Here is a 144,179-nt window from a genome sequence, read left to right as displayed (position 1 = left end):
TGACTTCGTCCAGGTGGGTAAGGACGGGTCGTCACATAGTGTGTTAGCGTATTGTGGATTATAGGGTAATATTCCTAATGGAATACCCCTTGATGATGTGGTTGTGTCGATGTGCGGAAGAGTGTAAGACTTGGTGTTTCCAAACATCTCTTTAGTGTTAGATGAAGGGTTTCATGATGCTATATCGTTTGGCCTTATGGAAATTGCGGGTAGCGTGTGATCGCTAAGGACTTTCGATAAGACGATAAAAGGTAAGGTTTGTCGGGTAGGTATGACTTCGAGTCATTATTGTGGAGAGATGGGTGACGTCGGGTGTATGGGATCCAAAGATCGAGTTTTTAAAATTCGGTATATTGTGGCGGGAGTCTGCATGACACTGCGTCAGGTGCCTTTTTATACTTGCTAGTGTAATGTTCAACTCCGGTGATGGCGTGATTGCTTCGCGCTTAGGGTGCCCGTGAGTTAGCAGCGAAGATTACAATAGTGATCGACGGGTGATAGTAATTCGGCGGTTGCGAAAGTCGAAGTTTAAGAGCATTGTAGTGAATACTTCTTATGAAGTGACGGATGAGCGAATCTGGTTGCTCTTAAGTGACGGACGGGTAAAGATGACCGGCTAGCCGGTGATGTACTTAATGGTCAGTTGGACCGAAGGTTATGATGAAGTGTTGCTATTGCGGTCGACACAATTATTGTACCAGATTGGTCACTCTTCTCCATGAGAGTGAGCAATTGTTGATAACAAATCGTCAAGTGGAAGGTCGGGTGATCCCGACTGAGAATCACGACTAAGTAAGCGGAGTGACATATGCCTAGGCTTAGAGGCATATGTAGGACATTGGTGGAGTTGCTTTACGAACGATTAAGGTAGTTAGTTGTGAATTGTGGTATGAAGGTGCGATGTCGTCGCGTGTACGACGTCTTAAGTGATTGTGCATGTCGGCTCTGAGAGCCTAAAGTGAAATTGCGGTGATTTGATGTTTATGACCAACGGTGAGAATGGTCAGGTGTGACGTGGAATTACAATTTCGCGGGATGTTATCATATTGGCGGTGAGAATGGGGAGATAAATCCTAAGTGGGGGAGTTTTTACTGCCGTCCGAGGAAAACTCCAGTGGTGTTATGTATAGTGAAATGTCGGAGTGTAACGTGCTGAGCCTCAATAGGTATTCGGAGTTCCTAACGAGGAAGAGTGACGGGTTGTTGACGTTGACTCGAGATGGTGCGTTACGATTGCGAGTCACGATTCCTAAATATTATGTGTAGAGTTGTGATGACGGGATCAAATGAGGCGTAAATCTTCTTGTGTAAGGTGGTCGTGCGGTGCCAAGTGCGGTATGAGACCAAGTGTGAAGTTTAAGATCACGAAAGTGAGAGAATGAAGTCGTCATTGCAGGTGCTCTCATAGTGAAAATCTGGGTTATCGTGAAACTCAGATAGTATTATGGGATGGGTACGAGTTCGATATCGTGAAGGATACTGTATTTTCCCTGTCGGGAAACGTTTTCGTGGAAATTGTCAGTGGATTATTCCACTTTAAGGATGACTGTGAGGCGGGGGGTGCTGGTTCCGGTTGTTTCACATAGAGGCGCGCGGATGTTGTTTGTTTGTGTGAGTGTGTTCCCTAGTGATGTGACCCGTTAGTTGCATCTAAATGTCGAGGCCATCCTTAACGGACGGTCTAGGTAGGAGGATTCCCCAGGCGTGGTGGATATTATTGTGGGTCGTGCAGTAAATTGCGAATTTGTTGTGATGATAATTCGTTGTTGACGGAATTCTAGTATACAAATAGTTTCCATGCTAGTACCAGGAAACCGTCTTGCGTGGTTGCGTTGTAGGGTTTAGAGGAGAGACCCTGTGTCAAGTGTTGATATTTTGTCTAACTCGTGGTGTATTATTGTCGTCCTGGATTAATCCAGAGACTGATGGTCGTGTGCAGATCGATTGATGGGTTAGGTTTGTGTCCTTAGTATGATTATTTGGTGATACCGAAATATCTTCGTTGAAGGAATGACCCGGTGGTGGAGATGGGGGAAGTGGTTCTTGGTTCGAGAACATTCGTGATTGACCTTTTGAGTGTGCGTTTATGAACCGGTGAAGCACGAAGTTTTAACGCGGCATAAATCCTTCTCGATTTGGATTAATGCAAGACTTGGTTCACGACGTAGTGAATGTAGTAGATCGCGTTGGGTGATATGGTTGCGAGGTGTAGCCGAGAGAATTTGAAGGGATATATGGTGTTTTTTGTATTTCCTAAGTGGGCATTTTGGACGGTGAGCGTATGAGATACCGCTGGTTGCGGTAATGCACGCTAGTGACTATTGGCGTGTGGTGAGATTTTTGGGTTAATGGAAATTGTTATGGACATCGAGTTTGGATGTGTGTCGAAGGACCATAGAGTGTGGGTTCGGTTGGTTAAGTGACGGAGATCACGGGGACGTGATCCAGTTTAAGTGGGGGAGAGTTGTAAGATCCTGAATTTTGTGCATCACAAAATATCACTGAAAGTGTCAGTAAATGTGTGCATCAGAAAGCGCCACTAAAAGTGAGCCTAACACTTATGCATTTTCAGATTTTGCATCAGAATCAGACTTAGTCAATTCCAGTCCCTGAACTTCAATAAAGCTGGCTGATTTCACTTGTAGTTGTAGTACGCGGCGCGCATCTCTATGCGCGACGCGCAAATGGGGCTGACAGCAAGTTACGTTTTTTTTAGGGATTTTAAAGGGGCAAATTAGTCTTTTCACTTTAAGGCTGGGTTTTTGGCCACAAAACTGGTTTCAAGCTTATATTATCTTCATTCCACCTCATCCTCTTCCACTCAAACACTATCATCTCATTTTAAAGAGAGAAGGAGACTCTAGAGAGAGATTTGGAGATTTGGGGAAGAAGAAGAGTAAATCGGGTCTAGTCGCGAGAATTAAAGTTGTTTACCTCGTTCACGGCTACATTGTGGTAGTATTGGTATGTTCTAACTCCGAAATTCATTAATTGATTTTGATATTCAAATTAGGGTTTGAGCTTGATTTTGTTAGAACCCTTTAATGGTTGTGAAATGGGTTTATTGTGGTTAGTAGATGGGTTTTGACCCGTTATTGGTGGGTTAGGGTTTGATGACGAATTTGGTCATGGTTTTGGGTGTAATCACTTAGTTTAGTGATTTTGGAAGTGTTGGAACCCTTTTGGGTGTATTTGGGTTGACTAATTTTGAAATGGGTCAAAATTAGGGTTTATGTGTCAAACTAAGATTCGAGTCAAGTTTTAGTAAATCAAGTATGTAAATACTTGATTTAGGTGTTAATTGATGTTTTGGAAATATAACCACTAGTCGTTAGTGATTTTGAGCGTTTTGGAACTTATCTCAAAATGGGTTGACTTTGATTGGGTCGAATTTATTAATGACACTAGTTTTGGTTAAATGGATGTTAGACACTTTTGTTAAGTGTTAAATGACGTTTTTGAATGAATGTAAATCGTGGGAAGTGATTTTGGGTTAAAATGGTATTTTAACATAAGTCAAACGTGATCAAGCACAATATCGTTCAATATTGCACGTGTTGGGGTTTTGGTGTAACTGACAATTGAAATGATTACTACATACGTACTAATTTAGTGTTAAGACCTAGGTTTGGTCTATTTGGTGTCGAGTACAATTTGGGTTAAATTGTACTTTGTTGAGTGGGTTTGAATTACCACCCGAAGTGGTAATTGGTTTGTGTCCATTAGAGGTTATATAGGCGGGTTTTGACGAGCAAGGTGAGATCCCTCGACTAAGGGATGTGAGTGTCGGGTTCTCTTTTAGAGAATTGCTATTTATGTACATATTGTGCCTATGTGTGATATAGGTAGTTGATTGCTCGGATATGAGGACGGAGATCATAATACACTACTTGTGCGGGCATTCCAAGGTGAGTGGAATAATTATGCATGTATGTGTGACGGTCGCTCCAAATCCATATGGACGAACACGTCATTTATCGATTTCATTGCGAGGTATTTGACCTCTATAAGATACGTTTTGTAAACATTGCATTCTTTTGAAAAGGCACACCATAAATGAATATTTAAATCAAAGGTTTTCGACATCTGATGATATCTACATATAGACAATCACCGTAAATAATAGTTTACAATAGTACTTCCGTTGACAATGCAGTCAAAATAAGATACATGGTGATGATTTGGTGAATGCAACGTTTCCTTGAAAAATATGCCATGTAAGACTCCATGCACATAGCTTGTCTAACATATAAGCAAACAGCGGAAGACTTCTAGGGAACCTGAGAATAAACATGCTAACAAGTGTCAACACAAAGGTTGGTGAGTTCATAGTTTTAATGTTTTGCATAATCTGTACATAAAGGTGGATCACAAGATTTCAGTTGTTTCATCCAGAAACGTTTATCAAAATATTCTACGAAATTGAGCACCCTGGTAACTAAACTTAACGTATATATACCCTTTGTATAATCATCTTAATAATACACGCAACCAACGTGTACGCTTCTCAAATAGCATACGTCCGTTAAAAGGCTAGTGCTCTAGCTCGGACGGGGATATCAAGCCCTATGGATCCATATACTACTACTCGCGCCCACCAGTTCTTATAACTGGCAGTTACTAGTTACCAAAGCTAAGGGATTTTCGGTTCAAACTCAGTGTAGAATTTAGTATGTACTTGTATCCATTGCGTTTAAAAATAAAGTGCATGTATTCTCAGCCCAAAAATATAGATTGCAAAAGCAATTAAAAAGGGAGCAAATGAAAATCACCTTAGCAGCATATAAAGTCGTTCACCAAAATGTGACTGAAACTCGAAATGCAAAATTAACCGTAGATCTCAACCTAGAGAACATATGTTGGTCAATAAATGTCTATCAAGCTAGGTCTGGTCATAGTGTATCACAATCCTAATGCTCGAGTTCGACATACAAAAGTTATCCAAAGTCATTTCAAAAAGTCAATTTTGACAATAGTTCAACAAAACGAGACGTACCTTATATAAGGATTCATTTACTCAGTTGGTAATACTCAAAAATCCAATTTGTCAATCTTACAAACAAGTTGTTTAAATATTAATTGCAGATTCAAAAGCAATTCCAATTATCGTTAATCATAATTCAGTTGTCCATATCTTTTAATTCGTTCATCGAAATTACGCGATTCCTAAATGAAAAGTTATTGATTTTTTGCCAGCTTTTCAAAAACATGTATATCATATACCTTTTACCAGTAATATATGTATTTAATTCGTGATTCATTATAAACTGTTTAACGATAAAATTTAGCATACACGTATGTATAAATATATATACTCGAGCACTAGACATGGATACACAATTAATATATAAAAGATAAAATATGAGTGCTTACGTATCAATATTGAGATTCAAAATTGTAGGAAAGTACGTAGACGTAACGGAGATGATAAATACTAGGTTTGATTCATAAATATACCCCCGAACATTACCCATAACCTCCTTGGCAATAACCCATAATTTCCTTAGCTCTATGCCGCTCGAAAACATATTTTGAAAGTGACACGCTCATGACCTCGTCGTAGTATTTTATGTATAATACTAATTAATAATAATACTATTAATAATATTAAGATTAATAATAATATTAATCTTAATAATAATAATAATAATAATAATAATAATAATAATAATAATAATAATAATAATAATAATAATAATAATAAATATAAATATAATATATATTGAGAGATAGATGCGAGATAGATGGATACAGAAAAACAGAAACGTTCGATATTTATAGGACCAGACCTGTCCCACCTGCCCATGCGATCGCATGGGCTTATGGGCATTTTGCCATGCGATCGCATGGCATCATTTTCCAGCTCACATCTTGTTTGTTCACTAGCGTGTCGACATATTAATATAATACGTAAATCAAATTTAAAATTTTAAAAAGTCGTATTTATTAAATACTTCAGGAGTATTCTATGTAACTTATAATTAATAATTTCTATCATGTCGTTTTCATGTGAATAGTAAATAAATTAATTTAAATTCAACTATTTAAGCTACACGTTGTACGTTGTGCTTTATAAATTGTACATTATTAATTTAACTTCGTTTCTTAAAAAAAAAAATGCAAAAATTATATCATAAAAATAAAATGACTTAATACGTAAAATTTTTAATTTGAAATAGCATCGTTTAATAGTAAATTTTTAATCATTTCGTATATAAATATTATTCGCATGATTCCGTATATATCGAAAACTCTTATATTTATTAAAATATGTATATAATACATGTTATGACGTTCGTGAATCGTTGGACAAACAGAGTGGTCAACCGTTATATAAAAAATCATTTTCAAAAGTTTTAAAACTTGTCAAAATTCATTGCTTATCTTGTCGAAAATATTAAATCATATAGAGAATTGGTTTAAATAAGTCGAAATTTTTCGGGTCATCACAGTATGTATATAGTGTATTTATTTGTGTGCTATGGTATGAACCACGGAGCCGGTAGTGCCATAGTATGTGCGAGTGTGCTATGATGTGAACCACGGAGCCGGTAGCATCATGGTACGTGTGTTGTAGTGTGAACCACGGAGCCGGTAGCACTATAGTATGAGTCGTTAAAGTGTGAACCACGGAGCCGGTAGCACTATAAAAGAGTATGACTCGAGTTGTGATGTGAACCACGGAGCCGGTAGCATCAAAGTGTGAACCATGGAGCCGGTAGCACTATAAAATGAGGTGTGAACCACGGAACCTGTAGCACCGAAGTGTGAACCACGGAGCTGGTAGCACTATAAAAGGGTATGACTCAAATGCGTAGTGACGTGAACCACGGAGCCGGTAGCGTCATAGCATTGCGTATGGTGCGAACCACGGAGCCGGTAGCACCATGACGCGTTTATGGTTAACCATATGGTTTTTGTATGTGTTGTAGTGTAGCATATCATATTGTTTGAGTATATGCTAGTGGTTATGCTAGCTTGCGATATTGGAGGTTATTAGCTTTATACTTGAGATGGTTTGCTAATTATATTGTTAGCATGTATGCGGCATGTGAGTAAGTGTATGCAAGTAGGTACATTATATATGTATATGTATAATTATTGCATTCACTAAGATTTCATAGCTTACCCTCTCGTTGTTCACCTTTTTACAGGTATTGTGAAGCTAGCTAGTTGTTAGACTAGACGCGTAGGAGCGCTTGGGCTCGATGGGGTAGCTTTTGGATATTTGTATGCGGATTGGGGACTTGGTGGTCCTCGGGATTATGCTATTGGTATCGGGTTGGGTTATTGAGTCCTAACTCGTTTAAATATATATTTGGGAAGAAATTAAACCGTTTGATTGTATGAGTTATCGAATCGGTTTCCTAAAGGATTTGTGTTTGAGAAAATTAGACATGTGCATGTGAGTCAAAATGGGACAGCTACTTTTGTGTACAAAAGCGCGAAGCGCACACCCTTGCGCGTCGCGCAAGTGGTCAAGTGCAGGTAGTTGTTTCCGAGCTCAAGTTATGTTTCTGTTCGATGTAGTAAACCGCGCCGCGCACTCAAATGCGCACCGCGCATTTGGTCTGGCTAAATGATGTTGTTGTTTTAAAAAAAAAAAAAGTCGTGTTTTCTCGTATTACGTTTTGGGGTTGTTACACTTTTATATATATAGATAGATTATTTATCTAAACTGTTACTTATACCATTGGTCCCTATAGTTTATACAAAATTATATCGATGATTCTTTTCTTTTTACAGTTATACTGGTAGTCCCTATGGTTTGATAAATGCATGGTTTTGATCCTAAACCTAACGCCGTGTAGATGGTTAACGAGACAAATTAGTTGGCGTTAAGTTTTGGATCAGCCTCGTGCATTTATCAAACCAAATGGACTACTGGTATAATTTTGAAGAGAAAAGGACCAGTTTTCTGTTTTTTTTTTTCACATTCATCTTCATCATCTCATAATTATTAATTCTAATTTTATTAACCTTCATCTTCATCATCCCAATTACATTAACTCTAATTTTATAAACCTCCATCTTCATCATCACAATAACAATTAATTACTTAAACATTCATTTAAAACTACTATCAGTTGGTATCTGTTACAACTTAGTTACTAATATAGTTCCCAGATTATTTATGTTGAAAAGAATTCTTGTCAATTCAAGGTTATGCGAGTGACTCATTAGAAGTTCAAAGTCAAAACATAAACATAAAGGCATCGTATTTTGTTTAACATATTAGTTTTCATTCAGCTTGTATTAATTCAGTTCCACATGTAGATTTTGGGTTAGGTTTTGAGATTCTTGTTCAATTTGCAACTGGAATAGATAACATTCGAGACACGATATCTTCCCCACGAGCACCTGGCTCAGCCAAATTCTAATATAACAGGTTCATTATATTTGGTAAACTAGATGGTCAAGATTGTCCCCGTATTTCAATATCTCATGATACTTCACTCCTTAAAATGTTTATTTTAGTTTATTCTTGTTACACCGTCCCAAGTACAAATGTATACATAGAAAAGAGGAGATTTTTATATGTTAAGATCGGTTTATTACACAATAACAATATCTCTATATTATTAACAATCACTAGATTTAGAAAATTTGTCTAAATTTAAATGAATGATTCAGTGATGATAATTAAGATATGAATTGAAGATGAATGTTTATTAAATTAGGGTTTGTGTAATTGGAATGATGAAGATAAGGTTTATAGAATTAGGGTTTATAATTTTGAAATGATAAATATGAAGAAAACTAGTCTCTTTAAAAAAAAAAATAGTCCATTTAGGTTTGATAAATGCACGGACTGGTCTTAAATTTAACCGTAGTTAATTTATCTCGTTAACTATTTACATGACGTTAGATTTAGGACCAACGCCGTACCTTTATCAAACCACAAAGACTACCGGTATAATCATAAGAAAAGGACTACCGGTATAATATTGAGTAAACCAAAAGGACTAATTGTATAATTAACTCTTTTAAACTTAAAGGCACGCTCAATCATAAATTGGTTAAGATGAAACTAAACTCATGATAATCAATACCTTTTTAATCATTTGCAAGTATTTATTTATAATATTATATTATATATTTATATTTATATTATATAATACATTAATTATGATATTTATATTCTATAAATATAATAATCTTTTTACAACTTTTTTATTATATCACCCATAAATAAATAAATAAACATCTAAACACAAGATAACACATTAATATTGAGATTGTGTAGTATACTTAAATATAAGTCTTGCAACATTTTTAAGTTTATATAACTAGGTGAACTAATTAAGTGCGGAGGAAAAAATGTAAAAGAAAAAAATCATGTGACTTTAAATCATCACACATTTTCTTTTGAAGACGAATTTGTATAACACCGTCATTTGATCACTTCCTCTTTAGAATAAAATGGAGACAGATTTAGAGTCGATCACACACTTCCTATAAAAAACTGAGACCCACTTAATTTATTATTTATTAAATAAACGAATTTACAACTATTGATGTTGCATAATTATTAATTCACATGTCCTCTAAAACACTCGTCTTAAAATGTGCTTGAACATCACGGACGGAGCAGGAACAAGTGAGGGCGAACGGGTTATTCGCGATGACAGACAGAGGCGGGCCTATGACGGATACTTTGAAAAACTCTACTAGTTCGCCACAAATCAAAATGAAAAATTGATCAATATGACCCCAATTTTTGAAGTGTTTAACCCCTTAAAAATTTGAAATTGAAGAAATGTTCTCTCTCCATGCGTCACGCATGATGCATGCAATCCTGTACGTGATGCGTGTGTAAGAAATATTCACGTACACATGCGTAGACAGCGGGCATCTTGCAATTTCAATTTTTTTAGGGCATACTGTTAAAATTTTTCGAAAATAGAGGCACGATGACCAATTTCCCCCATCCATCATAATTACTCCGTAAATAGTTGGGTCCAGGCCCAATAAATCTTTTTTCTCGCTTAGTGCATGGCCCATTACTTTGTTTTACAGTGCGCAGGACCTTAGACCATTACAATCTTTTTTTTTTTTTTTCGTCAACAAAAGAAAACCCCTAAAACAGAACAAAATTTAGGGTCTCTACATATTCAGATCTAGGGACGTATTTGCTCTCCTTTTTATTCAATTCGCCGGTCAACACATTTTTATTCCGATGGCGCCGATACCTCCTCCCGGTCCTTACTCCGGCACCAGCACACTCGCTCTGGTAATAATCTCGGTTTTATCGATTTTAATTCATTGATTCTTTTGTTTATGAGTAAATTGATTGATTCTATTGATATGTTAGATTCTTAGTATGCGATGTTCAATCAGTTGTTAATAGTTTGGATGATATGTTAGTCAAATAGCTTATTGCGCAATTAGGGTTGGGTTTTGCTGTTCATGAGAAATTATATGATGTTACATATACATAGCTGGTAAGATAAATCATACACCGATACACGCACATAGTTAACAAGCTTCACTAATTCACAGTCGTATGTCGAAAAAACGAGTGTACATGCACAATGCATCTAGAGTATATCTGTTTTTCTACGCATTTTTGAGAAATATAAAAGTGAAGGTCTCATGTGTGTGTATGATTTGTTTGTATTTTGTATGATATTTTCTTAGTGCTATCTGAAATTAGAAAGCGTAAAATCAATTTTTTATGTCTAAAGTTGGCGTGTTACATGTATACTTGTATATTTGTGTGTCTTATCTTTTTGTTGTGCCATATTGATATGTTTTATGTATTTGGTAATTGTAGGTAGCTCGTGTGTCTGCCTTCTCCGTTGGAGTTGTTTATGGAAGTCTTAAGCTCAAATACCTTCAGGTGCAGTACTGTTTTTACATGTTAATCTATGTGTATGTCCTATATGAATTATGTTCTTATAAATCTTTGTTCTTGGGCATCTATGTAACGTTCAGCCTTTGTGTGTGAGTGTGTTATTTGAATGAAACCATACAGTCCTATTATTTGAAGTAACAAACTAAAAGTAAATATCGATGAAAATCTTGTGTAATGGTCCTTCATTTATTATATCTGGAATGTCGCGCGTACAACATGCTTTCAAAGTTTGATGCCTAAATCATGAGTTCTTTTCAAATCTAGCTGATTTACGTTTGTTTGAATGTTGACTGGACTATGTGTAAATATAGTCTTACTTACCGGTAAAGCATTAATGTTGCTTGTGACTCTTAACCATTGGAATTCATCATAGTGAAATTCTATGTTATGTTTGTGGATGCTATCATATTGGAGAACGTTGCTATGTTAAAAATTAATATATCGACTTAAGTAGTACTTTCCATAGTAGGTCAAAGTTTGTGTTGTAGAAGCTTAGACTATCTTTCATCGGATAACTCTAAAAAGATGCTGGCGCTTCATGTTAAATAATTGTTGAAAAGTCCATGGAGTATGTTAATGCATAATACTCCCCTACTCGGGTGTATGTCTATTAACTTGTTATCTTGCTTCTGTCATGCTTTGTTTGTGGTTCTTTTCTTTTTTATTGTTTTAAACAATCTGAATGGCCATATGTACGTGCTTGCTGTATTTTTTATATGTTCCAATAAAGATAGGGATTCTTATGCTTTTGTTTAGGTGAACTGTTGTCAATTGTTACTTTGGACAGATGGACTCTATATACTGCCCAGAAACTAAATTTTTTCTCTAAGCCCTATGAATTAGTGGTATCCTTAACCCCATTGCGGATGATGTTATTAGGTGCTTTGTGGTTGTAGGTCGTTTGGTGTATGATGGGGGACACAATGGATATGGTTTCTGCTATTTAAAGAGGTTTTGAATTGTAAGATTAGTCACAAGGGGGTGGTAGTGATGGTCTTAGGAATGTTAGAGAGACGGTTTGAAAGATAAGAATATTTAATAATGGCTAAATGTGAAGTAAAACTTTTATGCTCACTATTGGGTGGGGACAAAGGCAAACTGAGGCTACAAAACAAGTTTCTTTAGTCGTAATTTGGACGGTACTGAGCAAGACTAGGATAACTTGTATGTACGTGCAGTTATATACCAGTGCATTTGTTCTTACTTTTAAGTCACTATCATGTTTTCATCTCGCAAGCCCAATTATTCTTGCATCCACCGTATGTTGTAGCTAAAGGTGAAAAATGGGTTTGGTAGCATACAGAACATGTCATTTTTGTTATGAGTCAAAAGGGACTGGGCTGGGTTTGACGGTTGGTGTGCATAATTGTGTAGAACTACACTTTGGGCTACTTTTGACCCATTTTACTTGTTTTCTTCAAGCTCTATAGCTATAATGTGTCTGATCTGCGTAGATAATACGTATCCTGAGTTGACCTATTTAGAAATTCATATGTTAAATTGGGGTGAAAATCCCATTTGTAGTTGTGGCCTTATTTATAAAACTTAACCGATTTACTTTTACTTTATTTTATTAATACTGGAGCGTATTTCCACTTGTGTGTCTTGTGAGTTATGACAATTCATATTGACTGTAATGCACATGTTTTTCAGGCAAAGGCTAACTCGCAAAGAAAAGCTGCAGCCAAGGCACACCACTAAATGGAGATACAGAGGTGGTGATTCATGTTTTGAATAATTCTTAATGATGATCCTTAGTGAATTAGTGTGGCCACTGGCCATGGAATCTTATCTTTTGATTGTAACTGTTCGATTTTGTTGAGACAACGCTTTTACATGATGTTTTACTCATTTCAACCATGACAAATGGTTATACACTTTCTTAGTTTCACAACATAAACATAATCAAAAGTTGAATTATGATTTACGATAGAAGAATAAATTATTGAAATCACGTATGTAGAGAAAATATTTTCATTATTACTTTTCTTGTCTGTTAATAAGCCACAACATTGTTTGTCTTTAATCTTTTACAATGAAAATTGCACAGTTTGACTTGAATCTTTAGTAAATGAGTTTCACCTGCGCCAGAGGTCATTGATTTAGTGGTTTCAAAATGCTCTTTTAATCATGAGGTTGCGAGTTCAAGTCTAGACGTGGACATTATCTATATTTTTGTGAAAAATTTGTGTTGGGGTGTGTTAGTTGTCTTTTTAACAATGAGTTGCACATGTGCTTAGCATACATATACAAAGTATTGACATTATTGGTGGCCGATTATATTAACGAACTATGAGACTTGGCTATTAAGATGAGATACAAACTAAATATTGACCGTCTTTTATTGTTGCTGGTATTATGCAAGATGAATGCTTCAGAAATTGCTACATGTTAGGTGTAAAAGAAATATCACTGTAAATACTTGAAAGTGATCCCGAGTTCACAATTTACGGCTTCAATGAACTTGGTTCTTGCAAATAAGAGCAATTATTTCTGGCCTTGAGATCTCAACAATGAACAAAGTTGATTTTTGCAAACTTATAAAGCAGAATAATTGCTAATGATATTGAGGATAATCGGATATGTCAACCAGCAGATTTGACTTGTATAGGCGAAAGTTACTCGTTGACGCGTTGTCTAAGTCGTCTTCTTTTGTCAACTATAATAAACTGAGGTTTATGGTGAAGGTTCGACATTAAGAGAATGGGCCTTTTTTGGTGAAAGTCCACTAGAGTGGTTCATTGTTTCAATCCAAAATGCGTGGAAGAAAGTGGGTGTGGTCTTGATCTCTTGGTCCACAACGCTAAATGTCAATAGCACTATCGTGTTAACGAGTGGACAAGAAACAATGATTCAAAAATGGGTGATCACCAAATAAAAAGAGAATATTCATGCAATTAACTCGAGTTTGATAGTGTGGATGACAACCATATTGGGAATAGTATCACCACAGAAAGTGAAAGAAGATCAATTATGAAATTGGTAAAGCAAATGTTTATAATCAAATCATAACATAATGAATATAGTAACATAACCTCTTGTAACGGTTAATCATCCACTAACAAACAAACAACGTGATTACAAGTATTCGAAATGGAAATAATACTGTATTAATTATATTATGTTTTCCAACATAGAAGGAATCATATTTTTAGAGATCTCGAGTTAATAAAATATAGTAGCTTTTATTATGAAACACGGGAATGGGATTCTTAAGCTATGTTTAAATTTAATAAGATGAGAAAGTTGATCAATGTTTATTTAAAGATCAGTGACATGTATGTAACATTAAAGGGTATTATTAGAGAAAATGTGCCATAAAGGTCGTATGCTGAATAGTGAACACTGTTTATTTTTATGTCTGTAAAATAACTTAATCATATCTGCAACACTAACAAACATATTTATAAGTCTGTGAGTTTGTAAACAGAATACGACATATAAGATCATGTAAACAGAATACGACATTATTTTAATTACTCCATATATGTTATGTCGAATTTCGGCCCTCATATAATGTGTGCATACCTTTTAATAAGAGCAATGTGAATGGTGACGTGTTAACTTGAAATCATATTGCTGGAACTTTGTAGTGAAAATAGTGGATGAGTGGGTTCAATGTGTTCAATTTTCTAGAATATAATATTGTTATTTTCAGTTACAAAATAAATAAAATAATTAAGTTAGTTAAAAAAATAATAATGAAACATTATTATTATTATTATTATTATTATTATTATTATTATTATTATTATTATTATTATTATTATTATTATTATTATTATTATTATTATTTGTGACGATCGCTCCAAATCCATATGGACAAACACGTCATTCATTGATTTCATTGCGAGGTATTTGACCTCTATATGATACGTTTTGTAAACATTGCATTCTTTTGAAAAGGCATACCATAAATGAATATTTAATTCCAAGGTTTTCGACATCTGATGATTTCTACATATAGACAATCACCGTAAATAATAGTTTACAATAATTCTTCCGTTGACAATGCAGTCAAAATAGATACATGATGATGGTTTTGTGAATGCAACGTTTTTTTTGAATAAAGCATGCAAGACTCCATGCACATAGCTTGTATAACATGTAAGCAAACAGCGGAAGACTTCTAGGGAACCTGAGAATAAACATGCTAACAAGTGTCAACACAAAGGTTGGTGAGTTCATAGTTTTAGTGTTTCGCATAATCTGTATATAAAAGTGGCTCACAAGATTTCAGTTGTTTCCTCCAGAAACGTTTATCAATAGATTCTACATAACAGAGCACCCTGGTAACTAAGCTTTAACGTTATAATGATAAATACCCCATTCGTTTTAATACACGCAAACCAACGTGTCCTAAACTTAAATAACACACGTCCGTTAAAAGGCTAGCGCTCTGGCTCGGACGGGGATGTCAAGCCCTATGGATCCATATACTGTTATTCGCGCCCACCAGTCCACATCCTATGTACTGGCAGTTACTAGTTACCAAAGCTAAGGGATTTTCGGTTTAAACTCAGTGTAGAATTAAGTATGTACTTGTATCCATTGCGTTTAAAATAAATTGCATGTATTCTCAGCCCAAAAATATATATTGCAAAAGCAATTAAAAAGGGATCATATGAAACTCACCTTAGCAGCACATATAGTTGTTCATCGTAATGTGACCGAAACTCGGAATATCAAATAATCGTAGATCTCAACCTAGAGAACATATGTTGGTCTAGGTCAGGTCATAGTGTATCACAATCCTAATGCTCGAGATCTACATACAAAAGTTATCCAAAGTCGTTTCAAAAAGTCAATTTTAACAATAGTTCAACAAAACAAGACGTGCCTTATATAAGGATTCATTTACTCGGTTGGTAATATTCAAAAATCCATTTTATCAATCTCGTAAACAAGCTGTTTAAATCTTAATTGCAGATTCAAAAGCAATTTCAATTAACGTCAATCATAATTCAGTTGATCATATCTTTTAATCCGTTCATCGAAACTATTCGGTGTCTAAATGAAAAGTTATTGATTTTTCGCCAGCTTTCCGAAAACATGTATATCATATACCTTTTACCAGTAATATATGTATTTAATTCGTGATTCATTATAAACTGTTTAACGAAGAAATTTAGCATACAAACATGTATAAATATATATACTCGAGCACTAGACATGTATACACTATTAATTTATAAAAGATAAAATATAAATGCTTACGTATCAATATTGTGATTCAATATTTCAGAAAAGTACGTAGAAACAACATAGATGATAAACACTAGGTTTGACTTGCGAATATTACCCATGAACATTACCCATAACCTCCATAGTTATAACCCATAATTTCCTTAGCTTTATCCCGCTCGAAAACCCATTTTGAAAGTGACACGCTCATAACCTCGTCGTAGTATTTTATGTATAATACCAATTATTAATAATAATAATAATAATAATAATAATAATAATAATAATAATAATAATAATAATAATAATAATAATAATAATAATAATAATAATAATAATAATAATAAAATAAATAATTTAAATGATACGAGTAAAAAAAAGAATGAAGAAACAAGCTGAACCAGTTCGAGCTTTTATAGTATCTGGCCTGCTACAGTACCCCATGCGATCGCATGGGTTTTCAGTGCTTTTGCCATGCGATCGCATGGCCGCCTGATCCGCTTTTGTTTGCTAGTTCGTCGACATAAAAATACTGTAGCAAATAGTGTTACTGTAGCAATAGTGTTTACTGTAGCAAATAGTGCTATTACGGTAGCAAAGTCGTTTTCACTGCAACACTGTAGCAAATAGTGTTTACTGTAGTAAATAGTGTTTTACTGTAGCAAAGTCGTTTTCATTGTAGCAATGTAGCAAAAATCGTTTTTACTGTAGCAAATAGTGTTTTACTGTAGCAAATAGTGTTTTTCGAAAACACTGTAGCTTTTCGGGTACTGTAGTAATTCGAAAATACTGTAGTAAATTAGTGTTTTACTTGTTCATCTTAAACGTTTTAGTTAACTTATCTAAATATCGATCGAATGTTACTATCGTTTACTAAATAACTTGAAATCATATATATTCAAATAGATATATAAACTAATAAGTTTAATGTACGGTATCATGCAATTAAAACTTTGTTACGTTTTCAAGTTATAGTATATATATGTATCTATTTACATGTAATGGTTCGCGAATCATTGAGAACAACCGAAGGGTACTTGAATTGTTCAAAATTTTTGAGATTCGGTTTTACAGACTTTGCTTATCGTGTCGGAAACGTTAAATCATTTAAAGATAAAGTTTAAGTTTGGTCAAAAATTTCCGGGTTGTCACATTATTATTATTATTATTATTATTATTATTATTATTATTATTATTATTATTATTATTATTATTATTATTATTATTATTATTATTATTATTATTATTATTATTATTACTAGCTTAATGCCAGCGAATTCGCGAGGGCTTATTTATGAGACTAATCAAGAAGTAATTTGAAACTCCGTAAACTAATATATGATATTATTTGAATGGTTGCGAGTTAACAGACGAAATCATATAATAAAGCTATTGAATAATACCCACGAATTCGCGGAGCTTTTTTATGAAACTAATCAGGAATAGATTATGATTTACAAATGATTAGACGATACAATTATTATTATTTTTAGATAGTTTTAACTATTACCAAAAAATAATAGTTTGAATTATTATAAAAAATAAACTTTGAACAACAAATAAAGGTCAAAAACATGTTTTATATTGTTCCAAAAACAAACTATAATGCATAAGTGAGAAAAATATTTCGATTAATGCATCATCAAATATCATATCGATCAGAAAAATGATGCCATGATTATAATTATAGAGAATATGAAATTTGTCTTGTGAAATTTGTCATCGAATTATAGTCTCCTATATCAACAAATGATTTTTCGGCCAAGTGAGTGAAATCTATCTCCCAACCACAGACATAAATGAACTGTAAGGTAAAACAACTATGATTAGTGGGCCCATTTCGACCCACCCACTTATAGATGGGTTGATTCAAGTTAAAATTATCTCTGATATACAAAACAAATCACTAATGTAAAAACTAAAAAGTGAACAATTTGAAAGTACAGATTGTTATAGAAATTAGCAAACTTTTGCATATTATATTTGACATGCACAATTTTCTATTAAAAAAACGTAACTACTGACAGAAAATGTATCAGGTCTACTCGACTTGACGTAGTTCAACCGATTTAAAATTGTAACCAAACATTCTTTAGATCATCACCTAACCCGCCCACTTTGACTCTATTATAAATGCAAAAGTTCAATAATGCACAACCAAATTAGTGCATGTGGTGCACCATAATAGAATTTAGAACTTACACAGCCTTTTGCATTGCTTTCATAGCTTGAGCTCCAGTTTGAAAAGCATCAGGTGTCTCTGTTGTGGCTTTTTAACTTTCAAGCTTTATTATCTGGTGTCCACAAACAAAAGATCAGTTCAAATTACTGGCCAATTTTAACCCGAGCTAATTAAATTTGTAAGTGACCCACATATGTCAGTATTTTATATATAGTCCACCCTGTAAAATCAATAAAAAAAAGTTTCATCAACTACACAGTCCACTACATCCTATCGTCAAATATAACAAAAGGTATTTGCTAATTAGTTTCAAAACATGGACCTTTGGGTTCGAAATGCATAGGAGACCAAGAGCTAATGGAACGGCTTTTCTGATATTCTGTTCCCCGTACTGCAAAACATGCTCTAAAGAACGGATCGTCATATCGTAAAAAAATCAGAATGCATACCGTAGCACCGCGGCTCAACTATCACTAGCTTGGGTGCATCACCAAGGAATCAATGTGGTTCCAATACCTGAAACAACAAAGTGTGAAAACTTAGACCAAAACATTGGAGCTTTGTCGTTAAAGCTAACATCAGAAGAACTGGAAGAACTTGAATCGTTCGCTTCGTGTGATGCGGTGAAAGGGGACAGAACTTAACTTACAATATAACCAAAGGTACCAATGCAGAGTGATATCAAAACCTGTAAAATATAAAACGAACAAATTTATGGATTAGTGCAGACTTGAATATATTTTGGTTGATAAAAACCATCACAACCTGTACTAAATATAATATTTGAAATGGGTCAAAAATTAAAAAGTCAGCTTATAAAGGTTAAATGGTATGAACTGATAGGTTGCAAGTAACTCAAGGAAACATACTTAAATCCCATAATGATATAAAAAGTCACTTCAATATAACATACTCCGTACACATTCTGTCATGACCCGGAAAAATTCGACTAATTTTAAACCAAACTCTCGATACGATATTATATTTTTGACACGATGAGCAAAGTCTGTAATGTTGAAATATCAAAAACTTTGAACTGTTTCATATAGTCAATTGACCTTCGACCATTTCCGACGATTCACGAACAGCTAATTGCAAATAGATACATATATATTTTAATTTGAAATATAATTGGAAGTAATATATGATTCGAATATTAGAAATGAATATGTAAAATAACAAACGATATAATAAAGTTGTTATTTAAAATGAATCTATATATATATATATATAAATATATATAGAGTATATTTTAAAAAAATAATAATATTATATGATTGTAATATTCGTTTTATGTTTCGATAGATATTAAACAAGTTAAATTTGAACTTATGTGATTTTAAAATAAACGGTGATTCGAAAATGAGTTTTATAAATTATAGGTTTGTTAAAAGTATATTTAGGATCTAATTATTAAAATTTAACACTTTTTATATTTTTACCCAGGATCGAGCGCAGACAGTTGAGTTAAGTTTTTATTTATAATTTCAAACAGTTAATTATACAATAATGACTAAATAAATAAAGATGTTTAATTTAAAAATTTAGGATTTTTCGGAGAACTTTTATCCGCCACTAATTAAATACGAAATCCGGTCCGTGAGAGGAATAGTAGACGACGGCTAATAATTCACACGTTCATATTTTAAATTATATTATTATATATATCCATGATGTCTTTCCTCTACAAAATATCACCACAAGAATCCAAACACCCATTTGATTTTACTACTACCCCTATTCTTTTAATTGGGACAACAAACAACTATCACTGTTTCCTCTTAACTTTTAATTTGGAGGTTTTTATATTTTATTATTATATTGCATGTATCACGGATATATATATATCTATATATATCTATAGTTTGGATTTATATATCTATCTCAATCTATGCCTTCACATGCTTCTACTCTCTATTGTTAATTGGAGACAACCCTCCAATGTTTGTTTTTTTTGCTTTTTCATTATATGAATCTCTATATCCTTTACACTTGCATATATCAAATACATATATTTGATGTGCGTAGAGGTGTATATGAAATAGCTTTATTTTTACTAGGAAATACTATTAAATACGATACAATTTTACACAAAATATTTATTTATTTATAGAATGGATATACCTAAACCTTGCTACAACACTTATAGGCAGTGTACCTAATCGTACAGTAGTGTAGTTTTTAGTAAGTCCGGTTCGTTCCACAGGGAAATCTTTTAAACAAATCTTAACGCTATATTAGTTTTAATTTATAAAAATACAAATATATATAAGTAATATTATTATTATAAAAGGGGGTTTTTACCGTTTAATGACCGGTTTGTCGATTTTAAAACTTTAGTCGCAGTTAAAACCTAATGTAAAAATATTAAATAAATAAAAGACTTAATTTAAAGCGTAAAATAAATAACGATAATGAAATTACGATAAATAAAAGTGTTATAAAATAAACTTGCGATAATTAAAGAGTACGATAATTAAAAGTGCAATTAAATACAATGATAATAAATAAAAGTGCGATAATTAAAAGTGCAATTAAATATGAAAATAAAGGAATTATGCTTATTTAAACTTCCGTAATCATGATGTTTGACGTGTTGATTTTAGTTTTATGCCCATGGGTTAATTGTCCTTTGTCCTGGATTATTTAATATGTCCGTCTGGTTTTTGTCCATAACAGTCCACCAGTCATAAATATAAAGTGCGAGTGTCCTCGTCAAATTATCCTTATACCCGAAGTCAAATATTCTAACTAATTGGGGACTTAAACTGTAACAAGATTTTAATACTTTGTTTAATAATTACACCAGGTTATCGACTGCGTGTAACTCAAGGTTTTAATACTTTGTTATCAATTATGCCAAGTCTCCTTGTACATAATTTCACCCCTGTTTTAATAATTCCATAGACTATTAATCCATTCCCGTGTCCGGTTAAATGAACGATTATTCGTACATATTAATATCCCGCCCATCGTGTCCGATCGAGTGTATATGGTTATTTATAGGGACGTCCAATTGTAAATCTTTATATTAAAATTAACAAACTATCATTTAGTTAAACAAATATAAAACCCATTAATAGCCCATAGTCTAATTTCCACAAGTGTCGTTCTTTTGTCCAAACCCCAATTATGGTACAAAGCCCAATTACCCAAATTTAAATATTTAGCCCAACATCATGATTACTTCGTTTTAAATAAGCATAATAATAACTTAGCTACGAGACATTAAATTAAAAAGGTTGAACATAACTTACAATGATTAAAAATAGCGTAGCGTTACACGGACAGAATTTCGACTTACACCCTTACAACATTCGCTAACAAATCCTTATTATTAGGATTTAAAATTAAAATTAAAATTATAATATAAATATATATACATATACGTTGATGAATGAAGAGAAAAAGATGTGTTAAATGATGCACCAAAGCTCGATTTTTATAGGCATGTGGGCTGGAAAAGTTAGCCATGCGATCGCATGGGATTTCTTCCTCCAGGCCATGCGATCGCATGGCCGTCGGTGACAGCTCAAAGTTCCTTGTTTTCTTGTTTGTCGACGTTTTAATTAAATAAATATAATATATAAATAATTATAAGAATTATTTAAATATTATATTATATTTATTTGCATAGTTGACTTGTAATTTTTAGTCCGTTGCGTCGAGCGTTGAGAGTTGACTCTGGTCCCAGTTCTGGATTTTCGAACGTCCTTGCGTACAATTTAATATCTTGTATTTTGTGTTTCGAATCTTGTACTCTTGTAATTTTGAGACGTTTCTCATCAATAATTGGAACCTCTTTGATTGTACTTTGTACTTTTGAGTTTTTTGGTCGTTTGCGTCTTCAATTCGTCGAATCTGTCTTTTGTCTTCACTTTTTATTATTTAAACGAATATCACTTGTAAATAGAACAATTGTAACTAAAAGTTTGTCTTTCTTAAGGGATAATGCTATGAAATATATGTTCGTTTTTAGCATTATCAAATATTCTCACACTTGAGCGTTGCTTGTCCTCAAGCAATATAGTCTTGAAATATACTAGAATCACTTCTTTATTCTTCACACTTTGTACATCAGTGATTTCATTACAGCGGTATGAACACTGGTAGTAACGTTGTGGTTTACAGTCCCACATGACTTATAAAAATTTAGATCCTTAAAGAAATAGGATCTTTATGAAAACATTTGATCTTTTGAAAATTAAATCTAGCTTTTACCCTAGATAAGTTTTCCGGAATAACCCTTCACCGGTGTTGCAAAATATTTTTGTGGGTTTTGTGGGTTTCCGATTTGAAAATTTTAGCTCAACACTTGCGGTTTTGTGTTACCCACTTGCTAACCTTGTATTAGGAAAGCAACACGTCCAGTTTACTTGTCCCGTATATTACCTTTCGGTAAACTACCGTCTGGTTGTAAAGGAAAGCGTTGAACAAGCAACTGTTAAGGCAATGTCTAATGACATGCATTTGATTATGGTCCTAAAAACGTGTCGGATGCTAGTACTATCCTTTGTAGGAGCAATAGTAAAGATCATCCTATAATTTTTCGGTCTGGCACAAGGTCCTGTCTTCGACCATGCTATGCAACCACCGTTCTTACGGTTGACACCCGATTTGGTTCAGGTAACCTAATGAATTCTAGGTGAATTCCTAGGATTTTACGTTCAATGGTAATGAACGCATTGAAAATGGGTTTTTAGAAAACAAATCGGTTTGTATTTTGATCAAAATATTTTCTCGTTCAAGCTCGAGTTTAGATATCATCGAATTCCATGAGTTTGAATTCTCAATCTTTAAGGTCAATCTCAAGGATTGAGTAATATCAGGCTTAAAAGCTGATTTTTAATCTTTAAGGAGATTATCCTTTCTGGGGGTCTGATTCATTAGTCTTATCAAGCTAATTTGCACGGCGCCCTCCCCATTTTACGAGACAGATCCTCTCATGGATAGGATAAGTCTGACCACTTGGTGACCCTGTTTGATGATGAGGTTCGTGGATTTCCTGCTGATTTTAGTGATGACTTTTCTAGATTTTTCGTCAACCTACAGCTGGTCTGGACGACAACTTCTTAACCTAAATCAAGAAGCGCGTGTCTTTTTCGAAAGACTTTAATTCCTTTTAATGATGGAATTGATTCATCGTGTAGATCCATCTTTCTTTCAAATATATTACAGTAAATCGGGTAAAACTGTTTAGTTTAGTCCAAAACAAAAGTATCTTCAATTATTTGTTACAGAAATATGTGACATATGTTTAAGATAACTTGGTACTTTTATTTTCCTTTTTATTGTCCTCTATTCCATTTTAAATAAATTCTAACACTTTGGTTTGTTTCTCAATTTATGTCCTTTCCGAGGTAACAATAATTTCGGTGTTAACACCTAGTTTTATCGTTCATAAATATGTATAAACATGATTTTGAATTCATTTAATTGAAAATTTTGAAAATTTTTACTAGAATTGGGTAGTCAGTATATAAGACTAGGGCTGTTCTTTATTATCAGAGAGCACTAGATTCTAATACAACTACTGCGTTACTAGTATTTTTAATGGTAACCAAGTGTATAAGTTAAAAATTTTAAAAATACGAAAGAATTTAACCCCTTCCCACACTTAAGATCTTGCAATGCCCTCATTTGCAAGAAATCAGTAACAATTTAAATTATTGAGAGTGATTAGTGTAGAAAAATGATTAAATTTTACCAAAGTTTCCAAACATATTGGCGTTTGTTTGCTGAATGATAAATGGTGCATATCATTTGTTCATTCCATCTTGTTGTTACATCACATTTATTTTTTCATCTTGTCGTCAAAATTACTAGCTTTTGCTGAACTTAATGTCAGTCTTTGAAAATGCGATGTTTTACCCTGTTTTGTGCAATCGACAATATACATACATACAAATATAAACATGCATGGCAATTTGAAATGGGACTTAATATCCCACTTTCAAATCCTAAATGTGAAATATTAGTACACAATAATAATAAAAATGATAAAAATTACATAAATATATCCAATAACATAAGTTTAAACATGAATAAGTAAAAAGATAAAAACCTAAAAATCATAAAAATAACCAATGAAACTAAATCAGTCTGGATAGGGGTTCCAGTTCATCTCGTCAGTTGGGTTCCATTGTTGGTTATAGGTGTTCTGATAGGCTTGGTTATAGTCATACCGGTTAAAGGGTGGTCGGATGTCGGGGTTGTGTGGCGGAAAATGAGCAGGTCGAGTAGGCACGTAATTATTTGGTACCTGATATGATAGCTGGCTCATGATTTGGTGCTGATGAACTAACCAGCTATCATGTTGGCGTCGCCTATAATCCTCGTATACTCGCTCGGAGTTCCACTGCTCGTACATACTATGTCTGGCTGCGCTCGTCATTGCTTCCTCATCTATACGAACGTGGACGTCAAGAATAGCATCTCTAAAGACATCCCTAATGTCTTCCGCTTCCTCCATTTCCTCGTCTGACCATCTCTCTACCTGAGGATGATTACCTTCATAGGGCAATGCCTGGTTGCGTCTACTCTTCAATACCTTAGCACCCACATAAACCCGCAATCCTATGGTCTCATCCTGTTCTCTACAAATCTGTAATGGACCCCCTTGGTTCCTACCAACACCTAAATACTCTCCAATGAGAGTAACAAAAATACCTTCTCCTATTATACTCCCGTCCTGCATTCCTTCTACCATTTTAGATAAATAAAAACCAACACAGTAAGGGATATTAACAAAGCTTCTCGGGTCTCGAATACACTTTAGGTAAAATAAATCATGTAAGGTCATTTTCTCCTTACTGTGACCTCTCTGTGTAATCGAGTTAGCCAAAAATCTATGAATTACACGAAGCTCGACTTTGTTAATATGTAAGTAGGAGTGTTTTCCTCCCAGTGTAAAAACATTATAGTTTGACATACGCCTCCAAACGGCGTTCGCGTCAAAGTTCCTATCTACCCTTTCACCACGATAAATCAAACTCATACAATCAGGTAGTAACAATTCACTAGGAGTGTAAATCTGTAATGCCCTGGCCATGTCCATCATGCACATTCTGTACATCCTACCGCCAAGGATAAATCTAAGAAAACTTCTATCATCTAACCTATCTACATCTACATTTAACACTATAGTACTCATCAGCTCAACACACCATTCCTTATATACAGGTCTACGAATGGTGAAAAGACGTTCCCAATCTGTAAAAGAAGAACTGTCATACCTTTGAATCAAATGCTGTCTAACACGGTCAGCTAGATGGACCGTTTCCAAAGGATTCCAATCAATTACCCTCGGCACCTCTACCTCTTTTGTTACCAATTTAAATTTATTACTTTGATATGCCGGGTAATCTCTCCATCGTCTATCGAATCTCAGATTAGGATGCAATGTGCATTCCGGAATTGTTGGGTATTCTACAGGTGGATGCGAGGGAAATACTATGAATTCATTAGGTAACTGCAGCAGATCATAATAAGGTACGTGCTGATCAGGCTGTTGTTGTGGTTCCTGTTGTGGTACTTGTTCAGGTTCTGGCTCGTATTGCATTTCTGGTTCTGGTTCTGGAGCTGGAGCAGGTCGTCTAGATGATGATGATCCTGAACCTCCAGTATCGGCTTTTTACAAAACACATTAAACACAAAATTTGTGCATCCAAATATGCATTAGTGTTAGCAAAATAACAACTTAAATTAACCACAATAACATGTTAAATCAAACTTAAACTTATACGCATTTTCACAATTTTTACAATTCTACACTTTTTCAAATAAGCATATATGAAAATGTAGACAAAGTTCATAAGCATTTAACTCAAATAACATGTCAAAATAGTCATTACTAGCAATTAAACAAGTCTCAAATGGCAAATATATCAAATTAATCAAGTTCATGAATTTTGGATTTAAAAAGTCCACTTTAATCTCCAAAAATCATGTTTAGGATCAATGTTTGGATCATTTAACTACCTAAACATGTTACACTACTCAATTTAGCAATAATTCATGACAAAAATCGGTCATAACCTGTTTATATCAAAAAGCCCCAAATTGCTCAAGAACACAAACCCTAGATTTCTAAATTTTTTTAAGTTTTTGGCTCCAAATCATGTTAAATAGCATCAATCTAGGTTATACATACATAAAATACTATCAATTTAATACTAATTACACTAGAAATTAAGAAAATTGCATTAGGTAAAATACTGGTAATTATCACAAAAACTAGGAATTTATAGAGTTTAGGGGTGTAATTTTTACCTTTTTGCTGAAGAATGCGAATCTAGGCATGATTAGAGCAAGAAATTTGACAAATTACGGTGAATTTTGGTGAAATTTGGAGAGAATTTGAGTGTGTTTTCGTATGTGTTTGTGTGTTGTGGTGTTAAAGACAGAACAGACTGGCATTTTGTTTCTGGCCTGATTTCCAGCTCCATGCGATCACATGGAGTTGGAGTTTAAATCCCATGCGATCGCATGGGTATCCGGGAACAGTACTTTGGTTTTTTTTTTTTTTTTTTTTTTTTTTTTTATAAAACCTTACACTTTATAAAACATAAAATTAATAAAATTTTAAAAATTTGTTTCTTTTTAGGATGAGGGCGTTTCGGATCGATGTCCTAGTCCGTCCCTCGACAAAATTTTAAAATTTGTCACTTTTTAATCGCGATTTTAAAAGTAAAGATTTTTTGGGTTTTTTTTAATGTTTTTGGCATACTTTAATTCAATAAGATTAAAAATAATGATAATAAAAGTTCTCGTCCCTCCCTTGGGTAGAGCAATTTCGGTTCAACGACCTAGTCTTCAACTCACGACGAATTTTAAAAATCATATTTTTAACTTAGCGAAATAAAGTAAATTTTTGTTTTTAAATTCACACCAAACTTAAATTTAAAATGCATAAAATTGAAAATTCATATTAATAATTAAAAATTCACACCAAACTTATATTATATTTTTATTTTTATACATACAAACTTATATTAAAAATATTAAAATTTTCCAATATTTACAAACTTAAATATATTGATTTTAAAAAAAATTCACAATATTAATTTAATATTTATATATTAATTTTAAAAACATGGTAAAAATAAAATTAAAAATCTTTTTGGCTTTTATCCCACTTTAATCAATCAAATATTATCAAAAATATGCGCCCCTATTTTCGGTAAAGTAATTTTGGTTCCATGACCTAATTTAACTCATGACGAATGTTTGAAATATTTTTAGTTGATTGATTAAAAATATTTATACCTTAAGAATAAACGTTAAATTTCGCAGTGATGTAATAAATTTTTGTATGATATCAATAATTTCGGTCACAAGACCTAATTTTATCGAATACCAATTTAATACTTTATAGCGAACAATTTAGCGTTTATTATCAAAAGGTTAAAAATAAAAATAAAAATAAAAATGAAAACTGTACAAACTTACATGTGAAAGAGATTTCTTAGTGATATGCTCTAGCCCACTCATAAGATAGTCGGACTAATTGGTTTTCCATAGCTACATAGGCGTAACCTCGAGCATTTATCGATTTTTTTCTAAACATATGAACGGTCCGTCTCTGCATAAAGTAACAAATTCGGTATTGGAATATGTCTGATTCGTCGAGCATTTTCCTTTGTGTGACCATTTTCCGCATTTGTGACATCTTTCAAGGTGTCGTGCTCTTCTTTTCGCTGTGGATTTTGATTTTCCTTTACCAAATTGTAAATTATTATTTTCGCATCTGGATTCTTTTCTTACGCCGTCCAATTTTTCTCTGATTAATGATACTATTTCACTTGAAAGGGTGTCATTATTACGTTTAGTAATCAAAGCGTGTAGCATTAGATCATGGTTTAATTCACAGGAAGTCTTCATTTCGAAAAACCTAAAAAAAAATAAAAATTCAGAATGGGGGGAGAAGACTAGTTCTTTAGGGTCTGCTAGGGAAAGACCATTCGGGTTCCATTTTCGAGAACTACACGAAAACAGAAAATCTAACTCTAACAGAAATACATATTATCCTTTAAAGACTTGATTCTCCCCACACTTAGTTAGTTGTGGTGTCGAAATTGTGATTAACTTCATTGTCAACTTCCATCGGACTATCTATGTAATGTTTAACTCTGTGACCATTAACCTTAAATTCAATCCCATTTGAATTTATTAATTCTACTGTTCCGTACGGGAAAACTCTTTTGACTATGAATGGTCCAGACCATCTTGATTTCAATTTTCCAGAAAATAGCTTGAATCGTGAATTGAAAAGAAGAACTCTGTCTCCTTCTTTAAATTCTTTTGAACTTCTGATTCTTTTATCATGCCATTTCTTCGTTCTTTCTTTATAGATCAGCGAATTTTCGTATGCTTCATGTCTCAATTCTTCTAATTCGTTTAATTGACTTAACCGTAGACGTCCAGCTTCATGTAAATCAAGATTACATGTCTTCAAAGCCCAAAATGCTTTGTGTTCAATTTCTACTGGAAGATGACATGCTTTTCTGTAAACGAGTTTAAAAGGTGTGGTTCCAATTGGAGTTTTGTAGGCTGTTCTAAAAGCCCTGAGTGCATCCTCCAATTTTATGGACCATTCCTTCGGATTTGATCCTACAGTTTTCTCCAGAATGCGTTTTAAAGCTCGGTTGGTATTTTCAACTTGTCCACTTGTTTGTGGATGATATGCGGTGGAGATTTTATGAGTTACTTCATATCTTTTGAGAACTTTCTCAAGTTGATTATTACAAAAATGAGTTCCCCGATCACTTATTAAAGCTTTCGGTGTTCTAAACCTTGCAAAAAGACGTTTTAAAAAGTTGACTACAACTCGTGCATCATTAGTTGGGAGAGCTTGTGCTTCCGCCCATTTAGATACATAATCAATGGCTACGAGAATGTAGAGATTATTATAAGATTTTGGAAATGGACCCATAAAGTCAATACCCCAAATGTCAAATACTTCACATACTTGAATGACATTTTGTGGCATTTCATCACGTTGACTTATTTTTCTGGCCCTTTGACAAGCATCACAGGATTTGCAAAGAAGGTGCGCGTCTTTGAAAATTGTAGGCCAATAGAATCCAGCATCATAAACTTTTCTTGCTGTGAGTTGAGGCCCATAATGCCCTCCTGTTGGTCCTGTGTGACAATGGTTTAAAATTTTACTAGCTTCATCTCCGAATACACATAGACGTATTATTCCATCGGGACAACTTTTAAACGAATGTGGATCTTCCCAGAAATAGTGTTTTATATCACTAAAGAATTTCTTTCATTTTTGGTACGATAATCCTTTTTCAAGGAATCCACATACTAAGTAGTTTGCATAGTCTGCAAACTATGGAATTTCATTATAATCTATCTTCAATAGATATTCATCAGGAAAGTTGTCTTGTATGGCCGATTCATTTAGAACTTCTAATTCAGGATTTTCAAGACGAGAAAGATGATCAGCGGCGAGATTTTCTGCTCCTTTTTTATCTCAGATTTCAATATCGAACTCTTGTAAGAGTAAGATCCAACGGATTAATCTTGGTTTAGCATCTTGTTTTGAAAATAGGTATCTAAGAGCAGACTGGTCGGTATAGACCACCATTTTAGCTAGAACGAGATATGAACGAAATTTGTCAAAAGCAAAGACAATAGCAAGGAGTTCTTTTTCAGTAGCTGTGTAATTTGTTTGTGCTCCTTGTAATGTCTTACTAGCATAATATATAGGTTGAAATCATTTTTCAATCCTTTGTCCTAAAACGGCTCCCATTGCAAAATCACTTGCATCGCACATTAGTTCAAACGGTAGATTTCAATTTGGTGTTATCATGATCGGTACATTAGTGAGTTTTTCTTTAAAAATATTAAAAGATTTGATGCATTCATCTGAAAATATGAATGGGGCATCCTTTTCTAGGAGTTTATTCATAGGAGTGACAATTTTAGAAAAATCTTTTATGAAACGTCAGTAAAATCTGGCATGCCCTAGAAAACTCCTAACTCCTCTAACATTGGTGGGATATGGAAGTTTAGCAATTACATCTACTTTAGCTCTATCCACTTCAATTCCTTCTTTTGAGATTTTATGACCAAGAACGATGCCTTCTTTAACCATGAAATGGCATTTCTCCCAATTAAGAACTAGATTTGATTGTTCGCATCTAATAAGCATTCGTTCAAGATTAACTAGACATGATTCAAAAGTATCACCGAAGACTGAAAAGTCATCCATGAAAACTTTCATGCATTCTTCTATCATGTCGTGAAAAATCGCCATCATGCACCTTTGAAAGGTTGCAGGGGCGTTGCATAGTCCAAATGGCATGCGTTTGTAAGCAAAAGTACCATAAGGGCACGTGAATGTGGTTTTCTCTTGATCCTCGGGTGCTATTGGAATTTGAAAATATCCGAAAAAACCATCAAGGAAACAATAGTAACTATTTTCGGCTAATCTTTCCAACATTTGATCAATAAAAGGTAAGGGAAAGTGATCTTTTCTAGTGGCGTCATTTAATTTTCTATAATCAATACAAACACGCCATCCTGTTACAGTCCTAGTAGGAATAAGCTCATTTTTCTCATTTGTGATGACAGTCATGCCACCCTTCTTAGGTACGTATTGAACTTGGCTTACCCATGGACTATCAGAAATTGGATAAATTAAACCTGCATCAAGCAGTTTAATAATTTCTTTCTTAACAACATCTTGCATATTCGGATTTAGTCTTCGTTGGCGTTGCACATACGTTTTATGACCTTCTTCCATAAGGATTTTATGTGTGCAATACGAAGGACTTATTCCTTTAATATCTTGAATTTTCCATGCAATAGCTGGTTTATGAGCTTTTAACACAGAAATGAGTTGAGATTTCTCATTTTCAGTAAGAGAAGACGATATTATTACAGGTAATTCAGATTCACCATGTAAATAAGCATATTCCAAATGGTTTGGAAGTGGCTTTAACTCTAATTTCGGTGGTTCTTCTATCGATGATTTATATCGATATCTGTCTTCTTCTTTTAGCATTTGAATTTCTTCTGTTGTTGGTTCATATCCATTAGCCATAAGTGTAGCTAACATATCAGTTTCATCAATTGGTTCAGTTCCTTCTCCTAAAGAACATTCTCATGTTCCTTGTAATTCTGGAAATTCTTCTAATAATTCTGCATGTGATTCTATAGTTTGAATATAATAACAAGTATCATCTGCAGATTGCGGTTGTTGCATTGCTCTATCAACTGAAAAGGTAACACTCTCGTCCTCTATACTTAGGGTCAGTTTCTTACCGAACACGTCTATCATTGCTTTAGCCGTGTTTAAGAATGGTCTTCCTAATATGAGAGGAACTTGAGAATCTTCTTCCATGTCCAGAATAACAAAATCTACTGGAAATACTAAAGTACCAACTTTAACTAGCATGTTTTTCATTATCCCTCTAGGATATTTTACTGATCTATCGGCTAGTTGTATGCTTATTCTTATTGGTTTCAATTCTCCAAGGTCTAGTTTAGTGTATAGTGAATACGGCATTAAATTTATACTAGCACCTAAGTCTGCCAATGCTTCTATTGAACTAATACTACCCAGAAAATATGGAATTGTAAAACTTCCTGGATCAGATAGTTTTTCTGGTATCTTATTCAACAGCACTGCAGAACAATTAGCATTCATAGTAACAGCCGAGAGTTCTTCCATTTTCTTTCTATTTGAGATTAGATCTTTCAGAAATTTAGCATATCTAGGCATTCCTGAAATCACATCAATGAAAGGAAGATTTACATTTATCTGTTTAAACATATCCAAGAATTTGGATTGCTCGGCTTCAAGTCTCTCTTTTCTCATTTTACTCGGGTAAGGAAGTGGTGGTTGGTATGGTTTAACATAAGGTTTAGCCTTAACTGTGTTATCTTCCTTAACCTTTTCAACTACCGGTTCTTTTTCCTTATCTTGTTCAGGTTGTGGTTCTTATGGAGTAGGAATAGCTTCATTAGAAATTACAGGTATTTCAGGTGGTTTAAGTGTGATACCACTTCTTGTGGTAATGGCTTTAGCTGTTTTATTCCCGGGGGTTAGCATTTGTATCACTTGGTAGACTTTCCGGTTTTCTTTCACCTATTAACCTTGCTAGGTTACTTACTTCTTGTTCCATATTTTGAATAGAAGCTTGTTGATTTCTAAATGCTTGAGCATTTTGTTCATTGGTTTGTTTCTAAGATGTGAAAAATTGAGTTTGAGATTCAACTAGCTTCGTCATCATATCTTCTAAATTCGGCTTTTTATCATCGATTTGTGGTGGTTTGTTTTGAAAATTAGGTCTTTGCTGGTTGTAAGTATTATTGGATACTTGTTGATTAGTAGGACCTTGTTGGTTGTTGTATGGAACATTTCGATTATAATTCTGGTTTTGGTTGTAAATCGGTCTTGGCGGTTGATAATTATTCTGATAATTATTTCCAGGCCTTTGGTTTAGATATGAAACATTCTCTCTTTGTTCCATTGTTAGTTCAATACTGAGACAATCTTTTGTCAAATGTGGTCCTCCACACTACTCACAACTAATTCGTATTGAGTGTATATCTTTAGTCATCTTTTCCATTCGTCTCTCGACAGCATCTATCTTTGCGGAAATGGAATCTAAGTCATGGCTAGAATCGGCTCTAGCTGCTTTAGATGATCTAACGATATCTTTTTCTTGGTGCCACTCATGTGAGTGGGAAGCAGTGTTATCAATAATTTTGTAAGCATCAGTTTCTGTTTTCTTCATAATGGAACCACCAGCTGCTATATCGATGTCTTTCCTTGTAGTGATGTCGCATCCTTGGTAGAATATTTGTACTATTTGACAGGTGTCTAAACCATGTTGCGGACATCCTCTTAATAAATTTCCAAATCTTGTCCATGCCTCATATAGAGTTTCATTTAGCTTCTTTGTGAACGTAACAATTTCTCCTTGAAGTCTTACGGCTTTAGATGCCGGAAAGAATTGTTTGAGAAATTTTTCAACTAAAACGTCCCATGTATCAATCGCCCCTTCAGGTAACTCTAACCAATCTTTGGCTTCTCCCTTTAAAGTCCAGGGAAATAACATGAGATATATCTGTTCATCTTTAACTTCTCGTATTTTAAATAGAGTACAGATCCTATTAAAGGTACGAAGATGTTCATTTGGATCTTCCTTCGGCGCACCACTAAATTGGCATTGATTAGTCACCATGTGTAGAATTTGTCCTTTGATTTCATAATCTGGCGCATTAATGTCAGGATGAGTAATTGCGTGACCTTGGCCAGTGCGTTTAGCTCTCATTCGGTCTTCCATACTTAAAGGTTCCAGATTCTCCATGATTAAATTTGTTGAATCTGAATCACTATAGGATTCTGATTTAATGGTTGGTTCCTCAACAATCTCCGTTTGAATGATTGGTGGTTCCGGAGGAAAGATTAGTGGCTCAGGATCTCGGAATCGTCCCTGAATATTCTCCGGATTCTCAATTGTGAGGTCGGGTTCAAAAAATGGATTATCGGAAATTTGAATTGGAGTACTTGGTCGACTGGATGACGATTCTAAAGAAAAATCAACGGCGACAATATTTGCTAGATGTCTTGATCGAGTTACAGGTGGTGAACGTACAAAAGGTGGTGAACGTTTTGCTCGGTGCATTCACTGAATATCCTATTAGTTTTTTAAAAAGAAAGAAAAATTATATAAGTTATCCAATTAATAGACTTTTCTGATTTTGCCCACATTTCGAATAGCCAAAAGATGCAGCAGAGGGGCAGGATTCATTTGGTCTCAATATAATTGAGTACTGCTTGGCTCCAATAATCCGGTCCACGTACAAATCCAACTATTACTACGAACCAGAAAATTTTGATGTCTATCAATTTAACCGCTTAAAATAAATTTTCGTAAACTAAAAAAATTTAGAGAAGAAGTAGAAAATAAAATCTAAGTCCTAAAACTAGAATGTCGAGAAATAAGAAAGAAAAAGAGCGCGTCGAAAAACGTCGAAAAATAAAAAGATCAAAAAATAATAGGCGTCGAAAAATAAAAATAAGAAAGTAGCGCGTCTAAACTTAAAAAGGCACTAAAAACTAAAAATTAAAAGTTGCGTCTAAAAATATTAAAGCTTAAAAGAAATACTATATCCCAAATGACAATATCTTAAAAAGGGTACTAAAACTTAAAAAGGCGTCGCAAAATTCTAGAGCACCTAAATCTTAGTCTAAAGAAAAAGCACTTAAGGAATTTTACGGCAAAGCCTAAAAATCTAGAAGTAAAAATAACTATGGCAAAAACTATAACTTAAAATTAAATATAAGCGAAAAATACAAAAATTACACTAAAACGAATAAAAAGAGGTACAAAATATAAAAATATACTAAAAGTTGTAAAAAGTACAATTTTTATAAAAATATTATTTTTATATTATTTATTTTATAAAACTATTAATTTTGTAATTTATTTAAACTAATTAAGCTAAATAATACAAATTAAAAATAAAAACTAAAACTAAATAATAAATTAATATAACCTAATTAGGGTTAAAGTAAAAATAATATAAATAAACTCCGTAATTAATGCTGATTTAGGGCAACAGTTGGCGTGTCAGACACTCTCATGCGATCGCATGAGATTTTGCCTTCGGGCTCATGCGACCGCATGAGCTTTGTTTTTGGGCCACGGTCTGGGCTGCTACAGTACCAGGCCGAGAGTTATCTTTTTTTTTTCTTTTTCTGTTTTGCTGTTTTGATTTATATTAAAACAAAATATTTAAATAAAATTTATATTTTTACAAACTAAAATAAAAATAAAGAAACTTTATAAAACTTAAATATTTAACAAACTCTTAAAAATATTTATATTTTTATTTTTCTTTTTATATTTCTGAATTTTTTAAAACGTATTTTTACAAAAGCGTATTTTTTATAAAAGTAAACAAAAAAAAATCTTTTTTTTATATATTAGCGTTGCGCTTCCGGTGTTTAAGCAAGAGTGTATTCCCCGGCAACGGCGCCAAAAATACTTGATGTGCGTAGAGGTGTATATGAAATAGCTTTATTTTTACTAGGAAATACTATTAAATACGATACAATTTTACGCAAGATATTTATTTATTTATAGAATGGATATACCTAAACCTTGCTACAACACTTATAGGCAGTGTACCTAATCGTACAGTAGTGTAGTTTTTAGTAAGTCCGGTTCGTTCCACAGGAAAATCTTTTAAACAAAGCTTAACGCTATATTAGTTTTAATTTATAAAAATATAAATATATATAAGTAATATTATTATTATAAAAGGGGGTTTTTACCGTTTAATGACCGGTTTGTCGATTTTAAATCTTTATTCGCAGTTAAAACCTAATGTAAAAATATTAAATACATAAAAGACTTAATTTAAAGCGTAAAATAAATAACGATAATGAAATTACGATAAATAAAAGTGCGATAAAATAAACTTGCGATAATTAAAGAGTACGATAATTAAAAGTGTAATTAAATACAATGACAATAAATAAAAGTGCGATAATTAAAAGTGCAATTAAATATGAAAATAAAGGAATTATGCTTATTTAAACTTCCGTAATCATGATGTTTGACGTGTTGATTTTAGTTTTATGCCCATGGGTTAATTGTCCTTTGTCCTGGATTATTTAATATGTCCGTCTGGTTTTTGTCCATAACAGTCCATCAGTCATAAATATAAAGTGCGAGTGTCCTCGTCAAATTATCCTTATACCCGAAGTCGAATATTCTAACTAATTGGGGACTTAAACTGTAACAAGATTTTAATACTTTGTTTAATAATTACACCAGGTTATCGACTGCGTGTAACCCAAGGTTTTAATACTTTGTTATCAATTATGCCAAGTGTCCTTGTACATAATTTCACCCCTGTTTTAATAATTTCATAGACTATTAATCCATTCCCGTGTCCGGTTAAATGAGCGATTATTCGTACATATAAATATCCCGCCCATCGTGTCCGATCGAGTGTATATGGTTATTTATAGGGACGTCCAATTGTAAATCTTTATATTAAAATTAACAAACTATCATTTAGTTAAACAAATATAAAACCCATTAATAGTCCATAGTCTAATTTCCACAAGTGTCGTTCTTTTGTCCAAACCCCAATTATGGTACAAAGCCCAATTACCCAAATTTAAATATTTAGTCCAACATCATGATTACTTTGTTTTAAATAAGCATAATAATAACTTAGCTACGAGACATTAAATTAAAAAGGTTGAACATAACTTACAATGATTAAAAATAGCGTAGCGTTACACGGACAGAATTTCGACTTACACCCTTACAACATTCGCTAACAAACCCTTATTATTAGGATTTAAAATTAAAATTAAAATTATAATATAAATATATATACATATAGGTTGATGAATGAAGAGAAAAAGATGTGCTAAATGATGCACCAAAGCTCAATTTTTATAGGCATGTAGGCTGGAAAAGTTAGCCATGCGATCGCATGGGATTTCTTCCTCCAGGCCATGCGATCGCATGGCTGTCGGTGACAGCTCAAAGTTCCTTGTTTTCTTGTTTGTCGACGTTTTAATTAAATAAATATAATATATAAATAATTATAAGAATTATTTAAATATTATATTATATTTATGTGCATAGTTGACTTGTAATTTTTAGTCCGTTGCGTCGAGCGTTGAGAGTTGACTCTGGTCTCGGTTCCGGATTTTCGAACGTCCTTGCGTACAATTTAATATCTTGTATTTTGTGTTTCGAATCTTGTACTCTTGTAATTTTGAGACGTTTCTCATCAATAATTGGAACCTCTTTGATTGTACTTTGTACTTTTGAGCTTTTTGGTCGTTTGCGTCTTCAATTCGTCGAATCTGTCTTTTGTCTTCACTTTTTATTATTTAAACGAATATCACTTTCAAATAGAACAATTGCAACTAAAAGCTTGTCTTTCTTAAGGGATAATGCTATGAAATATATATTCATTTTTAGCATTATCAATATTCATATTGTCATGCACGTAAGAATCAAACACCATACCAATACTTTTGTCTTGTGGCCAACCTCAAAACCCCACTTGATTGAAACTTCCTACTATTGTTTTACTAACACAAGATACCTATCTAATATATATATATATATATATATATATATATATATATATATATATATATATATATATATATATATATATATATATATATATATATATAGATTACATACTCGACAAGAATCAAACAAGTAGTCACGAGATATATTACTGCTCTTTGTTCACACATTTAATTTATTGTATTATATTGAGTTATATTAGTATGTATAACCATATACATATCTATGAATCCATGTCTCATCCCATCTTCACAATCACACAACCTCTAACCTTCTTTATCATCACCAACCACAGACTGCTATGAACCATCAAGACAACCACCTTCAACCATCGAAATCACACCATAATAAACCACCACCTTTGCAATCACCCTACAACTCACTAGCAAGCTACTGCAGTTTCGGTTTCCATCATGTTGTGTTTAATCAAACCTGCAAGCACCTTCGAACCCAAACAACCATCATGAAAACCATCGTGAACTATTTTTACTACTCGATTAACCTTTCTATTTTACTGCTTCTTTTCATGAATCAAAGCACCAACAATTGATAAACAACCTCTGCAGCTGTTTATTTTTTTTATGTATCGGTTTTACCCCACAACCCTACCATGCTCGATCACCAAGCATTATCACCATTAAACCTTACTTTATACTGTAGTTCTATATTTTAATATTACAAAAAGATATAAAGCGTTACATGCTCATTGATTTGCCGTCATATTATAACCCCACTTACTTGGTAGTGTTTGTTTCTTTTAGTTATACCGAGAATTTTTGTTTCTTTCTCTTAAACATATCTAATAAACTGACGGGCTAGTGGACTTCCATAAGTGGAACTAGGCTACCGATTCAATGGGCTTATCTTTGGGCTTATTTTTGTTTATACTGTTGGGCCGATAGAAATTGGACCAGAATGTGGAGATGGTGGCGTGTTAGCTAGATAAGGATTTCTGTAACCGGAAGCGACGTTGATTATGAAGATGATAACGATGATTATGATCGTGTTACGATGATGATGAAGTTAGGATGATAATGGTATGATTACGTTATTATATGCGTATGATAATAATTAGATGATACATAGATGATTTGAATATAGATGATGATGGGAATGATGAGGTGATAATGATGAAATAATGATGATATAGCGAAGCTCGATTATTTTTGTTATTGTCTGTTTTTCTTCACTGCAATAGTTTGAAGGCTAAAAACCCTACTGCATATCGTTAGAAACTTTAATTTGGTTAGTGGGTATGTTGATTAATCTCCATTTTTGGGCCGGAATCCTTTTGTGCAATTAGGTCGATGAATTCCTGCTTGTTGGGCCGAATCACTACCCATCATCATTGTGAACCGTTGCCTATGTTTCTATTGATGTTCGATTACAAGACGCTGCTATATTGCTATTCGATCAACAACATAAGCTGCAAATTGCCCTCCGCTATTCATTATCGTGGCTAGTTGAGAACGCCACCACCATCGACAACCCATATATTCGATTCTCCTTACTCGATTACTCTAATGGTATAACCAAAACTTAACCTTTTAAATCCTTAGTTATAGGTTATATGGAATATATATATATATATATATATATATATATATATATATATATATATATATATATATATATATATATATATATATATATATATATATATATATATATATATATATATATATATATATATATATATATTAAGAATGTTTTAATAACATAAAAGATGGTTAAAAGTTAAGATTATGTTTAACAAATATATTAATGATGGTATTATTATTATTATTATCCTTATAATTATTGTTATTGTATTATCATTATTATATTATAAGTATTATTATTATCATTAATATCATTATTATTATTACAGTAAGTATAAATAGTATTAATATCATTATTATTATTATTATCATTATTAGTAAAAGTATTATTATTATAATTATTAAAGTTATTATTATTACTAATATTGTTAATATCATTTTTATTACTAAAAATATTAAAATTTTCATTTTCAGTAAAGTTATTATTATTATTATTATAGGATGAAACACCTTTTATCCACTATTATCAATATTATTTTATTGAATAACTAGTAGTTATATAAAATCATATTTACTACATATAACGTAACTATATTAATATTTTTACAATAAATATTAATAAGTGTAATTAATTAGGTTATTAATGAAAAACATAACTAAAGTAACAATTAATACATTAATAATACATAAATTGTTCGATTACAATTATATGTATTAATATATATACCTGATATAGGTTCGTAAATCCGAGGCCAACCTTGGATTGTTCAGTTCCGTCGTATGAATAATTTTACTACAAAATATTGGATAGTGAGTTCATTTGATTCCCTTTTACTCTTTACATTTTTGGGACTGAGAATACATGCGCTGTTTTTACAACTGCTTTATTAGATGCTTTTGAAATATATTTGGAACTGCGAATACATGAAATGCTTTTATAAATGTTGACGAGATAGACACATGTAAAATATTCCTCGAATGAATTATTATGCAGACAGAAGTTCTGCGGATTATTATTGAATTATGTGGACATGATAATTGCCACTATTGAATTATGTGGACATGATAATTGCCACCATTGAATTATGTGGACATGATAATTGCCACCAATTGATATGAATGTTATGTATCGAGAGAATGATTTTATACACAGGTTATGTGTATGTTATTTTTGTGCACAAGATATGTGTACGGATACTAATATTTATGAAAGATGATTTTGTACACGAGAAAGGTGTAATGTATTTAAAAATATCGCATGTACATTACAGGTGGGTATAGGATTCGGGCCCATTTGTACCATGCAGGATTTAAATCTTGTGGTCTATCAAAATGATGAATTTTATTGTTTTATGATAAACCTATGAACTCACCAACCTTTTGGTTGACACTTTAAAGCAATTTTATTCTCAGGTATGAAAGAAATCTTCCGCTGTGCATTTGCTCATTTAGAGATATTACTTGGAGTCATTCATGACATATTTCAAAAGACGTTGCATTCGAGTCATCGAGTTCATCAAGATCATTATTAAGTCAATTATAGTTGGATGTATTATGAAATGGTATGCATATCATCAACTTTCAATAAAATGAAATGTGATTGCCCCGTCAAAACACTTAACGGCTCCGTCACTTGGTCCCATAACTTGATCGAACTTAAATGAATTTAATAAACGACATTGCATTCTTTTATTTCAAAAGTTTCCCAAAAAGGGAAGCATACCAAAATATGTAGTTTAAAAGTAACCCAACATATTTTGGTATGCTTCCCTTTTTAGGAAACTTTTGAAATAAAAGAATGCAATGTCGTTTGTTAAATTCATTTAAGTTCGATCAAGTTGTGGGATCAAGTGACGAAACCGTTAAGTGTTTTGACGGGGCCATCACAGTTGGTATCAGAGCCAGGTTTGGTCCGAATTTGTGACCATATTTGGTGACTTTAGGGTGTGTTAGTGTGTTAGGACTGATGGTGGGGCGAACTTTCATGTTCGGGTCATCTCAATCCGAGCCACGAATCACCCGTTACGTCTAAAACACGTTTTTGATTGAATTGAAGTTCCAAGTAGTGTATTGGCTGTATATCATGACTTGTGGGCTGTTCATGGTGTGTTATTTAGTATACCAAAGTGTCGGGTGGTTTGATTAGGCGGAGATATATGTAAGGCTCGTCGAAAACCGACATCCGGGGCTCAGGATACGACCCGATGAACTTTTAATTTAAAACTTTTGACTAATAATTAAACTTATGATATAAATAATGGATTTCATTATCATTTAATTACTTATCATTTAATAAATACTTATGATTTAATTAACATTTTAATTAAACTTATGATTAATAATACTTTTATTATTAATGGAAAATACTTATGATAAATATTAAACTTATATTATGAGATTAATATAATAAGACTTATAATAAGGATTAATTAATTATTTAATTATTATAAGGAATAGTTATTATTTAATTATAATTCAATTATTAAATACTTATAATTTAATAATTATAATTAGAAACTTATGATATGATTAATAATTCATTATTAATTAATAATACTTATGATATGATTTAAAATTTATTATTAATTAATAATATTTATATTATGACTAATATTTAATTAATTAATTAAATACTTATGTTATATTAATTATATCATTTAAACTTATATTAACTTTAATAATTCATTTTAATTTAATTAAACTTATGTTATGACATAATTAGACATATTTAACCTTAATAAACATTATAACTTATATTATAACTACAACTTACACTTTTAAAATTAACGTTGACTATGTTTGACCAAGGTTGACTTTTGAGTTAACTTTTGGTTGACTTTGACTTCCAGTTGACTTTTGTTGACTTTCTAATTAAGGAAACTTTTCTAACTTATAAACTTTCCTAAAATAGCAACTTTCTAAATTTGGAAACTTTCCAAAAATAGAAACTTTCCAAAAATAGAACTTTCCAAAAATAGAAACTTTCCAAAAATGGAAACCTGCTAAAAATAGAAACTTTCTAAAAATAGAAAGTGTATGTCCGTAAGCTGTTCCAATCAAACCGATACATATTGAGTATTGTTGTATGACTATTTGCAAAATGTACAATAGCTATCATACTAAGACTTGACCTAAGTTAGTTATTTATATCGACCTGCTTTATTTATAGGTCGGCGTTGTGATCATTCCTGATCACTGTACTACATTTGCTGTTCGCTTAATTTCGTTGATACTTCGTTACTATTAAGGTGAGTTATAGTCCCGTTTTTACATACTTTTCAAAGTATATTTTTGGGATGTGATTACATGCATTTTATTTCACGTTTAGACATAAGTGACAATTAAATTTAAATTATTCATTGTGAGTTGGACAAAAATATTTCCTAGTCTGGTAACTGTAATCATTGGTTTCTACCGGTGAACGCGAATCCTACGGATAGATCTATCTGGTTTGACAACCCCATTTCGAGCTAGTCGCGCTAGCAATTTATAATCGGAATATTTAGTACTTCGTATTTTGTTGTAGATACACTGTCCAGTGTATATTTTTATTCTGTTTGGCAAGGGTAAATAAAGGGTTAAGTGGTTACCAGGTGGCTCATTGATAATGGAATAATGTTTAATGTTTTCTAACATTTTTAAATCTTGTGGTCTAAAGTTTATTCAATTATTTAAACCTATAATTCACTCAACCTTTGTGTTGACAGTTTACTCGCATGTTTTCACAGGTACTTGAGTTTATGTGATGCTTCCGCTGTGTTTAGAAGAGTCTGCATGCATTTGGGCAGATTTTTATGAAACAATTTGTGAAACTTTGGCTTACATTCGGTTTTTGAATAATTAATACTTGTGGGTTGTTGACAATGTTTTGTGTCAACTTTGGATTATTAATATGTTGGGTTACTTTTAAACTACATATTTTGGTATGCTTTCCTTTTTAGGAAACTTTTGAAATAAAAGAATGCAATGTCGTCTGTTAAATTCATTTAAGTTCGATCAATATTTTGGTATGCTTCCCTTTTTGGGAAACTTTTAAAATAAAAGAATGCAATGTCATTTGTTAAATTCATTTAAGTTCGATCAAGTTGTGGGACCAAGTGACGGAGCCGTTAAGTGTTTTGACGGGGCCATCACAGTTGGTATCAGAGCTCTGGTTATAGGAAACTAGGCGGTCTTTATGTGGTCAACCCGTGGTTCTTAGGGTACATTAGAGTCTAGTCTACAGCCCGACCCTTTTGCTATAGCATTATTATGCATTTCATTTCGTATGAGTTTTATCATTAGCATTTATTCCTATTTGGTATATGGTTTGCGGTTTTATTGTTCGCAGATGTCGACTTCAAGTGATAACTAGTTGCTGCTCCTGTTCCTCCGGCTGCTGCCAGACGCCGTGCTGGTCAACCCCAGATCGATGATCCTGTTCACTACTACTTTTCCACCCTTACTCATATGAACAGGGCTTACAATGAAGTGACGCGTATTAATGCTCTTAGTGATTGTATGCGTACTTTACCACATAACGAGATGATGGACCAGATTCGAGCTAGTATGGATTCGTTTGTTAGCTTCAAGAACAATGTTGGGTTCGAGAATCGTAAGCGTAACCGTGAAGTTGACACTAGGTTCGAGGCTCTAGAGTTGGAAGAAGTGAAAGGAAAGTTGCGGAAGTATGAGCCTTCTGCTGAGACTCATGCTGGCCCAGCTTATCACACCCGCTCTAAGCAGATGTGATATAATGATTCATGATTGATTACTTATTTCATAAGACTTAATGTCCTTTCATACATACATTTTTGGGTTATGTACGGCGTTTTGCCTAGGATTTTATTAAGGTTTTGTTATGGGATGTTTTTCATTATGTATGGATGGTTATTTTTATGACATCTATTATCATTATCACATTTTATTTCTGATGCTGTGACTCTTGGCATGTTATATTATGCGTAATGTAGATCATGTATGTTAGGTGCTATGTATGTTGTATGATGTTATCATAAAATATGTATGCATGTGGTGGTTATTTCTATAACAATCATAACTGTCATGTTATTACACATAGTGGTTACTGACTATTATTTTAATGGTTAATCTTTTCGTGTTCGATCTATTCCTTTATAACACTGGTATTATTCTTAGTACTAATGGATGTGTTATTCTGTTTTGAAGATCATGCCTCTTAGAGAGTCCAACGAAGCCCGTATCCAACGTCTGGTTACCGAAGGGATAGCTGCTGCTATGGCAGCGAATGCTAATGCTAATGCGAACAACAATCAGGTGGGATGCTCCCACAAAACGTTCATGGCAAGTCGTCCACAGGAATTCAGTGGTACGGAAGGACCTATAGGACTCACCCGCTGGTTCGAGAAAATCGAGTCTATTTTCATGGTTAGCCGTGTTCGAGAGGAGGACAAGGTTAGTTTTGCTAGCCGCACTTTGAAGGATAGTGCATTGACCTGGTGGAACAACTTGGTTAATAGTTTGGGAAATGATGTGGCTTATGGTTTAACTTGGAATAATTTGAAGGAAAGAATGATCACCCGCTATCGTCCCCGGCGTGAGCTTAAGAAGTTAGAGGTTGAACTTAAGAACTTGAAAATAAAGGGAACCGAATTAGATGCCTACGAGCAGAGGTTCTTTGAGTTGACTTTGTTGTGCCCTAATGTTTATGCCGATGAGAATCTTAAGATTGAAGCTTACATTAATGGGTTGTCCGAGAAAATTGAACATGGAGTTGAATCTAGTGAGCCCCAAACTATTGAGGCCGCAATGTCTATGGCTCATAAGTTGAATGATAAGATCTTGAGAAGAAGCAAGGCTGCTGTAACCGAACCCAGTGAAGAGGCTGTTAAGAAAGCTGATAATGGGAAGAGAAAGTGGGATAATAACCTCAATCAAAACTAGAGTCAGCAGAAAAAGCAGGATACTTCTGGTTCGAATAACCGCAGTCAGCGTGTGTGTCCTCGTTGTTACAAGGCTCATGATGGTTTCTGTATCGTGACTTGCAAGAGGTGTTCCAAATAGGGACACATTGCCAAGGATTGTACGGTGCTTCTGCCGGGTTCTGCTACTTCTGCCGCAGGTTGTAATAATGGTAATAATGCTGGTAATAGAGGTGGTAATGGTAATGGTAATGGGAAGTCGAATAATGGTGGTAATCCGAGAGTTTGTTACGAGTGTGGGAAGCCGGGGCATTTCCGTGATGCCTGTCCCAACAAGAAGACTGCAGAGACTGCATGAGGTAGAGCGTTCAACATTAACGCCAGGGATGCTGAGGAAGATCCTAAACTTGTTACTGGTACGATCTCGGTCAACGATTTATCAGTTTATGTACTATTTGATTCAGGGGCTGATTTGAGTTTTGTGTCGAGTAGATTAAGTCCAAAAATCTAAACACCGTTAACTCCTTTAGACAATACGTATGTTGTTGAAATAGTTAATGGTAAGGTACTCACTGCTAAGACTGTGCATCGTAAGTGTAACATTAGTTTAGCTGGTAGAGATATTGAGATAGATTTGGTACCGATTGAACTTGGTAGTTTTGGCATTGTCATTGGGATGGATTGGTTATCTGCGAATCGTGCTGAGATTGTGTGTTATGATAAAGCTATTCGTATTACTAATGTGGTTGGAGAGCCGCTGATGGTTCTTGGAGATAAGAAATGCCGACAGTTAAATCTTATTAGCTGTTTGAAGGTTCTTAAACATCTTCGCAAGGGCTGTCATGCTATTCTAGCCCATGTTGTTGATTCCGATAAAGAAACGAAGAGTGTTGGAGATGTTCACATTGTTAGAGATTTTACCGAGGTATTTCTCGAAGATTTACCTGGCCTTCCGCTGCAACGCGCGGTAGAATTAAAAATTGATCTTGTTCCCGGTGCTGCTCCTGTAGCACGTGCTCCTTATCGTCTTGCGCCTTCTGAACTTCAAGAATTGTCAAGTCAACTCCGTGAGTTGTTGGACAAAGGTTTTATTCGTCCTAGTTCGTCCCCTTGGGGAGCTCCTGTTCTGTTTGTTAAGAAGAAGGATTGTTCTTTTCATTTGTGCATTGATTATCGTGAGTTGAACAAGCTTACTATTAAAAACCGTTATCCCCTTCCGAGAATTGATGATCTGTTCGATCAGCTTCAGGGTTCATATGTTTATTCAAAAATCGATCTTCGTTCCGGCTATCATCAGTTGCGTGTTAAAGAAACTGATGTTTCGAAAACTACTTTTCGCACCCGTTACGGTCACTTTGAGTTTCTTGTTATGCCGTTCGAATTGACGAATGCACCTGCTGTGTTCATGGACCTCATGAACCGTGTGTGTAGACCCTATCTGGACAAGTTCGTTATTGTGTTCATCGACGACATCCTTATTTATTCGAAGAGTGATGAAGAGCACGAAGAACATTTGAAGATAGTGCTTGATCTGTTAAGAAAAGAAGAGTTGTACGCTAAGTTCTCTAAGTGTGCATTCTGGTTACGAGAAGTTCAATTCCTTGGACATATTGTTAGTAAACAAGGGATACAAGTTGATCTTGCTAAGATTGAGGCGATTGAAAGGTGGGAAACTCCGAAACAGATTCGTCAGTTCCTAGGATTGGCAGGTTACTATAGAAGGTTCATTCAAGATTTCTCTCGTATTGCAAAACCTCTGACTGCTTTAACGCATAAAGGGAAGAAGTACGAGTGGAAGGATGAACAAGAGACTGCTTTCCAGATTTTAAAGAAGAAGTTGACTACCGCTCTGATATTGTCACTACCTGAGGGTAATGATGATTTTGTTGTTTATTGTGATGCTTCGCGTCAGGGCTTTGGCTGTGTTTTAATGCAGCGAAGGAAAGTCATTGCGTATGCGTCACGCCAGTTGAAGATTCACGAGCAGAACTATACAACTCATGATTTAGAGTTGGGGGCCAATGTTTTTGCGCTTAAGATTTGGAGACATTATTTGTATGGGGTCAAGAGTACTGTGTACACAGATCACAAAAGTCTTCAACATATCCTCGATCAGAAACAGTTGAACATGAGACAACAAAGATGGATTGAGACGTTGAATGATTACGATTGTGAACTTTTGTATCATCCGGGTAAGGCCAATGTGGTGGCGGATGCATTGAGTCGTAAAGAAAGGGCTGAATCTCGCAGGGTTAGAGCCTTGAATATGACAATTAGAACAAACCTCGCAAGGCAGATCCTTGAGTCAGAACAAGAAGCCTTAAAGGAAGAGAATTTTGTGAAAGAGAACGTAAGAGGTATGGCTAAGAAATTTGAGATTCGAGCAGATGGTACTAGGTACTTTGCAGGACGTCTTTGGGTTCCGAAGTTTGGTGAACTGCGACAACTTATTTTGGATGAGGCTCATAAGTCTAGGTACTCTATTCATCCTGGTTCAGGAAAGATGTATCATGATCTTAAGGAGCTGTATTGGTGGCCTAATTTGAAAGGTGATGTGGCTACGTATGTGGCTAAGTGTTTGACCTGTGCTAAGGTTAAAGCTGAACATCAAAAACCGTCTGGACTGTTGGTACAACCCGAGATTCCCAAGTGGAAGTGGGAAGGAATTACAATGGATTTTATTACTAAGTTACCGAGAGTTGCGGGTGGCTATGACACTATTTGGGTGATTGTAGATCGACTCACTAAGTCGGCTCACTTTTTGCCGATTAGGGAAACAGATTCAATGGAGAAGCTCACACGTTTGTACTTGAAGGAGATTGTTTCTAGGCATGGTGTTCCTGTATCCATTATTTCAGACTGAGACAGTCGATTTGTATCGAGGTTTTTGTAACACCCCAGCTTAACATGACCACAATATTGTCCGCTTTGCCCGCAGGCGCACGGCTTTTTCTTGGCGACCACACACGAGAAGCACTTTCCCATTCCCAGGAGGTCACCCATCCTGGTAGTGCTCTCGCCCGAGCACGCTTAACCACAACGTACTCGCACTTCTACTCAGCCTGTGATCCCAAAACGCGTTGTGTCATTTAAGCGTGAGTATTATCTTATAATCCCATGATCACTCATGTTCGTTGGCGATGTGGGATTTGCCTAGGGTGTTACATTCACCCCCCTTAGGGACTCATCGTCCTCGATGAGGTTTGCCCCACCACCCCCAACGGCACATGAGTGGCTCTGATACCATTCTGTAACACCCCAGCTTAACATGACCACAATATTGTCCGCTTTGCCCGCAGGCGCACGGCTTTTTCTTGGCGACCACACACGAGAAGCACTTTCCCATTCCCAGGAGGTCACCCATCCTGGTAGTGCTCTCGCCCGAGCACGCTTAACCACAACGTACTCGCACTTCTACTCAGCCTGTGATCCCAAAACGCGTTGTGTCATTTAAGCGTGAGTATTATCTTATAATCCCATGATCACTCATGTTCGTGGGCGATGTGGGATTTGCCTAGGGTGTTACAGTTTTGGCGATCTTTACAGGAAGCCTTGGGAACTAGGTTAGATATGAGCACCGCTTATCATCCTCAAACAGATGGTCAGAGTGAAAGGACCATTCAGACATTGGAAGATATGTTACGAGTGTGTGTTATCGATTTTGGTAATGGGTGGGATAAATATTTTCCGCTAGCTGAGTTTTCTTATAACAACAGTTATCACGCAAGTATTCAAGCCGCACCGTTTGAAGCTCTGTACGGTAGGAAGTGTAGGTCTCCTGTCTGTTGGAATGAGGTTGGGGATGCTCAACTCACAGGTCCAGAAATTAGTCACGAGACTAGCGAGAAGATTGTACAAATTAAGGAAAGGTTGAGAACCGCTAGAAGTCGGCAAAAGAGTTATGCCGATATGGGAAGGAAAGATGTGGAATTTCAAGTTGGTGATCGTGTTATGTTAAAGGTTTCACCTTGGAAGGGTGTGATCCGTTTTGGTAAAAGGGGAAATCTAAGTCCTCGTTTGGTTGGACCGTTTGAGATTATTGAGAGAGTTGAATCGGCGGCATATCGTTTGAAATTGCCACAAGAACTCAGTGCTGTTCACGATGTTTTTCATGTATCGAATTTAAAGAAGTGTTTGGCCGAGGCCGATAAGACTATTCCTCTGGAATAACTTCATTTTGATAAGCAACTACACTTTATTGAGGAACCTATTGAAATTATGGATCGAGAAGTTAAGACTCTTAAGCAGAGCCGAATTCCTATTGTCCGGGTTAGATGGAACGCCAGACGTGGTCCCGAGTTCACTTGGGAGCATGAAGATCAGATGAAGCAAAAGTACCCGCATTTGTTCTCAGATGCTAAGTCAACCCCTGCACCTGCTTAAATTTCTGGACGAAATTTCCGTAACGGGAAGGTACTGTCACGACCCTACTTTTTTCGTTATCTTTTACCGTTAATTATTTAACGACCGTTAACTGTTATTTGTGCTACATCATTTCTATGACCTATATTATTATATTAATAATCATATATTAATTATTAAATGTTATGTGAATAATTGTATTCATATTTTAATTTATACGTTTCTACGTGTCGCGGATTTCTATCCGGCGAATCTTTTCGGTTTTTAAACCAACGGTCGCGTTTTTGGGATATTTAAATCCTAATTATTTTAAATATGATATTTTAAGATCATATAATTATATATATTATTTATATTTATTTTTCGTCGCGCGTTTGTTATCTCTCCGGATTTTTAATCGCGTAAGTGCGTTTTCGCGTTTCGGGACTCGTTCGGGCTTTCGGGCCATCAGGAAATAATCACTTAGCAACTTGGACTAGTGGGGCCCACTCCACACACCCCCATTCGGCCAAAATTCCAAGGGGGAGGGAGTAATACTCCCCATTTTTTTTTTGGCATTTTAATTTATCACTTCCCATTTAATCTAAACCTAATATTTGTTTTGCTCTCCTATTCCTCCTCCCTCTTCCTTTTGACGACGGCACCAACACCAAACACCACCATTCTTCATCAATTTTCTAGCTTGGATCAAGGATTGAATAGCATAAACGTGTTCCTCGTTCCGTTCTCTACGCGATTATACTAATTGTTTCTTGATTAGGGTATAAACCCTAACCCTAGAACTTTTAATTTTTCATTAATTTTCTGTATTTTGATGATTTATTAGTAGTATGATGATTACTTGTTGTTGTAATGGTGTTTGTATGCATAGAATTACTCGTAAACATATGTTTTCGGTTTGATATAATTGGGACAGCAGCTTTTTCGTGTGTTTCTGCTATTGTGACTGATATAAAAGTTAAAATAAAGTATCTAGATGAGTTTCTCTCATCAAGACATTAATTTTAGACTCCGGATTCATGTCGTTTCGATTCCCGGAGCCCTAGATATGATCAAATTGGTGTTTTGTTAAGATTGAAATGTGATTTTGGTATGAACCAGGTTTGGTCCGACTTTGTGACCATATTTTGTGACTTTAGGGTGTGTTAGTGTGTTAGGACTGATGGTGGGACGAACTTTCATGTTCGGGTCATCTCAATCCGAGCCACGAATCACCCGTTACGTCTAAAACACGTTTTTGATTGAATTGAAGTTCCAAGTAGTGTATTGGCTGTATATCATGACTTGTGGACTATTCATGGTGTGTTATTAAGTATACCAAAGTGTCAGGTGGTTTGATTAGGCGGAGATATATGTAAGGCTCGCCGAAAACCGACACCCGGGGCTCAGGATACGACCCGATGAACTTTTGATTTAAAACTTTTGACTAATAATTAAACTTATGATATAAATAATGGATTTCATTATCATTTAATTACTTATGATAAAAAAAGTAATTAATATTATTTACAACTTATGATATATTTATTATATCATTTAATAAATACTTATGATTTAATTAGCATTTTAATTAAACTTATGATTAATAATACTTTTTGTGATGACCCAGAAATTTCGACTAAATTTAAACTTAATCTTTGTATGATTAACATTTCCAACACGATAAGCAAAGTCTGTAAAACTGAATCTCAAAATTTTTGAATTACTTTTATATATTTAAATACCCTTCGGTTGTTTTCGACGATTCGCGAACAATTATATGTAAATAGATACATATATACTATAACATGAAAAGGTAACAATGTATTAATTGTTTGATACCGTACATTAAACTTATTAGTTTAAATATCTATTTGAATGTATATGATAAGTTGAAATATTTATTATTAAAATTTATTTATAAATAACTTCCAATGTGTATTTAAAAACTGATTTATGCATATTAAAAAGATATATACATATATATAATAAACGATAGTAACATTCGTTTATTGATTCAATTGATATTTAGATAAGTTAACTAAAGCGTTTAAGATGAACCAGTTAAACACTAATTTGCTACAGTGTTTTCAAATTGCCACATTACTCAAAATGCTACAGTGTTTTTGAAAATCACTATTTGCTACAGTGAAATTTGACTTTGCTACAGTGAATTGCTACAGTAAAATTTGAAAAACATCACTCTTAGATTCCTACATCTTTCAAAACCATGCTTCGAAAACCATGCTTTGAATTCAGAACAGTACTAGAACATCATATGATTACATTTTGCGTTCAAACCCATCGAAATTCTTGGAAACACTTCAACTAATGAACAAACGAGAAGACAAACCAACTACACGATATCTACGAGAAGAAAGATTTGTACTTATAATCATATATCTGGAAAGCTCTCGAAACCTAAGTAAAACTTTAACACGTATCTGTGATAAATCCTTCGGCATTATTATTACTGAAAATAACCTTGCAATTCCTTTTTAAAAGTATCCAGTATTATCACCCATTCAACTAGTCAACGACGACCTTTCAGACTTATAACTTTGGCATATACGTTTTTGTTACTGGGGAACCTTTTATGTTCCACCATATTAGCCGTAAATGTACCAGCGACTCCGTCACTCTGCTATTTAAATCTCTCCGGAAATCACTATATATACATTGAAACCCTATCATGTACTCATCCACATCTTGTAACAATAGTTGCCGTTCCAACTATCGGGAATTTGCAATCAGCATTTTGAAATCTTGCAGCACGTCTACGCCAACAGTTATATGTGTACATATAACGTCTACCTCCTCAAATTACATACTTCGAATGTGAAGTTTCCGAAAAACACCCCAAACTATGAAACTAGTTCTCTGAAATTGGAACAATGCTGCTGAAGCAGCAAAAACTGTAAACGACCTTAACAGTCAAAAGTTTGATGATAATGAATAGTATGGTGGTAAAGCTGAGAAAAAGAGAAGGTTTGAAACTAGAAAACAGATTGAGCAAAGTATGAAGGAGGGCTGTGGATAAATCACAAAGACTAAATCTGCCTTCAAAGAATACAAATGATTCAGTATCTGCTGAAGTCATTAACGAATACCTTGCTACTAACTCAAAATCCGTTACGAACAAATCTTCTTCATCATTCTTCGATATTAGAAATTCTAAGATATCATCGTATCTTTTATTATAAATATCCTCGATATTTCTGAAGATATTTTCATAAGCATTCTTATCTGAAATCATTCATCTCTTCGCGCTATCTGTATTACATCATAAAAGAAACTATTTTAGTTTTTAAATTCTGAAACCTTAAAGTTTAAAATTTGAATGTTTTGAAGTAGTGTTGGGAACTGAAGCATGAATTAGTATAATATAATGACACTTGATCAACGTGATTATATTACAGTAAGTCATGCTGAGTTTCTAATGGAACGTGATAAAGGTTCACAGATCCCACCCTCATAATGAACCATGTTACATAACTCTTTTATTCTATTTAACCTCTAAACATATCAAGAAAATATTTTCTTGATGATTCGGTCTTTTCTGGATATTCTTGTAATTTGACAAATCAAGATCGTGCCATTACGATTACCTTCTTAGAACATTAACTATGTTCATTCTGAAATGTATAGCTACGAATTCTGGACCAGTATCCGCTTGACTTAAGGTCGGGAAGAGAAAACGAAAGCATGAAGCTCCGAAATATAATGGAAAATAAAAGCCAGATAAAAACACATAAATTTACAAACCGTGTATATCAATGCGTATAGCAATATAAAGACACAGGAGAATGATAAATACAACTATCCCTAGAGCATAATAGAAATAAACAGATTCTTCTGGTGGGAGCTGGAAAAGAAGGATGAGTGTGGCAAACGTAAATATTAGGTCAAGAACCAGAACTGGATTAAGCATTTTCACAATCTTTTGAATGTATTAATTGGGAAAGAAAGTAGGAGTGGTGAAAATAAATGAAACGGAAGAGGTCAATTTATAACGAAATATCAGACATAGCAATCGAGGTAGATTACACATTTAATCAAAGGAAATCATAATTTCCTTAATTCCCGAAGAATCAAATCTTATTTAGATAATGAAGATTTTCTATTCCTTAAATTCCGGAAATCAATCGTTACTACGTCAAGAGATAAGACGCGTCTCTATTCTCCATTTCACTCTATTACGATAACTTCTCTTATACGCTTCGAGTAATTGGATTGTTTTATCCATATTACTCAACGGTAATAAAATTCTATTTATCAACTCATATTCGTCATGAAAACATTTTTATTGTTAGCCATGACGACCTCACTCAAATTTCGGGACGAAATTTCTTTAACGGGTAGGTACTGTGATGACCCAAAAATTTCGACTAAATTTAAACTTAATCTTTGTATGATTAACATTTCCGACACGATAAGCAAAGTCTGTAAAACTGAATCTCAAAATTTTTGAATTACTTTTATATATGTAAATACCCTTCGGTTGTTTTCGACGATTCGCGAACAATTATATGTAAATAGATACATATATACTATAACATGAAAAGGTAACAATGTATTAATTGTATGATACCGTACATTAAACTTATTGGTTTAAATATCTATTTGAATGTATATGATAAGTTGAAATATTTATTATTAAAATTTATTTATAAATAACTTCCAATGTGTATTTAAAAACTGATTTATGTATATTAAAAAGATATATACATATATATAATAAACGATAGTAACATTCGTTTATTGATTCAATTGATATTTAGATAAGTTAACTAAAGTATTTAAGATGAACCAGTTAAACACTAATTTGCTACAGTGTTTTCAAATTGCCACATTACTCAAAATGCTACAGTGTTTTCGAAAATCACTATTTGCTACAGTGAATTGCTACAGTAAAATACTATTTCAAAATGAAAATGTATATATTATATATATATTAACAAATAGCGAGACGATGATTTATAGAAGTAAATGACCAAAACATTTGAAAGTTTAAGTTATACTATGAGTGGTATAGTTTATGAATAATTTAAGGCTATATTTTGACAAAGGTACGTGACACGAAACGTAAAATGCAAGTGTTCTAAAGGTACGAAAGGACATTCGAAAAATCGGAACCGGGACATAAGTCGAGTGATGACGTACGACTTATCAGAACAAAAATTACAAGTCAACTATGCACGTGAATTTAATATAATATATAATTAATTGTATAAATTATATATATTATATTTATATTAATTTAATATTATGTCGACAAACAAGAAAACAAAAATTTGTGAGCTGGAATCTGAGGCCATGCGATCGCATGGCCACAAGCCTATAAATCCATGCGATCGCATGGAGGCAAAAGTCTGGCCTGATACTATAAAATGGCATTTTGCTCGACACATTAACACACACACATACATATTACTCCGTATTTATTTTATTATTATTATTATTATTATTATTATTATTATTATTATTATTATTATTATTATTATTATTATTATTATTATTATTATTATTATTAAGATTAATATTATTAATAATCTTATTATTATTATTAATTAGTATTATACATAAAATACTACGACGAGGTTATGAGCTTGTCACTTTCAAAATGGTTTCCAAGCGAGCTAGAGCTAAGAAAATTATGGGTTATTGCCAAGAAAATTATGGGTAATGTTTGGGGGTATTTTTGTGAATCAAACCTCGTGTTTATCATCTCCGATGCATCTACGTGCTTTCCTACAATATTGTATATCAATATTAAACAGTGAGTTTCATTTGCTCCCTTTTTAATTGCTTTTGCAATATATATTTTTGGACTGAGAATACATGCACTTTATTTTAAACACAATGGATACAAGTACATACTAAATTCTACACTGAGTTTGAACCAAAAATCCCTTAGCTTTGGTAACTAGTAACTGCCAGTTATAAGAACTGGTGGGTGCGAGTAGTAGTATATGGATCCATAGGGCTTGATATCCCCGTCCGAGCTAGAGCACTAGCCTTTTAACGGACGTATGCTATTTGAGAAGCGTACACGTTGGTTTGCGTGTATTATTAAGATGATTATACAAAGGGTACAAATTATATAAACGTTAAAGTTTAGTTACCAGGGTGCTCAATTTTGTAGAACCGATTGATAAACGTTTCGGATGAAACAACTGAAATCTTGTGATCCACCTTTTATGTAAAACCTATTGATAAACGTTTTGAATAAAACAACTGAACTTTTGTAATCCACATTGATATACGGATTATGTGTAATATTAAAACTATGAACTCACCAACCTTTGTGTTGACACTTGAAGCATGTTTATTCTCAGGATTCTAGAAGTCTTCCGCTGTTTGCTTATACGTGATACAAGATATGTGCTTGGAGTCATACATGCTATATACAAGAAACTTGCATTCACCAAACTATTACCATGTATCTTATTTTGACTGTATTGTCAACAGATGTATTATTGTAAACCATTTAAATGGTGATTGTCTATACGTAGGAATCAACAGATGTTAAAAACCTGGAATTTATATATTCATTTATGAAATACCTTTTCAAATGAATACAATGTTACAAAATGTATCACATAGAGGTCAAATACCTCGCAATGAAATCAATGAATGACGTGTTCGTCCATATGGATTTGGAGCGATCGTCACACTTTTATTATTAATGAAAAATACTTATGATAAGTATTAAACTTATATTATAAGATTACTATAATAAGACTTATAATAAGGATTAATTAATTATTTAATTATTATAAGGCTTAGTTATTATTTAATTGTAATTCAATTATTAAATACTTATGATTTAATAATTATAATTAGAAACTTATGATATGATTAATAATTCATTATTAATTAATAATACTTATGATATGATTTAAAATTTATTATTAATTAATAATATTTATATTATGACTAATATTTAATTAATTAATTAAATACTTATGTTATATTAATTATATCATTTAAACTTATATTAACTTTAATAATTCATTTTAATTTAATTAAACTTATGTTATGACATAATTAGACATATTTAACCTTAATAAACATTATAACTTACATTATAACTACAACTTACACTTTTAAAATTAACGTTGACTATGTTTGACCAAGGTTGACTTTTGAGTTGACTTTCGGTTGACTTTGACTTCCAGTTGACTTTTGTTGACTTTCCAATTAAGGAAACTTTCCTAACTTATAAACTTTCCTAAAATAGCAACTTTCTAAATTTGGAAACTTTCCAAAAATAGAAACTTTCCAAAAATAGAAACTTTCCAAAAATGGAAACTTTCCAAATATGGAAACCTGCTAAAAATAGAAACTTTCTAAAAATAGAAAGTGTGTGTCCGTAAGCTGTTCCAATCAAACCGATGCATATTGAATATTGTTCTATAACTATTTGCAACATGTACAATAGCTATCATACTAAGACTTGACATAAGTTAGTTATTTATATCGAGCTGCTTTATTTATAGGTCGGCGTTGTGATCATTCCTGATCACTGTACTACATTTGCTGTTCGCTTAATTGTGTTGGTTACTTCGTTACTATTAAGGTGAGTTATAGTCCCGTTTTTACATACTTTTCAAAGTATTTTTTTGGGTTGTGATTACATGCATTTTATTTCACGTTTAGACACAAGTGACAATTAAATTTAAATTATTCATTGTGAGTTGGACAAAAATATTCCCTAGTCTGGTAACTGTAATCATTGGTTTCTACCGGTGAACGCGAATCCTACGGATAGATCTATCGGGTTTGACAACCCCATTTTGAGCTAGTCGCGCTAGCAATTTATAATCGGAATGTTTAGTACTTCGTATTTTGTTGTAGATACACTGTCCAGTGTATATTTTTATTGTGTTTGGCAAGGGTAAATAAAGGGTTAAGTGATTACCAGGTGGCTCATTGATAATGGAATAATGTTTAATGTTTTCTAACATTTTTAAATCTTGTGGTATAAAGTTTATTCAATTATTTAAACCTATAATTCACTCAACCTTTGTGTTGACAGTTTACTCGCATGTTTTCACAGGTACTTGAGTTTATGTGATGCTTCCGCTGTGTTTAGAAGAGTCTGCATGCATTTGGGCAGATTTTTATGAAACAATTTATAAAACTTTGGCTTGCATTCGGTTTTTGAATAATTAATACTTGTGGGTTGTTGACAATGTTTTGTGTCAACTTTGGATTATTAATATGTTGGGTTACTTTTAAACTACATATTTTGGTATGCTTTCCTTTTTGGGAAACTTTTGAAATAAAAGAATGCAATGTCATCTGTTAAATTCATTTAAGTTCGATCAAGCTGTGGGACCAAGTGACGGAGCCGTTAAGTGTTTTGACGGGGCCATCACATGAAAGTTTATCTTTTAAAACGAATGCAATGTTTGTAAAATGTATCATATAGAGGTCAAGTACCTCGCGATGTAATCAACTATAGTGAATCGTTTATAATCGATATGGACTTCGTCCAGATGGATTAGGATGGGTCACTACACATTCAACTCAGAATTGACCCGCCCAAATGAAACCCTATTAGTTACAACCGTGTAAATTGATGTAATTTTTGAAATTGGATTTTTTTGGGAAGCTGTGTGTGTTTATTTGTAGCATCATACTATTTCGTTCCTCATCATACTATATCGGGTTTCTCTTAGTGATTATAAAGTGCAATTCTTTCTCCACGGTATATAGTTTATACTACAGATGCACGGAGAAAGACTACATTAGTATATATGAAGCTTTTACAGCATTATAAGCACAAAACAAGCAGAACTCATACTTAAACAACATCAATTCAATTAGATATTTTAACATCAAATTAATCACACTAAAATGCAACATACTTTCTGATCAAGTATATCTTAAATGAGAGCCACAAGTACAGGATTTCTTTTAGTAATTAATGGATGATTGTTATTCTAAATAAGGTTATCATACTTATATTTTCGTACTGCGTGTAATAAATAGGTTCACATATAAATTGTAAGAAGACGTAAAATATTTGCATTTTAATCCTATAAAACAGATTATTAATAATTTATAATGCAGCAAGAGAAGAATCCCCAAATTCTAATTATATAATCAAAATAATTAGGGTTTCAAAAACATAAACTAATTCATGAAATCAAAGACATACATATGTAATCTATTTCTTCTTTCCACCTTTACCAGCAGGCTTCCGTTTAGGCGGAATAACAATTTCACCTTTAAGTGTCGAAATCTGCATTAATTGATCCAAACCCCCAATTCCTCCAAACTCCTTCCTAAATTTCTCAACTTGATCGGCGTCAATTTTCGTTTCTGAAACAAAGGAATCGGATTTGTTCATCAGCGATTTGATCGAAGTTGTGTAATGGGTTGAGAGGATTGTAGAGTTTTTTTTTTTCTTTTTTTTTTTTTTTTTGTAAAATGTTGAATGTGACCCAATTATTGAGACCCTAAAATTAGAATGAGAGGCCGCCCAAATTTTTTTTTTTTTTTGACAAAAGGGTAATTTGGTAAGGTAATTGATTATGAGGTCATAATGAATATTAGTAAAAAATAGATGATCAAGATTAGTGATCATTAATTAATGAATGGCTAGGATTAGTTGAAGCAACTTAAAATAACATATTTTCAGTTTTTTTTATTATATATAGTATAGATATAGATTATTATTATTATTATTATTATTATTATTATTATTATTATTATTATTATTATTATTATTATTATATTCAGATCATATACAAACATGCATAGAGAAACCGATTAAAAGTAAAAGATATGTGAATTCAGTGTTGTGTTACAACCATCGACGAAGAAGCGCTACAACGAAGATGTTTGAAGTCGAAAATTTGGCGTTTCAAAATGACAACATTAGATTTAACATACCACTCCTGAAGCTCTAAGAGTTTCAAAAGTCGAGGGTAACTTCCAACATCAAACTTTGAGGACACCGAATGAGCACCACTCCCCTTTCAATGCCATTTTCGATGTCTAGGCTCCAAAGTCTCTTAAACGACAGTGACAAGTTGTTTTTATTATTTATTACTTTTTTGCTTATTTTATATTACGGAGTATTATTGTTCCACATAATATTTTCTCACAAAAACTTTGAACCACGTACACCAGACCACTCAGTAACTTTTCCCTCTTTGAGATCTTTCATATACTTTATAGAGGATACTGAATTAAACTATCATGACTACTCGTGCTTAATTCTCACTAGCTACATTCAGGGGCGGAATAAAGTGAAGACTAGTAGCGGCATCTGCCCCATCCGAATTAAAAAAAAAAAAAAAAAAAAAAGGTTTTTATTATTGTTTACCCATTTGTCAATTAAAAATTTATGTTTACTAAAAATTAAGGTTTTTATTAGTGTGTAACCCTTTATCAATGAAAAATTATTGATTTCGAGCAATCGCCTCATCTAAAATCGAGTTTAAATTTCGTCACTGACTATACTTTAAAGTTTTATCTTTAAAATATGTTAGCCATTTGCAAGCTACATACCGACAAAATCAAATACACAAGATTTGTTTGTTATTTTTATATGTTTGCCAATTGTAGAGTTATAGCACATGATATGGATACATATGATTATGTGGTTAACGGAGGCATGTTAGTAACAATTTCCATGTCACTTGATGCATAGACATAGACAAACTATATCCCGAGTTCCTCACCAACATTCATATAGAGATTTGTCATTATGTTAAGGCTAATGATGTATCAAGGTACTAATCCATCAAACATATCCATTATTTAGTTGTACAATATAATTTATTAATATGTAGTTTATGATTGATAAAGTAATCTAGATGATCTTGTTTGTTATTTTTATATGTTTGCCAATTGTAGAGTTATAGCACATGATATGGATACTTATGATTATGTGGTTAACGGAGGCATGTTAGTAACAATTTCCATGTCACTTGATGCATAGACATAGACAAACTATATCCCGAGTTCCTCACCAACATTCATATAGAGATTTGTCATTATGTTAAGGCTAATGATGTATCAAGGTACTAATCCATCAAACATATCCATTATTTAGTTGTACAATATAATTTATTAATATGTAGTTTATGATGGATAAAGTAATCTAGATGGTAAAAAATCAACTCCGTTACGCTAACGCATTTACATTTTATTATTCATTATAAATTATTGTTAAACCGTTTACATTTTAGTATTATTATATTATTATATTATTGTTTTTGAGTATTATTATTATTACTTTATATTAATTATTTTATTGTTTTCATCATTATCATAATTACTCTATCATTCTCATTTCAAATGTTCACATTACTATTTTGAGACGTCAAATTTTAAGTGTTCATTTCGTGTTTCAATTTTAACTTTTTTGCTCTGTTGAATCATGTATTATACCACATATTGCTAACAGCGTTCCTCAGGTATTTTTGTCTTTAGAATCCTTTACTTTTTTAAAAGTTTGCAATCAGCATTCTTCCGTCAAGTTGTCGTTAAAAAGATCCGTTAATTATTGACATGTGAATTGCATGTGAGGGTAAATTCGTCCTTTTACTGATTTATTCATCTTCATTACTAAAAACGAGGGACCAACGCAAGTTCATCTTTTCCACTAAAAAATAACCATAAATCAATCTGACCTTACTAATTTACGTATTTTAATGCACACACACGCGCGCGCGCGCGCGCGCGCACACACACACACACACACATATATATATATATATATATATATATATATATATATATATATATATATATATATATATATATATATATATATATATATATATACATACAAATTTATTGAAAGTGTGAAAAAAACTATTTCACCAATTGTTCAGTGATCTACAACTGCCATCATGAACAAAAAATAAAATAAAATTGATTCTTCTAATTGATTTTCAAAATTACAAACTGAGCATGAATTAGTGATCTACAACTGAAAACCTAACTCTCGTTCTAACATCAGATTACATCAACAACAACATATTTGAAGTGTTTGATCTCGTGTTCTTCGTTTAACCGAAAACGCATCCGATTTGAGCTTTAGATCGATCTGGAATGATACAACAAAAAGTAAAAATGAAGAGTTGAGAGGAATAACATCGTAAAGGTGTATGCAAATTCTCATATCTCAACTCGCAAACTCAAGGACGAATTTTTAAGTCAAAGTTTAAGAGAAAAAGTCAACTCTTTTTATTTGGATCAAATTCGAGAGATACATGATGTTACAGATGAAGTTGATAATTTTTGAAGCTTCTGTGATTGATTTGGAACGTATTTCATGAAGGAATCGAAGAGTAAAACTGTCCGAAAATCAAAATCAATTTTCATCTGTAGCTTCAACGAAAACGTCCTTGTTCATCATCGATTTTGGTTGTTGATGCTGTTTTGATTAAAGTAAAGTCCTTAATCGATGCCTATGGAAGCTTATGGAATTGATTTTGAGGATTAATTTCATCATAAGTGTTTTGATGATTTTTGGTATTCATCATTTTTGGAACAAATTCGAACTTCTGGTAGATACTTCATTGAGTAACTGCTCCGAATTTACAGATTATGGTTATGATTTTCGGACAAGATGAAGAAGCAGTTATTGAATTGATTTAGTTTTTGGTTTAATTTTTTTTTAAATTAGGGTTTGTAATTTTGGGGAATAACAAGTTGAACAACCTACAGATTTAGACGAAGAAGAAGCGTGAAAGATGATTTTGCCCTCAAATGCAATATACGTGTCAAGACTTAATAGACATTTTTAGAGGAATTTAGATGGAGGGATGTTGATTGAAAATTTTTGAAAAACAAAGAATTCTAAAAGACAAAAAAATTCGAAAAACGTTATTAGCAATATAGAATAAAATACAGAGACTAAAGGAACAAAAAAAGTCTTCAATTTTCAATCAATATAAACGGTTATAGTGAAGAGACAGATATGAACTCTACTACCTTGATGCTAAGCAGTATGTGTCAAGATTCCTTTTCCAACAAGATTCTTAAATCATGTATTGCAAATATTAATAAAATCAAACATCAATAACTAAGACAATATTATTTGTCGGGACTTCATTCTTATATCTGAAGCCCATAGTCAAGCTGGTCAAGTAACAGAAAATATCAAATAGTAATACTTACTTAATAAATTAAATTAATTCAATATTCTCCATGTCTTATACGGTTGTACCCCATGTTAGTTTATGCAATATATGCAAGAAGTGAAATGCTTATATGATCCCATTAATTAAAAAGGATGTGATATTCACGTACCCAGTTTTGATCTATACATACTTTTGATCATAATAGTTACAATTATATTCCTAAGTTTATTTAAAGGGTATAATGGTAACTGAAGTCTTAGGTGTGTGGATCAAAATTTGGTGTGTGAGCATGACCTCTCTAATTAAAACGATTGTGGGTTGAGGTTAGGGCTTTTATCACACGCGATGCTCGTACGAATTCGTATTGTGAGTGTCTTTTTGATGGACGGTAGTATCGTAATGATTCGTACTAAAGACAATAATACGGTGGATAAATGTCGATATCGCGTTCGATCTTTTGTCAGTGACTTACAACCGGCGTTAAAAAAAGATTGAAGTACCTTTTGGATATATATGTTTTTAATGCAAAAACTTTTTTTTTTTAGAAAGGCAAATTCTAACACGATTTCTTGATGAATATAATTATATTATGGAGTATTTCTTTTGAACTTCAATTCAACTCATAATCTCATAGTTAGAGTCAATTTGATATCGCTAGGGCAACGATTCGTTAGTAGTTATCCTCTGAACATTAGAATGAAAAACATGACTTTACTAGCATGTGAAAAAAGTGTTGATCACCTATATTGGCTGCCAATTGATGATTGATATTGATATTCATATTCATATATAAGTAATAAAAGGGTCCATTAAACATGATTGCGTAGCATATAATATGGAATATGAATAACCAACGATAAGAAAGAATCAACGATAATAGTGATTAGTAAATGAGGCTGGGGGCATCCATTTAGTGGCTACATAACATTAATTAACCAATATCAAGACTATTTATAGTATTAATTTGACCATTTAATTATCACAACCATGCATTACTTTTGTTACGAACAATGTAGTGATCTCCTGACTCATCGGGATTCCTATAATTGTGCCATTCTTAAATCAGTACATTTCGGTACGTGTACGACTGGAATTCTATTTTTTTTAAAGGCAAAATTCGAATTCGAATTATATTCAAAACGTAATGGTACCCGGAATACGAGACAAATACACAACTTAGGGGTGTTCATCGATCCGGTTTTTTATTTTTCAGTTTATTCGGTCCAGTTTTGAGATTATAAAAATCAAAACCGAATACCAAAGCGAAACCGAAATAAATATCATAATCGAATCTGAAACCGGACCGAAAATCGAATTTTAATTCAGTTCAGTTTCGGTTTGAACCGAATACGACATCCAAAATGAGTTAAAAGTTAAAGTTGTACATGAAAGATTTAAAAAGTCAAAGTGAGAAAATAATTATGGGACATATGGAGTACTTTCTAGGTACCATTATACGTATCTACCGCGGAGTATTAGGTTTTGAAGTTGGGAATTGATATATCCACTATCATTTTTACTTCTACCACCATAACTGTACATTAACAGGTTGAGGGTAAGACGTCACCACCGAATAATAGAAATGGTAAATGGCCCTTTTAGTTGCATTTGATTGTTTTTTGGTTTCATGGTTTAATGGTTTTTGTTGTGTCTCTCTTTAGTAGGTTGTGTTAGTGTTTGTTCGTCGTCTTGTTAGTTTGATTTGTTAGATTGTGGTTGTTTTGTGGATTGGTTGTGGTTGTATTTGAGGTCGTTCTAGTTTTAGCTCGGATCGACTTTGCTATGTATTGGTTTTTCTAGATTATTTTCTCTTTTCGAGTCTTAACAATCATCATACCAGTTTATAGAATCCTTCGTCTATTGATAAAGATATTTTAATTTTAATAGGTTTCGTTATTTTAGGAAGAAAAAAAATAGAGTATATACGTAGTACTCGTATATCTTAGTGTAATTACTAGGGGACTACATAGTGCACTAATATATTACAAATATTAAATTAAAATTTAAAATTAAAAACTAAAAAATAACAAGTATGTACTGGACAACAGCAGTACCCTTCAATCCCGTGGTAAACCACAAGATCTTCGTAAATATCACAAACCCTAAGTCTAATACAGTCTTTTTGCACACAACCACCCCCCTATAAAAACACCACTTCTCTTTTTTCAACGTTCAACTTACTTCACACACAAAAATACACACACCAACTCCAACTCCAACTCAATCTCCGACGACCGCAATCATGTCACCGGCGATTGAAAAATCAACCAAAATCCAACACATTGTACGCGTACGTCAAATGCTCCGTCGCTGGCGCCGTCGGTCATCTTTCACAACTTCTCGACGTTGTATCGCCGGTGATGTTCCGTCTGGACACGTGGCAGTTTGCGTCGGCATCAATTATAAGCGGTTTATCGTACGAGCAACGTATTTAAACCATCCGATATTCCAGAAGCTTCTAATGGAAGCTGAAGAAGAATACGGTTTTTCAAATACCGGTCCATTAACGGTTCCATGTGAAGAATCCGAGTTTGAGGAAATAATCCGGTTCGTTTCTAGATCTGAATCGAACCGGCATGTCGATTTAGAAGATTTTAGAAGATGTTGTCATGTGGGTTATGTGTCTGAATCTAAACCGCTTCTTCATGGATCTGTGTTTTGAGATATAGATGCAGATATATAGAGATAGAAAGATGTGTACTGCAAGCGAGTTAGTAACTGAGTCAACTTGGTCCGGGTTATGATAAATTAACTACTAGTATTTCTAAATATTTTATGACTAGAAGTAGTTTTTGTGGTAGGTTTTTGCTTGGGAGATGGCAAATTTGAGTTGTATAATGAGTCATCCCGAGTTTTAAAAAATAGAAACGAAATTTATTGAAAGTTATTTGTATTAATTGTCTTTTTAATTTAATTGATTTGATTTTATTTAATTTAATTGATTTGATTTTACTTAATTGATGACATATACTAGTCGCTAAAGAACAAAATTTAAGAAAATGCTAAACGTAGCCCTAATTTAATTATAATTATATAATAAATTTGCTTACCAAATTTAATTATATTCCATTTATATAACAAAATCCTGCCATGAATAACATTAATTCTCAAATTATATAATGAAAGTCGATATTAAAAAAGAAATATTTATACATTGTAATTAATTAACCATAGTTTTTAAACTTAAATTTGATAAGTTTAAACGTAGCCCTAAGGGCTACGTTTAGCATTGTCCAATTAATTAAGTATAGTTCAAACAATTTTTTTTTTTTAAAGATATACAGTAGTTTAAACAAAATACATTAACGAGGATATTGTGACTCCTAAGTTATTTTAAACAAAATGATTACCAGTTTATGGTGATCGTATAAAATGTTAAAAGTACTAGTTATAGATCATGGTGTAGGAGTTACTTTGGCGTTTAATAAAATGAATTGGGTAAAACTAATTTTATTAACATATTAAATTAAATAAAAAATTTTATATATTTGTTTGTATTCTGAATATAATTTGGGAAAAATATAAAAATAAATTTAAGTATTTAATAGTTAACAGCGTTTCAACTCTAACAAACATATCTCATTAAGAGGTACTCGTTATATTTTTTGTTGAGGTTAGCTAGGCTTTTTCATATTTCTGTCTTAGGTTGCATTTGGTTCGATCCTCGTTATATATTTCTTTTAGTTGTTTATTCTTTGATGAAAGTTCTCTTTTATGTTACTCTGTATATAGTTTCATATTTTTTTAGAAAAAAGTTGGAGTAGTATTCATGAATAATTTTTTTTTATTATTTTTAACCGTTTTAAATAATAAGTACTAAATAGTAAATGCGTGTTAGCTTACAACGACTTTTAAAAGTGGTATTGTGTTGTAAAAAATGTCGATTACTCATGATTACTATTTTTCAAGGAACAAATTGATATTAGTTTTAAAACCCCGTTTGATTAATCAGTCAACATTATTAATGGGTCAAATCAGATTTGTTAAATTAAAGTCGGTTAAAGTTAAAATTGGACAATTTGTTAATATGAATTTAAATTATGATTCAAATATTTTTCAACAAATGAATGATTATGTATATGTTGGACAATTATTTTAAAATTTATGTTTACAGTATTTTATATATTTAAACATATAATTTTAAGATTTAGTACAATAGTTAATATGTAGAAAAGCTTATTCGATTAATTATGGATTAATCTTCAAATTCCTGATTTACTTCTTCCAATGTTCGAATCGATTACTCTTCGAATATTGAATTTCGCAACTTGGGTGGTAGTACTATGTACTCCCTCTGCGCTATTTTAATAGTAGTAAGACAAAAATTATAGAATTTAAGAAATGTTCCAATCATATTGTATTTTTTGTTTACTTTATTTTTTATCTCTTACTTTTAGTTATTATTATTATTATTTTTATATATTTTTTATATACATAAAAGAAAGAATACCTTAAAAAGAAAAATTAAATTGAGATGGATAGAAGTATTAAGTATGGAGTATTAAAATAAAATTTATCTAAAAATAATACCGTAGAATAGGTTAAGATAATATATTGAAAATTCTGACGAGCTGATTTCTTTCTTGGATAAAGCTAGTCAATGAGTCTACTCAGACCCTGACTCCCGCACTATATCGTACGTACTCGCAACACTACTTCCCAATGTTCCCTTATTTTATTATTCTTTCTTTCTTTATTAGGAAGTTATTGATTTTTATTTTATTTTTCGGTGAAAAAAACTATGTATAAATAAGCAAAAGTGCAAAACCGTCTCATCAAACTAATGATCCGTCTAAATAAGTAAATAATACTCCGTCCATTTTATATCTATTGTCTTCAAACAAAAACACACAGTTTAAGAAAAACTGACTAAATCATATACTTTTTATTTACTTTTCAGCTATACCCTTCATTTTTTACTTATCTTTTTGTCTTACATGTATTAAATAAGGGTACAGAGAAATTTTACCATATTATTCTTTTCCATTAATAGAAGCGGGCAATCAATTTGAGACATCTAAACAAGAATACTGAACAATAAAAATGAGACGAAGGGAATAGTTACATAAGATGTAGAACAACAGAGATATGCAACAAAAATATTCGACAAAACTAAGTGATGTGCCTAAGCGACCGAATTGACGTCCCAAATGAATCAAATCTCTCGAAATCACCCGTCTAATATTCCACCAATAAAAAGTGTCGACTAAATGTTGAGGAATCACGGACAATGCAAAAGAAGATGAGCCCATCCGTCCCCAATTTATTTTTCCAGTATTCTATTTTACGATGTCTCAAATTAATTGTTCACTTTCATAAATAAAGAAAAATAAAAAGATCAAGTTCTATCACACTCTTAATGTATGTAGATTTGATTAAAGGAGAACAAAAAAAAGGTTAAAACTGGAAAGTAAACAGAAAGTATAGTACTTTTATGACATTTCCTTAAACTATGTGTTTTTTGTCTGGGATAATTAAATAGGGACGGAGGAAGTAATTTATAATGTATTATATACTCCTTCGTATCAACTTTATAGTTCACAGACAAAACACACAGTTTAAGTAAAAATTACTGTCACTTGTACTTTTTGTATACTTTCCAGTTTTACTCCTTACTTTTTACCTACATTTTTTTTCACTTGAATAAAGTAAGGGCATAAAAGAACTTTAACTGATTATTGTTATCTACTTATGAAAGTTGACTATTAATTTGGAACAGTCAGAAAAGAAAATATTGACTATTAAGATGGGATGGAGGAAGTAACAATTTATTTTATACCATTCTCAACCATTACAACAACAACAACAATACGTAATCTTACACATGCGATATATGGGGTATGTGAGATGTAGACAATCATTCATCTACCCTATAACAGAAGAGAAGTCGTTTCTCTAACCACGAGTCAAGAAAAGAATTCTCCACCCACAGGAGGAGTGTAAGACCCAAATATTTATTGTAGATAATGTATTTATGGTGTACTATGCATGTATGAAGTGTACGAAGCATGTACGTGTTGCTTGCTCGAACGTTGGAGGAAACTGGACATTGTCTGAAGTGACAAGGAGTGTACGTATCTTTTCAACCCCAAATAAAGTTGGTGTTAATGTTTCAAAGCCTTACCATTGGAAAGGAAATCTTATTACGTTTCCAACGATATTTGATTCATCGAAAACGGAGCTACGGTCAAAAAGTTATGGCCAAAACAAGTTTCTGAAATCTGACCTGCAGAGTGGAGCGGCGCCCCACCAAGTGGCGCGGCGCGCCGATTGCTGCAGAAGCAATTTTCAGCCTTTTTAAAGGTTTTAAATGAAGGGTACTTTGGTCTTTTCACTTGGGGTCGGTTTAGGGTCATCAAAACTGATCCTTTGATCAGTTTGGATCACATTTCACTCATAAAACACTCTCTTCAAACCCTAGTGAGAGAAACCCACTTTTAGTGAGAGAGAGCTTGATTTGGAGAAGAAGGAGTTGGATTCTCATCAAAGCTTGGGTTTTAAAGTTGTTCTACTCGTCAACGGCATCATTTTGGCTGTATTGGTAAGTTCTAACTCCGAATTTCATTCTTGTGATTTGATATTCAAGTTAGGGTTTAAGTTTGATTTGTTGTGAAAACCTCTTAGATGATGAAATGGGTTTATGGTGACTAGTTATTCTTGTCACTTGGCGGGTTTTGGGTTGGATGACGGTTTGGCCTTGATTAGGCTTTGTGTATGAGTTTAATCACTTGGATTAGTGATTATGGAAGTATTGGAAACCATTTTAGGGTATTTGGTTGACTAATTGTGACTTTGGGTCAAATTAGGGTTTGGTGGTGATTATGACCCATTTGGTGACTTAATGAGGTTTATGAACTTAAAATGGATTAAGTTGGAATATTAAACCGAGTTAAATGTGTTTTGGTGTCAAATTGGTAGAGAATGAGATTTTGACCTTTATGGGTCAAAATTAGGGTTTAAGTGTCTAAATGGGTATGACACGTGTTTGACACTTGAGTTCGGGTTTAATTGGCTTATTAGGACCATTCTCACTTGTGTTAGTGATTATTGGTTAGTTCGGGCACGGTTTGTGCTTGGAAGTGCAATTGGGTCGAAATTGCACTAAGTGTTGAATTGGGTTGGTTTGTAAATCCATCCTAATTGTATTGTTGTAATTGTGATAATGGAATAGGTATTTTCCATTGGCGAGTTGCGGATTACTTGGAAGCTTTCTTCAAGACTTCAAGGTGAGTGTTAATATCCTATATGCATATGTATGTGTAGGATGGGTGCGGGTCGGGTGAAGTGATTCTCGGCTATAGAGCTCACTTCACATATAGGTGGATTTGATGGACTTGTGCATAGGTCCAATTGGCACGGTTGTGCGTTTTGGTTGACTACCTTTGGCAAAGTACACATTTTGGGTGTACGTTATCACACGTGGTTGTGAGTGGAATAATTATGCGTGTATGTATGTAATGTATTTAATTGTGTTGTACGAACGTGGTATTGTCGCGTTGTTTAAGACACCACGTTCTATGAAACGAGTAGTATTGTCGCGGTGTTTAAGACACTACTCATTGTGGAATTGACGAGTAGTATTGTCGCGGTGTTTAAGACACTACTCATTGTGTAATTGACTTGTGGTATTGTCGCGGTGTTTAAGACACCACAATGTCATGGGAGTGGAAGTGTCGCGGTGTTCAAGACACCACTCATTGTATTGAATGAAGTGTGGATTCGTCGCGGTGTTTAAGACGCCACATTGTTGTAAGGGTGAGTTAGTCGCGGTGTTTAAGACATCACCCGGGGGACTAGTGATTACGCGGTGTGTAAGTAACACTAGTGGATGTTATAAACTCCAACGGACTTTCATGTACCGTTCTCTTGTGTACTTGGTTAACCATGGTTGTACGAGTTATGTATTGGCATATTTAATTATGAACTATATGCTTTTGGTATTGCTAGCTATTGTGGACTTGCGGTTATTGGTATATGCACGATATGTTGCATGATTGTCGAATTGCTAATTCGTGATTAATGTTGTGTTGTCATGATGTAGTTAACCCTCCGGGGGTAGTTATTGGCGTTGTTCACATTGACGTTGGTGAACTTACCTTATTGATGGTATTATTAGCTTGTTGCTTAGTGATCGTATGGTATACTTAGATTAGCTTGCCTTTAGGCTTGGACGCTCCGGTATGCGGTATTTGTTTATTTATGTGGCGTGTCCATTTTATGCATATATATGTATGTAGTATATTATCATTCACTAAGCGTTAGCTTACCCTCTCGTTGTTGACTCTTTTTATAGATTGCATGCGGACGTTGGCTCGGGTAAGCGCGGGGACTAGAAGACTTGCATAGTTGCTTTAGAGGCTTGCTTTTGGATTGTTTAGGATTGGGTAGCGTATCCCCAATCTCCATGCTCGGCCTTGTTTCGTATTGAGAGTCTTATGGTCAAAAATTGTATTTTGATACTTAAAGGGTAATTTGGGTCGATGTGGGCCCCGCTTCGTAAACTCAATTTTATTAATTAAACGTGCTAGTTTTATATATATGAATTTATGGTTAAAAGCGTTTTGGCTAAAAATGTCGGGAACTAGTCAAACATTTTCGTTAAATTGACTTCCGGGGACAGCGGGCTGTCCAGGTGGTTTGGCGCGCCGCGCACCCACCTGGCGCGCCGCGCAAATGAACTGCACCAGAAATTTTTTTTTTTATGTTGTGAAATTTAACGGGAATTGTCGTGGTTTGGTTTGGGTTGTTACAAGTGGTATCAGAGCATGGTCTAAGGGATTTAGGTGACTTGAGATAGGTGCCTAGACTTAGACTTTTGTGTGTGCTTAAATTGTTGCGGGACTTGTAGGATTTCGGGTCGGAATGGGTTTAGTTAGTGCCTTGTTTATAGGTCGACTAACGTATATATTAGTAATGCGGATATTATTAATATGCTTTTGTGTTGTGGTAATAATTCTCGCGTGTGTTTGTATCGCGTAGAATTTTGGTTGTGTTTGTTCTTATCATCGAGCGAGGCGGTCGTTGTACTAACGAGTCGATGCGGCGTGTGTGCGTAATAAGAACTTGCAAACCTTATTACGGGTACAAATCGTGTCTAACAAGTGATGTACGACGAGTGTTTAGCAAGATGGGACGGTGTTGTGCGTGCGGTTTTATACGTTCGTGGACTAATCGTTTTGCATTCTTTTGAATGACGACGCGAAACGAGACCGAGGCGAATGACGCGGAGTTTAACTCTAGAGTTGCGGCCGCTGTTGCGGAGCAAATGGGTGCGTTGGAAGAAAGAATGGAAAGGAGATATTTCGAACTTCAAAGTGGTAGTGAAATGGAGCGTTATCTTAAGAGCTTCATGAGGACTAAATCCCCGATGTATGACGGAAAGTCGGATCCTTTGGTGAGCACAACTTGGATTTCGGACGTCGAAGGGTGTTTCCGTACTATTGATTGCCCTCCCGAGAGAAAGACGAGACTCGCTACGAGTTTGTTGCGGGGTAGGGCGAGGGATTGGTTGGATGGTAAGATTGATCTTGTCGGTGGTGAAACGTTTATGGCCTTATCGTGGGACGAATTTAAGGAGGAATTCTTCGAGGAATTCCGGACTTCGGCCGATTTGTGGGAATTGCGTAATGAGTTGCGAAATTTGCGACAAGGATCTATGGATTTAAATACTCTCAAGACGACCTTTATGGCGAAGGCTCGTTTTTGTCCGGAGTATTTGGGAAGTGATCGTTTATTAATGGGGGATTTCTATCGGACTTTGAATGACGACTTGAAAAGAAAAATTAGACGTGGTCAATCGAAATCGTTTTCGGAATTATTCGACTTGACTAGGGGTTTCGAGTCGCATACACGATCGCAGAAGGGTGAGCCTTCAAGGGATAGAAGGGTTGTTTCTTATGGTGCTCCGAGTAAGAGGACTAAGGGTCCGAGTGTGAGCACGGGTGGTACGCGGACGAGTATATCGAATTCTAGCGCGTCTAGATGTTACAATGGTGGCATGAGGGGTCACAAGTCTTGGGAATGTTCGATGCTGTTTGAGTTTGAGTTGTTAATGCCTTGTGTTGTGCATATTGTTGTTATGGGTGACGTTCCTAATGGAAGTACCCTATGGTGACGTTTGATTGTCGGGCGAAGGGCGTAAGACTTGGTGCAACCAAGCATTCCTTGATATTTGAGAAATGTTTCTACCAAGCCACGGAAATGGTTTTGGTGTTCGATTGTTAAGCGCGTGTTCGCTTTTATGTTGAAGTGATGAACCATGAGGTTCGTCGGGTGGTTGGAACCCTTGAGATCGAGTGTTTTTAATCTCGATGTGTGTTGGTAATGGAGTCTACATGATGCAACATTAGGTGCCTCTTTTATACCTACTAGCGTGGTGTTCGACTCCGATTGTGTTGCGGTACGCTTTCGTTCAAAGTGTATAAGGATTGGTTAAAATCCTTCGTGAACTCGAGGTTAGAGCGAGATGTGGTGATGGGTCGTGTGTACCCAATTGTTGGTAAAGTCTACATTTGGTAGCACTGTACGGTAGTACGAGTTATGGATATGGAACGTAGTTCCAAGTGGGGGAGTTACACTCCCGCACGAGGAAGTTTTAGGGTGAGATTTCGGATAGTGCTTATGGTAGATCCGAAACTTGTGTTGGGACCTAGTTTTTGGTCGATTTGTGGTGGAGTACAATTTTGGTTCAAGTTGTACTATTGGTTTGGATTTAAATTACCACCGAGGTGGTAATGTGGTAAATCTCATTGAGAGATAATGGATGTGTTTGGCGAGCAAGGTGAAATCCCTCGGTTAAGGGATGTGTGTGTGTCGGATTCTCTTTTAGAGAATTATTGTTTGGTTCCTATGTTTGATATAGGTGGTTCTTGCTCGATTGTGGGTGGTTAGTGGTATCCGTTAGGGTTCCCCATAGTGTAGCAGAGCGCGATGTTGCACTACTCGATGTTTGAGGCCAAGTGCGTATGAGATTGGTGAAGCATGACCTTCGGGGTCCGCTGACTTCATCATGGTATTGTTGATTGGTGAAGCATGACCTTTGGGGTCCGCTGACTTCATCATGGGATTATATCGGTGAAGCATGACCGTTGACGGGGTCCGCTGACTTCATCGGGTGTTGAGTGATCTATCGGTTGTTTTATACACCGATGGTGGGATCGTGAGGACCATGTTGTGTGATTAGTGATGCGATAGCCGTGTTTCGCTCACATGTTGTTACGGGTGTGACGAAAGTCGATTTTGTACACCTTGGTTTAGCGTTGCCATCATCGTTTTGGACGCTATCGGTTTTAGCCGTTTGTTATGATGTTACGGTAGTTGCGCTTTGGTCGTATTGCGCACTACAAGGGATGTTAGTGGTTGGTGTTGTCCGTAAGGATTCGTTTGGTTCGGTCTTCATCGTTTCGGGTTGTTGACCTTAGGTTGAGACTTGGTTGCTTTTAGCGTTGTACTCGGTAATAGTACGCTAAGGGATTTATATCTCGGTACGAGATTGGTTGAGTTTTCCTGATGTTAGGGAATGAGCATGGTTTTAGTGCTCGGATGGTGATCGGGATAAATCGTGGGTGACGATTTAGTTGTTGAAGGCGATTCGTTGGGAAGAATTGTCTAGGAAAGTCGGATTGAGACTTATGCTGAGGACCGTAGAGTGGGGTCCATTTGGTTAAGTGACGAGGATCACGAGGACGTGATCGAGTTTAAGTGGGGGAGAGTTGTAAGACCCAAATATTTATTGTAGATAATGTATTTATGGTGTACTATGCATGTATGAAGTGTACGAAGCATGTACGTGTTGCTTGCTCGAACGTTGGAGGAAACTGGACATTGTCTGAAGTGACAAGGAGTGTACGTATCTTTTCAACCCCAAATAAAGTTGGTGTTAATGTTTCAAAGCCTTACCATTGGAAAGGAAATCTTATTACGTTTCCAACGATATTTGATTCATCGAAAACGGAGCTACGGTCAAAAAGTTATGGCCAAAACAAGTTTCTGAAATCTGACCTGCAGAGTGGAGCGGCGCCCCACCAAGTGGCGCGGCGCGCCGATTGCTGCAGAAGCAATTTTCAGCCTTTTTAAAGGTTTTAAATGAAGGGTACTTTGGTCTTTTCACTTGGGGTCAGTTTAGGGTCATCAAAACTGATCCTTTGATCAGTTTGGATCACATTTCACTCATAAAACACTCTCTTCAAACCCTAGTGAGAGAAACCCACTTTTAGTGAGAGAGAGCTTGATTTGGAGAAGAAGGAGTTGGATTCTCATCAAAGCTTGGGTTTTAAAGTTGTTCTACTCGTCAACGGCATCATTTTGGCGGTATTGGTAAGTTCTAACTCCGAATTTCATTCTTGTGATTTGATATTCAAGTTAGGGTTTAAGTTTGATTTGTTGTGAAAACCTCTTAGATGATGAAATGGGTTTATGGTGACTAGTTATTCTTGTCACTTGGCGGGTTTTGGGTTGGATGACGGTTTGGCCTTGATTAGGCTTTGTGTATGAGTTTAATCACTTGGATTAGTGATTATGGAAGTATTGGAAACCATTTTAGGGTATTTGGTTGACTAATTGTGACTTTGGGTCAAATTAGGGTTTGGTGGTGATTATGACCCATTTGGTGACTTAATGAGGTTTATGAACTTAAAATGGATTAAGTTGGAATATTAAACCGAGTTAAATGTGTTTTGGTGTCAAATTGGTAGAGAATGAGATTTTGACCTTTATGGGTCAAAATTAGGGTTTAAGTGTCTAAATGGGTATGACACGTGTTTGACACTTGAGTTCGGGTTTAATTGGCTTATTAGGACCATTCTCACTTGTGTTAGTGATTATTGGTTAGTTCGGGCACGGTTTGTGCTTGGAAGTGCAATTGGGTCGAAATTGCACTAAGTGTTGAATTGGGTTGGTTTGTAAATCCATCCTAATTGTATTGTTGTAATTGTGATAATGGAATAGGTATTTTCCATTGGCGAGTTGCGGATTACTTGGAAGCTTTCTTCAAGACTTCAAGGTGAGTGTTAATATCCTATATGCATATGTATGTGTAGGATGGGTGCGGGTCGGGTGAAGTGATTCTCGGCTATAGAGCTCACTTCACATATAGGTGGATTTGATGGACTTGTGCATAGGTCCAATTGGCACGGTTGTGCGTTTTGGTTGACTACCTTTGGCAAAGTACACATTTTGGGTGTACGTTATCACACGTGGTTGTGAGTGGAATAATTATGCGTGTATGTATGTAATGTATTTAATTGTGTTGTACGAACGTGGTATTGTCGCGTTGTTTAAGACACCACGTTCTATGAAACGAGTAGTATTGTCGCGGTGTTTAAGACACTACTCATTGTGGAATTGACGAGCAGTATTGTCGCGGTGTTTAAGACACTACTCATTGTGTAATTGACTTGTGGTATTATCGCGGTGTTTAAGACACTACAATGTCATGGGAGTGGAAGTGTCGCGGTGTTCAAGACACCACTCATTGTATTGAATGAAGTGTGGATTCGTCGCGGTGTTTAAGACGCCACATTGTTGTAAGGGTGAGTTAGTCGCGGTGTTTAAGACATCACCCGGGGGACTAGTGATTACGCGGTGTGTAAGTAACACTAGTGGATGTTATGAACTCCAACGGACTTTCATGTACCGTTCTCTTGTGTACTTGGTTAACCATGGTTGTACGAGTTATGTATTGGCATATTTAATTATGAACTATATGCTTTTGGTATTGCTAGCTATTGTGGACTTGCGGTTATTGGTATATGCACGATATGTTGCATGATTGTCGAATTGCTAATTCGTGATTAATGTTGTGTTGTCATGATGTAGTTAACCCTCCGGGGGTAGTTATTGGCGTTGTTCACATTGACGTTGGTGAACTTACCTTATTGATGGTATTATTAGCTTGTTGCTTAGTGATCGTATGGTATACTTAGATTAGCTTGCCTTTAGGCTTGGACGCTCCGGTATGCGGTATTTATTTATTTATGTGGCGTGTCCATTTTATGCATATATATGTATGTAGTATATTATCATTCACTAAGCGTTAGCTTACCCTCTCGTTGTTGACTCTTTTTATAGATTGCATGCGGACGTTGGCTCGGGTAAGCGCGGGGACTAGAAGACTTGCATAGTTGCTTTAGAGGCTTGCTTTTGGATTGTTTAGGATTGGGTAGCGTATCCCCAATCTCCATGCTCGGCCTTGTTTCGTATTGAGAGTCTTATGGTCAAAAATTGTATTTTGATACTTAAAGGGTAATTTGGGTCGATGTGGGCCCCGCTTCGTAAACTCAATTTTATTAATTAAACGTGCTAGTTTTATATATATGAATTTATGGTTAAAAGCGTTTTGGCTAAAAATGTCGGGAACTAGTCAAACATTTTCGTTAAATTGACTTCCGGGGACAGCGGGCTGTCCAGGTGGTTTGGCGCGCCGCGCACCCACCTGGCGCGCCGCGCAAATGAACTGCACCAGAAATTTTTTTTTTATGTTGTGAAATTTAACGGGAATTGTCGTGGTTTGGTTTGGGTTGTTACAAGGAGAAAGTCATCCTCCTCTCTACTCCGGGGTAGAGAGATTGCTTCCGTAAGGACCTCCGGCTAAAAAAAATTGATAAACAAAAATAAAAAGTAATAAAATAAAATATAAAATAAAAATGACATGCCATTACGATACATACTTTATCACTAGAATCTCTCTTACACTAATAACAAAGTGCTTAATGCATGATATCTCAAAAAACAAACCAGTCTTAACCATCCATCAAAAAATAAGATCAAATCCTATCCATCCATCACAAATCATCTTCTTAATCACGTGATAAGTCACAACCCCTATGTTAATTTATCCACAATACCCTTTTATCAGCCAAATTACGCGCTCCTCAATTTCCAATTTAGGGGTTCAATCAAAAACTCACACTCCGTAATTAGGGGGTTCAAGAGAAAACCCTACGGTGTTCATCATACTTACAATCTCAATCTCTGATTCATCATCGACAAAATCTATTCACAAAATAATACACCTATACCATCGATTCATCTATACGTTTGGTTCATCATACTCACAATCTCTGATTTCAGCGATCCGTATTACATCTACAATCCATCGACCCGTATTAAATTCACAGACATCTCAAAATCGATGAAGAATTAAATTCACAAAAATCTCAAAATAGATGAAGAAGGAAACTGAACAATAAGATTTTGATTCAGTTATCATGTTTATATCATTATTATCGTCATCGTCACGATCTTACGCTACGAGAATCATAGCCGTCTTCTTCACGATTATAAGGTTTTACACATATCTCTTGAACCAATTCCGATTTCTATGGTTTTGTTATTTAATTTCTGGGTTTCATTATTTAATTTCTAAGGTTTTGTTATATTAAAGTTATAAATTTCTTTTTTTTTATTTCATTAATTCTGGTGTTGATTTCAATTTTATGATTTTTCATGTTTGTATGTATGGTTTTTTCATCAGTTAGGTTGTAAAAAGTTAGAAAAAATGTATAAACTACACGATCTTCGTTGAGGTATGTTAATGATTCAGTTGTGACGACCCGGAAATTTCTGACCAAATTTAAACTTAATCTTTATATGATTTCGACACGATAAGGAAAGTCTGTAATGTTGAGTCTCAAAATTTTTGAACTGTTTCATACATTTAATTGACCTTCGACTGCTCTCGATGATTCACGAACAATTAATTATAAATAGATATGTGTGTATGTATATATAAATAATAATTCGAAATATAATTTGAAGTATTATATGTTGTTGTTATTAAAAATTAATAAAAGTAAAAATAGGATATTATAATAATTATTATTTAAAATATATCTCTATATATAAATAAAATATATTAAAAATAAATATTAAATGATTATAATACTCGTTTGTAGTTCAGATTGATATTAAACAAGTTAAAAATATAGTTATTATATTAATATTACTATTATTACCTTCATTAATATTTTAATAAATATTAGTATTAATGTTAATATCAGTATTATTAAATTAACATATAACATATAGATATAAAATTTGATACATTTAATTTGTTATATTATTATTATTACTAATATTATTATAATCATTATTAATATCATTATTATTATAATTACTAGTGAAATTATGATTTTTCTTATTATTATGATTATTAGTATTATTATTATTACCATTATCATTAAAAAGAATCATTATTATTATAATAGTTATCATTATTATTATTATTATAAAAATAAATACAATTTCTTATTATTATCAGTAATAATATTATTGTTATTATTTTTATAATTATTATACTCATTGTTATTAATATTATTATTATTAATATTTATTATTATTATTATTAATATTAATATTATTTATATGTTTATATTTATTAAATATTAATAATAGTAAATGTAAATTATATAAACGGATATTTACGCGTTTAATATCACTATCATCTTTATTTTTTTTTTGTTTTCTTCCTTCTTATTCGTTCTTCCTCCTACCCATGCTTTCCTGTCAACTACAAATCACTACAAACCAATTTTCGATCAGATATTGTTACTGCATAAGATCTCACTAGCACGCTATAAATCCATTATTGCTATTCGAGAAACCAGAGAGAAATTCAATGAAGCAAAAACCCGGCTCTTCTCTTCACAACCTGTTATAATCAATAGCCAATCCCGAACCATTCATCAAAATCTAAAATTACAGATGTGTTAGGAATCACCTATTCAAACTATCTGCAAGATTACAGTTTCTAATTCCTTCAATCGATTACAAATTTCGAAGTCAAAGTTTGTAAATAAAAAGTCAACTAATGTGTTCTTCATGAAATTCAAATTCGTGTTGATTGTTTTTGGATCAATTGATGAATTTAGAGTATTAGGAAGGTTATTTATAACCTTTTTCATTAAGTATTTAGGATCTAAAAGCAACTAGATAATGTAATTGAATTTTGGATTCATCATGTTCATCGATGACTTCTGCTGCAGTTATGTTCTCTAATCTACTCAGTACACAATAGCCCAAAACAGAGACCATTCATGTTTAATTGCTGCTATTTCCTCCTTGCTATTGCTATCTATCGTTTCTAAACCTCGAAATCCACCTGTAAGTTTAATCTGATTCCTGTTATGGTTCTGTTAATAAACCAATACATTAATTGGTTTAATACTATTGAATCATTTAAATTGATTTGAATAATTAGGCTTTTACATACTGAACTTGTGTACCTGCTACTGCCCCGCTTTGTTTCTGTTCACTGGTTACACATATCTCCTTTGTGAACCTATTAGTACTGCTTGTCCTGTTCTGTATCTGTTCAATGCTCAATCAAAATGAAACAAAGTGAGGATAAAGAATATGTTATAATGTATAAGAGATCACGAAGGAGAGAAAGAATGATAGTGATAATTAGAAAATAGTGATGATATACGATTAGGATTAAAGATGATGACGATATGAATTGATAATACATAAAATATTGATGATGGTGATATGAGATATTAGATGATACATGTTAATGAATGATGATGAGATGAACAAGATTATGGCAGAACTAGAATCGTATAGACTTTTGGGCTTCTTTTGAACTTAATACAAATTGGGCCGTGAGGGTTAAAGATAACTAGGATAGTATTGGGCTTTGTGGAGTTAGTAGACTTTTAGAATTGGACTTCTTTGAATCAAATTAAGATGATGATACTTGTTACATAATAACGTGATGATAATCGATAGTATTAAGTCATAGATAGATGATGATGGTGATCGAAAATGTATAATAATGATGAGATGATGATGATGCTTTGAATCATAAAGACGAGTTTATGATTTTATGGCGAGGACTCGAAAATTTGACTTAAGATTGATGATGATTATGAAAAACGACTATGTTAAGGAGACGTTCGATGATGATAATGTTGACGAAATACGATTATGATTATGAGGGTATAAATCTTATCATCTATATTATTATTATTTTTATTAGTATTATTATTATTATAGTTATTATTATTATTATTATAGTTATTATTATTATTAGAATTATTATCATTATTATTATTATTATTATAAGTATTATGTATTAATATTTTTATTATCATTAACATATTATTATTGATAATACTATTATCATTATTATTATTATTAACATTATTAACATTATTATTATGATGATTACAAACATGATGGATATAGACAAATAATATTATGAAAATGATTAAGTTACAATTTAAAATAAAATATTATTATTATCATTATTATTATTATTTTCATTAAACATGAGTTTACTATTATTAGTTACATTATTATTATTATTATTACAAAATGATATATCTTTTTATTCATTATTATTATTAATATTATTTTACCAAATAAATATTTATTATATAAAAATATGTTTAAATACATATAACATAACTAGATTAATTTTTTTTATAATAAATACTAATTATATATCTAAAAGTGTATAGAATAAAAGTAGTTAATTAAGTTATTAATGAAACATATATTTTACTAAAATAACAAGTAATAATAATATATAAATTTTGTTCGATTACAATTATGTGTGTTAATATATATAATTAATATAGGTTCGTGAATCCGAGACCAACCCTGCATTGTTCAGTTGTGCAATGTCGTCATATGTATTTTTACTACAAAATACAGTATAGTGAGTTTCATAACTCCCTTTTAAATGCTTTTGCAATATATATTTTTGGGACTGAGAATACATGTGCTTTTATAAATGTTTTACGAAATAGACACAAGCAATCGAAACTACATTATATGGTTGAATGATCGAAGCTGAATATGCCCCTTTTGCTTGGTAGCTTAAGAATTAGTAAACCGATCTACTAATTGACGCGAATCCTAAAGATAGATCTATTGGGCCTAATAAACCCCATCCAAAGTACCGGATGCTTTAGTACTTCGATGTTGTTTTATCATGTCCGATGGATGTCCCGGAATGATAGGGGATATTCTTATATGCATCTTGTTAATGTCGGTTACCAGGTGTTCAATCCATATGAATGAGTTTTGTCTCTATGCATCGGACGTATATTTATGAGAAATGAAAATGAAAATCTTGTAGTCTATTTAAATGATGAAAATGATTATTTATGTTAAACTAATGAACTCACCAACCTTTTTGGTTGACACTTTAAAGCATGTTTATTCTCAAGTATGAAAGAAATCTTCCGCTGTGCATTTGCTCATATTAGAGATATTACTTGGAGTCATCCATGACATATTTTGAAAGACGTTGCATTCGAGTCGTCGAGTTCATCAAGATTATTACTAAGTCAATTATAATTAGATATATTATGAAATGGTATGCATGCCGTCAAGCTTTGATGTAATGAAAGTTTGTCTTTCAAAAACGAATGCAATGTTTGTAAAATGTATCATATAGAGGTCAAGTACCTCGCAATGTAACCAAATGTAATGTATTCGTCCAGATGGATTAGGACGGGGCATTTTAGTTGGTATCAGAGCGGTGGTCTTAGTGAACCAGGTCTTGCATTAGTGTGTCTAACTGATAGTTGTTTAGATGCATTAGTGGGTCTGGACTTTGACCGTGTCTGCATGTCAAAAGTTTTGCTTATCATTTCGTGTCAAAAATTTCTGCTTATCATTCTTAGGGAATCACTTGCTTATCAATCTTAGTCTAGATACATCTTACTGCATTGATTGCATGAATAGTGTATAGACAAAATTCATATCTTAGCGTATCTGCTAATTCATATCTTAGCGTATCTGTTACTGTAACTTTAGCTGGCATATCCCGTAAATTCCTCTATAACCTACGAAATCTTTTGTTCTATATATATAGATATTCTATGTAATTAGAATACCATCCGATAGCCGAAAATCATTTCATATCGAAAAATCCTCTATTCGAAAGTACGAAATGGGACCCGTCACTAGTTCAAGTTCTTCGGAACTCGACAGCTATTCCAACATGGATGTTCACCTAAGCTCCGGAAGCAGCGTCACCAGAATGAATCAACCAATCAGCCATCCCCAATTAATCTTATGAGTTCGTAGTCAACTTAATCAATAGAGACGCGAAGAAGACAATCCTTTACATCAACCAAATTCACCTCTTGGCGATGAACCTGAAGCACTCACTGGCGAACTAATCCGAAATACCATTTTCACCCTCATTTCCCTAATATCTCGCCACGATTATATTCTATCTAGATCTTATTCATCCGCTCGTCCGAACCGACAATCATCCCGGAGTCATACAAGAAGTCAACGAACTTCGTGCTCGGGTAATAGCTTTGGAGAATATGGTGCAAAACTTACCAGCTTCAGCAACATCCCACGCCTCAACATCTCATTATGTACCTCGAGCATAATCATCGTTCTACGAATCATTCTACATCATTTATCTTCGTTCTTCATGGCGATTATGTAATCTCTAATGTTATAGAGATTATGTATTCTAGTTTTGACGGTAAACCAAATGAGTTTAATACTATATTAACTCATTAAATCCATGATTACATCTGAAGAAAATATATATGTAAGTATATTTTCACAAAGATTGTAATTAAAAAAAAAAATCCTTCGTACAAACTGTTAATGGTGAAAATATTTTAACGGGTAGGTAATACCCGAAGAATATTTAGATTTCACATTAATAAGTTATACTGTACATTTTTCGAATCTGATTCAACAGTCAATTACTATCCTACATACATCCACAGATATATGTATCCGTTCACCACGGAATAACCATTTTCATTCAATTTCATATTTGGATTTTGATCTATCAGAATCCAACAAGTGGCATAATGAAGAAAACATTAGACAAAATAAAATTTGTTAGAAACAAACGAATTAACTATGAGAAATTCTATTAAGAATCCATGCTAACAAAATTCTAGCTAAATGTTAATTCCTTATTACATTTTATTTATCGCAATTTAATTATCGCAATTTTAATTCTCGCAATTTTATTTATCGTCATTTAATTTCTTTTATTTATTTTACGCACTTTATTTCTCGTCATTTAAATACTGTTATTTACGCACTTTAAATATCGGGACACGTATACAAGGTTTTGACATATCATATCGACGCATCTATATATATTATTTGGAATAACCATAGACACTCTATATGCAGTAATGCTTGAGTTAGCTATACAGGGTTGAGGTTGATTCTACAATAATATATATACTTTGATTTGTGATCGAGTCTGAGACATGTATACAATGGGTCACGAATACGTATTAATTAATTCGAATATTATATATTAAACTATATATGAATTATTGGATTACTAATTGTGAACTGCTAACTGTGGACTGCCAACATTGGACAATTAAAATGAATTAAAATATTGATTATAACATATGAAACTAAACAATTCTTCAAGTTTGCCACTTGATTTCATCGTAAACCTCATTTGTATCTTGATGATTACAATCTGCATTCAAACCTTTCATGATTCTTGAAAACACCTCAATCGAGAGGATGAACCAACCGCACTTCATCGACGGAAGGAAAGATTTACGCATATAGTTATGCACCTGAAAACTCTCAGAAACTGAGTAAACATTTAACATGTAGCTGTGTTAAATCCTTTAGTGTTAATATTACCCAAAATAACTTGGTAATCCCTTGCAAAGTAGTAAATTTTGTCACAGCTCCATCAAGACAACTTCGACTTTTCCTCCAGATTAGCTCTATTATAACCCTGATATATACGATTACCCTTTCCATCATTGTTACCAGGGAACTTTTTATATTCCGCCACATTAGAAGTAAACTTACCAACAACTTCATTGATCTTTGACTTTCTGAAAAATCATTATATTTATCGAAACCTTGTCATATACTCATTCGCATCTTGTAACGATAGTTGCCATACCAAATACCGGGAAGCATTAATCATTAAATTCTCGAATTTTGCAGCTTTCCTACGTCAACAATTATATATCTATATATAGCATATATCTTCTGGACTGATGAATTTCAATTCGGAATCTCTAAATTCCTGAAAAGCACTCTAGCTTACGAATCAGATCTCTGAGTTCTGAAAAAGCTGATGAAGCAGCGAAAACTGAAGACTGTTTAAACAGTCAAAAGTTTGATAATAAAGAGCGACATACTGAAAAAGCTCAAAAGTTTTAAAACTAGAAAACGGATTGAGCAAACCATGAAGGAGGCTGTGGACAAATCACAAAGACTAAACTTGCCTTCAAAGAATCTAAATGATTCAGTATCTGCTGAATTCATTAACGAATACCTTGCTCCTGACTCTAAACCTTTATGAGCAAATCTTCTTCATCATTCAGCGATATTAGAAATTCTAAGATATCATCGTATCTTTCATTGTAAATATCCTCAATATTTTTGAAGATATTTTCATAACTATTCTTATATGAAATTATTTATCTCCTCGTGTTATCTGTATCACATCATAAAAGAAACTGTCTTAGTTTCTAAATTTTGAAACATTCGAGTTTAAAAGTATGAATGTTTTTGAAGTAGTGTTGGTAACTGAAGCATGAGTCAGTATAATATAATGACACTTGATCAACGTGATTATATTACAGTAAGTCATGCTGAGTTTCTAATGGAACGTGATGATTCATAGATTATAGCGTCATCATGTGCCATATTACATGACTCTTACATTCTACCTAATCTCCAAACATATTAAGAAAATATATTCTTGATAGTTCTATCTTCTGTGATTTCCGGTAATCTACAAATCTAATCGCGCTATTACCTTTCATTTCTGCTTAGAATCTTAATCATGATTCATCCGAACTTTATACCTACAAAACCGAGATGTCTTGATCGGTTTACTTTAAGTCGGGAAGAAAACAGAAGCATGAAGCTTCAAAATTGAAGGAAGTAGAGGAATTGTGAAAATAATGGAACGGAAGAGATGAATTTATAGTAAAATATCCGACAGAGCAATCAAAACAGATGATCACATTTAAAAGCGGATCCTAATTTCCTTAATTACCGAAGAACCAAATCTTATTAAGAAGATTTTCTCCAAATCCCTTTAACTCTGGAAATCAATACTATCTACGTCAAAGATATGACGAATCTACATTTACTCATTTCTCTCTTTTATGATAGCTTCACTCGTACTCTTCACAGAAATCAATTTTTTTTGTCTATATTACTCGATGATGATAAAACCCTAATTTTCAGGTCGTAGGCGTCATAAAAACATACTTATTGTCAGCCATGACCATCCCAATCAAATTTCAGGACGAAATTTCTTTAACGGGTAGGTACTGTGACAACCCGGAAATTTTCGACCAAATTTAAACTTAATCTTTATATGATTTCAACAAAATAAGGAAAGTCTGTAATGTTGAGTCTCAAAATTTTTGAACTGTTTCATATATTCAATTGACCTTCGACTGCTCTCGACGATTCACGAACAATTAATTGTAAATAGATATGTGTGTATGTATATATAAATAATAATTTGAAATATAATTTGAAGTATTATATGTTGTTGTTATTAAAAATTAATAAAAGTAAAAATAGGATATTATAATAATTATTATTTAAAATATATCTCTATATATAAATAAAGTATATTAAAAATAAATATTAAATGATTTTAATACTCATTTGTCGTTCAGATTGATATTAAGCAAGTTAAAAATATAGTTATTATATTAATATTACTATTATTACCTTCATTAATATTTTAATAAATATTAGTATTAATGTTAATATCAGTATTATTAAATTAACATATAACATATAGATATAAAATTTGATACATTTAATTTGTTATATTATTATTATTACTAATATTATTATAATCATTATTAATATCATTATTATTATAATTACTAGTGAAATTATGATTTTTGTTATTATTATGATTATTAGTATTATTATTATTATTACCATTATCATTAAAAAGAATCATTATTATTATAATAGTTATCATTGTTATTATTATTATAAAAATAAATACAATTTCTTATTATTATCAGTAATAATATTATTGTTATTATTTTTATAATTATTATACTCATTGTTATTAATATTATTATTATTATTATTATTATTAATATTTATTATTATTATTATTAATATTAATATTATTTATATGTTTATATTTATTAAATATTAATAATAGTAAATGTAAATTATATAAACGGATATTTACGCGTTTAATATCACTATCATCTTTATTTTTTTTTGTTTTCTTCCTTCTTGTTCGTTCTTCCTCCTACCCATGCTTTCCTGTCAACTACAAATCACTACAAACCAATTTTCGATCAGATATTGTTACTGCATAAGATCTCACTAGCACGCTATAAATCCATTATTGCTATTCGAGAAACCAGAGAGAAATTCAATGAAGCAAAAACCCGGCTCTTCTCTTCACAACCTGTTATAATCAATAGCCAATCCCGAACCATTCATCAAAATCTAAAATTACAGATGTGTTAGGAATCACCTATTCAAACTATCTGCAAGATTACAGTTTCTAATTCCTTCAATCGATTACAAATTTCGAAGTCAAAGTTTGTAAATAAAAAGTCAACTAATGTGTTCTTCATGAAATTCAAATTCGTGTTGATTGTTTTTGGATCAATTGATGAATTTAGAGTATTAGGAAGGTTATTTATAACCTTTTTCATTAAGTATTTAGGATCTAAAAGCAACTAGATAATGTAATTGAATTTTGGATTCATCATGTTCATCGATGACTTCTGCTGCAGTTATGTCCTCTAATCTACTCAGTACACAATAGCCCAAAACAGAGACCATTCATGTTTAATTGTTGCTATTTCCTCCTTGCTATTGCTATCTATCGTTTCTAAACCTCGAAATCCACCTGTAAGTTTAATCCGATTCCTGTTATGGTTCTGTTAATAAACCAATACATTAATTGGTTTAATACTATTGAATCATTTAAATTGATTTGAATAATTAGGCTTTTACATACTGAACTTGTGTACCTGCTACTGCCCCGCTTTGTTTCTGTTCACTGGTTACACATATCTCCTTTGTGAACCTATTACTACTGTGTAATGACCCTGGATTTTTTCCAACGTTTATTTATTAATAATTTATTATTAATGCTTGCGTTTTAATAAACGTGTCCTTATACGTGTTACTTGTTACCGTATTTAACTTTACATGCCCGATTTGTCTTTGTGACACACGTACTTTACATGAATAATATTTTCGAATATTATTTACATTCATGATTATTTATTATTAATCATTTTTAATTAACTAAGGTTACTAGTTAATTACTTGGGCTTTACTTGATTAATTGTTACATTTTTGGACTTGGGCCTTTTATTAATGAACATGGACTTGGAAGCCCACCCTATTTCCTTAATGGACTAGTTAGCCCATCATTAAGCTAATGAATTATTAAGATTAAGAACATGGATTAATTAGTCATAAGGAATCTAGTTACTTGTATACTTACACCATATTCCCACACCATTTAACTTTATTACCACTTCAAGCTTACTCCATTCTCCCATGTTTGAAAGTTAACTTTTGATCCTTCCCCATTTGTTGAGAAAACCGTCTACTTAGGGCTCCATGGGGAGAGTTCCATTTTCAATTTTTCTTGATACTTATTTGCTAGTTCACTTCACTTTTACACACACATACTTACTTGCACTCTTTTTCTCTCTTTTTTTCTCTCAAAACTTTGTAAGTAATAAACTTATTTTCTTTCTTTTCTTTCTTTTAAATTCAAGTTCCATCATCATCATTTACTAGTTACTTGTTGTTGTGTTGATTAAAGATCAAACTTGTTAGTTTGTATCTTCATAAATCTTGTTTTCTTCCATCTTTTGTTTGATGAAGAACCAAGAACAAGAACCTAAACTTATTAGTTTATGGTTCCACATTTAAATGTTTTCAAGATTTAAAGTTCATAAGTTTCATTATCATACGTGTGTTCGTGTTTGTAGACTTAAATCCTAAGATTCAAACTTTGATTTGAATCTTCCAAAGTATGAAACAAAACATGAACATAATACTTGTACTTTAGTTTATTTCCTTCTTTTGTAAGTACTTTAAAGTTTGTGATGTTGTTATTTTGGTCAAGTGTTACTAGTTAATCTTGATCTCATTTTTCTTGAACCAAAGTTAACTTTGTAAGTTCAAGAACATGAAAGTATAACTTTGTAGTTATAACTTCATATACTTGTATTGGATCTAAGTTTCTATAGCTTATGGTCTTCTAATTTTGTTGTAAACAAGAGCTTATGAGCTTACATACACTTTTCAAGATGAAAATCTAAGTTTCATAACTTATGGTTTCATTAAAGTAAAGATCCAAGTATTATAACTTAGGATCTAACTTAAGAACACTAGATCTAGACTTTCTAGTCTAGGATCTTTAAGATCTAACTAAGAACTATGTTCTACAACTTATGATCTTGATTATTTAGTTTACTTTCAAGTTGTAGCTTAATATTACTAGTAGAACTCATGTATGTGTTGGATCTAAGATCTTGATGTAACTTTGGTTCATCAAACTACATGCAACTCTTAAGTGAGTTGTGCAACTTATCTTAGACTTACACTAGTGTTATGATGGTCAAACCTTGGTTAATATGATGCAAACCCATCAACGAGTTGTACACTTGAAGCTATACGCATCAAGGATGAGAACCGTGATGAGCATCAAGCACCAAGAACCCACTGGAACACCTTTAGCTACAGTTTCTGGAACTGATCAGACTACCTAGGCTACCGTAAAGTTGCTTTTAAGTTAGTTCGGTTCGAGTAGATGATTTTCCGTTTAGACCTCGTTTTGATCCGAGTTACGGTTTAGGATCTATGGCCTCCCGAAAGTCACTACACCCTATTAACGTTGTGCTGAAATTTCTAACATACTCGCACTTAAACCGTCACCACAGTCAAACAAAGACGAGTTTGGTTCTAAAAATTGGTCAAACTCTAGGGGACTCATATACGGAGCCATAGCCACTAGTCTCACCTCATTTCAGTTTTTATAGAGTCCGTGGCGACTGAACGAAGTCAGCCTTTGTTTCAAACCCTAGTCTTGACTTAAAACTTACTTTACACTTTTTGTTTAATGATGAATGATGATGATACCTAAGACCTAATTTACATACATTTAAACCTTTGGGAACGATTTACTGACTTAGTAACTTTTGACTTAGGTTGAGGACCTTTCGGACCAACCACTTGGTTACTATTCCTGCGTATCGACTTTTACTACTTTCTACTGTGAGTTATAGCATCCCTTTTTACTTTAACTATTTTGGGAACTGAGAATACATGCACATTTTACGTTTTACATACTAGGAACGAGTACTTAAACTTTATATATGTGTGGGTTATTCAACGGCATAAACTTTCCCCTTAGCTCGGTAACGTTTAGTCATTGGTCTTTGAACCGGTGAACGCGAATCTTAGATATGGATCCATAGGGTTTGACATCCCCACTCGGGCTAGTAGCGCTAGCATTTAACGGGTGTTTAATACTTCGTAAAAATACGCACTCGCCAAGTGTACTTTTAGGGGGTGATAAACGTTAAGTTAGTTACCAAGTGCCCACAGTTATACATACACTTTTCGTACTGTTCTGAAACGCTGTTGAAGTACTGAAATCTCGTGGCCTACCTTACGTTACTGTTATACTTAAACTATAGCTCACCAACCTTTGTGTTGACGTTTTTAAGCATGTTTTTCTCAGGTGCTTAAGGTTTGCTTGCTTCCGCTGTACTAGTCATGCTTTGTAGACACATGCTGCGCTTATTAGAGATGTCACCGCATGAAACGTTCATTTTGTATTCAAACTATATTACTTTTGAAACGATGTATTTGTAATGACCTATGGGTCACGTACTATTATTGTTTGCTATTCGTAGAAGCATACTTTTGGTTGTTAAACATTTGACGTTAGTTAAAACGTCACCTTTATTCATGAATGCAACTTATTTTGAAACAGCATATAGTATTTGACCTTGTAATGATCTTGTTGTTGATGATTCGTACACGATGGTTTTGTACGGGGCATCACATTTGGTATCAGAGCCAGGTTGTAGGGAATTAGGTTGCATTAGTGAGTCAAGACCCGACCGAGTAGGATTCACTAATAGGACTAATCTACAACTTGCTAGTTTACTTGTTTCTGCAGAACTTACTGCATGCTGCTGCTTACTTTTGCTACTATATGTCGTATACTGCTACATGTTTACTCTACTGCATGCTACTATATGCTTCGATTGCATGATACTTCTGTACGATTTGTTATTATTGCCTTGCTACTTACTGCTATACATGATCTAGACTGTCATAGTTACCTTGCCTAATACGTGCTTGCTTTATGACTTACTGACATGGAAAAAGTTATTTTTCCTTGTTCAGATGTCGGATGCCCCGCCCACCATCATTCACTTGGAGAGCGACTCGGACTCATCGTCCACCTCACCTACTGTGACGACCCGGAAATTTCTGACCAAATTTAAACTTTATCTTTAAATGATTTAATGTTTTCGACAAGATAAGCAAAGTCTGTAATATTGAGTCTCAAGTTTTGAAACTATATTTGTGACGATCACTCCAAATCCATATGGACGAACACATCATTCATCGATTTCATTGCGAGGTATTTGACCTGTATATGATACGTTTTGTAAACATTGCATTCTTTTGAAAAGACACACCATAAATGTATATTTAAATCAAAGGTTTTCAACATATGATGATTTCTACAAATAGACAATCACCGTAATAATAGTTTACAATAGTACTTCCGTTGACAATGCAGTCAAAATAAGATACATGGTGATGATTTAGTGAATGCAACGTTTCCTCGAAAAATATGCCATGTAAGACTCCATGCACATAGCTTGTATAACATATAAGCAAACAGCGGAAGACTTCTAGAAAACCTGAGAATAAACATGCTAACAAGTGTCAACACAAAGGTTGGTGAGTTCATAGTTTTAGTGATTCGCATAATCCGTATATAAAAGTGGATCACAAGATTTCAGTTGTTTCATCCAGAAACGTTTATCAATAGATTATATAAAAGTGGATCACAAGATTTCAGTTGTTTCATCCAGAAATGTTTATCAATAGATTCTACATAACAGAGCACCCTGGTAACTAAACTTTAACGTTATAATGATAAATACCCCATTCGTTTTAATACACGCAAACCAACGTGTCCTAAACTCAAATAACACACGTCCGTTAAAAGGCTAGCGCTCTAGCTCGGACGGGGATGTCAAGCCCTATGGATCCATATACTGTTATTCGCGCCCACCAGTCCATATCCTATGTACTGGCAGCTACTAGTTACCAAAACTAAGGGATTTTCGGTTCAAACTCAGTGTAGAATTTAGTATGTACTTGTATCCATTGCGTTTAAAATAAATTGCATGTATTCTCAGCCCAAAAATATATATTGCAAAAGCAATTAAAAAGGGAGCAATGAAACTCACCTTAGCAGCATATAAAGTCATTCACCAAAATGTGATCGAAACTCGGATACCAAATAACCGTAGATCTCAACCTAGAGAACATATGTTGGTCAATAAATGTCAATCAAGCTAGGTCTGGTCATAGTGTATCATAATCCTAATGCTCGAGATCGACATACAAAAGTTATCCAAAGTCATTTCAAAAAGTCAATTTTGACAATAGTTCAACAAAACGAGACATACCTTATATAAGGAGTCATTTACTCAGTTGGTAATATTCAAAAATCCATTTTATCAATCTCGTAAACAAGTTAATTAAATCTTAATTGCAGATTCAAAAGCAATTTAAATTAACGTCAATCATAATTCAGTTGATCATATCTTTTAATCCGTTCATCGAAATTATTCGATATCTAAAAGAAAAGTTATTGATTTTTCGCCAGCTTTCCAAAAACATGTATATCATATACCTTTTTCCAGTAATATATGTATTTAATTCGTGATTCATTATAAACTGTTTAACGACGAAATTTAGCATACAAGCATGTATAAATATATATACTCGAGCACTAGACATGGATACACAATTAATATATAAAAGATAAAATATGAGTGCTTACGTATCAATATTGAGATTCAATATTGTAGGAAAGTACGTAGAAGTAACGGAGATGATAAACACTAGGTTTGATTCACAGATATACGCCCGAACATTACCTATAACCTCTTTGGCAATAAACCATAATTTCCTTAGCTCTATCCCGCTTAAAAATCATTTTGAAAGTGACACGCTCATGACCTTATCGTAGTATTTTATGTATAATACTACTAATAATAATAAGATTAATAATAATATTAATCTTAATAATAATATAAATAATAATAATAATAATAATAATAATAATAATAATAATTATAATAATAATTATAATTATAATAATTATAATAATAATTATAATATAAATATATATAGAGATCAGAGAGATAGATTGATGAGGAAATGAAGAACTGAAACGAACTCGTGCGAATTTATAGATTTGAGCCACCAGCCCCTGCCATGCGATCGCATGGTTTTTGGGCATCAAGGCCATGCGATCGCATGGCCCTCTGATCCAGCTCACATTGTTTTAACTTTTTGTTTGTCGACATAATTTAATAATAATATATATAATATATATAATTTAAATTAATTAATTATATATTATATTTTATTCCCGTGCATAGTGGACTTGTAACTTTTGCTCCGATAAGTGGTACGTCGTCACTCGACTTATGTCTCGGTTCCGGTTTTTCGAGTGTCCCTTCGTATGCTGAGAAAACTTGTAATTTACATTTTGGAACACGTACCTTTGTCAAAATATAGCCTTAAATTATCCCTAAATTATATCACTCAAAGTATATCTTAAACTTTCGAGTATTTTGGTCATTTACTTCTATAAATCATCGTGTCGCTATTTGTTAATATATATATAATAACAATTCGTTTCATGACCAAGTTAATATTATATTTTCTCGTATTGTTAAATATATATTTTCAATATTAATAAACACGTTTTAAAATACATATCGCAAGTTATTCATATATTTAATTCCAACAGTTAATATTCCTTATTTATTGTATGTGTTATTTAAACAAATACACTTAATTAATCAATTCTATTATATCGAAAAACGTTCTCGCATGTTTAAAACAAAATCAATTGAATATTATGCAGTTTAGTTCTCCACTAACTTTTGTCTAACTTTCATTATCTAACACTTTACCATTTATTCCGAATACCATTAAAAATGAACGATTTCCCAAATCAATGTGGACCTCACAACAGAGACTCGTAATAATATTATAATCCTTAAGGGATTCAATTAATATCTTTTAATTCAATTGTTTGGCATAATCTTTTAACTCCGTAGTTGAATATATCAATCAGATAATCAAACCAATAAGTTTAAGGCACAGTATCATTTACTTAACACTTTGTTATGTTTTCAAGTTATAGTATACGTATCTATTTACATATAATTATTCGCGAATTGTTGAGAACAATCGAAAGGTAATTGAATAGTTCAAAATTTTGAGATTCAACTTCATAGACTTTGCTTATCGTGTCGGAAACGTTAAAGATTAAGTTTAAATTTGGTCAGAAATTTCCGGGTCATCACAGTACCTCCCCGTTAAAGAAATTTCGTCCCGAAATTTGAGTGAGGTCGTCATGGCTAACAATAAAAATGTTTTCATGAAGAATATGAGTTGATAAATAAAATTTTTATCACCGTTGAATAATATGGGTAAAACAATCCAATTACTCGAAGCGTATGGAGGAAGTTATCGTAATAGAGTGAAATGGAGAATAGAGATGCGTCTTATCTCTTGACGTAGTAACGATTGATTTTCGAAATTTAAAGAATAGAAAATCTTCATTATCTAAATAAGATTTGATTCTTCGGAATTTGCGGAAATTAGGATTTTCTTTGATTAAATGTGTAATCTGCCTCGATTGTTATGTCTGATATTTCGCTATAAATTGACCTCTTCCGTTTCATTTATTTTCACCACTCCTATAATCTTCTTCCTTGTTTAATACTTCTTAATAGATTGTGAAAATGCTTCATCCAGTTCTGATTCTTGATATACTCCTAACTTTAATATCTATTATTCTTCTTTTTCATCTGCCGCCGGAGGAATCTATTCACTTTTACTATACTCTTGGCTTTATAGCGTTTTTAGTTCTCCCGTGTCTTTACGTTGCAATACTTATTGATATACACGGTTTGTAATTTAAGTGTTGTTATCGGGCTTTATATTCTCTATTATATTTAGGAGCTTCATGCTTTCATTTTCTCTTCCCGACTTTAAGTCAATCGAATAATGGTCCAGAATTCGTAGGTATGGATTTTGAAATGAACATAGTTAATGTTCTAAGAAGGGAATTGTAATGGTACGATCTTGATTTGTCAAATTACCAGAATATCCGAAAAAGACCGAATCATCAAGAAACATATTTTCTTGATATATTTAGAGATTATATAGAATGAAAGAGTTATGTAACATGGTTCATGATGAGGGTGAGATCTGTGAACCTTTATCACGTTTCATTAGAGACTCAGCATGACTTACTGTAATATAATCACGTTGATCAAGTGTCATTATATTATACTAATTCATGCTTCAGTTCCCAACACTACTTCAAAATATTCATATTTTAAACTTGAAGGTTTCAGAATTTAGAAACTAAAATAGTTTCTTTTATGATGTAACACAGATAACGTGAAGAGATAAATAATTTCGGATGATAATAGTTATGAAGATATCTTCAGAAATATTGAAGATATTTATAATGAAAGATATGATAATATCTTAGAATTTCTAATATCGAAAGATGATAAAGAAGATTTGTCCGTAAAGGTTTAGAGTCAGGAGCAAGGTATTCGTTAATGACTTCAGCAGATACTAAATTATTTGGATTCTTTGAAGGCAGTTTTAGTCTTTGTGATTTGTCCACATCCTCCTTCATAGTTTTCTCAATCCGTTTTCCAGTTCCAAACCTTCTCTTTTTCTGCGCTTTGCCAACACACTATTCTTTATCATCAAACTTTTGGCTGTTAAGGTCATTTACAGTTTTTGCTGCTTCATCAGCATTCAAAGTTATCATAACCGAATCGTCGGTTATCAATCCGAGGTGTTTTTAAAAGTTTGAAGGGTTTGCATGAAGATTGTATTTGTCAAGATACATATGATGTTCTAGAATTTTGAATGACACACATATTTTTCTGGGTTTTATGAATAAAAGTGATGTTCTAGCACAGTTTTGAAGTCAAAGTATAGCTTCAAAAGATGTAGGAATCTAAGAATGATGTCTTTTGTTAAATCTTGACTTTGGATTTTGATTTGTCAAAATCAAAATATGTAATCAAATTTGGATGAGGATGGTTGTTTTGATTTTTATAAAAGAATATATATTGTTGTGAAAGTAGTGAGTATAGTTGATGATTTGTTGAATCAGAATCGAAGAATGTAACATATTAATAGTGAATTTATATATCTCTCGGGTATTACCTACCCGTTAAAATATTCTCACCATTAACAGTTTGTACAAAAGAGTTTTCCTAATTACATTCTTTATGAAAATACACCTACATATATATTTTCTTTAGATGTAATCATGATTTTAATGAGTTAACATAATATTAATCTCATCTGGTTTTCGACTAGGACTAGAATATAATCTCTAAAACTTTTAGAAACTACATATTCTCTGCAGAATATTTCTTCGATGAAGTTATGAATCAATACTTCATCGTTTGTTGTTGTTGGTATTCCTTGGTATCTATGGTGCGTATGACGTTGATGTTCGAGGTACAGATTGTGATGTTGAGGTGTGAGATGCGGATGTTGTTGTTGTTGGTGATGATGGTACTGTTGGTGTTGCTGATGGTGGTATTGTTGCTGCCGGTGCTGCTGCTGGCGCTTGTAACCTTTGCACCACATTCTCCAAAGCCACTACTCGAGCGCGAAGCTCGTTGACTTCTTCTATTACACCGGGATGATTGTTGGTTCGGACGAGCAGATGAATAAGATCCAAAATCTGAGATAGTATATAATCATGACGAGATACTCTGGAAATGAGAGAGAAAATGGTGCTTCGGATAGGTTCACCGGTAAGTGCTTCAGGTTCTTCGCCAAGAGGGCAATGTGGTAGATGGAAGGGATCATCTTCTTCTTGTTTCCAATGACTAAGTATGCTACGAACCCATCCCCAATTCATCTAGAATAGATGATGGCTAATTGGTTGATCCATTCCGGTTACACTATCTTCGGAGTTCAGGTGAATATCCATATCGGAATAGCTGTCGGAGTTTTAGGAATTTGTACTTGATACGTGATCCATCTTGTATAATTAGAAGGATGATTTTTGATATGAAATAGATTATAGAATTTAGATTGGTACTCTTCAACACATAATTTACATATGTATATATAATACCAAAATCCCGTAAATTACGGAGAAATTTTCAAAAGATGTCAGGAAAAGTTTACAGTAATAGATATGCTAAGATATGAATTTTGTCGGTACACTATCTATGCAGTAAATGCAGTAAGACATGTCTAGACTTACAATGATAAGCATGTAATTTCTGACAAGAAATGATAAGCGAAAATTGGTAAGAACAAATACGGTCATAGTCCAGACTCATTAATGCATCCTAACAATTACCAGTTAAACACACTAATGCAAATTCTGGTTCCCTATGACCTCAAGCTCTGGTACCAACTGTGACGATCGCTCCAAATCCATATGGACGAATACATCATTCATCGATTTCATTGCGAGGTATTTGACCTCTATATGATACGTTTTGTAAACATTGCATTCTTTTGAAAAGGCACACCAGAAATGTATATTTAAATCAAAGGTTTTCAACATATGATGATTTCTACATATAGACAATCACCGTAATAATAGTTTACAATAGTACTTCCGTTGACAATGCAGTCAAAATAAGATACATGGTGATGATTTGGTGAATGCAACGTTTCCTCTAAAAATATGCCATGTAAGACTCCATGCACATAGTTTGTATAACATATAAGCAAACAGCGGAACGCTTCTAGAAAACCTGAGAATAAACATGCTAACAAGTGTCAACACAAAGGTTGGTGAGTTCATAGTTTTAGTGTTTCGCATAATCTGTATATAAAAGTGGATCACAAGATTTCAGTTGTTTCATCCAGAAACGTTTATCAATAGATTATATAAAAGTGGATCACAAGATTTCAGTTATTTCATCCAGAAACGTTTATCAATAGATTCTACATAACAAAGCACCCTGGTAACTAAACTTTAACGTTATAATGATAAATACCCCATTCGTTTTAATACACGCAAACCAACGTGTCCTAAACTCAAATAACACACGTCCGTTAAAAGGCTAGCGCTCTAGCTCGGACGAGGATGTCAAGCCCTATGGATCCATATACTGTTATTCTCGCCCACCAGTCCATATCCTATGTACTGGCAGCTACTAGTTACCAAAGCTAAGGGATTTTCGGTTCAAACTCAATGTAGAATTTAGTATGTACTTGTATCCATTGCGTTTAAAATAAATTGCATGTATTCTCAGCCCAAAAATATATATTACAAAAGCAATTAAAAAGGGAGCAATGAAACTCACCTTAGAAGCATATAAAGTCATTCACCAAAATGTGATCGAAACTCGGATTACCAAATAACCGTAGATCTCAACCTAGAGAACATATGTTGGTCAATAAATGTCTATCAAGCTAGGTCTGGTCATAGTGTATCACAATCCTAATGCTCGAGATCGACATACAAAAGTTATCCAAAGTCATTTCAAAAAGTCAATTTTGACAATAGTTCAACAAAACGAGACACACCTTATATAAGGAGTCATTTACTCGGTTGGTAATATTCAAAAATCCATTTTATCAATCTCGTAAACAAGTTGTTTAAATCTTAATTGCAGATTCAAAAGCAATTTCAATTAACGTCAATCATAATTCAGTTGATCATATCTTTTAATCCGTTCATCGAAATTATTCGATATCTAAATGAAAAGTTATTGATTTTTCGCCAGCTTTCCAAAAACATGTATATCATATACATTTTACCAGTAATATATGTATTTAATTCGTGATTCATTATAAACTGTTTAACGACGAAATTTAGCATACAAGCATGTATAAATATATATACTCGAGCACTAGACATGGATACACAATTAATATATAAAAGATAAAATATGAGTGCTTACGTATCAATATTGAGATTCAATATTGTAGGAAAGTACGTAGACTTAATGGAGATGATAAACACTAGGTTTGATTCACAGATATACCCCCGAACATTACCCATAACCTCCTTGGCAATAACCCATAATTTCCTTAGCTCTATCCCGCTTAAAAATCATTTTGAAAGTGACACGCTCATGACCTTGTCGTAGTATTTTATGTATAATACTACTAATAATAAAAAGATTAATAATAATATTAATCTTAATAATAATATAAATAATAATAATAATAATAATAATAATAATAATAATAATAATAATAATAATAATAATAATAATAATAATAATAATAATAATATAAATATATATAGAGATCAGAGAGATAGATTGATGAGGAAATGAAGAACTGAAACGAACTCGTGCGAATTTATAGATTTGAGCCACCAGCCCCTGCCATGCGATCGCATGGTTTTTGGGCATCAAGGCCATGCGATCGCTTGGCCCTCTGATCCAGCTCACATTGTTTTAACTTTTTGTTTGTCGACATAATTTAATAATAATATATATAATATATATAATTTAAATTAATTAATTATATATTATATTTTATTCCCGTACGTAGTGGACTTGTAACTTTTGCTCCGATAAGTCGTACGTCGTCACTCGACTTATGTCTCGGTTCCGGTTTTTCGAGTGTCCCTTCGTACGCTGAGAAAACTTGTAATTTACATTTTGGGACACGTACCTTTGTCAAAATATAGCCTTAAATTATCCCTATATTATATCACTCAAAGTATATCTTAAACTTTCGAGTATTTTGGTCATTTACTTCTATAAATCATCGTCTCGCTATTTGTTAATATGTATATAATAACAATTCGTTTCATGACCAAGTTAATATTATATTTTATCGTATTGTTAAATATATATTTTCAATATTAATAAACACGTTTTAAAATACATATCGCAAGTTATTCATATATTTAATTCCAACAGTCAATATTCCTTATTTATTGTATGTGTTATTTAAACAAATACACTTAATTAATCAATTCTATTATATCGAAAAACGTTCTCGCATGTTTAAAACAAAATCAATTGAATATTATGCAGTTTAGTTCTCCACTAACTTTTGTCTAACTTTCATTATCTAACACTTTACCATTTATTCCGAATACCGTTAAAAATGAACGATTTCCCAAATCAACGTGGACCTCACAACAAAGACTCGTAATAATATTATAATCCTTAAGGGATTCAATAAATATCTTTTAATTCAATCGTTTTGCATAATCTTTTAACTCCGTAGTTGAATATATCAATCAGATAATCAAACCAATAAGTTTAAGGCACAGTATCATTTACTTAACACTTTGTTATGTTTTCAAGTTATAGTATATTTATCTATTTACATATAATTATTCGCGAATTGTTGAGAACAATCGAAAGGTAATTGAATAGTTCAAAATTTTGAGATTCAACTTCATAGACTTTGCTTATCGTGTCGGAAACGTTAAAGATTAAGTTTAAATTTGGTCAGAAATTTCTGGGTCATCACAATATTCATGTAATCAATTATTCTTTGACTGTTCTCGAAGATTCACGAACAATATATATATAACTTAATATATATATATATATATATATATATATATATATATATATATATATATATATATATATGATTCCAAGTTATTTAGTAAACGATAGTAACATTCGATTATTGATTCGATTGATATTTAGATAAGTTAACTAAAACGTTTAAGATGAACCAGTAAAACACTAATTTGCTACAGTATTTTCGAATTGCTACAGTACCCGAAAAGCTACAGTGTTTTCGAAAATCACTATTTGCTACAGGACGATGATTTATAGAAGCAAATAACCAAAACACTTAATTGATTAAAGCTACACTTCGAGTGACATAGTTTATCAATGATTAAGTTTAATTTTTGATAAAGGTACACGTCGCGTAACGAAAAGTACTAGTTTTCTAAGCGTATGAAAATGCATTCGAGAAACCGGAAGCGGGACATAAGTCGAACGTAAATGTACAAGACATCGGAACCAAGATTACAAGTAAACTAGGCACGAGAATATAATATAATATATAATTAATTAATTTAAATTATATATATTATATTAATTTAATAATATGTCGACGAGCTATGAAACAAAAACATGTGAGCCGTCAGGGAGTGCCATGCGATCACATGGCCACACAGCCAAAATCTCATGCGATCGCATGGGAGTCAGTGGCTGGACACATTATATAAACGAGCTCGATTTCATTTCAGAATGTACTCAATTCTTTTCCTTTCTTCTTCTCTGCACTCTTATTAATTATTATTATTATTATTATTATTATTATTATTATTATTATTATTATTATTATTATTATTATTATTATTATTATTATTATTATTATTATTATTATTATTATTAATATTATTAAGATTAATAATATTATTATTATTAAGAGGTATTATTAGTATTAGTATTAGTATTATACATAAAATATTACGACGAGGTTATGAGCGGATTATTTCAAAACAAGTCTTTCGAGCGGGATAGAGCTAAGGAAATTAAGAGTTATAGCTATGGAGGTTATGGGTATGGTTCGGGGGTATAGCCCTTGAAGTCAACCTAGCATTTATCATCCCCGTTGCGTCTACGTACTTTTCTGCAATATTGAATCACAATATTGATACGTAAGCATTATATTTTATCTTTAATATATTAATAGTGTATTCCTGACTAGTGCTCGAGTATTTATGATTATGCATGCTTGTATGTTTAATATTTTCATTAGATAGTTTATGATGAATCCTGAATTTAATACATATGCTGCTAGGATAAGGTATATGATATGCATGTCGTTGGAAAGCTGACGAAAAATTAATAACTTTTCATTTAGAAATCGCGTAATTTCGATGAACGAATTAAAAGATATGGTCAACTGAATTATGATTGACGTTAATTGAAATTGCTTTTGAATCTGCAATTAAGATTTAAATAACTTGTTTATAAGATTGATAAAGTGGATTTTCAAATATTACTAATCGAGTAAATGAATTTCTATATAAGGCATGTCTCGTCTTGTTGAGCACTTGTCAAGATTGATTGTTTTATCATATTTTAAAGCCTTATAAAAACTATAGTTTAATTTTACAAGAATTGGGAAACTATGTGAAATGACTTTTGATAATTTTTGTCGATCTCTAGCATTAGGATTGTGATACACTATGACCTGACCGAGCTTGATAGACATTTATTGACCAACATATGTTCTCTAGGTTGAGATCTACGGTTATTTGGTATTACAAGTTTTGGTCATATTTCGGTGAACGACTTTATGTGCTGCTAAGGTGAGTTTCATATGCTCCCTTTTTAATTGCTTTTTGAAATCTATATTTTTGGACTGAGAATACATGCACTTTATTTTAAACGCAATGGATACAAGTACATATTAAATTCTACACAGAGTTTGAACAGAAAATCCCTTAGCTTTGGTAACTAGTAACTGCCGGTTATAAGAACTGGTGGGCGCAAGTAGTTATATATGGATCCATAGGGCTTGACATCCTCGTCTGTTCCAGGTATAGAAACTCTAGCCTGAACTATAAAATAGACGTATGCTATTTGAGTTTAGTACACGTTAGATTGCGTGTATTGTACATGTTGGTTGCATGTATGTTAAAACAGGGGTACTTATTATAACATTAAAGTTTAGTTACCAGGGTTCTCAATCTTGTAGAATATTTTGATAAACGTTTCTGGATGAAACAACTGAAATCTTGTGATCCACCTTTATATACAGATTATACGATACATTAAAACTATGAACTCACCAACCTTTTTGTTGACACTTGTTACCATGTTTATTCTCAGGTTCCCTAGAAGTCTTCCGCTGTTTGCTTATATGTTAGACAAGCTTTGTGCATGGAGTTATACATGCTTTAATCAAGAAAACGTTGCATTCACAAAACCATCATCATGTATCTATTTTGACTGCATTGTCAACGGAAGTATTATTGTAAACTATTATTTACGGTGATTGTCTATATGTAGAAATCATCAAATGTCGAAAACCTTGGATTTAAATATTCATTTATGGTATACCTTTTCAAAAGAATGCAATGTTTATAAAACGTATCATATAGAGGTCAAATACCTCGTAATGAAATCGATGAATGACGTATTCGTCCATATGGATTTGGAGCGATCGTCACACCTACCGTTGTTGTCGACTCGATCCCGTCATCTACACCTTCCAGCGACTCCGGCGATTCATCCTCCGGAGCCAGCAGCCATGCGCCCGGCCAAGTGATCACCTCTGACGGAGCTAAGGACCTACAGGAGATTCCAGCTCCACTTGCCCTAGGACCTTCGGAGCCACAGCACCATTCCGGTGGTGCTGTGATTTTAAAGGAACTTGGGGAAGGTCCGGTCCGTAATGAGCATAACCATTGGTGCTGACGCCTTCCTAACAGACGTCTCGTGCCGATCCTGCCTTTCAGATACCGACTGATGATGGCCGCCCGAGGAGAGCCACCCGTGCAGCCACCCCCAGATGATTCCGACGACTCATCATCCGACGACTCATCCTCTGATTACTCCAGTGACGAGGATTCCGATGAGGATCCCGAGGAAGCACCCGTGCAGCCACCCTCTACCCCGCCGAAGAAGCGGTATCGTTTCGACGGTACTGTGATTCCTGGGGTTAACGGAGGGATATCATCCGTTAACGCACATGGACTGAGGACTAGAGTTACCGCCCGTAAGAGGCTTGTGCCGTATCCTGCTGATCCCTTCATCCGTAAGCCTTACCGTTACGCAGCATCTACTTCTGGTGCCGGACCATCTGCACCACCAGCACCACCTGTACCGACTGCACCGCCTGCCCTACCATCTCCCTCTGTCGAGGAACTTTTTTTTTTTTTTTTTTTCAGTTACCCGAGCACGGAGGATCACCATAGGGCATTTGTAGTAGATCTCAATATGTAATCTCATTTGTAGTTTTATGTTTTACTTATGTATTGTACGAACCTATGAGGATGTGTGCAACTTATTATTAATGAATGAAACTTTGTGATGTTTAATTCTTGTACAGTGTTCTATTTACATTACTGTGTGATGACTTTGTGGTATCTGAATCTATTTGCGTTACTTAATTAGCATGTGTTGTGTTGATTCCATGCTGGTTACCATATACTGTATTATTACTATTTGAATACTGGATTTTGACTTGAGTCAAAATTTTTGTTTAGAACATCAATGGCCAATGGAAGATCAACACCCACCGCAGCCCAAATCGAAGAAATGATCAATGAACGAGTCGCCGCAGCTTTAGCGGAAATGAACCCCCAAGCTCCACCACCACCGATTATCCAGCCCATTCGTAAAGGGTGCACATACAAAGAGTTTCAAAGCTGCAAGCCCCACAACTTTAGTGGAACTGAGGGGCCAGTTAGTCTCACTAGGTGGTTTGAGAAATTAAAATCTGTGTTCCGAGTTAGTAACTGCTCAGAGGCGAACAAAACCAAGTATGCTTCATGTACGCTGTCAGACGGCGTACTAACTTGGTGGAACACTCTGGCTCAAGAAAAGGGTATTGATGAGGCGTATGCCACTCCATGGGAAGAGTTTAAGGGGGCCATGATTGAGGAATATTGCCCTAGGACAGAGATCCAGAAAATGGAGATTGAGTTTATGCAGTTGAAGGTTGTGGGAAACGATCTCGATGGTTACAACCGTAGGTATCTAGAATTAGCCCTGATGTGTCCTACCATGGTTACCCCGGAGTTTAAGCGTATGGAAAGGTACTTGTGGGGACTTCCTAAGTCCATTAAGGGAAATATCACCTCGTCTAAGCCACCCAATGTTCCGAAAGCAATGCGCATGGCGCATACTTTAATGAACCAAATCATCTTCGATGAACCGGAAAAGGCAAAATCCGAAGCGGGTAGTAGTGATAAGCGTAAGTGGGATAACAACAAAGGGAGAGCCTATGATCAAACCCCCGCCAAGAGGTACAACGATGGTAGGAACCCTAATCCGAACACCAACTCGAACCCCAACTACAAGGGTACTCTATCACAGTGCAAGAGGTGCTACAAGCACCATATCGGGTACTGTAACGTTGTTTGTGAAAAGTGCAAAAAGACCGGGCATATTGGCAGAGACTGCAAGATCATCACCATGACTGGGAAGCCGACTCCCAATGGACCGAGAAAGTGTTATGAATGCAGATAGACGGGCCACTTCAGAAATAAGTGTCCCAACAAGCGAAGGACGGTGGACCACCGCGTGGTAGAGCTTTCAATGTAAACGCAAGGGACGCCCGTGAGAACCCCGACTTGGTCATAGGTATATTCACTATCAACAATCTATTAGCTTCTATTCTGTTTGATACTGGTGCCGATAGAAGTTATGTATGTAGACACTTTTGCTCTAAGATAAATTGGTCGTTAGTTCCTTTAAAGGAGAGTATGCTTGTAGAGGTAGCCAATGGAAAACTTGAGAAAATTAACCAAGTTAGCCGAGGAGCTATTATCAACATAGCTGGTGTGGATTTCGAGATTGACTTGATACCCATTAAGTTGGGAAGCTTTGATGTTATTGTCGGTATGGATTGGTTGACCAAGATAAAGGCTGACATTATCTGTGGAGATAAATCTCTTCGTATACCGCACGGAGACGGTGAGCCACTGATTATTTACGGAGAGAGATGTAGATCGAAACTGAATCTCATTAGTTGCATGAAAGCGCAAAAGATCATGAAGAAAGGACGTCTTGCTGTTCTAGCACATGTGAAAATGTTAGAAACTGAGGTGAAGAGTGTGGATGACGTACGAATTGTGAACGAATTTTTCGATGACTTTCCGGAAGAATTGCCTGGATTACCGCCACCGAGAGCAGTGGAGTTTCAGATTGATTTAGTGCCAGGAGCTGCACCCGTAGCTTGCGCACCCTATCGACTCGCACCTTCCAAAATGCAAGAATTACAAAGCCAACTACAAAAACTGCTTGACCGTGTATTTATCCAACCAAGCCTCTCGGCTTGGGGCGCACCTGTTTTATTTGTGAAGAAGAAGGATAGATCCTTCCGTATGTGTATCGACTACCGCGAACTCAACAAATTGACGATCAAGAATCGGTATCCTCTTCCCCGAATTGATGATCTTTTTGATCAACTGCAAGGATCGAACGTTTACTCCAAGATCGATTTGCGATTCGGCTATCTCCAGTTGAGGGTGAAAGAGAGTGATGTGATGAAAACTGCATTCAGGACTCGTTATGGTCATTATGAGTTTCTCGTGATGCCATTCAGTTTAACCAACGCACCTGCTATATTTATGGATCTCATGAATCGTGTCTGCAAGCCATACCTGGATAAGTTCGTTATCGTCTTCATAGATGGTATCCTCATCTACTCCAAAAGCGAAGAAGATCATGAGCAACATCTTCGTCTAGTGTTGGAACTCTTGAGACAAGAGCAACTTTATGCCAAATTCTCCAAGTGTGAGTTTTGGTTGAAGGAAGTCCAATTTCTGGGTCACGTTGTGAGTGATCAAGGTATCAAAGTTGATCCCGCAAAGATTGAAGTTATCAGCAAGTGGAAAACCCCCACTACTCCGACTCACATCCGCCAATTTCTAGGCCTCGCCGGTTACTACCGAAGATTTATTGAAGGTTTCTCTCTGATTGCGCGTCCTTTAACCGCGCTGACTCACAAAGGGAAGAAGTTCATTTGGGAACCCGAATAGGAATATGCATGTCAAACTTTGTAAAAGAAGTTAACCACCGCACCTATCTTATCACTTCCTGAAGGCAGTGACAATTTCGTCATTTATTGCGATGCTTCGAAAAGTGGTTTTGGTTGTGTACTGATGCAACGCACAAAGGTTATTGCTTATGCCTCCCGACAACTGAAGATTCACGAGCGAAACTACACTACGCATGATCTCAAGCTTGGAGCCGTTGTCTTTGCATTAAAGCTGTGGAAACACTATCTTTATGGAACTAAGAGCACTATTTTCACCGATCATAAAAGCCTCCAACACATCTTCGATCAGCAACAACTGAATATGAGACAGCGTCGATGGATCAAGACGCTGAACGACTATGATTGTGAACTTCATTATCACCCTGGCAAGGCCAATGTTGTAGCTGACGCTTTGAGCCGCAAGGGGAGGATGACACCTCTTCGTGTTCGGGCACTGAACATCACCATTCATTCGAACCTCAATAGCTAGATCCGAGCAGCCCAAGATGAGGCTCTCAAGGAGGAGAATATATCTCATGAATACTTGAACATTCTCATCTCACGATTCGAGGTTAAGGAAACTGGACTCCGATGCTATGCCGGAAGAATCTGGGTACCCCGTTATGGAGATCTACGGAACCTCATATTAGATGAAGCCCACAAGTCGAGATATTCGATTCACCCAGGAGCCGATAAAATGTACCACGATCTCAAGGAACAGTATTGGTGGCCCAATCTTAAGAAGGACGTTTCAACTTATGTTGGAAAGTGTTTGACTTGTTCGAAAGCTAAGGCTGAACATCAGAAGCCCTCTGGATTACTTCAACAACCGAAAATCCTGCAATGGAAGTGGGAAAGGATAACAATGGATTTCATTACGAAGTTACCAAAGACGGTGGGTGGATACGATACCATCTGGGTTATCGTGGACTGTCTTACCAAATCTGCACACTTCTTAGCCGTGAAGGAAATGGATACGATGGAAAGACTCGCTCAACTATACATAAAAGAGGTTGTATCTCGTCATGGTGTACCCTTATCTATCATTTCAGATCGCGATCCCAGTTTTGCTTCCAGATTTTGGCGTTCTTTGCAAGAAGTCTTGGGAACTCGTCTTGACATGAGCACTGCGTATCACCCGCAGACTGACGGATAAAGCGAAAGCATGATTCAGACTTTGGAAAACATGTTGCTTGCATGTGTCATTGATTTCGAAAAAGCTTGGGAAAGACATTTGCCGCTGGCCGAATTCTCTTACAACAACAGTTATCATTCGAGTATTAATGCCGCACCTTTTGAAGCGTTGTATGGCCGCGAGTGCCGATCTCCTATTTGTTGGGCCGAAGTAGGCGAAACGCAAATCACCGAACCAGAGATAGTCCATGAAATAACTGAGAAGATTGTTCAAATTTAAGCGAGACTCAAGACGGCCCGTGATCGTCAAAAGAGTTATGCCGACCTTAAACAAAAAGACTTTGAATTCAATGTGGGTGATCGTGTAATGTTGAAGGTCGCACCTTGGAAAGGTGTCATCCGTTTTGGAAAACGTGAGAAGTTAAACCTGCGATACATTGGTCCTTTTGAAATCTTGGAGCGAGTTGGACCCATTGCTTACCGTTTAGATCTTCCAACATAATTGAGCTCAGTTCATCCTACCTTTCATGTATCGAATTTGAAGAAGTGTCTTGCTGAACCGGAACATGTCATACCATTGGAGGAACTTACGATTGACGACAAACTCCACTTCGTGGAAGAGCCTGTTGAAATTATGGACCGTGAGGTCAAAACTTTGAAACACAACAAAATTCTGATCGTCCGAGTACGATGGAATGCCAAACGAGGACCTGAGTTTACCTGGGAATGAGAGGATCAAATGATGCAGAAGTATCCTCACCTTTTCCCAACTCCTCCATCTACCTCAGCTTAAAATTTCGGGACGAATTTTCTTTAACAGGTGGGTAATGTAATGACCCTGGATTTTTTCCAACGTTTATTTATTAATAATTTATTATTAATGCTTGCGTTTTAATAAATGTGTCCTTATACGTGTTACTTGTTACCGTATTTAACTTTACATGCCCGATTTGTCTTTGTGACACACGTACTTTACACCAATAATATTTTCGAATATTATTTACATTCATGATTATTTATTATTAATCATTTTTAATTAACTAAGGTTACTAGTTAATTACTTGAGCTTTACTTGATTAATTGTTACATTTTTGGACTTGGGCCTTTTATTAATGAACATGGACTTGGAAGCCCACCCTACTTCCTTAATGGACTAGTTAGCCCATCATTAAGCTAATGAATTATTAAGATTAAGAACATGGATTAATTAGTCATAAGGAATCTAGTTACTTGTATACTTACACCATATTCCCACACCATCTAACTTTATTACCACTTCAAGCTTACACCATTCTCCCATGTTTGAAAGTTAACTTTAGACCCTTCCCCATTTGTTGAGAAAACCGTCCACTTAGGGCTCCATGGGGAGAGTTCCATTTTCAATTTTTCTTGATACTTATTTGCTAGTTCACTTCACTTTTACACACACATACTTACTTGCACTCTTTTTCTCTCTTTTTTCTCTCAAAACTTTGTAAGTAATAAACTTATTTTCTTTCTTTTAAATTCAAGTTCCATCATCATCATTTACTAGTTACTTGTTGTTGTGTTGATTAAAGATCAAACTTGTTAGTTTGTATCTTCATAAATCTTGTTTTCTTCCATCTTTTGTTTGATGAAGAACCAAGAACAAGAATCTAAACTTGTTAGTTTATGGTTCTACATTTAAATGTTTTCAAGATTTAAAGTTCATAAGTTTCATTATCATACTTGTGTTCATGTTTGTAGACTTAAATCCTAAGATTCAAACTTTGATTTAAATCTTCCTAAGTATGAAACAAAACATGAACATAATACTTGTACTTTAGTTTATTTCCTTCTTTTGTAAGTACTTTAAAGTTTGCGATGTTGTTATTTTGGTCAAGTGTTACTAGTTAATCTTGATCTCATTTTTCTTGAACCAAAGTTAACTTTGTAAGTTCAAGAACATGGAAGTATAACTTTCTAGTTATAACTTCATATACTTGTGTTGGATCTAAGTTTCTATAGCTTATGGTCTTCTAATTTTGTTGTAAACAAGAGCTTATGAGCTTACATACACTTTTCAAGATGAAAATCTAAGTTTCATAACTTATGGTTTCATTAAAGTAAAGATCCAAGTATTATAACTTAGGATCTAACTTAAGAACACTAGATCTAGACTTTCTATTCTAGGATCTTTAAGATCTAACTAAGAACTATGTTCTACAACTTATGATCTTGATTATTTAGTTTACTTTCAAGTTGTAGCTTAATATTAGTAGAACTCATATATGTGTCGGATCTAAGATCTTGATGTAACTTTGGTTCATCAAACTACATGCAACTCTTAAGTGAGTTGTGCAACTTATCTTAGACTTACACTAGTGTTATGATGGTCAAACCTTGGTTAAGATGATGCAAACCCATCAACGAGTTCTACACTTGACGCTATACGCATCAAGGATGAGAACCGTGATGAGCATCAAGCACCAAGAACCCACCGTTACACCTTTAGCTACTGTTTCTGGCACTTATCAGACTACCTGGCCTACTGTAAAGTTGATTTTCAGTTAGTTCGGTTCGAGTAGATGATTTTCCGTTTAGACCTCGTCTTTGTAACATCCCAACCCGTTATCCGACCAAAAACGTGTCATAATTTTTTTTTTTCTGGACCAGCACATCTGGACGGCGTCCAGCTATCTGGACGGCGTCCAGTTCTGAAGACTGGGACGGCGTCCAGCCATCTGGGATGGCGTCCAGAACAACTGTAAAATTCTGTTCAGCTTTACATTTACACGCGGGCGGAAAACCCGCTTCCCGACACTTTTAAACCAAAACGCTTTCGCAACATGTTATAATAATTAAAACTAAGAGTTTTCCATAATAAAAACCGAGTTTTACGACACCGGGCCCACATCGACCGTTTTACAACTTTCGTACAAAACTACGAGTTTTCGACCACATTAATTTTAACATTAAATAAAGACCGAGCATGGGATTGGGGATACGCTACCCAATCCTAATCAAATCCAAAAGCAAGTCTTCTAAAGCAAACTACGCAAGTCCACTAATTCCCGCTTACCCGATCCTCCGCATCCTTGCAAATCTATAAAAAAGTCTACAACGAGAGGGTAAGCTAATGCTTAGTGAATGATAATATACTACATACATATATATGCATAAAATGGATACGCCACACAAATAAAAAAATACCGCATACCGGAGCATCCAAGCATAAAGCAAGCTAGTTTAAGCATACCGTACAAATACTAAGCAACGAGCTAACAAAGCCAACAAATAAGGTAAGTTCACCCACGACGATGTGAACAACGCCAAGAAGCTACACCCGGAGGGTTAGCTACATCAAGATAATACAACAATATATATATATATATATATATATATATATATATATATATATATATATATATATATATATATATATATATATATAACAATATATAAAAATGACCCAGGGTTAACCCCTTAACCCAAATACCGAGAACCGAATACCACAATGAAGATTGGCTGAACTACACGAGCCTTAGTAAATCCGCCTACACACGAGACTGCTATCTTCAATAACACGACATCGAGGTTGGCCGAACTACACGAGCCATAGTAATCCGAAACCACACGAGATTACTACCTCAATAAGATGACCGAACTACACGAGTCACCATGAATCCGAACTACACGAGATTCATTTCCGATAAGATGACCGAACTACACGCGTCATCGTGAATCCGAACTACAAGAGATTCACTTCTCCAATACCAAAACCCACGATCACGGGATTGTAAAAATCCACCACTTCGGGGTTATCCACATCACGACAATATCAACCCTTCGCCATTGGGGTTATAACATCCAAATCACAACCACGTGTAATAACGTACACACAAACGTGTACCTCGCCAAGGGTGGTCAACCAAAACGCACAACCGTGCCAATTGGACTCATACAAAGGTCCATCAAATCCACCTATATGTGAAGTGAGCTCTATAGCCGAGAATCACTTCACCCGACCCGCACCCATCCTACACATACATATGTACATAGGATATTAACACTCACATAGTCGCCTTGATGAATGCTTCCAAGTAATCCGCAACGCGCCAAATGGAAAGTACCTATTTCATTATCACAAACAGAACAACACAATTAGGGTTGACTTACAAACCAACCCAATTGACACCTAGTGCAAATTCGACCCATTTGCACTTCCAAGCACGAAACGCGCCCAAACTAACCAATATCCACTAACACGAGTGAAAATGGTCCTAACACACCGATTACGCCCGAACACAAGTGTTAAACACGTGTCATACCATTTTGACACCAAAACCCTAATTTGACCCATTTCAAAATTAGGCAACCAAACACACCCAAAAGTGTTCCAACACTTCCATAATCACTAAACCTAGTGATTAAACTCACCATCAAACCCTAAACAAGGCCAAATCGTCAACCGACCCAAAACCAGCCAAGTGACAAGAATAACTAGTCACCATAAACCTATTTCATCACCTAAAAGGGTTTCACAACAAACTAACTCAAAACCCTAACTTGAATATCAAATTTAACAAATGAAATTCGGAGTTTGAGCTTACCAATACCACCACAACGTAGCTAGGAGCGAGATGAACAACTTTAGAACCCGAGCTTTTGCGAGGAATCGATTCCTTCCTCTCCAAATCCACCTCTCTCTCTCTAAACTTCTCTTCTCTCTCTAGATAAGGTTGAGAGTGTTTTTGGTTGGTGAGAAATGATCCAAAGTGATCAATGAATCAGCCTTGAAGGCTCCAAACCGGCACCCAAGTGAAATTACCATTTTGCCCCTTTTTAAACTAATTAAAACAGTTGGCCCGCCAGTTATGTTGGACGGCTTCCCAAACCCTGGACGGCGTCCCACCTTTCATTGCTGGACGGCGTCCCAAATCTTGGACGGCATCCCATTTGCCTGAAACAGAAATCAGGGTCTTACAACTCTCCCCCACTTAGAATCGATCACGTCCTCATGATCCTCGTCACTTAACCGTACGAACCACACTCAAGGGTCCTCAACATAAGTCCCAATCCAACTTTCCCAAGCAATTCTTCCCAATGAATCACCTTTAACAACTAAAATCGTCACACACGATTTATCAAATCACAATTCGAGCACTAAAACCATGCTCAATCCCTCGCATCGGGAAAACTCCTCCAATCTCTGACCGAGATATCAAACCTCTAGCGTACCATTACCAAGTACAATGCTAAAGTAACCAAGTCACAACCTAAGGTCAGCAACCCGAAACGATGAAGACCAATCCTAACGAATCCCTACGAATAACACTTACCGCTAAACATCCCTTGTAGTGCGCAATACGACCAATACGCAACTACCGTAACATCATAATCCAATCGGTTAAAACCGATAGCGCCCAAACGACTATGGCAACGCTAATCCCAAGGTGTACAAAATCGACTACTGTCACACCCGTATTAACATGTGAGCGAAACACGGCTATCGCATCACTAATCATACAACATGGTCCGCACGACCCCACCATCGGTGTATAAAACAACCGATAGTTCCTGCAACATGGTCCTTACGACCCACCATTGGTGTATCAAACACCCAATAGATCACACGACATGGTCCTTACGACCCCACCATTGGTGTATAAAACAACCAATAGATCAAACAACATGAAGGCTGGCCGAAAATACACGCGCCTTAGTGAATCCGAACTACACGCGACTCACTACCTTCACCACAACAACAAACGGGATTGGCCGAACTACACGCGCCATAGTGAATCCGAACTACACGAGAGTCACTATCCCCGAGGAATGACCGAACTACACGAGTAATTTGTGAATCCGAACTACACGAGACTCACTCCTCAATACAATGACCGAAACCACACGAGTCATTTGTGAATCCGAACTACACGAGATCCACTTCCACAATAAGATGACCGAAACCACACGCGTCATCGTGAATCCGAAACCACACGCGATCCACTACCATGATGAAGTCAGCGGACCCCGAAGGTCATGCTCCACCAATCAATAATCCCAGGATGAAGTCAGCGGACCCCGAAGGTCATGCTTCACCAATCTCAACACCGGACGAAGTCAGCGGACTCCGAAAGTCATGCTTCACTGATATAACACCTCGCTCATGATGAAGTCAGCGGACCCTAAAGGTCATGCTCCACCAATCACATACTCCCATGATGAAGTTAGCAGACCCTAAAGGTCATGCTTCATCAATCACCAACCATGATGAAGTCAGCAGACCCTAAAGGTCATGCTTCATCAATCAACGCCCTTTTGGCCTCGAACGACGAGTAGCGTAACATCGCGCTCTGCTACGCCATAGTGAATCCTAACGGATACCACTAACCATTCACACACTCGATCAAGAACCACCTATATCAAACATAGGCACAAAACAATAATTCTCTAGAAGAGAATCCTACACACACCTCCCTTAACCGAAGGATTTCACCTTGCTCGTCAATCACGTCCATTATCTCTCAACGAGACTTACCACATTACCACCTCGGTGATAATTCAAATCCAAACCATAAGTACAATTTATCCGAAATTGTACTCTACCACAAATCGACCAAAACCAGGTCTCGACAACATTTTTTCGGATCTACCAAAAGCATCACCCGAAATCTCACACTAAGACTTCCTCGTGTGGGAGTGTAACTCCCCCACTTGGAACCACGTTCTAATATCACAACTCGTACAACTGTACAATGCTACCAAAGGTAGACTTTACCAACAATTGGGCTCACACGACCCATCACCACATCTTGCCCCAACCTTGAGAACACGAAAGATTTCAATCACTCCCTAAACACTTCGAACGAAAAGTGTACCACAATTACACAAACTTTAATTCCGCAATCATCCAATTGCTATAGTTTGTCAAATTCCCACCTAGTCACTCATGTACCTACGGGTTTCTCCGGTACCCTAAGTACAATGTAACCTCAACACCATCGGAGTCGAACACCACGCTAGTAGGTATAAAAGAGGCACCTAATGTCGCGTCACGTAGACTCCTTTACCAACATACATCGAGATCCAAAACTCTCGATCTCAAGGGTTTTAACCACCCGTCGAACCTCGAGGTTCATCAATTCAACACAAATGCGAACACGTGCTTAATATCCGAACACCGAAGCCCACACATATGGCTTGGTAGAAACAATTCCCAATACTAAGGAATGCTTGGTTGCACCAAGTCTTACGCCCTTCGCCCGACAATCGAAACGTCACCATAGGGTACTTCCATTAGGAACGTCACCCATATCAATAACATGCACAACATAATGCATCTAATAAACTCAACTCAACGGCACATAATAAATAATCAAAGGACATATTTATTAAAATGAAACGTACCTTAACGTCTCCTTGCCGCACCTGTCCCCGCTAACTTGGGACACTCTTACTTACGATGTCCTTCTTCTTGGCAATGGAAGCACACCATGCCATCACCCCTTGGCACCGAACATTCCCAAGACTTGTGACCCCTCACGCCACAATTATAACACCTAGACGCACTAGAATCTGATATACTCGTCCGTGTACCACCCGTGCTCACACTCGGACCCTTAGTCCTCTTACTTGGAGCACCATACGAAACAACCCTTCTCTCACTTGAAGGTTCACCAATCTTCGATCGCGAATACGACTCAAAACCTCTAGCCACCGCGAATAATTCCGCAAACGACTTCGCGTAACCCCGGCTATACTACTCTTCAAGTCATCATTCAAAGTCTGATAGAAATCCTCCATCAACAAACGATCATTCCCCAAATACTCCGGGCAAAAACGAGCCTTCGCCATAAAGGTCGTCTTGAGAGTATTCAAATCCATAGAACCCTGTTGCAAATTTCGCAACTCATTACGCAATTCCGACAAGTCGACCGAAGTCCGGAACTCCTCGAAGAATTCCTTCCTAAACTCGTCCCACGATAATGCCATAAACGCTTCACCGCCGATAAGATCAATCTTACCATCCAACCAATCCTTCGCCCTACCCCGCAACAAACTAGTAGTGAGTCTCGTCTTTTTCTCGGGAGGGCATTCAATAGTACGAAAACACCCTTCAACATCCGAAATCCATGTGGTGCTAACCAAAGGATCCGGTTTCCCGTCATACATCGGAGGTTTAGTTCTCATGAAGCTCTTAAGACAATGCTCCATTTCACCACTATTTCGAAATTCGGAATACCTCCTATCTATTTCTTCTCGAAATGCACTCATTTGCTCCGCAACAGCGGCCGCAACTCTATTGTTAAATACCACGTCGTTCGTCTCGATCCCATTTCCCGTTGCCATTCTAAGAAATGCAAAGCGATTAGATCACGAATGTATAAAGTTATACACATAACATCGCCCCATCTTGCTAAACACTCGTCGTACGTCACTTGTTAGACACGATTTGCACCCGTAATAAGGTTTGCAAGTCCTTATTACGCACACACGCCGTATCAACTCGTTAGTACAACGACCACCTCGCTCGATGATATAAACAAACGCAAACAAAATTCTACGCGATATAAAAACACGCGAGAATTATTATCACAACACAATAATATATTAATAATATCCGCATTACTAATATAAACGTTAGTCCACCTACAAACAAGGCACTAACTATAACCTATTCCGACCCGTACTCCTACAAGTCCCGCAACAAATTAAGCACACACAAAAGTCTAAGTCTAGGCACCTATCTCAAGTCACCTAAATCCCTTAGACCATGCTTTGATACCACTTGTAACAACCCAACCCGTTATCCGACCAAAAACGTGTCATAAAAAAAAAATTCTGGAGCAGCACATCTGGACGGCGTCCAGCTATCTGGACGGCGTCCAGTTCTGAAGACTGGGACGGCGTCCAGCCATCTGGGATGGCGTCCAGAACAACTGCAAAATTCTGTTCAGCTTTACATTTACACGCGGACGGAAAACCCGCTTCCCGACACTTTTAAACCAAAACGCTTTCGCAATATGTTATAATAATTAAAACTAAGAGTTTTCCATAATAAAAACCGAGTTTTACGACACTGGGCCCACATCGACCGTTTTACAACTTTCGTACAAAACTACGAGTTTTCGGCCACATTAATTTTAACATTAAATAAAGACCGAGCATGGAATTGGGGATACGCTACCCAATCCTAATCAAATCCAAAAGCAAGTCTTCTAAAGCAAACTACGCAAGTTCACTAATTCCCGCTTACCCGATCCTCTATATCCTTGCAAATCTATAAAAAAGTCAACAACGAGAGGGTAAGCTAATGCTTAGTGAATGATAATATACTACATACATATATATGCATACAATGGATACGCCACACAGATAAAAAAATACCGCATACCGGAGCATCCAAGCATAAAGCAAGCTAGTCTAAGCATACCGTACAAACACTAAGCAACGAGCTAACAAAGCCAACAAATAAGGTAAGTTCACCCACGACAATGTGAACAACGCCAAGAAGCTACACCCGGAGGGTTAGCTACATCAAGATAATACAAATATATATATATATATATATATATATATATATATATATATATATATATATATATATATATATATATATAACAATATATAAAAACGACCCAGGGTTAACCCCTTAACCCAAATACCGAGAACCAAATACCACAATGAAGATTGGCCGAACTACACGAGCCTTAGTAAATCCGCCTACACACGAGACTGCTATCTTCAATAACACGACATCGAGGTTGGCCGAACTACATGAGCCATAGTAATCCGAAACCACACGAGATTACTACTTCAATAAGATGACCGAACTACACGAGTCACCATGAATCTGAACTACACGAGATTCATTTCTGATAAGATGATCGAACTACACGCGTCATCGTGAATCCGAACTACACGAGATTCACTTCTCCAATACCAAAACCCACTATCACGGGATTGTAAAAATCCACACTTCGGGGTTATCCACATCACGAAAATATCAACCCTTCGCCATTGGGGTTATAACATCCAAATCACAACCACGTGTAATAACGTACACACAAACGTGTACCTCGCCAAGGGTGGTCAACCAAAACGCACAACCGTGCCAATTGGACTCATACAAAGGTCCATCAAATCCACCTATATGTGAAGTGAGCTCTATAGCCGAGAATCACTTCACCCGACCCGCACCCATCCTACACATACATATGTACATAGGATATTAACACTCACCTAGTTGCCTTGATGAATGCTTCCAAGTAATTCGCAACGCGCCAAATGGAAAGTACCTATTTCATTATCACAAACACAACAACACAATTAGGGTTGACTTACAAACCAACCCAATTGACACCTAGTGCAAATTTGACCCATTTGCACTTCCAAGCACGAAACGCGCCCAAACTAACCAATATCCACTAACACGAGTGAAAATAGTCCTAACACACCGATTACGCCCGAACACAAGTGTTAAACACGTGTCATACCCATTTTGACACCAAAACCCTAATTTGACCCATTTCAAAATTAGGCAACCAAACACACCCAAAAGTGTTCCAACACTTCCATAATCACTAAACCTAGTGATTAAACTCACCATCAAACCCTAAACAAGGCCAAATCGTCAACCGACCCAAAACCCGCCAAGTGACAAGAATAACTAGTCACCATAAACCCATTTAATCACCTAAAAGGGTTTCACAACAAACTAACTCAAAACCCTAACTTGAATATCAAATTTAACAAATGAAATTCGGAGTTTGAGCTTACCAATACCTCTACAACGTAGCTAGGAGCGAGATGAACAACTTTAGAACCCGAGCTTTTGCGAGGAATTGATTCCTTCCTCTCCAAATCCACCTCTCTCTCTCTAAACTTCTCTTCTCTCTCTAGATAAGGTTGAGAGTGTTTTTGGTTGGTGAGAAATGATCCAAAGTGATCAATGAATCAGCCTTGAAGGCTCCAAACCGGCACCCAAGTGAAATTACCATTTTGCCCCTTTTTAAACTAATTAAAACAGCTGGCCCGCCAGTTATGTTGGACGGCGTCCCAAACCCTGGACGGCGTCCCACCTTTCATTGCTGGACGGCGTCCCAAATCTTGGACGGCGTCCCATTTTCCTGAAATAGAAATCAGGGTCTTACAGTCTTGATCCGAGTTACAATTTAGGATCTATGGCCTCCCGAAAGTCACTACACCCTATTAACGTTGTGCTGAAATTTCTGACCTACTCGCACTTAAACCATCACCACGGTCAAACGAAGACGAGTTTGGTTCTGGAAATTGGTCTGCCTCTAGTGGACTCATATACGGATCCATGGCCACTGGTCTCATCTCATTTTAGTTTGTATAGAGGCCGTGGCGACTGAACGAAGTCAGCCTTTGTTTCAAACCCTAGTCTTGACTTAAAACTTACTTTAGACTTTTTGTTTAATGATGAATGATGATGATACCTAAGACCTAATTTACATACATTTAAACCTTTGTGAACGATTTACTGATTTAGTAACTTTTGACTTAGGTTGAGGACCTTTCGGACCAACCACTTGCTTACTATTCCCGCGTATCGACTTTTACTACTTTCCACTGTGAGTTATAGCATCCCTTTTTACTTTAACTATTTTGGGAACTGAGAATACATGTGCATTTTACGTTTTACATACTAGTCACGAGTACTTAAACTTTATATATGTGTGGGTTATTCAACGGCATAAACTTCCCCTTAGCTCGGTAACGTTTAGTCATTGGTCTTTGAACCGGCGAACGCGAATCTTAGATATGGATCCATAGGGTTTGACATCCCCACTAGGGCTAGTAGCGCTAGCATTTAACGGGTGTTTAATACTTCGTAAACATACGCACTCGCCAAGTGTACTTTTAGGGGGTGATAAACGTTAAGTTAGTTACCAAGTGCCCACGGTTATACATATACTTTTCATACTGTTCTGAAACGCTGTTGAAGCACTGAAATCTCGTGGCCTACCTTACGTTAATGTTATACTTAAACTATAGCTCACCAACCTTTGTGTTGACGTTTTTAAGCATGTTTTTCTCAGGTGCTTAAGGTTTGCTTGCTTCCGCTGTACTAGTCATGCTTTGTAGACACCTGTCGCACTTATTAGAGATGTCACTGCATGAAACGTTCATTTTGCATTCAAACTATATTACTTTTGAAACGATGTATTTGTAACGACCTATGGGTCACGTACTATTATTTCTTGCTATTCGTAGAAGCATACTTTTGGTTGTTAAATATTTGACGTTGGTTAAAACGTCACCTTTATTTATGAATGCAGCTTATTTTGAAACAACATATAGTATTTGACCTTGTAATGATCCTGTTGTTGATGATTCGTACACGATGGTTTTGTACTGGGCATCACATACTGCTTGTCCTGTTCTGTATCTGTTCAATGCTCAATCAAAATGAAACAAAGTGAGGATAAACAATATGTTATAATGTATAAGAGATCACGAAGGAGAGAAAAAATGATAGTGATAATTAGAAAATAGTGATGATATACGATTAGGATTAAAGATGATGATGATATGAATTGATAATACATAAAATATTGATGATGGTGATATGAGATATTAGATGATACATGTTAATGAATGATGATGAGATGAACAAGATTATGGCAGAACTAGAATCGTATAGACTTTTGGGCTTCTTTTGAACTTAATACAAATTGGGCCGTGAGGGTTAAAGGTAACTAGGCTAGTATTGGGCTTTGTGGAGTTAGTAGACTTTTAGAATTGGACTTCTTTGAATCAAATTAAGATGATGATGCTTGTTACATAAAAACGTGATGATAATCGATAGTATTAAGTTATAGATAGATGATGATGGTGATCGAAAATGTATAATAATGATGAGATGATGATGATGCTTCCAATCATAAAGACGAGTTTATGATTTTATGGCGAGGACTCGAAAATTTGACTTAAGATTGATGATGATTATGAAAAACGACTATGTTAAGGAGACGTTCGATGATGATAACGTTGACGAAATATGATTATGATTATGAGGGTATAAATCTTATCATCTATATTATTATTATTATTATTTTTATTAGTATTATTATTATTATTATTAGAATTATTATCATTATTATTATTATAAGTATTATGTATTAATATTTTTATTATCATTAACATATTATTATTGATAATACTATTATCATTATTATTATTAACATTATTAACATTATTATTATGATGATTACAAACATGATGGATATAGACAAATAATATTATGAAAATGATTAAGTTACAATTTAAAATAAAATATTATTATTATCATTATTATTATTATTTTCATTAAACTTGAGTTTACTATTATTAGTTACATTATTATTATTATTATTACAAAATGATATAACTTTTTATTCATTATTATTATTAATATTATTTTACCAAATAAATATTTATCATATAAAAATATGTTCAAATACATATAACATAACTAGATTAATTTTTTTATAATAAATACTAATTATATATCTAAAAGTGTATAGAATAAAAGTAGTTAATTAAGTTATTAATGAAACATATATTTTACTAAAAAAACAAGTAATAATAATATATAAATTTTGTTCGATTACAATTATGGGTGTTAATATATATAATTGATATAGGTTCGTGAATCCGAGGCCAACCCTGCATTGTTCAGTTGTGCAATGTCGTCATATGTATTTTTACTACAAAATACAGTATAGTGAGTTTCATTACTCCCTTTTTAAATGCTTTTGCAATATATATTTTTGGGACTGAAAATACATGCGCTTTTATAAATTTTTTACGAAATAGACACAAGCAATCGAAACTACATTATATGGTTGAATGATTGAAGTCGAATATGCCCCTTTTGCTTGGTAGCTTAAGAATTAGTAAACCGATCTACTAATTGACACGGATCCTAAAGATAGATCTATTGGGCCTAACAAACCCCATCCAAAGTATCGGATGCATTAGTACTTCGATGTTGTTTTATCATGTTCGATGGATGTCCCGGAATGATAAGGGATATTCTTATATGCATCTTGTTAATGTCGGTTACCAGGTGTTCAATCCATATGAATGATTTTTGTCTCTATGCATGTGACGTATATTTATGAGAAATGAAAATGAAAATCTTGTGGTCTATTAAAATGATGAAAATGATTATTTATGCTAAACTAATGAATACACCAACCTTTTTGGTTGACACTTTAAAGCATGTTTATTCTCAGGTATGAAAGAAATCTTCCGCTGTGCATTTGCTCATATTAGAGATATTACTTGGAGTCATTCATGACATATTTCGAAAGACGTTGCATTCGAGTCGTCGAGTTCATCAAGATTATTACTAAGTCAATTATAATTGGATATATTATGAAATGGTATGCATGCCGTCAAGCTTTGATGTAATGAAAGTTTGTCTTTTAAAAACGAATGCAATGTTTGTAAAATGTATCATATAGAGGTCAAGTACCTCGCAATGTAACCAAATATAATGTATTCGTCCAGATGGATTAGGACGGGCCATTTCATCAGTTATATAAATTTAGACAGCTTATATAATTGTCTCAGTGAGGTTGTATAAATTTAGAGTTTGCATTGAGGGTTGTTAATTAAATTGATTACCTCTAATGTTTCATTAAAATCCCGTTTAATAAGATAGCTAGACAAAATGTGTTGTAGCATTATGCCATTACTCTGTTAAGCATGAATGTCAATGTCATTATTTTTATATTGTGTTAATCATGAATGTGAATGCAATGGTGTTCTTGGGTTCACACTATGTTCAACTAAGGGAACCGAAGTTGAATTGAAGGATCGGGTATTCTAAATAAATTGGTGATCATAGGAAATTGTTACAGCAAAGACACTCATGTCTCGGACCAAATTATGAAGGTACATATATCTATGTTGTATCTACTGCCTTACATTGCAATGGAATTTTCCTTATGAATTTACATTTCTCTATGTTTGAATTGTTAACTCCTTCATTATATGGTTTAATGACAGAAAGAGTAGAACATGTTCCCAAAAAAATTACTGGAAGCCTGTCTGCTTTCAAAGAAACTGAAACTGTCAAGCAGAGTCATATGTAAATATAATTGTTAAATCAAGTATCTTGGTGTTTTACTTCGATCTAATAAACTGAGATGTCAAAAGTGGGTCTACTTCGGTTTATTGCTTTGATGGTAGGTCATAGATGAGAAGAAAGATGACTTCTTCAAGTGTCGCACCATGGGTCGTCATCTCATATCAAGGTACAGAACATAACAATTTTAGTATTTTTGGTGAGTATGGTTACTTATTAGTGAAGTTCTTTAGTAACTTAAATCGTTAATTATAAGTATGGTTTTTCTACTTGTGTAGGGATATCTTTAATTTAGTGGGTTGACTTTAATAAGAGAAGATTCATCTCACTTTGTTATTCAGTAAGTTGACTTTTGTTCTGTTTAAATTAACATTTTTAACATTGTTTTGTCATCATGTAATCTATATATAGTAAGGAAAGAACAATAGAGTTTAAGAGAACAGTACTTGGCTAAAAAAAACTTCTCAATTTGCAGTCAGTTCTATTGTGAATTTAACGCAATAAGAAGTCGTGTAATGATTTAAGATTTAGTCTTCCTGATTTTATTGTGTGTTGGAACTAATATATGTTCATAGGTTTTGTCAATATACTGTAATTTCCCTGTTAAAGTTGTTTGATTAGAAATGTTAATCTAGCACTGTGAGCCAATTCTTAGTAAATACGATGAACTTAAATCGTGTGCAGTAACCACAGCAAGACGCGCTGCTATTTTTCTCCCAGGTACAATGGTATACAAAAACTACATGGTCAACATGTCATGTGACCGCGGGTCAATGACTTATTTGTTCGAAAATTTCGAGTCATGTCTCGAACAACCATACACAAAAAGATACAACAAGCTAACCAGGTATTTTTTATAGATCACATGTGTTATTAGTATAACTCATCTAATTACCTCATGAGTATGGTTTAAAACCGTTTGACCTATGACCCATTTCAACTCAAAACCATTTTGACCCGTTACCCAAACCGACCCAAGCTGACCCATATGCCAGGCATAATATATACGTCATTTTTCTTGAAATCAACTTAACATCAACTAATGAATGCCGCTGTAATCTAGGGATCGCATCAACTCTGTTAGTCAATGTCTCAGGGGTCGCATCAAAATTAACATTTTTGTTGTATTTCAAATTCTGATAACTCTACTGGCTTTACGTACTCAACGTAAAAACCGAGGCAGGCGTCCCAGATATGTTTCAGAAAATTACTTTGATGTGCCAAACAACCAATAAAGTACATTATGCACAAAGTCAGCCAGGTAACAAAAACGATACTATTTAATGCAATCTTTTTGGCTTATTAATTTAATACCAACATTCGCATCATACATATGATATATGTTATGTGATCTGGATTTTTACTTGTGTAGCCAAAGAGGCATGTCAACAAAAACTAACCAAAATCTGAAGTCTACAACAAACGTTACAACAAATGGTAACTATATTGATGTCATTCTAATTAATTAAAATAATTAACATTCATTTGCAGGTATTTTTTCATTGTAACTGTTTAAACCAATTTTTTTTATCTTTTATACTAATTGTGTTTGATAATATGTACCATAACAACATTGTCTGAATTCAAGATCGGTGAAGAGTACGAAGTTGTGACTACTAACTATGCAGGATTCTACCGTTATCGCCTTGGGGACTTGGTTAAGGTAAACGGATTCCATAACTGACCCGAAGCTCCAGTTTATTTGCAGAAAAAAACTTAATGCCAACTGACAAAGATCTATAGTTATAGACAAAGATCTATAGTTATAGTTGTAGTGATTAGTTGATTTGTCACTCATTTATAGTTTTCTTTTTAGTGTAGTAGAGAAAGGATTTTATATATTTTCAAGCACTTTCTTAAAATACCCTTGTGAACCCATTAAAAAAAGCTTCTCCTTCATTTCTCATTTACACGTTTATTTCTCTCTCTCCCTCTCCCATTTTTTCCATCTACAAACACATTGATAAAAATTATTTCATGATCTCAAAAAAAGCTTCTCCTTCAGTTTGACTGATTAAAAATTCTTGATCTCAAAAGGTGTTGAAAAACCAATAGATCTCATATGATAATTAAAGTGATTTATTTATTATTGTTCTCAAAGGTAATGAAATAACAATAGATTTATTACTCCGTATTATTACTTTGTTATAGCATGCGCATATTTAATATAGAGAGATGAGGGGAGAGAGAGAGAAAACCGTGAGGAGAGAGAGAGTTTCCGGTGAGATTTTGAGGGCAGGCACGTATAGGGATAGAGATCGATACAACGGTGGATTTCAAGAACGACTAACAAGTCTATTCGGCGTTCATCTAACATCTTTCATGTTTTTCAATTTTCCCGATGATTGAAATGTGGAGAAACTATGGAAAACTTTCAAGATTCATGGTGACATTCGTGATGTATACATGGCGAGCAAAAGACTTAGAAATGGGAAAAGGTTTGGATTTGTGAGATTCTTCAAGGTGGAGGATGCTGACCGTATGCTGAAATCTCTAAGCAACATTGTATTTGATGGGCATCCGATTAGGATATACAAAGCAACAGATAGAAAAGCAAATGAAGAGCACAAAAGAGGTAGTTCCGACGGTGGGTACTATAACACAGGGTGCAAAAGAGAACTCATGAACACTTTCAGGGACGATAGGAATTATCGGGATGTGGCTGATCAGCAGCATGGTGATTTAAGGGAAAGTATTCGAAATAGAGACTTAAGGGTGTTTCTAAACAGGAAGATTAAGGTGGCGGCGTCTGATAAACAGAAAGTAATGGAGGTTCAAGCTACTAGAAACACTCATTTTAGTATCAAGCGTACCTTGGTAGGGTCGGTTAGAGATTGGAAAATCTTACCCCAATTCGTGGAGTTATGCAAGGCAGAAGGTCTAAACAATTGTGCTTTCAAATATTTGGGTGGCCTTGAGGTGCTACTCATGTTTAATTCGACGGTGGAGGCAGAGAATATTCTGAACAACCGTGACCATGCCATTCATAAATGGTGTTCGGCTACTTACATGCTTAAAAATCCACTAATGTTAAGTAGAAGACTGACTTGGGTCGAGATTAGAGGGGTCCCGGTTGGGAGTTGGAATGAGGAGACATTTCGATCGATTGCTAGATCATGGGGTGATATTCTGGAAACTGAAAATTGCTCTATAAAGGAGGGTCATCAGAATTTGATTTCTGGTAGTGTCTTAATTCAGGTATACGTCTCAAATCACATCGAAGGGGAAATTAAAGCGTGTGTGGGAGAACAATCATTCACAGCCTATGTCAAAGAGAAACCATTTTGTCCATGCCACATGATGATTGAAGATAGGAAGGATGATATTGAACACGATGACATCTCGGATTCAGAAGGGGATGATGAATTTGTACAAGACACCTTTGATAATACTGACGAAGAAGATGATGATGATCTTGAAAGTGATGATGAAGAGGTAGATGAAGAAATCATTATGGAAAATCCATTCGAGGCTCTCAATCCTGATGGTAACTGTAGGGTCGCCGGAAGTCATCATCGCCGGCAGGATAGGGTTGCAGAAGATGAAGGGTCTGGTACTCGTAATTTTTTCCAAGAAAAGAATGACGTGGAGGCATTGGGTTTCCCAACAGGCGCCGAAAAAATTAATAGCCCTAATAATAACTACTCCTTGTCCCCAGGTTATTCTGTATCCTCTAAAAAGTCGTGTAAATCTTCTTCACGTGAATCGGGCGGTTCCAAGAAAGGCGAACAAAAGTTAAACGGGCCTGTAAATCAGTTTGGGCCCAATAACGGTAAGATGGATGTTGGGCCTGAAGTGAAAAAGGGGTGTTTGGGACAAAAGGGTATTGGGCCTGATGACCCTGAGTCCATTGTTAATCGAAATAATAACAAAAACTCGGGTAGGATTATGCAGAATAAATCGATGGGATCTGGTCAACATCGTACAGGTAACCTCAATCACAAAAACAAAAACGGTGGAGTGGATAAGAAGGACTGTTGCTGGTCAAACATTTGTCGGTGGAAGACGTCTTCAAGAATGATTAACCTCAAAAAAGCTGCTAGAAAATCGAGAGCAGATCAACCCCTTAAATCGGTCTGTAGTTCGTGTTGCAGACATTCGATTGAGGAGTATCTGGCTATGGATGATAAAGGGGAGGGAGAAAGATTCAATTCCTGCATGCCTTGTCCAAGTGAAGCTAATTGCGCAACCTCTGAATCAGCGGGGGTTAGAGAATATGGGTGCAAACTTGGCCTTAAATGGAAGCAAAAGCTTCCAACTCAGTAAGCTATGTCTGCTCCTGTAACTCGTTTTTAGTTTTACTTTTATGAAGATAATCTCCTTAAATATTAGAGGGTTCGGGGCTCGTAAAGAGCTGGATAAAATGGGGTGGGTCAGGAAACTCATTCTTAAGGAAAAACCGTCTTTTTTGGCTCTGCAAGAAACCAAACTCAATGTGGTAGATAGATCGTGGGTCAATAAACTATGGAGATCGGATGATTTTGAATTCCTACAAATTGAAAAAGTCGGAAAGTCGGGTGGTCAATTGTTGGTTTGGGATACGAATCTGTTTGATGCAGAACAAGGGATTCGATTTGATTTTGGGATTGGGGTAACAGGGAATTGGAAATCCAACGGCTGTATTTTTAATTTATTGAACGTTTACGGGCCACATGATGATTGTAGTAAACAAAAATTTTGGGATGATATGACTAATATCGTGTCCAGTGATGCCTGGATACTTTGTGGGGATTTTAATGAAGTGAGAAATGCATCCGAAAGATTTAATTGTGAGTTTTTGGAATACAGGGCAAAAAAATTCAACGAGTTCATCGATGAATGCAACTTGGTAGAAATCCCCCTGGGAGGCAGGAACTTCACAAGAGTAAGTGATGATGGGATAAAATATAGCAAGCTGGACCGATTCCTGGTGACAGAAAGATTTATTAATTTGTGGAAGGATTTGACGGCGGTTGTGTTGGATAGACATCTATCAGACCATTGTGCAATTGTTTTAAAGGACGAAGAGAGAAATTTCGGGCCAAAGCCGTTCAAAATTTTCGATGTGTGGCTCGAGAATGAAGAGGTCGATCAGGTTATCAAAGAAGCATGGCACTCCTCGGTTCCTGATATTGCTCGAAAGGACTGTGTATTCAGAAATAGATTGAAAAACGTTAAAGCTGCTTTGAAAGAATGGAGTCGGGGCAAAGTCGACCAGTTGGATGAGGAGATTGAGAAATTAAAAGAGACAGCAAATAATCTGGAACTAAAAGCCGAACTATGTACATTGGATGAGGAGGAGCTAGATAGGTGGAGGAACTCTAGAAAATTATGGTTCGAAAAGGAGAAAATAAAAGGCGACATGCTTAAACAGAAGGCGCGAATTAAATGGGTTATGGAAGGGGACGAAAATACAAAATTTTTTCATTCGGTGATTCGTAGGAGAAATAATGCTAATAATATTCGGGGGTTGTCAATCGACGGTATTTGGAACGATTTACCCGAGGATATAAAATTGGAGACTTACAACCACTTTTGTAACAGATATAAGCAACCGGTATTGGATAGGCCTAGTCTAGAAGACTTACATTATCCGGTGCTCTCTGATTATGAGTCTAAATCTTTAGAGGAAAAATTTGAGGAAAAGGAAATTCATGAAGCAATTCTTGATTGTGGAAGTTCAAAGGCACCGGGTCCGGACGGGTTCAATTTTCGATTTTTCAAGAAATATTGGGAAGTGTTGAAAGGTGATCTCATCAATGCTATCACTTGGTTTTGGGAGAGTGGTGAATTTTCAAAAGGATGTAACGCCTCGTTTGTTACCTTAATTCCTAAGAGATCGGATCCACTTAAAATTAGTGATTTTCGACCGGTAAGTCTCATCGGTAGTTACTATAAAATAATTGCCAAGATCCTCTCGAATCGTCTTAGGAAAGTTATACCTTCGGTGGTAGGTTCCGAGCAAAGTGCATTCCTTAAAGGGAGATTCATTTTGGACGGTGCCCTCATTGTGAATGAATGCATTGATTTTCTCAAATCGAAAAAGGCTAAAGGATTACTATTCAAAGTGGACTTTGAAAAGGCGTTTGATTGTATAAATTGGGAATTTCTAATGGAGGTCATGAGGTGTATGGGATTTGGTGAGAAATGGTGTAAATGGATTTATTCGTGTCTTAGTTCGGCTTCGATTTCGATACTTGTGAATGGGTCCCCGACAAATGAATTTTTGATTGAAAGGGGAGTTCGGCAGGGTGATCCTCTTTCACCCTTCCTTTTCATTTTAGCGGCGGAAGGTTTGAACATCTTGACAAAAGCGGCTATTGATAAGGGGCTCTTTAAAGGAATTGAGGTAGGTTGTGACAAAATCTTAATCTCGCATCTCCAATATGCGGATGACACCATCTTTGTCGGGGAGTGGAACCGGGAAAATGTTACTAGCCTTCATAAGCTTTTAAGTTGCTTTGAGCTTGCTTCGGGGTTAAAGGTTAATTTTCAAAAAAGCTACTTATATGGAATAGGTGTAAATGATGATGAAGTAGGATCGGTTGCAAATGATATTGGTTGTCAAGTTGGATCTTTCCCCTTCATTTACCTTGGTCTTCCAATTGGTTCGAGAATGAAAAAGCTAAAGGATTGGTTACCGGTTATTGAAAAAGTCAAAAGTAGGCTTTCTAATTGGAAAATGCGATCGATGTCTTTTGGAGGTCGTTTAGTGCTTATTAAGTCGGTTCTATCTAGTCTTCCGTTGTATTTTTTCTCGCTCTATCGTGCCCCGCCTTGTGTGATTAAACTCTTAGAAAGTGTGAGACGCTCTTTTTTTTGGGGTGGGTCGGGTTTCGGGTCTAAAATGTCATGGGTTAAATGGGATTCTATTCTTGCTTCTTATGAAAACGGGGGGTTAAATATCGGGTCACTTAAAAGTAAAAACCTAGCACTCTTGGGAAAGTGGTGGTGGAGGTTCAAAACCGAAACCAATTCGCTTTGGGCTAAGGTTATTCGTAGCATACATGGTGCGGATGGTGGCTTAAGTGTGGGTAATGTCAATAGACATGGTCCACGCTTAGGGACATGGTATAACATTGTGGTTGCAGGTACTTTAATTGACGACTTAGACATTCCGTTTAGGAATTCTTTTGTGAAGATAATAGGCGACGGAACTTCAACATGTTTCTGGACGGACAAATGGATTGGAGATTCAAAACTGAGCGAACTGTTTCCCAGGCTGTTTCGATTAGAGATGGAAAAAGATGCGAAGGTGTGTGACAGAATTCGACAAGATGGGCCGGGGCTGATCCAGGAAGGGAATTGGGCTAGAAGACCATCGGGCCGGACAGATTCTGATTTGCAGGGACTTGCTGGGCTGCTGGCCGAGATCTCGCTGAGGCATTCAGTACCAGACTCATGGAAGTGGGAGCTGTCGGGTAACAACAAATTTACTGTCAAAATTTTATCGAGTTTAATTGATATTAAATTAATGGGATCGGGACATACATCGGTAATACCTACTATGCGTAATAGCCTTGTTCCTAAGAAAGTTGAAATTTTTGTATGGCGACTTGTGAAAAAGAGACTTCCGGTTCGTTTAGAGTTAGATAAGCGGGGGATAGACCTTCATAGTGTTCGTTGCCCCCTTTGTGATGATGACACGGAATCTATAGATCATACCTTCATTTTTTGCAAAGAGGCTATGGAGGTATGGAGTAAAATATATCGGTGGTGGGGGCTTGGCAATTTTGGTAACTTTAGTTCAAATGAAATTCTTAGGGGTAATTCTTCCGCGACGATGTCAAGCTTTGGAAGCAAGGTGTGGCAAGCGATCGAGTGGATTTGCGTTTATTACATTTGGAGGAACCGAAACAACATGGTGTTCAAAGGAAAGTCGTGGTCATCGCCGGTTATTGTTGCCGAGATTCAAAGCAAATCATTTGAATGGATATCCCTTAGATCAAAGGGGAAGAAATTCGAGTGGCTATCTTGGTTAACAAATCCGGGCACGTACCTTCTTTCATAGTATTTAGGTCCATGTTTTAAGGTTTTGGTTGCCACCTTTGCAACCTTCTTTTTTCAAGTTTGGATGTGTATTGTGTATGTAGTATGTATGATCGTGTATAAAGGATGATTCTCATCCTCTGATTTGTACTCTTGATGTAATTTGGTGGTGGAATATAATCTTTCTTGCTTTTCAAAAAAAAAAAAAATTATTACTTTGTTAAAGTAATTTACAGAGTATTATTTTTTCTAGTCAACACTTCATCTTTCCCTTCTTTGTCTCCCTAACCACACTTGTTTCATCTTCTAAATTGCTCATCACTATCAATTTATTTCATCCCCAAATTTTACTCAAATTATTAATCATAACTCAATACTATAAATATTCACTGATGATGTCAGGTATCAATTAAAACAAATCTAACATAAAATAAGAAAATAGTAATGACCACTATAATTGCAATAACGTACATCAGAAGCTTCATTGATATGAAATTGAACAGAAGCTTCATTGATATGATGCGATGAGATTTAGATGCTCAGAGATTCGTGAGTGTGCTTGAAGCAAAGATGCGATGACATGGAAGATAGAATCGGAGGTTGATGATGAGGGGAACAGGAAAAAAGGTGGATAAAGGAGAAGTAAATAGAAATGTAACCATGATAAGTGGGAGGTTGATGAGTTGTTATAGTGTTTGTTCATGAGAAAAATGGAAGAGAGAGATAAATGGGGTAAATAAGAAAATGAGAAGATGGATAATTTAATTATTAAACATTTATTTTCAAAAAGGTATTTTAGGAAAGAGCTTGAAAATATGTTGGAAGAAGTAAAAAGAGTGGGGGAAATATCACCTCCCTATATGTTCGGCTACATGTAGGATGACTTCCTTATTTAAGTGGGTTTTGCTTATAATAAACATATTAACTTGACTAATTTGACCGATGGGTTGAATGACTATTTTTAAATGGGTCGAAATTGTTGCGTCTACGCATGGTGTTTTTAAAGTTATTTTTGTAACAAGTCCCGAACATGTAAGACAGAAATTCTTTGAACAATGTGAGCAAACTATAAAAGGAGTTTTAAGGTAACTACAAGGATGTCATAGAATGATGTATTGATCTGTTTGTAATTCTATTGTTTGATATTTATTTCTTAATTTTTATTGCAAACATGTTGGGGCTCAAATAATTAAGCAAAGATCCAATCGTGCGATACTTTGAAACCTAATGTAGTTTAAGGGTCAAATAAATGTATGTGACTTTGGCAAAAAAAAAAAAAAAACCTATGTATCTGTTTGTTTTTGAAACAAAATGTTCAATTTTATTTTAGACAAATAACGCTATTGTTTTATTTTAATACATCTATTATAAACATTACTCGTGAATAATCTCTCACAAAACCCCGTGAATTCGCGAGTCTTCAGCTAGTTAGCTATCATATTCATACTACTTAAGCACTTCAAACATGAAATATTTCCTCATTTTTTTAAACTTATTATTTAATTTATATACATTAAATAATAACATAATGTTTTGTGATGTGTACATGAATATAATCGTATCCTTATAGAAAGGAGCATCACTCCAATGGTATTAGAAAATAGAGATCCTTTAGCTTTTGTTTACTATTTGATTTTTACAAATTGTTAAATGATTAAATTAACAATTGAACCAATTTTTTGTTGATGATTTAACGTATAATTAAATTAAATTTTATTGTATGGCGTAACTATAATCGATTGACCACCAACGAAAAATTTATAAACTAGTCAATGGTCAACCTTTATCCTTCACTACATATGTCCATGTCAAATTAATAAAGTAGAGACTTTTAGGCCGTCTTGACGAGGTATGCGAAGTGTGTAGTCGAACATGACCCCCGAATAATGTAAGGACTCAAAGTTTTAAATGTCCTATATAAGAATCTCTTTTTTAAATATTAAAAGAGGAATAATATCTCTCCTCATTAATGTAGGAGAGCCAATCATGAACATTAGATCATTACTAATCTAAACCATCCATGCGAAGTGTGTAGTCGAACATGACCCCCAAATAATGTTAGGACTCAAAGTTTTAAATGTCCTATATAAGAAACTCTTTTTTAAATATTAAAAGAGGAACAATATCTCTCCTCATTAATGTAGGAGAGCCAATCATGGATATTAGATCATTACTAATCTTTCATCTAAACCATCCATTAACACTATTAGCTAACAAAAAAAAAATTAGCTAATCCAAGGTTTAAAAGACAAAAATACCCTTTACTTAAAATCATAATTACAAAAAACCCCACAATTGAACGGCGTACACATCTGATATCCATAACAAACAAATGATACAAACTCAAGAACCCTAACATTCACATCTAAATTCGATCACACATTTTCTTAATTGATTGTTCATCAATCATCATCTTCCTCTTCATGTTAATCGATTATATCCTAATCATGAATCAATTGTACATCCATCGGCTATTACAGGTCTCGATTAATGAACATCTTCAATCAGGTATATGTGATATCTCGCATCATTTTTTTTATTCTTTCTACTTGATTTGGCAAATATTGAAATTAAAAGATAATTGTAAACTGTATTGGTTTGATTTTACCAATCTTTGATTTTATTCTTTCTTCTTTATGATTCGGGGTTTTTTTTTAGTTTAATTATTTGATTTAAGTTCCATTGGTATTTACTTTAAAGGTTGTCTTGATGCATTCTGGTAACAGGACATTGTTAATGGTTGACAATTGAAGTGCTTATGTCTACTATATTTGCGGACCGTTAAACCTATCTTTTCATGGTATGTTATTCTGTTTTTTTTTAAATCAGGTTCGTTACTCTCCATGTTAAAATTATATCAAACAAAGGAAAAACCTAGCATGATACACAATGACATTAAATTTTTGTATGCATGAATGGATAAATTCAGGGTACCCTACGAACGGTGTATGTTGACCTTTTTAGATAACTGGCAACCTTGGCGACTCAACTGAGCAATTATAGTTATATATAGTCAATTACAGTTATGTTACGTAATTTGCAACCACACTTAAATGTTGAATGCAATAGATTTTTTGTTCATGAATGGATAACCTGAATTGCCTCTTTCAAAAGTGGGTCAAAATTACCACTTTTACATCCATCTCTTTTACATATATTTTCATATCATAGCTCATAAATGTTACTTACAACTTCGGTTAACATGTCAGATTATGTGTATCCGGTTCAGTGATTGTCCGTACCTTTGGTTTCCAGACATCACTGCAATTCCAGACAGCTTCGATTTTCACTTGGAAATGTGTTTAGTATATATAGTACAACTGCAATCAACTCAAGTTACATGTTTTGTTAACTATACAACCTTTTTAAAATTATATACAAAAGGGGTAGAATGGTTGAATTTGGTTTTGTACACCACATAGTATTATTTGATCAAATATGACTGACGCGATAAAGGTTAGTGGCATTTAATAATATATTGTGGTTTTTTGGTTTTGTTATAGTGTGCTGGGGTTATTAACGTCGGTGGCGAATGTGCAAACAAATAGGCATGAAATGTTTTAATTTTATGTTTGAATTATTTTACATCAACAAAATAGGCATGAAATGTGCAAACAAATGCAGAGCTAAGTCTTAGTGGACCTGTTGGGCAAGTATATTATGTGGTTGCTGGCAGCGATTTACTTTCTGCTAGTATACACGTACTTTATTTCTGAATGAGTCTGATATTTTTTCTGGTCTACAGGTACTTTATTTCTAATAAGTGCCTACAAATTCTTTAAATTACCTGAAATCAGCATAAGCAAGTAAACCATTGATACAACTACACACAACATTGACATTTTTCTGCAACGTCATAAGAGAGAATTAAACCATTATAAGGATTCGAAAATCGTTTGATATAATAGAACTCTACAAATCATAGAATCATGTGGTAACTTTAAAGATAAACAAATTATTAGAACCTGAATCTAGCTTAGTATCCATAATATACATTTTCTTCTTAAATGAAAAGTATGTTGTCATATTCTTCTTTAATGAAAAGTATCCACAATTCACATTTTCTGTGTAAGATGGGTTTTTCTATAGTTCAAACTCTACTACCATAAATTTTATCTTTGTTATGTGGAAAGATTTGATGAAGTTAACAAAAAATGATGGGTCATTTTCTCTATAGTTTGATGCATGTTCTTGTCCCAAATTAACCATATATACAGTACATATAAGAAGTGGTGTAAGTATTTTCTTTAGCATGAAGGGAAAGAATGATGATCCGAGTTCCATTTTGAAGAGGTTGAAAATAGATAAGGAACAAAATAAGGGTTGTTATTTGGTGGTGAAGCAAGTTCATAAAAGATAGTCGGTGGTGGCAGTTTAGACTCTTTTGACTCTAAAAGGTCAAACAAAAGAATGTCGTTATAAGGTCAACTGAGGTAAACATGTCTAATGGGTATAAATAATTATGTAGAAGCTCTACATTTATTTTGCTAGGTTCTTGTTGGAGTGTTTGTCACGCTCTAGGGTACGGACAGCATGTTACAGAAGCAAGTTTTTGTCGATTAGTTTTTAAGAACCGTGGAACACTGGACTATCATTAAAGTTGATACTGATAGGAGTGGGAATAGATAAATTAATATATGAAAGTGGATTAATTTACTACTTTAGGCTAGAGGTGTAATACTTTACTTAATGTAAAGGAGTAGAAAAAACAGAAGACGTAGGAAAATGGCATAAATGAATAAAATAGGTTTGGTTTGAGTTGAGATGGAGTGCTAAAAATGGGTTTTAATTGATATGGATTGCACATTCTTATTTTCTATAAAATTTCACTTATTGTACACCCAAACTGACATTCAAGTATTCAACCATGTGATATGCCTTTTTCTTATATACAAATTAATCAATAGCTGGTGGGTTGTATAGGCTGAAGCGTGATAAAGAATGGGGGACTCATGTACTACTTGAAGAATGGGGTTGGAAGCAGAATGCTTGACCCATTATGACACTTTATATTGAGGCAACCTATGGGTTAACATTTGAAGCTAAAGAATCATCCTTGGTGTGCTTATGAAGACGTGGTCCCTGATGTTAGATCTTGCCAAGCTAAAGTGCTCTACGATTTTCTCGAGATTGTGCTTGCAATTGAACCCGTTCCAGTGAAAAGAGAAGAGAGTAGTGTCAAGGTCAAACCCAACGCATGGCTTTGGTTAACCCCTGTCTTTGCTTAACATAAAGATTATCAAATAACTTATTAATATAAATATATTATGTAATATGTAATATGTAATACCTAATATGTAATATGTAAATTGTAAACATGCATGGCGTAAGCAACGGATTGGTGGCAAGGTAACACACTAAATATCTTGAATTATGGTATTTAACATATTCTGCTACATCAATTACAAATTCCAGGTGTTTGAATGACTTTAATAGGTTCATGATATATATTAGTGTATATATTGCCTGTGTATATATGATTGCTTACTAAAGTTTATTTCAATAAAAAAAAATGGTGGGAAACAGTTTAGACTAATGGTGGCCAAATGGGGTGGGTCAGGAGGGTTGGGTTGTTCAGTAATTTGTTTGTTCACTTTGAAACAGTTAGACAGTTTTGGTGCTCATTTTGACCCATATATATTTTGATTCAGTGTAATATATTGAAAAAGTGACTATCTTTTTTTTTTTTGTGTAATCGACATTCTTTAGATAGTGATCATGACTACGGTGGTGGGTTAGAGTTTTGCTATAAAAAAGTGGTGTACGAGAGTTGCTAATTTGTAAATCATATTTTTAAAGATGGATCATTTTTAATGATTCACATATAGACCAAACTATATTGTGTATGAATGAATAACCTTTTAGTACGTTACTATTACAAAGTTCATTTCATCAACCCGCGAATTCGCGGATGTTAAACTAGTACATTAATTTATATTTCTTTTCAAAAATTGAAGCATGAAAGTTAATTTATTATACAATTTAACTTCTTTTCTATTGATAATTTTTTAGTAATATATATATATATATATATATATATATATATATATATATATATATATATATATATATATATATATATATATATATATATATATATATAGGGCAGGATCAATGGGGAAGTAATCAATCGGGGGGAAGCGGGGGGAAGCAAAATTTTTTTTTTTTCTCATTTTTGTTAGAATTTTTTTTTCCCGGCATCAAGATCACACGAAAATATGAACATTTAGAAGAGACACTTCGTGATGAATGTTATTATTTAGACGGGAAAACGATCGAAAAAAATAACATTCAAGATAATATTGTTCGTGAAGAATATGAACGTTTTTTCTTCTTCATGTTTTGTGAAGTAAAATTTAGCCCGATTTAGAGTTTAGGTTTTAGGGTTTAGGGTTTAGGGTTTAGGGTTTGGGGTTTGGTGTTTTGGGTTTATTCCATAAACCCAAAACACCAAACCCTAAACCCTAAACCCTAAACTCTAAACCGTTCGTGTTAAAAACTCAATCTAAATCCTAAATCTAAACCCTAAATCTAAACCCTAAACCCTAAATTTCTAAACCCTAACATCTAAACCCTATAAACCCTAATATCTAAACCCTAATATCTAAACCCTAATATCTAAACCCCAATAGCTAAAACGTCAATATACGCTCGAAAAACACGATAATTGTTATATATTACTTCTTCTAGCGTTTTTCCGCCAAAATAAAAACATTTATCACAAAGTGTCTCTACTAAATGTTCATATTTTCATCTCATCTATAATGTTCGTGAACAAAGTTTTTTCAAAAAACGAAAAAAAAAAGTTTTTGCTTCCTCCCGCTTTCCCCCGATTGGTTACTTCCCTCTTGATCCTACCACTATATATATATATATATATATATATATATATATATATATATATATATATATATATATATATATATATATATATAACGTGTATAAGGATGTATTTTTTAATGTCTCGAACAGTACTTATTAAAATAGTGAGACGACTCTAAAGACATCGTAATCATAATCATATTCTAAAAGTTAAGTGTAACACTATAGTTAGAGAAAACACGTACACACAAATGGAAAATTTACTATCAATATTTTCTTCAATCATTATTGGATGATAACTTATAAACTACTCATTTACTAATCTATGACTTGGCATATTTTGGTAGCCTATATTTCTTCATTATGCAACGTATACGCCCGTTATGCATAGAAATATTCATTAACATAATTATATATGTCTCATACTATTTTTCTATACACTCATATTTAAATCGAGGGTGTTTGATTTTTCATTATGCTGTTATTCTCTTATTTTCGTGTGCTTTATAAAACAAAAATAAATTAGTAAAGGAGTATGACAAAAAGAAATGAATATATAATTATGTACATTTTCGTGAAGAGGAAACACAATTCAAAACTATTATTTTTGTTGGTGTAAGTAGGGATGGCAATGGATCGGATATGGAGCGGGTGATGCCGTATCCACATCCATATTCATTTAGTTTTTGTTCATCCATATCCATATCCATATCCGTTTAGTTTCAGGTCATCCATCCATATCCATATCCAGTGAATTAACCGGGTTAATGGATATCCAATGGATATTAAAAAAATGTTATGATATTTTCTAATAGACGATTAAAATAAAAATGTAGTATAGCAGAAATAAATATAACATGACATATTTAAAATATACATATAAGAATGTGTAATCTTTGTCGAAGATATAACAAAATTTGTTAAATTTTACTATAACACATGGATTATGAAAAATTAAATATGAAATTTGTAAGTTTATTTTATTAGATATGCGTGTTTTATTGTAATATATTATAGTGTTTTCATTATAAGGTTGAAAGCAAAATATAAATCTAACGGTAAATGAATTTGTAATAGTAAATATGTAAACATATATCTATATTTATGTATTTGTATATGTATTTCAGGTGGTAATGGATATATCCATGAATGAAACTTTTCATCCATGTCCATATCCATATCCATTTAGGTTCATCCATATCCGTATCCATATCCATTTAGGTTCGTCCATATCCATTACGTATTGGGTGGATCGGGTGGATATCCACCGGATCGGGTGGTCATTGCCATTCCTAGGTGTAAGCATGTTCACAATGTGATTTTGACCCCGTAAATAAGTTTTGAAATACAATCCGAAACGTACTTTAAAATAAAATTTGAGCTACATTGGTATCCTATAATTAATCTCCTATAATACTACTAATAAATAAGATAAAGTATTACTAGTAGGAAGTAGCTACAAATAGAAGAGGAGTTTAGTGATAAAATGACATGGGGTAACATATTAAATGTCTTTTTGACATAAGGAAAGGTTGTTTACTCCCTGGATTGGGATTGGAATCACAATTGATGTATTATAAGGCGATAATAGGTCGTCCAATATCGATTAAAAGTCAACAATTTTGAAATTTGATGGATCAACTTTTAAACTTTATATAAACATTATCATATGGATTACGGAGTATATTTTATCATCAGTAGTGTTCTTTTAAGTATTTTGGGTGAGAAGATTGAATAAACTGATGAAATATATTTTTTTTTCTTCAAATTATTTGAAGAGAGCTAACTATTTAAGTAGAGGCGGGTTCCTAAAAATCTTTTTTTCTCTAGTTTATTTTCTCATATCGTGTTATGAACAATAGTGCACTATGATATATAGGTTCATTGACTTCATTCACAGTTGATACATATTCGTGTTTTTTGTTTGGTCATCCGAACAGTAATATAAATTCAAAGAAATAGATAAAATTTTATTGGTTTTTTACTTTACAGTTTAGTACCACTTGTGCATTTGCATACTTCGTTATTTGTCTTTAGGTCCATATAAAACTAGGCTCATTAAGCTCTATATAAAAGAACCCATGTAGTTTATGGATTCCCTAAGATCCACTTTCAGCTATAAAAGCCCATAAATTATGCGTTGGGTCTTTGGACTAAATGTATATGAGCATAAAAATGACTACATTGATCGATGTTTTAAAGTTCAAAAGGTGTGTGTTTTTAGATGACTACATAGATCGATGTTTTTGAAAAAACGTTATACACTATACACTTTGCCTATTACTAAAACTTTATATGTGTAACAATCGATTCCATATTATATTGAAAATAGACAGGGTCGGTCCCGAGAATTTAAGAGCCTAGAGCGAGATGGAAAAAAGACCCTTAGGCCCTAACGAATCGGTTTTTACTGGTTCGGGCGAATATTGAAACGGTTTTTACCGGTTTGGATTTTTTCAACTTTTCCCTGGACTCGACTTTGATTTTTTTTTTCCTTATTCAATTTTTACGCGTTAGAAATTTAGCGCACAATAAGAGTAATCTACAAGGGCATGTAGACAATATTATACGTGATGATATTAAATGTAGAAACCCAATAAGTCAAGATCATTAATTGTTTTACGTATGTGGGAAAAAATATTCTATAAAGTATGCATAATGTTACAAAGAACATGTAGACAATATTATACGAGATGAAATTAACGAAATGGGATAATAAGAATTTGTATTATTTTTTATTTTGATAATAACAATCATATAATCCACAAGCAAAACTATTTATAACAAAGTGTTAAGTTTGAGGAATATGTAAAAAGAAATACAGTAAGAATTATGGAGGTGGTAAAGTATGGAAATAAGTGATGGTAGGAGCCCAAAAAATATGTTGTCTATATGGCAAAATAACATTTGAGACTTGATTAGTAAAACCACCGCATCTAAAAATATTGTGTGAATTAGTGAATTTGTCATCCCACAACGCTGTGTGAAGGACAAAACATACCCTGTAAAATTACAAGTGTTTGGTTTGGTTGTAAATCAAAATGAAAGAAAAGTTAGGCTTCTATCCTTGGCCTGATTTCCCCTCCTTTATACCGGGCCCTGCGCAATTGATCACTAATTAGAAGCTATAACCGAGCAACTCTCATCTCATTTTGCCACCACCGACCACCAACTTGAAAACATCACTAATTAATTCACCGCCCGAATCACATCCGACACTATCCCTCCACCAACACTTGAACCATCTAAACATAATTTGTTGTATAAGCCCCATTTATCCGTCATCCATCCTAATGACAAATCAAGCCCATTGTTTCAACAATTTAAACGTAACCACCCCCTCAAATACGTTTCCATAACACCAATCCCCGCCATTGTTACTTTTTCACCAATTATTCTTATCCCCGCCATTGTTACTATTTCACCAATTATTCTTTCTCCCAAAATTGTCTTGGCTTCTCGAGAACATCCACACACACACACACACACACACACACACACACACACACACACACACACATATATATATATATATATATATATATATATATATATATATATATATATATATATATATATATATATATATACACTTCGGTTTCTTGGAAAGGGTCTGAACCGAGTGAAGCTACATGAAAGGATGTCTTCAGTTTTCGTAGTTACTACATGTTTATTAAAGTGATCAATTACCGTAGTCGATTGCAATGTCACCATTTATAGCTATTTATGGACTTCCATCTCCCAAACCACCATTGGACAATTTCTCTGACGAAACATATTGATTCGTATACTGATTATGTAAACTTATGAGGTTATTTTAATCACAACAATATGGCCGTAACTTAATTTGGATATGATGGAGCGTTTCTTCGCAGGGTTCAAAGGTGACCCAGTTAAACCACCTTTTAAGCTACCAACTACTTTTGATAAGTTTCCTCCGCATATAACTGCATATCCGTTTCCATCAGCACCAAAGATACCCCACACACTGGGTACCTATAATGGCTTGACTGATCCAGATGATTTCTTGCAGCGGTTTGAAGGCGCAATGCGCACCCAGGGATGGGTGGATCCAGTGGCATGTCAGATATTTCCCATGACACTGCAGGGTATTGAACGCGAATGGTTCAACAAGCTACCAGCCGGTAGTATATCCAGGTTCATGGATTTGCGAACGAAGTTTTTGCTGCAGTATCAAAATCAGAGGCCGCGCAAGCGCACTTACATTGAATGTCATGATATTGTACAGAAGCCCAAGGAATCTTTGGGTGAATTTCTCACGAGATATACTAATGAGTGCTTGCGCATACCGGACCTAAAGTCAGAGCAGCAGATTTCTGGGCTAATACATGATATAAGTACGGAGCGTCATCCAACGCTGGTCAGGCGTCTGCGCCATACGGTGCCAACAACTTATGCTGAAGCACTTAATGAATGCCACGATTATATGCGGAGTGGTGAAGATAATGATATTCCCACCGCTAGCTCACGCAATGAAAGGAAAGACGATGATGATCGTTCGCGCGATCAAAGCCGCGGTAACAGTTCTCGTGGAAGATATCCTAGTGGTGGTCCTATAAGAAGTGATAAGGGGCGAACAAGTGGTAACTTCCGAAACAATAATCAGCGCGACATTAATAATCAGAACTATGCGCTGCTCAAAAGCCTGTCTAAAAAACCAAAAGAGATTTTGGCAATCGAACCAGTATGCGCAACCTTTGCGGTTCCAACTCCGCTGACAGAATTTGGCAAGCGGGATAAAACAAAATACTACGAGTTCCATGACGATCACGGCCATGACACCAATCTGTGTAAAAATTTAATGGAGCGAGTGCTGGAAGCGCTACACGCAGGAAAATTAGATCATCTCAAGCCGCCAAAGAAAGATAAGGGAAAGGCCGCGGAAGAAAGTTCAAAAGCCAAAACGTTCGCATGACAAAAAGCAGATAAAGCCAAAAGCGCTGATGTAACCATCAATATGGTTGACGCGGAAAGAGTCGGTCAACGAAGAAAGTGCAGTAATCACCAGGATTGGGAACTCATTCCAATTTCATTCCCTCCTGTAATGTCAATCGACACAGCTAACGAACCTGTCATCATCAAGTATCGCATTCCTGATCACGGTATACATATCAAACGCATGCATGTTGATACCGGCAGTGGTGTCGACATTATGTACGAACATTGCTATCATTTTCTTCTCGCAGAAGTCAAAGCGCAGTTACGCCAGCCCGATATTACGCTATCAGGATTCTCTGCGGAAAGCTCGTGGCCGCTTGGCCGCATAGAGCTTGTAGTAGAACTTGCGGATGACAAGAATCTGCAGTTGGTTAGAAGCGAGTTAATTGACTTTTACGTGATCCGTTCAACTTCGCGCTACAATGCGCTTCTGGGGAGAAATTTCATATGGCGTTTTAACATTATACCCTCAGTAGTGCATGGCTTGATCAAGTTTCCTACCATGGGTGGAATTGCTACAATTGCGTCACATCAAGCAACCGAATTATGTGGTTCAATTGTGCATGTAAGCATTCCCAGCATAGGAGAACAGCTTAAAAGCAGTTCAGTCATAGCTAACCACTTGCATCCGGACAAGCGAATCAAAATTGGCGCAGGCTTGTCAGCCGAAACTAAGGCTAAGTTGCACGGTATATTGTCCGTTAATGATAGACGTGTTCGTATGGCAGGAATCAGACATAACGGGGGCCCCGTGGGATATTGCGGAACATAGGTTGAACGTTAATCCGTCACTCACACCCGTTAGGCAGAAGAAGCGGCACATGGCCCTTGAGCGCAGTGATTGGTTATGTGCAGAAGTTGACAACCTAGTCAGAGTAAACATTTTGCGGGAAGTGCGGTACCAGACATGGTTTGCTAACCCCGTGTTGGTGAAAAAGGCTGATAGTAACTGGCGGATGTACGTTGATTTTAAGGACATTAACAAGGCGTGTCCTAAAGATAACTACCCCCTCCCGAAGATTGACTGGAAGGTGGAATCGTTATCAGGTTTTCGATATAAGTGTTTCCTGGATGCGTATAAGGGTTATCACCAAATCCTCATGGCTGCGGAAGATGAGGATAAAACTGCTTTTTATACGCCGCAGGGCATCTATTGTTATACTAAGATGCCTTTCGGATTAAAGAACGCAGGAGCTACCTATCAGCGCGTAATTGACGCAGCCTTCAAGCACCAAATTGGGAGAAACCTTGAAGCGTATGTTGACGATTTGGTAATTAAAAGTAACACCGAAGAGGAAATGCTTGCGGATATCCTAGAAACATTTGCGTCTTTACGCAAGATCAACATGAAGTTTAACCCGCTCAAATGTAGTTTTGGGGAAGAGGAAGGCAAGTTTCTAGGTCATGTGGTGACGGCGCGTGGAATCAAGGCGAATCCCAAAAAGATTGAAGCCATTGACAGTTTACCATCTCCAAAGATAAAGAAGGATGTGCAGAGTCTAACTGGGAAGCTCGCGGCAATCACGCGGTTCTTGTCAAAAGCCGCGGAATGACAGTTACCGTTCTTCAATACTTTGAAGAATTGTTTAAAGAAAAAAGACTTTGTATGGACTCGGGAAGCGGAATCAGCTTTTCTGAAGAAGGTGCTTGCTGAATTACCAACACTCACCGCGCCAATAGCAGGCGAAACGCTTACGCTGTACCTTGCGGTGTCCAAAGAAGCTGTCAGCTCGGTCCTTATCGCAGATCGCGAAAAGACGCAAGTGTCGGTCTACTTCGTAAGCAAGACGCTTACAGCAAGCGAAGTAAACTATTCACCAATTGAGAAGCTAGTGTATGCGCTAGTTCACACAGCGCGACGTTTACATCGGTACTTTCAGGCGCACCCAATTGTAGTTCTAACTGATCAGCTGATCAAAGAGGTGCTGTATAAGTCTGAGATTTCTGGCCGATGGCTAAAGGGGCAGTTGAATTAGGAGAGCACGAAATAAATTTTTCTTCGTGAAGCGCGGTTAAAGGCTAGATACTTGCGGATTACCTAGCGGAGATACCCACAGACGTTGAGGCATCGGCCGAACATCG

The 144,179-nt window shown here is 34.6% G+C and overlaps 1 protein-coding gene and 2 long non-coding RNA genes across 5 annotated transcripts; all 3 read left to right on the top strand.

Annotated features, from left to right (window-relative positions):
• Nucleotides 1-10,083: 10,083 nt before the first annotated feature.
• Nucleotides 10,084-12,735, top strand: LOC139855500 (uncharacterized). Its single transcript, XR_011761471.1, has 3 exons — nucleotides 10,084-10,234; nucleotides 10,778-10,843; nucleotides 12,512-12,735. It is a non-coding gene; the product is annotated as an uncharacterized lncRNA (long non-coding RNA).
• Nucleotides 12,736-64,439: 51,704 nt separating this feature from the next.
• Nucleotides 64,440-64,859, top strand: LOC139900277 (auxin-induced protein 10A5-like). Its single transcript, XM_071883087.1, has one exon. The coding sequence runs from the start codon at nucleotides 64,440-64,442 to the stop codon at nucleotides 64,857-64,859; it is 420 nt and encodes a 139-aa protein (XP_071739188.1).
• Nucleotides 64,860-77,075: 12,216 nt separating this feature from the next.
• Nucleotides 77,076-124,073, top strand: LOC139855487 (uncharacterized). Of its 3 annotated transcripts, none has more exons than XR_011761469.1 (5): nucleotides 77,076-77,480; nucleotides 122,055-122,155; nucleotides 122,270-122,351; nucleotides 122,453-122,517; nucleotides 122,627-124,073. It is a non-coding gene; the product is annotated as an uncharacterized lncRNA (long non-coding RNA). The 3 variants fall into 3 exon arrangements; XR_011761468.1 differs by lacking the exon at nucleotides 77,076-77,480 and having other exon boundaries at nucleotides 122,016-122,155; nucleotides 122,627-123,609; nucleotides 123,721-124,073; XR_011761467.1 differs by lacking the exon at nucleotides 77,076-77,480 and having other exon boundaries at nucleotides 122,016-122,155.
• Nucleotides 124,074-144,179: the final 20,106 nt, after the last annotated feature.

This window comes from Rutidosis leptorrhynchoides, chromosome 1 (genome assembly GCF_046630445.1).
Source record: "Rutidosis leptorrhynchoides isolate AG116_Rl617_1_P2 chromosome 1, CSIRO_AGI_Rlap_v1, whole genome shotgun sequence".
In the NCBI taxonomy this organism is placed as follows: Eukaryota; Viridiplantae; Streptophyta; class Magnoliopsida; order Asterales; family Asteraceae; genus Rutidosis; species Rutidosis leptorrhynchoides.
Note: the sequence above shows the minus strand (reverse complement) of the source record. Positions and strands in the feature narration are given on the sequence as shown.

Coding starts and splice junctions, on each gene's coding strand:
- LOC139900277 (XM_071883087.1), top strand. CDS start 64,440: ATGTCACCGGCGATTGAAAAATCAACCAAAATCCAACACATTGTACGC.